Source organism: Odocoileus virginianus, chromosome 21 (genome assembly GCF_023699985.2).
Source record: "Odocoileus virginianus isolate 20LAN1187 ecotype Illinois chromosome 21, Ovbor_1.2, whole genome shotgun sequence".
NCBI lineage: Eukaryota > Metazoa > Chordata > Mammalia > Artiodactyla > Cervidae > Odocoileus > Odocoileus virginianus.
Window position 1 is genome coordinate 19,496,655 of NC_069694.1, and position 144,179 is coordinate 19,640,833.

General features: G+C 43.3%; 1 protein-coding gene, 1 long non-coding RNA gene and 1 pseudogene across 5 annotated transcripts in view; 2 read left to right on the forward strand and 1 right to left on the reverse strand.

The window, feature by feature from the left end:
* The window catches only part of LOC139030212 (uncharacterized), a 5,952-nt gene extending 4,048 nt beyond the window's left edge, over positions 1-1,904 (forward strand). Inside the window, exon 3 of the long non-coding RNA XR_011482496.1 lies at positions 1,500-1,904. This is a non-coding gene — a long non-coding RNA (uncharacterized lncRNA). The remainder of the gene's footprint in view (positions 1-1,499) is intronic.
* Positions 1,905-8,195: 6,291 nt separating this feature from the next.
* SEL1L3 (SEL1L family member 3) lies at positions 8,196-116,582 on the forward strand. 4 transcript variants are annotated; one of them, XM_020897616.2, is made up of 24 exons: positions 8,196-8,515; positions 24,906-25,476; positions 39,817-39,943; positions 41,837-41,958; positions 42,314-42,429; positions 44,817-44,875; positions 52,566-52,698; positions 54,572-54,704; positions 56,420-56,560; positions 68,350-68,561; positions 70,142-70,321; positions 79,009-79,128; positions 80,976-81,116; positions 85,018-85,080; positions 88,104-88,280; positions 90,974-91,101; positions 92,226-92,309; positions 100,436-100,526; positions 100,656-100,740; positions 101,830-101,939; positions 106,159-106,286; positions 107,122-107,224; positions 107,308-107,380; positions 115,433-116,582. In XM_020897616.2, exons 1-24 carry the CDS (start codon positions 8,438-8,440, stop codon positions 115,570-115,572), a joined length of 3,315 nt encoding a protein of 1,104 aa, XP_020753275.2. In that variant the 5' UTR covers positions 8,196-8,437; the 3' UTR covers positions 115,573-116,582. The 4 variants fall into 4 exon arrangements, with proteins under 4 accessions (XP_020753275.2, XP_070308172.1, XP_070308173.1 ...); XM_070452071.1 differs by lacking the exon at positions 56,420-56,560 and having other exon boundaries at positions 8,348-8,515; XM_070452072.1 differs by lacking the exons at positions 106,159-106,286; positions 107,122-107,224; positions 107,308-107,380; positions 115,433-116,582 and adding an exon at positions 105,289-106,143 and having other exon boundaries at positions 8,348-8,515.
* A 16,665-nt stretch (positions 116,583-133,247) lies between these two features.
* Positions 133,248-134,057, reverse strand: LOC110139615 (stathmin-like; annotated as a pseudogene).
* Positions 134,058-144,179: the final 10,122 nt, after the last annotated feature.

Here is a 144,179-nt window from a genome sequence, read left to right on the forward strand (position 1 = left end):
AAGGTCATACCGGAGAGATTGGAAACCACTGACTCACACTCATCTGAGGTGGTTTATAGCCATAAACTTGGAAGGTCACTCAATGAAGAAAAGCTTTAATAAGCACCAGTAAGGCATTAAACATTGTACCATTCAGAAGATGGAAATGGCTTCTGACCTTCCAGAGCATGGTTTTAAAGGACATAAGACATGAGCGCTGGTATATATTTTACGTGCTTTTTGTGTCCGTTTTGGGGGGTTAGCACCAGGGAAGCACTGCATTCTAGGTGATTAGGAGCCACAAGTCTAAACTTCAATTCTGGGCTCAGTAGTAATTTTTCCTGAAGGTTTGAATAAATCATCCAATCTTCTTCTGTTTCAACTGTTTCTGGCATTTCTATCATTAATTTTGGCTGCTCAGGACCCCGGAGTCACCAAGCCTGTTTGTGACTCAATGTGGGATTGGAATGAGGGAGGAGGCAGAAGATGCACTGGGAACCAAACAGGAGGAAACGGTCTTGAGTTCCATTCTGAAAGATTTGGGCCAAATGCAAGGGACATCTTCTCCTTAACGACACCTGCAATCCTTTGGTTCACTCTAGCAAGGCAGATTATAGAATCTGAGCAATTGTAATTTTGGTAAGAATAGGAGAGATTGCCATGTAAGTGGGGTAGTTTAATTTTCATTCTGATTTGTCTGCAAGGAGATGGGTCAGATCAACTATCCACTCAAGTGAATCATAGTACCTCAAGACAAGAAGAAGTGCATATAATCCACCCTGCTCCCCTTTCTGCTTTGAATGCCAGGAAGCTCAAAGCCAACTACACAGTTCAGTTAAAATATTAAAAATTAGCCTAGGGCACTGTTTTAGTTATCTATTGCTGTGAAGAGACAACCCCCAAACTCAGGGTCTCAAACGGTTTATTTGTATCTGTCCTGGTTCAGTGGGTTGACAGGATTCTCCTGGGCAGCGCTTGTTTGGGGACGCTAATGCAGTTCAGCATGATGGTGGCTGGGGCTGAGGTCATCTAAAGGCTGAACTAGGATAAACATCCAAGATGCTTTGCTCACTCACACATGTGTCTCCTGGGCTGAGGTGGCCTGAATGGCTGGAGGCTGGCTACCTGTCTCCCTCCAGATGGCTAGCTTGGACTTTCTCACTTCATGCCAGTGGTCACAGTTCACATATGGCCACTGACTTCCCCCAGGGGTCATATTCCTCCCCTGCAAGCTTATAATGGGAGATGTGGTCCATGGGTGGGATCATCTTTGGAGACATGCTACCACAGCTATTTATTAACCTTTTATTATTTTTCGTGGTCTTATAGGGGATGTCTTTTTTTGTGAGCTTTTTTTTCAAGTAGACAAGCATGAATAATATCCAAAGGATGCATTACTCTTTTCTAGGGCTTGATAATGGACAATGCACCTTGTGTGATAATGGACAGTGCTACCTTACCTGGCCTTTGCAACACCACGAAGATGGGCAGATCCACTGATTTCATCCTTCTTTTTACAGACATGGAGACAGTTTAGAAGAAGATGAGTCATTTGCCCAGGGTCACACAGCTGGAGGTGGTGGGACAGCACAGCTGGACCGTGGTGTCTGCGATGGCAGTCTGTGTCCTCAAGCACCGGGCGGAGCCCTGATACCTGAGTGTAAAACCCGGGAGTGACTCCCTGACACGCTGCACACCACCTGCTGCCTCTCCAACACCCACCCCCAGCAGGAGCTCAGTGAAGTGGTGTGAGCCTGAGTCCTTGGGCAAAACTGAATCCAGCCTGGCTCTGCTGCTTCCCAGCTGTGGACCTGGGATCTTTGAAACGACTCAGTTTCTTTGTCTGTAAAATGAGGTTGCTGATGACGATGCTGCTTATCCCCTCTCAGGGCTCTCATGAGGATTAAATGAATTAATGCATCAAAGTCGTGCTTGATAAGAACTTTAAAAAGAAATTTCTCAGTGAAAAGCTATAGAGATAAGTAGCTATTAAGAGGACTCTTGTCTAGCTTTCCTTCCTTTATGCTTTTATTGATTTTATATGGACCTTACTAAGCGTCCAGGATGGTATTGACATTTTACACTTTACTGGATACTGCATATTACCGGAAAAATGAAAAGTCCTAAGTCAATGTTAATGACTGCCTGAGTATCACAAATGCAGTTGCAGGATGTAGTTATAAAATACCGTCAAGACTTGTCGACATAAGCCACTTCCCCACGCTCTCACATGCACTCATGCGCCCTCTTTAATTATTTACACTGACATTCTCTCCCTCCGTGCCCAGGGGTTCCCTCCTCTCACTCTCCACCCCAAGCGGATCTGCACATTCACACCCAACTTCTCTCCACTCTGCTCCTTTTCCTCACATACATTCTTCTCAACACGCACAACCAAAGACACCCTTCCACCTGTGGACATGTGCTCTTGACCTTCCGCATCTCAGAGCATCTTCCTCCCTCAGACCCACCGTGTACAAACATTTCTTGCTCACTGAGCCTGAAACATCTCCCTCCATCTCAGATTCCCCCAAGGACCTGGAGAAGTTTTTCAGCTGTGCCCTGTAGGGGCAAGATGCAGATCTATGCATGAGTAAGGAGGTTCTGGCTGCACCTTCCCGGGGATGCTCAGCTCACAGAGCTCTTTATCAGTGGCCAGAGAGTGGATTTCCCTGCTGCTCACCTGGACACTGCACAGACATCCTGGGAGCAGACCAGGGATGATAGCTGGTGCTTAAGGGGACAAGTGTTCCCAACATGGGAGGGAGGACGCTTGGCTAAGGGAAGCTGCCTGCTTTTTCCCAGCTCAGAGTTGGGGGGAGCATTGAGCTGAATATGCACCTATTCAGAAGGGCAAAGAGCCAAAAATAACTAGGAGCAACAGCATTTCATCTGACAGTCCCAGAAATAGAGCTCGTTTCAGAGCTACAGACAGAATGATTCCGAGACCTTCAGCATCCCCACAGAAATACACTGGGAAAGTCTGAGGTGACACCAAGAGCTTCCCTTGCCTCTTCACTACAACTTCTCAGAGCGAGGGCTCTGGGGCCCAAAGGGAGAGTCTGCAGAGTCAGAAACTTGAGGCTTGAAGGACAAGGTCTGGCAACCAAGACATGAGGATGGTACCTGGTGTGATGTTCTAAGGAAGGCAGAAATAGGAAGTAATCAGTCCATGTACAGATAGAACAGAGATAGGACTGGGATGGAGAGAAGGTAAAGACCAGGTGTCAAAAGAAAAAAATGAAGTACTGAACATTTAAAAACGCCGTGCAGAATTTAGCTGGATCCTGAATGCCGTCCTTGGCAGAAAGAAATCCCATAGTCTCCCAGATGGAATGGGAGTGTATCTTCTTACAGCCTTCTCTTCTATTTTTGTTTTCTGCTCTCCTATTTTGATGTAAAAGGCAAATGTCATAGTTCATTCGTCTTGATTCCAAATATCTGAAATTGCAGAAAGGAAGTCAAGGGTGGAAGAAAGGAGAAGGCGGGAAGATTCCAGAGACCTCTGACTGCTGTGGGGGGACGGGGGTTGGGGGGGACTGTGTTCTAACAGAAGAAAATCAGGGAGAGAGGAGCAAATAAAAAAGGAAAAGAAGGAAGGAAGACATGAGAGGGAAGAGAGAAGAAAAATGAAAAAGGAAGATAGTGGATTCGATTTTATTCAAGGATTTGTCTAGGAACTTTCCATACAAAGCATGAGAGGGTTGCTCAGAGCTGATTAACACCCAACCCCCTGCTTTCAAGGAGCTCACAGTCCATCTGAGGAGGAGAATTGGACAACAAACTAACTACAGTATAAAACAGGGTTAAAGGGCTGCAGGCAAGGCTCAGTGGGAACAGAGAGAAACGACCAGTTGATTTTTTCATAGGTATATAATTTTACTTAGCAGCATTGAAAAATTGAAATATAGTTGATTTACAGTAGTGTGTTAGTTTCAGGTACACAGCAAAGTGATTCAGTTTTATATATATATATATATATATATATTTTCAGATTATTTTCCATTATGGTTTATTGTATGTGTGTGTGTGTGTGTGTGTGTGTGTGTGAAAGTCATGCGGTCATGTCTGACTCTTTGCAATCCCATGGACTGTAGCCCTTTAATCTACAGGTTCCTCTGTCCATGGAATTCTCCAAGCAAGAATACTGGAGTGGGTAGCTATTCCCTTCTCCAGGGAATCTTCCCAGCCCAGGGCCTGAACCCAGGTCTCCTGCACTGCAGGCAGATTCTTTACTCTCTGAACTACAAGATTAAAGTTTTGACCTGAGGTCATGAGGGAGCTCCCTGGAGCTGGTGGCATTTGCCTGGGCCTTAGGAGCAGGTAGAAGGAATATTCCTGCTTCCTATGTAGCACTCTCCCCAGCCTACATCTGTAACCCCAGGTCTCTGAAAGAACAGAACTCTTGACCCTACACATCTTTAGTATTTAGAAATGTGACTTCCAAGTGCCCAGCAATGGTTATCACTGATCTGAAGGTAAGTTTCTACTTGTCCACAGCAAAATGAGGCTGAGACGAACTAGGATTTTTTCATAAGTAAATTATATTTAATTTAAAGGACTGCCTTTTATTATGAGGCTAGTTCCTTTCTAATTTTTGCTGGCAAAAATGCCCTGTCTTGTTAATGAAATAATCCTGACAGAAGATTGTGAATGGGGGGGGTGAGGGTTGTATTCTGTTTGGTGGTTTGGCTTAAATATTTTTACTTGGTAAGTTAAGAGTTGGCCAAATGGCATTGCTCTCTGAGATTTTTCTGATCTCCAGCCATTCTGGCCTGGAGTAGGAAATGGCAACCCACTACAGCATTCTTGCCTGGAAAATTCCATGGACAGAGGAGCCTGGCGGGCTACAGTCCTTGGGGTCGCAAAGAGTGGGACATGACTGAGTGCGCACGCGCGCACACACACACACACACACACACACCCATTCCAGAGTCAGAAATACTAGCCTCGGATGTTACACTGCATCCACACAGGCAAGCAGATCCTCCCCAGTCCTTTTCCCTCCAAGACTCTGGGTGCTCCTTCATAGGTAAGGGAGGCTGCCATCTTCTTTCCAGACTCTGTTGCCTTTCTCCTCTCCCATGTTCAGGTATGGAATCATTCACCTTCCACCGTCTCCTTAGAGAGGACGTGATGAACTGACTTATGCTTTAGCAGTAATGAGAGATATCACATTAATACACTTTCTCCAGGGGCCTTCACATTTTAGTGGAGTATTAAAACTTAATTCAAACCAATGAATTGTAATGGTGGAATTTTAAGCCCTTCCACAGGGGCAATGGAAAAGAGGCTATTTTTAAATAAAGAGACTTCTTCTGAAACCAGACCACACCCTTCAAATTAATGACACAAACGTTTAGAGAGAAGGCAAGGGCAATAGCAGATTTTGTCTTCTGGATCAAAATGTCATAGTCGACTGTGAATAGAAATCCTGACCTTCTCTTTCTCTGCCCCTCTGCAGTACAGAATTAATCAGTCGATCCCATCACCCCCTGCCCTGGACCACAGAGCAACTTGAAAGTCACTTCCAGAGGATCAAATTGTGTTTGGGTCAGTTCTGCCTGCCTGCTTCTCCTCAGGGTTGCCAGTACCTGGGGTGGAGCCAGACACACAGCAGGAAGGCAGTAGAAGATAACTAAGTGAGACATGGCCTACATCAGGTTAACAAGAGCCCAGTTCCCTAGGGGGTGCCTCCACATTGGCTAGAGATAGATATATTCAAACCCTTAAAATTCACAAGACTTGAAAGCTCTCATTCCATGTATCCTGATTATGAACAACCCAAGAATTCAATTCCCCAAAGACCAGTCTAAACCATGCATAATGAAGGAGGAGTAAAAATCCAGAGGAAGGTCCTAGAAGACAGATGGGATCCCCCAGAAACACTATGAGGTCCAGTTCTCTGAAACTGGAACAGACTGTCTTCCACAAGCATTAAAAACTACCGATGAACCTATTTTCAGGGCAGCGATGGTGACGCAGACACAGAGAAGACTAGTGGGCACAGTGGGGGAAGGAGAGGGTGAGATGAATTGAAAAAAAAACAGCATGGAAACATATATATTACTATATGTAAAACAGACAGCCAGTGGGAATTTGCTGAGTGACACAGGTTTAAGCTCAACCTAGTGCTCCATGACAATCTAGAAGGGTGGAATGGGGTGGAAGATGGGAGGGAGGTTCAAGAGGGAGGCTGTATATGTACACCTGTGGCTGACCCATGTTGATACATGGCAGAAAACAACAATACTGTAAAGCAATTACCCTCCAATTAAAAAAATAAAAAAAAACTATAGTCTACTATAATGATAAAAAAAAATACGTATATAATCTAGGACAAAGCCACCAAATCTTTTATCCCTTTGGACACTTGATAGAATAAATGGTTTTCTACATCACACGGGAGAATTTTAAGAGCTTTGGGTCTGTGGAAGTGGGACAAGGTATAAAATAAAGAAATCCTCAAACGCTTTAATGTGGCTGCTTCTGGATGAAGGGGGAGCAGAGTGACCCTTTCCTATCAGCCAGTGGTTCCAGAAATGGGGTCTCTGGACTGGCAGCAGCATCACCTCCCAGCTTGTGAGCAAGTCCCACCCAGGACCAGCTGAACCCCAAATTCTAGCTGACTTGTCCAGCAATGTGGGTTGCTGCGAGGCAACCTGGTGACTGCGAGGCAGACTGAAGTTTGAGAACAGGTGACATAAGACTTTACTTGGCAGTGAGTGACTTGGAGCCAAGAGCCTGACCCAGGGCCACAGCCTTAGGTGACCTAAAAAAGGTAAGGAATGACTCAGCTGAGCTGCTGAGTGTGGCCAGGGCTGCACAAGAGATGGCTGAGGGCATATCCAGGCACAGGGGATTTCAAAGTTGGTCCTACCCTACCCTGGGCATCCTCTCTTCAGCACCAACCCTCTCCTGATGCCCGTCAGAACTTGACCTGCTATGGTGTCCTCTCAGGCTCCCAATCTATTATTAGTTCCAATCCGCTCAAATCCACCAGTGCCAAAGGGAAGCTTTAGAGAACTTTCGAAGGCTGGTTAACTGTTTCACAGCAGCCGCGGGCCCAAGCAATTGTGTGAGCCGTTAGACACAGCCACACGCTTCCCAGAGCGTCAGGGCTGGCGTGAGCTGGGCACCCCTGTCTAGCCTGGCCCCTTGGCCGGACGGCAGAACTCAGGTCGGCGAGCAGCCATCCCAACCTAAGTCCCCCAAGGCCGAGGTGGCGATGGATTTTTTTTTTTTTTTTAAAGCTGTTTGTGCACTTCAAGAGCCTCGCCCCTTTCACTTGGGGGCTTGAGCACAATTGCACTGGCCTAATTAACTCCTCTTCTTTCCGGTCCAAAGTGGAAGCCGCGGCACACGGATGCAAATCAAATCCAAACCCGCTTTGGGCGCCGGTACTCTGGACAATTAAAACAAAGAGCTCGGCGGAGGCGGCGGCGGTGCCGGCCGGGCACAAAACCCTCGGGAAGCATCCAGAACGTGCCGCGAACCAGCTGGCAGGGTGCGGCCCAACCCGGGCTAAAACTGTGCGGGCAGGGAGGCGGCCCCGCCCCTGCAGGTGGGCAGGTGGAGGTTGGCAGGGGTCAAAATCCATCCTTAAAGAAGGAAGCTGGGCCGCTGCGAGGCGCGACTCCAGGGGGCACACTCGCCCTGCGCCGGGCGGGAATGGCGCCCTCGTCAAAAAAGCCACCAAACAAAAACCCACTGCACGGGCGGGAACTGGGCTGCGCGACCCGCCGGAGGAGTGGGTGGGAGAGACGAGATGCGCAGGAAAGAGAGAGAATGAGAAGAAGAGGAAGGGGAGAGAGGAAGCGGATTGGGAGAGAAGGGAGAAAGTGGGGGGAAAGGGGGGTTAGGAAGAGAGAGAAGAGAGTGAGAGAATTGGGGAGAGGGGAAAATGGGAAACGGAGGGAGGGGAGAGGGATCGCGGAAAGAGTGCGGAAGGCGGGCGGGCGGGGGGGTGGTTGGGGAGGATAGGAAAGAAAGGCAAAGCGGAGCCGGCCGGGAACTGGGGGCGGCGGCCAGGGGGCGGGGCTGGGGTCGGTCCCCACCTGCGGGGACGCGGGCTGCCCCCTGGGGTGGATGCCCCTGGGCCGCAGGGAGCGGCCGGGAGGCGGGCTGGGCTGGGAGCGCAGGGGAGGGAGGGAGGAACGTGGACTGAGAGGCGGGGAGGAGCCGGCGCTCGGCTGGGGCTGCGGGGGCGGCGACGGCGGGAGCGGCAGTGGAGGCGGCGGCGGGTCCGGCGGCAGGTGGCCCCGCGCGCGGCGGCCGCCCGGCCGGGGGCGGGCGGGAAGGTGGCGCCTCGGGCGGGGGCCGGTCCCTGCACCAGGTGACCTGTTCCGGCCCGGATCCGGGCGGCCTGGCCGTGCAGCGGCGCGGCGCGGGGCGCGGGTGGCTACGGCGGCGGCAGCAGCAACCCCCGCCGCCCGCGGTCGGCCCCCGGGCCGCAGCTATGGCACCCCCGAGCGGCGGCGTCCCCCCGGGCCTCGGCGGGCGCCCTGCGTGCGCGCTGCTCCTGCTCTGCTACCTGGTGAGCGCCGGACCCTGCCCGGGTCCTCCCCTCCGCGCGGGGCCCCGGGGACGCGGGTGGGGGCGACCGGGGACCTCCGCCTCGCCGGCGGGTACGGCGCGGCTAGTTTTGTCTCTACCTCGCCGCCGCACCCCGGGCGCTCCCGGCACCTGGGATGGGTACCCGGGGCGTGGAGAGGGGTGCGTGGACCGGACTTGCGGCGCTGCACTCTCGCCGGGATCCGTTTCTCTGCTTCTGAGACCCGCTCTAGACCTGAGTCAGGTTCCTCTGGAGACCCGCTCCTGTTCCCCACTTCACCTGGGAGCCTCGCTCCCCGCGTTTCCTCCCTCCCTGCAGCGCGCGGCTCTCCCGCCCCGTCCCCGCCGGTCCTGGGCTTCCCTGACAGTCTTCTCGCGGCTCCTTTCCTTCCCGGACCCAACTTCGCCTCTTGCTCTCCGCCAAAGCCACCTGCCTCGACCCTCCCTTTAGTTTCCACCCGGTCCTCGTGGCCCGGACCGTTTTGTGCGGACGCCCCGGGCGAGGAGCCTGGTATTTCCAGCGCTCAACTCTTCCATGGTCACTCCGGCCAAGTTGCGGATGCCAGAGAGAAATCTAGTTCTTTGTAACACGCTTAGCGCCAGAGTGGAGACTTCAGCTGCGTCTTGAGCATAATTTCAGAGAACACGCTTGGCTCATGCATGTTCCGTTCACAATTTGCACACTTCTTGGCTTCGGCTTTAGTCAGCAACTAAATGGCGGTAACCTATTATTCAAAACCAACTCATTTAAAATATCAGAGTAATTTAGACCGTAGAACAAGGTGGGGAAATATTCCTCAATTCCTTCGGTAGCTTGCTTTCTTCTGCTCTGAATTCTCCTAAACAATAGTAAATTTGCAGGAGGGGACACCCTTTCTGTCCAGCCAGCCTACCTTATGTTCCGGGATCCTGCAGAAATCTTGGGTTATCTCGCCATATATTACTGTAAATAAATGAAATGGAAAATGCTGAATCATGAAACTGATGTAATAGGAAATTCACAGAATACTAAAAAGAAAAAAAAAATGAGCAGTGTCATTGTCCAGAATTATTTTCATTTATGTGGCATTGTCATTATTCGGAGACTTTTCTTTTTGGAGGATAAGACTGCTTAAGAACTGGCAGGAATTAGAATTTGATTCCAGAGAAACTTGCCACCCAGCCCAAGTTTCTTTTGATACTCTTTTACTTCTTGGATGTTTCACTCCCTGAAGCAAGAGGATGTAAGGATGCAAGTTGTAATTCTGCTTTAGTATCTACCTGTTGAGCAGCCCATGTTTTCCCTCATATTATAAAATAAGCCAGTACCAGGTTTTGTGGTTGGCTTTAGTTCATGTTTTTATAAGAAGTTGTCAGTTGACATGAATGATTTTTTTTTCACCCAGGAGATATTATTATTTAATATTTATGCCACAGGGTTATAGCACACAGGCTCATAAATAAAACTGCCATAACAAATGACAGGGTTTCAGTTTAAACGGATGATTCCTGTCCATAATGCCCTGCTTACCCACAGAGGCAGAAATGATGTAGTAGAGCAGTGTGTGGAACATTAGTGTCCGAGTGATCAGGAAAGTTCCACGTGGAAATCCCAAGACCTGGCAAGGAGAGACTGCTTCTTGACAGTTACAAGGAATCAAAAAAAGACAAGAGCAATAAAAGCCTAAATGGTCCTCAGGAACAGAGACAGATGATGAAGCAAGTGTAAAAGTTCTCTGGACCAAGGGGGATTTGACAGAACCCATCACAGAGAGGAGAAAAATGATGTTATGAACAGACTATGATGAGTTAGTGAAGTGGTAAGGTAGGGCTCCAAAAAGAAAGATTATAGAAAATACTGTAAGGTGGAAAATAACTGGAGCATGGATGAATGTCTTGGCAGACAAAGAAGGAATGAATTTTGGAATTATCTTGGAAAGGGAAATGTCAGTGCTTCCTGACTGTCTGTGCTTCCTTCAGATGAGCTTCAGATATGTTGCTGTGAAAGAAAAATGACTTGAATAAACAAGAAAGCCATTTTGCAATTGAATGAGAAAGTTTTGCAAAACCCAGAGAAGCAAAAGTGTGACTTGGAAGGTGGGCTTAACCTTTTGTTTTAAAGGTCTAGCCTTTGGCTAGAGATTTTGCTCTAGAGGTTTGTACTACCAGAGAAACTGGTGAAAGGTAACCCCTCTTGACCTTGGAGAAATTCAATTGCAAATTGGGGAAAATGTAAAACAGCTGCATGAAAAACATGAAACAACTGAGAAAATGCATAATTGTGTGCATTTTGTATATCTAGGGATACTTCCTAGAGAAAGTGATTGGTCAGGACAGAGAGGTGGACAGGTGGAGGGTAGAGAGCAGAATAGCTAAGCAGAACCTCAGAAATATGTAGACACTGGAGGAAGAAAGCTATCCCGTAATTTGGAAACCTAAATAATAATAATAATATTACCACTACTAGTAGTTTGCATTGTGATAGGTTATTTATAGGCATTATCCAAAATTAATCTTAACAATAACCTTGTGGGGTAGGAGCTAGTATGATCCCTATTTAGATGAGTTAACTATGGCTCAGAGAGATCATGTTAGTTGTCCTGGGATACACAGGTGGTCCAAGGTGGAAACCCAAGTCTGTCTCCTTTCAGAGCCCCAGTTCTAGCCATTGGCTTCTAGCTTATTGTCTTCTGGATTTTGCTGCTTGTAACCCATTCCCCTCATTCATGGATGTATGGCCCATTAGCAAAGTCCTCAAAATTAGCAGCTACTGTGAAATGGGCCAGGATGTGAGGTCATGTCTAAAGTAGCTTAAAATATACAAAGCAGGAAGCCCAGCCACAGAGTAGAAGCAGAATGCTAAAGAGAGGGAGAAAAAAAAAGGTAAAGTCAGGAGATATTTGCCATCACAGTGGAGAGGTAAAGGATGGAGTCCTTGTACAGTCCAGAGGCAGCTGGCCCACTTCAGCCATTGAGACTGTATAGACATGTGTCCACGAGTATAGCCAAATGTGCCTTGGAGTGTATTCCAAAGACAAACTGTCGGTGATCTGGGGACCGATTCCTCTTTTGTGTCATCCTTACCTACGTGCTTGTTCACAAGGCCTGAAGGTTCAGAGTGGGTTTCTAAACAGATGCCTTTAAGCTCCTGCCCTCCTGGGGGACATGCTTCCTGGAGCCAGGGTCCTGAGGTGATGGGCACATTCGTCTTCCACTGGCTGGGGCAGAATTACCTTCAGGAGCAGCCCAAGAACAGTACTGTGACTGTAGCTAGGATACTGCCAAAGCATGAATAATTGTGACGAGGCCTGAAAGATAAGTCACGGAACGATGCCAAGCAGATTTCTGAAAAGATGATCCCTGGTTCCAGCAGCTGCCAAAAACATTCTGAGGTCGCCGAAGGTCAAGATGCAGAGAGCCTCCTCAGAGAGGATGGGGACCTTGAAAACAAAAGGTAATGGAAACCACTTCCACTGGGGTCATGGGTGCTGACTGGTGTGGTCCATGGAAGTCTTGCTCAGCCTCACAGACCCCCTTGCCAGTCTCGGTTGTCGTTAACTCTTACCTTCCTCCAGACGTGACTAGAATGACCTGAGGCTGCCCAGCCCCGCCTGTGACAGTGGCACTTGTAGAAGGCAGTTCTGTCTGTTCCAAACTCTGGTCTCGAATGTATAGTTGTTTTTCTTAGATGGGAAAACAAATCTCACACTGGCTGGTGTTGGTGTCAGCGGTAGAGCTGAAATATTCCGAGTGGACATTTGCACTTGTGAGACAACCGGAGGACAAAGAAACAAAAGGCCGTTAGCGTCACAGACATATGTGGGGCTCATTAGCAGACGGTGACTGTGACAGAGTCGGTACAGAATTCTCCGTAAGCGGCCACAGACCATCAGTTATCCCTTTAGAAGTATTCATTAATTCCTTGCTTTGTGTAACACAGGACCTAGGAAGTTCAAAACAAGGTATAGAGGCCCTCGATTATCCAGTTTGTGCAAGTTATTACGGATGTCTGAAACGCACAGACTGTCCTCAAACTTCACATCAGCCAATAGCTTCCGCGTGCATCCCAGCCACAGCCCCTAAAAGCTCCCAAATGGTGGTGTTTGCCTCCTGCTTTCTCTTCCTGCTGGTTGCCTGTTGGCAACAGTGTAGGAGCCGCTAGTTGGCTGAAAGAAGCAGCTGGAGGGAAGGTAGAAGAGAAGGTATAAAAAACCCAGGCAGTTTATGGAGAAGATGGATAGGCTGGAGTAGACCATAGCCTGAAGCAAATTCAGTTACCCTGTTTTTTGCTCACCCCATTCGCTGGGGAAAGGGACGGAGGGGCACCAGGGCATGCAAGATGTGAGGAACTGCTGAGGAGTTTCTACTTTGGCAGCTTAGTATTGGTTTCCTAGCTTCACCTGAAGAAGGGCTGATCCAGCCTGGGCAGTCGGCTCAGTGCAGCGTGTGTGTTTGTGAGTAAGATGATGTCTCCCCTCCCCAGACGTAATGCATGCATGGTGATCTGATGGTAGTTTAGCCTCTCACCCCCCACTTTTAAGATGAGAGGGAGCCAAGTCCCAAGACTTCTGTCGCTCCAGAAGGTGGTGACAGGCATAGAAGTAAGTGAGCATATTAAGGGCATCATTTTGAGTGTTTCTGTGCGGCAGGAGGCACAGGCTTCGGAGTCAGCAGTTATGGATTTGAATTTTGGTTCTGCTTTTCAGTAGCTGGTGGCTCTTGGGCGAGTGATTTACCCTGTCTGGACCCATTCTATTTCCTCTGCTGTTGACTGGAATGCTGTGTCCCTCATGGAGCTGCTGTGAGGTTAGAGGGGAGGTGTTCTGTCCAGCTCAGTGTGAGAGGATGAGGTTAGAAGTGAATGAGAAGACTTAACTGCATTTGTCCCAGTGTCCAGCACATAGCAGGTACTCAATGGAATGAAACTGAACCAACTTTGGTTAACCTCCTGTAATGTGTGTTAAAAAGAAATAGCATATCAAACAATTTTAGATGGGAGAGAGGAGTATTGGATCAGCAAGGGCTATTGATCATTATTGTGATGGCGTTTCTCTAGCCAGTTCTCAGTTTGGGGAAGGCACATGGGTCGGCCGGGAAATGTTTCCCTAGGCTCGCCTTAACCTTGAAGTCCACGTTGACGTCATTGTTCACTCTGCTTCATGGCATGCTTTGTTGACATAAACAGAATTTTTGCTTATTTCTTGTTGGCAGAAGTCAACAACGGCCTTCTAAGTCAATGCAGTTGCCTTTTTGACCTATGGAAAGTTTGATCCAGCCAGTTTGGAGAGAGGGTGCTCAAGAGCCAAGGTTTTCTTACGTGCCTATGGGGTAGAATGAACAGGGATGAGAAAAACGGTCAAGTGTTGTTTACAATCAGATATATTCAAGTGCACGTGTAAGTGTAAATGAATTTTCCATAGCGAGGTGTAAAGTGACGAGAGTTAAGATTTTCTAATCTCTCTGCCCCTTCCTTAACTAATAAGTGGATCATATAGAGAGAAGAGCCAAGTTTTCTCAGATATTTGGAACAAGCGAAGGTTATTTGAATAGAGTTTCCTCTTACTGATTTTTAAAGGAATGAAATGCACTCATCCTAAAAAAAGTTTAGGTGGCTTTGATAGATTTTTTTTTTTTGTTCATCCAAAAGATACATAAGTTCATCTGTTTCTTGATTCTCAGGCTGAATGGAATGCAGTTAGATTTCCAATATGGGGTCTTTTATTAGGAACACACGTGAACGACCCATTTCTTTCTTTCTTTTTTAAAAATTACAAAACACACATAATTAGACAAAGACAAAGGAATCTATGTTTTGTGACTCTGTGGACTGTTGTCAAGTTTGACTTTGATTAGGGCTTCCTTCTGGTATAAACAGATGTTTCAGGGCTTGAGCCGAGTTCCATTGTGTGCGGGTGGAACATGGATGTGGCTGCTTAAATGATCATTTGAGGAGCACAGCTATGTCCTTTACACCCCAGCTATGTTGCTCATGAGCTGCAGGGCATTTGGCCTCGTTTTTAAGGCATGATCTCCCCCAAGCTGGCATAGAAATGCAGGTATATGACGTTACTGCAGTGTTTTTTTCATTATCCCATTAACATGGATGAACTTGCCAGATGAGCAGGAGTCCAACAGAGGGTAGAGGGACAGGAAATGTAAAATTTTTTAATTTATATTTTTGGTGTGTAGAAATGGAAAAGTTTTACATTGTAGGGCAGTTGTCTGAAAGACCTGGGAGAAGTCCACGCCAAAGGAACATGATGGGTGCTGGAGTGCCACCTCCTCTGACCTCACTCACAGTGCTGGTCAGCTCTCACCCTGGGGCCCGGTGAGATGCCAGGGGTTAAGGGCTCTTTGGAAGGAGATTAATGGGGCTGGATGGAAAATACGGAAGGAAGTGCCAATGCACCTTCATGACCAAAGAACTTGTGGATGTCAGGAAAGGGTGGTGGGAACTCAAGATCAGATCTAGTTCTTTGACTTATATGCAGGTGCCTCCGGGACTGTTGGACAGTTGATCCAAGTTGGACCATTGAAGCTTCTGGCAAAAATGCCCATGTCTGGTACTTTATTTCAGCAAGAAACACTTAGCCAAACTCTATATTTGCCAAGCTCTGTCTTAGAAGCCGGAGACATAACAATGAATAAGACATGGACTCTGACTTTATAATATCTAAACAAAGGAACGTTTTGGGTAATTTTTAGCTTATGTTAATGCAACCTGGCATGTGAAAATACCTATGAAGGTTGGACACGTGTCATGCCCGTAGCTGAAACTCTTCAAGTTAATTGCCTTATTCTCCTGGCAGAAAATAGCTCATAACCACACACATGACTTGAACCAGGAAATCAGCTTCAGCTTAATCAATATTTAGAGTGTGATGTGTCACTAATCGGTGTTGGTTTTGTACATAACAGAGGTAGCCACGACTCATGGCGTAGCAGCTGCCCACTGGGTCTTTTCCAACTCACAAGATGCCAGGTGCCTACGTCACATAGGTGCCCACAAGACCGAAGATTGTAACACTTTCTTGGGGGATTTAAACCATGGTCTTCAAACCACTTACAGTGACTCTGAGGTCCTCTTTGGGGCCAGCACACCCCCATCATATTAAGAACATCTCCCCATCCCTGTCGTTGCTCTTCTCTTGTTCCCCAGATGACACTCATACCTCTCAAATCATCTGTGTCAGTCCATGAAATTCTATCTTTTCCCAGCCTAGCTCCAACTTCTTATCTTAGATTTTTAGCAAAAGAAACATTAGCAAGATGTCAACATGCCCATAAGAGACCCTTGGCAAAATAACAAATCAAGCCTCATCAATCACACGTATAGGAAATGATGCCTGATTGGGTTATTCATCTCATCTCTCCTATGTGATTATTCCTTTAAAAAGTGTGTCTCTGTGTTCTTTAAAACTCTTAACACTTTAAGTGGTCTTTGTTGATTATTATATGATCTTGTCATCTTTCCAAATGGCTGTAATTCAAAATAATGACATGAGAACACATTTTCATAAAAATGACAAAATAATATCTAATGATACAAAAACTCTATCTAGAGTAAAGGCTTGACAATCTACAACAATGATCTGCAAGCTATGGCCCCTGGGCCAATCCTGCCTGCTGCCTTTTTCTGTAAACAAGATTGCAGTGGACGACAGCCGTGCTTACGGGCTTCTGTGTTGTCAGTGGCTGCTTTCTTGATACCGCACCAGGTGAACATTGAATGGCAGAGAAACCCTAAATAATTACCATATGGTCCTTTTTTCCAGGAAATGTCTCTGACCTCAAATCTAGAGTAGCACTATTGGGTAGAAATATCACATGAGTCACAAATCTGAGCCCACATATATAACCACATTTTAGTAATGCATCTTATTTGACTCACTTATTACAACATGAAATCAGTATAAAAATTATTAGTGAGATGTTTTTCATCCTTTTTTGTCTTCAGTCTTTGAAATCCATTGTATCTTTTACACTTACAGCACATCTCAGTTTGAGTGCTTAGTATGATTTTGGCTACTATATCAGATAGCATACATTCAGAACCTGTCAACCTGGAATATACTTTTACTTCACTTGAGACTCTGAAGCCAGTGAAAATAAAATGATCTTCAAAAGAGTATATGGAGGTTTCCTTAAAAACAGAATTTCAAAGGAAGGTCATTGAGAGAATACCCCACACCTTTTTCATTCTCCTCTGTCACCACCCATCTCCACAATGAGGAGCCTGGGGTATGGAAAGTTGAGGGTTACCAAGGAAAAGTGAAACTATATTTAACCCAATACTGCACTTACTAACACAGAAAAGTGGGCTGGGGGCAGTTTTAGCAATAAGATGTAAACTAATGAACATTATTATTAACTGCACTTCCCAAATGAAATGTAAGGAAATCAGATAGCTCTGTTTAAAAGAGGTTTTTACTGGAGTTCCTAGCATCAGCAATAAAAATGCTATTTAAAGAATCTACCATTTGACCCAGCAATCCCACTACTGGGCATGTACCCTGAGAATACCGTAATTGAAAGAGGTACATGTGCCCCAGTGTTACAGTACTTTTTACAATAACTAGGACATGGAAGTAGCCTAAATGTCCATCAACAAATGAATGGATGTGGAAATTGTGGTATGTATATACAATGGAATGTTATTCAGCTTTAAAAAAGAATGCATTTGAGTCAGTCCTAATGAGGTGCATGAACCTAGAGCCTATTGTACAGAGTGATGTAAGTCAGGAAGAGAAAGACAAATATTGTATATTAATGCATGTGTATGGCATCTAGAAAGATGGTACTGATGAACCTATTTGCCAGGCAGCAATGGAGATGCAGGCATAGAGAGCAGACTTGTGGACATAGTGTAGGAGGGAGAGGATGGGATGAATTGAGAGAGTAGCGTGGAAACATGTACATTACCATATGTAGAATAGATAGCCAGTGGGAGCTTGCCCTGTGACACAGGGAGGTCAACCCAGGGCTCTGTGACAACCTAGAGGAGTGGGATTGGGTGGGAGGCGGGAGGGAGGTTCCAGAGGGAGGGGCTGTGTACACCTGGGGCTGCCTCGTATTGATGTATGGTAGAAAGCAGTACAATATTGTAAAACAATACCTTCTAATAAAAATTTTTTTAAGAAGTGATTTAAAAAAAATTTGAAGTGGAGAACGGGGCCTGGGTTAGGTGTTAAAGTATATGTAAAAAAGAATGAGGAAGAGGTTTGAAGTCATTCTCTGAGAAGGGACATAATTATATTTAACAAGCCACAGCATATCCTGGACTCTGCTCCCTATTGTATCATTAAATAAGGAAATGTCTCCTTCCAGGGAGCTGAGGAAGGGAAACCCCAGGGATTGGGGGAGTGAGCGTTTGGACTGGGGAGTGTTATTCACCCATGCTTACCCCTCTGGTCCAGCTTCCATCAGCACCGGCCGCCTCTGGCTTCAGCTAAACTCTGCTGTGGGCTTAACAGCTCGATTCAGATCTTAACAAGGGGGCCACATCTTGGCACATCTGGCCAAGTGAATAAACCCTCACTTGTTTAAATGCTGGCTGTATCTCCCTTCGTACAAAAGCAGAATTCAGCCTGGAGTTCTCAGGGAGCAGTGAAATGGTGAGTCTCTGGTCTCGTGGTGCGTGCCGTGCCGTGGAGACCCTCGGGTGGGTGTGAAGAGAAGGAGCCGCTGAGTGTCTGGGCTCATTCGGCTGAGCCTCCAGTTGTGGGATGTTGGAGAACGTCCCCTCCGGCTTGCCGTTTCCTTGTCTGAGCTGATTTATCACCAAGGATTCATCTGCTCTAATATTCTCTACTTATAAGATGATTTTAATTTTTATTCCCCCTCTTGTAATTTGGAGGTCTACATGGTAACATAAAATGGTTAAACTTACCCTGCGGGGTGGGGGGCAGTTTACACTGTACCCACCTCTTGAGGTATTTCTTCCCCCAGGTTCCCCATGACTAATCAAAAGGCGTGGCCGGTTCTTCTAACCTTCCTCTGCCTTTTTGAAGAAGCTGCATTTTCCATTTTCATCTTTTAGAATGGTTGTTTTTCTCCCCACCCCTAAACCCTGACTTTTAGGGGAGAAATAGTCATGTGACACAAAATTAGAAAGATAAGACCAACAGCGCAGGTCTCACTCTTGCCCTCTCTCCTGGTCACCTGGTCCTTCTCCACCTGAGCTACCAGTGCTATGTGTGCTGAAACAAACATGTATATATTTTTCCCTTTCTTTAAAAGCCAAGTTGCACTTCTGAATTTGCTTAAAAACAAACAAACAACTGGACATCATCCCATTATCTGTGGGAAATCTTCCTGATTTGAATAGCTGTTTAGTACCCCAGGAGCAGATGTACTATCATTTATGAAACCAACTTCCTCTTGGTGGACATTTAAGTTTTCCATCTTTTGCCGTTACAAATAGTGCTACGGTGAAAAGTCATACATACATCAATTTGCACAAATTTGAGTACATATATTTGTAGAAGCAAATCCTAGAAGAATTTGGGGGTCAGAGCATAGGGACATTTACTCTTTTGATAGTGCCTGATTTCCATCTGTGGAGTTCATGCCCACAGCCATACATAAGGGCAGGTGTCCCCACTTTGACCAGTACAATGTACTATTGGGCTTTTTGATCTCTGTGAACCTAGGTTCAAAATGGCATTTCAGTGTAGTCTTTTTTTAATTTTTAAGAAACATTTTTTAAAAAATTATTTATTTTTTAATTGAGGGATAATTGCTTTACAGAATTTTGTTGATTTCTGTCAAATAGCAATATGAATTAAGCATAGGTATATGTATGTTCCCTCACTCCTGAAGCTCCCTCCCATCTCCCTCCCCATCCCACCCCTCTAGGTTGTTACAGAGCCCCTGTTGGGCTCCCTGAGCCATACAGCAAGTTCCCATTGGCTATCTATTTTATATATGGTAATGTAAGTTTCCATGTTACTCTCTCCATATATCTCACCCTCTCCTCACGCCCCTGTGTCCATAAGTCTGTTCTCTATGTCTGTTTCTCCATTGTCAGTGTAGTTTTAATTTCCCTTTTTCTTGCTATACGTGAGAATTTCCTTATCAATCAACAATGTCATTTGCTCATTTTTCTTGATCGCTAGCCTTGTTTCTACTTGACTGTCAGTGCTCTAAAATAGAAACACTGCCCCCCTTTTTCATTTGCACACATTTGAGTATGAACATTCACAGATTCACAGAGATCAAAAAGCCCAATGGTACATTGTACTGGTCGAAGTGGGGACGCCTGCCCTTATGTATTGCTGTGGGCATGATCTCCATGGATGGAAATCAGGCACTATCAAAAGCGTAAATGCCCTTACCCTCTGACCCCCAAATTCTTCTCGGATTTGCCTTTACAAATATATTTTTATACTCCAACCTTTATCGATTCTTTACTGTCAGTAGAATACAAGTCCACCTTCCTTGGGCTAAAATTCGATATCCTCCAGAGCTGGGGTTCTGCTTTTCTTTTCACCCTCACATTCCCATGCCCTTTTGTGTTTTTACCCTGTTTTGTTCTCGGACTAAATCCAGCTGCTTGCCGGACCCCCGGACGGCCACGTTTCCTGCCTTCATGCCTCTCCTTAAGCTGTCCACAACACTTGCAGTGTTCTGACTTTGCCTCTTTACCGAAAGAACTCTTCAAAGCCCTGTTGAAATGCCATTTCCTCCACAAAACTTGTCCCAGAGCCCCCAGTCAAGATGACTCGTTTGGTGCCGTGTCCCCTTAGGGCTTTGCTTTCAGTGTGACTGGCGCGCTGCCCACGTCCTGTCCCGTGTCCCCGCTATTTGCAAATCTGATTCCCTGATCCCAGACTCTGTGTGCTGTCCACCTTTGCCCCTCCTGCAGAACTGAAGAAAGGGCTCCCTGCTTCTTCCTCCTCTGGAGAAGACTACAGTGACCTTTTTCTTCAAAATTGTGGTGAGAATATTCATAGCAAAACATTTACTATTTTAGCCATTTAAAAATTTACAGTTCAGTGCCAGTAAGTACATTCACACTGTTGTGTGGCCATCACCACCATCCGTCTCCAGCAGTCTTCTCAGCTTGCAGAACTGAAACTCTGTGCTCACTGAAGCACAATTCCCCATTTCCCTTCCCCGTCGACCCTCGTAAACAACAGTCTACTTTCTATCTGTGTGACTCTCACTTCTCTTGGTAACTCATGTAAGTGGAATCAAGCAGTATTCATTCTTTGGTGACTGGCTTATTTCATTTAGCATAATGTCCTCAAAGTTTAGCTATATTGTAGCATGTGTCGGAATTCCCTTCCTTTTTAAGGCTGAATAATGTTCCATAGTATGTCTCTACCACATTTTGTTTATCTGTCCATCCATCAATGAACATTTGGGTTGTTTCTACCTTTTGAAAATGTTAGTTGTTCAATCGAGTTCAACTCTTTGTGATCCCATGGACTATAGCCGGCCAGGCTTCTCTGTCCATGGGATTTCCCAGGCAAGAATACTGGAGTGAGTTGCCATTTCCTTCTCTAGGGGATCTTCCTGACCCAGGGACCAAACCCGGGTCTCCTGCATTGCAGGCAGATTCTTTACCATCTGAGCCACCAGGGAAGCTCAGAAAACCTACCTTTTTGGTGTTATGAATGATGCTGCTGTGAAGCTGGTTGTAAGTCTACGAACATATTTTTTCCAGTCCCTGCTTTCAACTCAGGTATAGACCCAGAAGTGGCATTGTTCAATTATATGGTAATTCTGTGCTTTCTTCTTTCAGAGACTGCAGTACTGGTGAAGCAGTGGGTGCACCATTTTACAGTCCCACCAGTAATGCACAAGTGTTCTGATTTCTCTGCATGCTCTCCAACATTTGGTCCTTTCTATTTTTTATTTTTTAATAATAGCCATTCCAATGGGAGTAAAGGGGTCCAGAGTAACCTTTTTGCTATTGCGTTTTGGACTGGGAGCTGACTGTGGCTCAGATCATGAACTCCTTATTGCAAAATTCAGACTTAAATTGAAGAAAGTAGGAAAAACCACTAGACCATTCAGGTATGACCTAAATCAAATCCCGAACGATTATATAGTGGAAGTGACAAATAGATTCAAGGGATTAGATATGATAGAGTGCTTGAAGAACTATGGATGGAGGTTTGTGACATTATACAGGAGGCAGTGATCAAGACCATTCCCAAGAAAAAGAAATGCAAAAAGGCAAAATGGTTGTCTGAGGAGGCCTTACAAATAGCTGAGAAAAGAAGGGAAGCTAAAGGCAAAGGAGAAAAGGAAAAATATACCCATTTGAATTCAGAGTTCCAAAGAATACTAAGGAGAGATAAGAAAGCCTTCCTCAGTGATCAATGCAAAGAAATAGAGGAAAACAAAAGAATGGAAAGACTAGAGATCTCTTAAAGAAAATTAGAGATACCAAGGGAACATACATGCAAAGATGGGCACAATAAAGGATAGAAATGGTATAGACCTAACAGAAGCAGAAGATATTAAGAGGTGGCAAGAATACACAGAAGAACAATACCAAAAATATATCTTTATGACCCAGATAACCATGACGGTGTGATCACTCACCTAGAGCCAGGCATCCTGGAATGTGAAGCCAAGTGGGCCTTAGGAAGCATCACTACAAAGCTAGTGGATGTGATGGAATTCCAGTTGAACTATTTCAAATCCTAAAAGATGATGCTGTGAAAGTGCTACACTTAGTATGCCATCACATTTGGAAAACTCAGCAGTGACCACAGGATTGGAAAAGGTCAGTTTTCATTCCAATCCCAAAGAAAGGCAATGCCAAAGAATGTTCAAACTACTACATAATTGTACTCATCTCACATGTTGGCAAAGTAATGATCAAAATTCTCCAAGCCAGGCTTCAACAGTACATGAACCATGAACTTTCAGATGTTCAGGCTGGATTTAGAAAAGCCAGAAGAACCAGAGATCAAAATGCCAACATCCGTCAGATCATTGAAAAAGCAAGAGGGTTTCAGAAAAACATCTACTTCTCTTTATTGATTACAGTAGTCTTTGACTGTATGAGTCACAACAAACTGTGAAAAAACTCTTCAAGAGATGGGAATACCAGACCACCTGACCTGCCTCCTGAGAAATCTGTATGCAGGTCAGGAAGCAACAGTTACAACCAGACATGGAACAACAGACTGGTTCCAAATGGAAAGGAGTACGTCAAGGCTGTATATTGTCACCCTGCTTACTTAACTTATATGCAGAGTACATCATGTGAAATGCTGGGCTGGATGAAGCACCAGCTGAAATCTAGGTTGCCAGGAGAAATATCAATAACCTCAGATATGTAGATGACACCACCCTTATGGCAGAAATCAAAGAAAAACTAAAGAGCTTCTTGATGAAAGTGAAAGAGGAGAGTGGAAAAGCTGGCTTAAAACTCAGCATTCAGAAAACTAAGATCATGGTATGTGGTCCCACCACTTCCTGGCAAATAGATGGGAAAACAATGGAAACAGTGAGAGATTTTATTTTCTTGGGCTCGCTCCAAAATCACTGTATATGGTGACTGCATCCATGGGATTAAAAGACGCTTGCTTCTTGGAAGAAAAGTTATGACCAACCTAGACAGCATTTTAAGAAGCAGAGATACTACTTTGCCAATAAAGGTCTGTCTAGGCAAAGCTATGGTTTATCCAGTAGTCATGTATGAATGTGAGAGTTGGACTATAAAGAAAGCTGAGAGCTAAAGAATTAATGCTTTTGAACTGGCATTGGAGAAGATTCTTGAGAGTCCCTTGGACAGCAAGGAGATCAAACTAGTCCGTCCTAAAGGAAATCAGTCCTGAATATTCCCTGGAAGGACTGATGCTAAAGATGAAGCTCCAATACTTTGGCCACCTGATGCAAAGAACTGACTCATTGGAAAAGACCCTGATGCTGGGAAAGACTGAAGACAGGAGGAGAAGGAGAATGCAGAGGATGAGATTTTGGATGGCATCACTGGCTTGATGGACGTGAGTTTGAGCAAGCTGCAGGAGTTGGTGATGGACAGGGAAGCCTGGTTCGCTGCAGTCCATGGAATCGCAAAGAGTTGGACATGACTGAGCGACTGAACTAAACTGAACTGACTGTGTTTTGGATGTCTAAATCAGAAAGTCTCATTTAGAGAAGAACTCTTAGCATCCATCCATCTGTGCCTCCTAGTCAAAAAGCATTGCCTTGATTTCATGATCAAACTTTCCAGATTTTTTTCTGGAAGGAATGTCCACACTGAGAGGGCCTCATCATTGAAACAAGTAGATAAACCCACAGCTAAAATCTTTCTTGGCACATGTTGCGCCATCCATGGTGAAAAAAAAATCAGACTACACAGTCTGTGGTCCAAGTCTGCCTATGTGTGATTTGGAACAATAGAAACTTCCTGCTGGCTCATTCGTAATGTAGGCTTGTCCTGGCTCAGAACTTATGGAGAAAAAGGGGCCAGGTTGGCATCCCTGATATGTGTTCTCTCGAGCGCCACTTTGAACTCTTCTCCCATCCTCTCATTTGGCTGCTTTTGACTACCATTTGAAGTCAGGACAATAGTTTGAAAATGTCTGCAGCTGGATTGCCTCTTTTTCACTCTAAGGCTTGTTCACGGCTACTGTTCAGGATTTGCCCTGAACCAGCTCCTCCATTTGGAAACCAACTCTGGAATGATTGCCATGTCGCTTTGAAAGTCCCATTTTGATCAGCAGATGCTCCTCAGTCTGGGGAGAGAGTTTAATGTGGCCTAATCTTCATTTGTGTGTATGTTGGTTTTTCTCTAATTGTTTGGTAGTGCTTTCGACATCCTTTATCTTCCACTTTCATTGCTTGATGTAAATGGATATTTTTTTTCTTCCAGGAATATAATGATTCATGTAGCTGTTAATATGGGCGGTGGGATGAATTGGGAGATTCGGACTGACATATGTACACTGCTGATACTATGCACAAAGTAGATAACTAATCAGAACAATGTCTAGAACAGGGAACTCTACTCAGCCCTCTATGCTGACTTAAATGGGAAATAAATGCAAAAAGAGGGATATATGTATATGTATAGCCAATTCACTTTGCTGTAGAGTAGAAATGAACACAGAATTGTAAAACAAATGTGTGTGAATGCCAAGTTGATTCAGTCAAGTCCAACTCTTTGCGATCCTATAGACTATAGCCCACCAGTCTCCTCTATCCATGGGATTTTCCAGGCAAGAATATTGGAGTGAGTTGCCATGCCCTCCTCCAGGGGATCTTCCCGACCCAGGGACGGAACCTGTGTCTCTTATGTCTCTTTCATTGACATGCAGGTTCTTTACCATTAGCGCCACCCGAGAAGCCCTGTAAAGCAATTAAAATGAAAATTAACAAGAATATGATTGTTTTTAAACTTACTTCTCTTTTTTTTTTCTTCTCAGAATGTTGTACCGTCTTTGGGCAGGCAGACTTCCCTGACAACGTCGGTGATACCCAGAGCGGAGCAAAGTGTGGCTTACAAAGACTTTATTTATTTCACCATCTTCGAAGGGAATGTTCGCAATGTGTCTGAAGTCTCGGTGGAGTATTTATGCTCTCAGCCTTGTGTTGTCAATTTGGAAGCAGTTGTTTCATCTGAGTTCAGAAGTAGCATTCCCGTGTACAAAAAAAGGTGGAAGAATGAGAAACATCTTCACACCAGCAGAACACAAATCGTACATGTGAAATTCCCGAGCATCATGGTTTACAGAGATGATTATTTCATCAGACACTCCATTTCAGTATCTGTGGTGATACTACGCGCCTGGATTACTCACCAATACAGCAGTGGGGACTTGAATGTTAAATGGGAGGAAAATTTGCTACATGCTGTAGCAAAGAATTACACGCTGTTGAAGACTGTCCCGCCTTTTGAACGCCCTTTCAAAGATCATCAAGTGTGCCTTGAGTGGAACATGGATTATATTTGGAACCTTCGAGCAAACAAGATCCCGCAGTGTCCTCTCGAGAATGGTAGGTCATTTGCCTTTTTAGGAACCTAATGCTTATTTCTTCAGACAGCCTGGATGGGAGGAGGAGGAGTGTATGAGAAAATTCTTATCTTAGAAATGGGGGACACGAGGCAAACTGAGTCTGTAATTTTGGACTTTGGGGAGAAAAGGGAGGAAATGAAAAGGTGTGAGTAGAGAAAGAGTAGGAGAGAACAGGATTGAAGATGGAGGTGAGAGAAGGACAGAGGGTCATGGAAGGGTGCTTTGAGAGGCTTGGATCTACTTTACGTTGAAGAGGAACATTAGTGCCACTGAAATAAGGATCTGGAAAATCTTCCTCCTCATCTCCTTCAAAAAGCCCTCAAGTGTTGGTTTTGGTGTAGCATTAGCTTTGCAGCCAAGTACCTGAGTTCAACTCCTGGCTTTGCCACTTTCTGCCAGTGTAACTTTGGGACTTTCAGAACCTCAGTTTTCTTATCTGTAAAATGGGATAATAAATAACAATTCCCTCAGGGCAGTGTGGTGAGAATTAAACAAGATGTGCTTAACACATAATCAACACTCAGTAAAAAGTAGTAGGCATAATGATAGAATGCAAACTGTATATTTTAACCCAAATGTCACAGGGTCACAGCCACTGAAGGATCAATGAAGGAGGCTCCTATGCCTTTTTTCAGCCTTCTTTAAGCACTGGGGTTGGAGGTCACTGGCTACGTGCATTTGGAAGAAGAGGGCTATAGTTCTCTCCATTGTTGCAGGGGGCACCTTGCTATGTGGATGTGGAGTGCCTGCCGCCTCTCTCCCCATCCTGCAATGGGGAGCCTATACAGGCATGCTCCCAGGCACTCACCCCGAGCCTGCTTGTGTTTGTTAAAGTGGGACCCTATGATCATCTGTAACAGAATCACCCAGGGCTTTTGTTGCAAATGCAGATTCCCAGTCCTCAACTATTTCCTGCTTAGACAGGATCTGTAGGGTGTCCAACCCTGGAATTCACATTTTAAATACATTTCCATGACTCTGATGCACCTTAAAGCTTAAGAATCCTGGGAGCAAGGATAGAGCTGGTGGGACTTTGAGTTGAAGTGGCTGGACCCCCAGGCAGATGTGGAGGGTGGAGGAAATCCAATGGCAGTGAATATTTCCTGGGGTCACTCCCAAACAACCCTGCATATAATGAAAATAGAATGGACCAGAATAATCATGTGGTATATAGTTGGTCAGAGGCCACTTGCTGTAGAACCAACACATTTGGCATTTAAAAATACTCTTTATTTTGAAATAAATAGAGATTTGCAGGAAGTTGCAAAAATGGGAGCGAGTCCTTGTTTATTTCCCCCAGCTCCCCCTAACTGACATCTTCCATAACTAGAGTACAATATCAAAACCAGGAAACTGATGCTGATCTAATACCCCTAACTAGACTGCAGACCTTCTTCAGAGTACACCTGTTTTTACAAGCACTTTTGTGTGTGCATAGTTCTAGACAATTTCATCCTACATTTTATTTTATAGTCCTCTTCTGTGCTTGGTTTATGTCTGAGCAGTGCTTTAAGTGTAGAAAAATCTAGAAGAATCCCTTTTCTGTCTTTCTCTGTGTGTGTGTGAGTGTGCACATTGAGGGTAGGGTGGGATGGGCAGTTAAGCCTCTGAAATAGTCAAGCTGCATGCATTTTGATGATGCATGCGCATCCCTCTTCCAGGCAGGGCCCCATGCTAGCATCTGTCTGAAATGCCTTCTGCCGGGATACCTAATTTGTTAAGGAGAAGGCAACACGGGGCACAAGCAGACACAGTTTTGCTTTGCCTCCAATTGATTTTGTCAGGGCTTAATGATTCCATTTCATGTTTGGCAAATCACATATTTCTCATTGAAGAATGACTGAATCTCAAGCTGGAAGTTTTCAAATGAAGTCATTTATGAACCGGCTAAGTTCTTAGGGTGCCCGAACATACCCTTAAAATGCGAAACGTCTTTTCTTTCTTTTGTTGTTCCTTCTCAGGAGTCACTGGGTTCAGGAACAGCACAGTGGGTTTTTTTTCTCCCCACCTCCTTTAGACCATTACTTTCGGGGCGAGAACCAGTCTAATAAAGGCATAATGCGGAAGGAAACGTTTTCTAAGAGTCAAAGTCACTGACAATGGTTGGGGGGGTGCTCCATCCACCCGCAAAACCAGCTATTTGCCAGGCTAAGGTTTGTTCACCAGGAAAGGGGAGCACTTCCCCTCCCTGTCTTAAAAAGGAAATCAAAAGAGAGTCTGCCGCAAGGCCCGTGGAAAGTGTCCACGACCTTTGTTCTTGATATCAGCGGCGCAATGGAAGGGGGCCAGGCCTCTGGCTGGTTCCCAGCGGGGTCTTCTTTATTCTGCTCTTGAAGAACAAGAGTCAAGTCCGAACAACAAGGTGGCATTAGTGCGCCGCGGGGGCGCTTTCATGCCTGGCCCCATCGCAGTCTGCCGCCAGCCCTGGTGTGGAGTGGGGGGGGAGTGTTCTGTATCAAGTGCCTGCTGTCCTACAAGAGCTCTGCTTCTGAACTAAGTGCCCCCTGACTCGCTTGCATTTTCTTTTCTCTTTATGAAGAGAGAGCCCAGTCTCGGCGCACACACGTTCCGTCTGTGTGGTTGGAGCGCCCTTCCACCTAAAGCCTTCAGTTAGGCTTCCGGGGCCAGAGCTGTGCGCCCTGATGCTCTTTGCAGCTCATCTCCCGTGCTGGGATCGTGCCAGGCTGGCCGGTGGGCTGGTTTTGGGTGGAGGTGCAGCCGGCTTCCGTCCAGCCCTGCTGGGTCAACCTACCCCGGATCAGAAGCTGGCAGCTTTTCAGGACACGTTTGTGCCAAGGCTCGGCCACGTGCCCTGCCAGTGCACCTGTTCCTGCCGTCAGCCAATAGATCCACCCTGCCTGGGCCCACTGATTGTCTGTTCCCTTGTGGGGAGGACACCGGGCATTATCGGCTGCCCTGTCACACGTGTGCCTGACTCATGCATGAGCTCACCCAGAGAAAGAAATCAACCGCTCGGGCTGGTGGCTCCAGGGGCGCACCTGGACTGCGCGTTCTGTTGTGAGAGGTCAGCAGGCCCTGGGGCCTCCATCTTCAGCCCCGACCACGTATTCAATCGCTGTTCGCCACGTGTCTGCTGTCGTCCTGGTCTAAGCCACCATTGTCCCTGTCTGGATTCTGGCCGCAGTCTGCAGATGGCCTCCCCACTGGCCCTCGTCCCCCTACGCAGTGGCTCCTGATGGAGGAGGGAAGGATCACCCACGTCCCTGAGCATGGCCTGTGGAATCTGTCCCTGTCCCCTTAACCGGCCTCATCTCCTGCCACACTCCTCCTTGCCCACCTGTTCCAGCCTTGCAGGCCTGCTTGCTTCTCCCTTGGTGTACCAAGTTCATTCCCGCTTTGAGACATTTGCATCACTGTCCCCTCCCCCTAACATGCTCCTCCCCCAGATCGCTGTGTGACTTGCTCTCTTACCTCCTGGCAACCTCTGCACGAATGTCATCTTCCTGGGGACAGCTCCCGGGACCACCTTATCTAAGACGGCAGCCCTACCCGGGTGCTCCCGCCACACCAGTATCCACCGTTTATTTCCCTCATGACCTTAGCACCCCCAGGCCTTGTAATTCAATGTACTGAATGGTTTATTTGCCTGTGGAGTGTCTCTGTACTAGCGCACAGGCTCCACAAGGCCTGGTTTATTTGGTTCTGGTGCCTGATGTGACACCCTGTACATAGCAGGCACTGCTTGCTGATTGAGGGATGAGGGCTCTTAGCCAAGAGGCAAGGAGCCTTTCTCTCTTAGCTTATGTGTGGCCATCACACTGTGACAGCCTTCTCACATGGCCATGCTAGGGAGCGTGTGGGGCGGGGTCAGCCGTGTGCCTTCCCTCGGGCCTGTACATACTGGGGCTTCCTGGGTGGAGACCATTTCCGCTGTGCTGGTTAAGGCTGCAGTGATTCTCCTTTGCAACTGCGCATGAGCCCACCTTCACCCTGCACCTGCCCTCTAGTTCGAGTCTGTGATCACTCATCTGTAATGCCTTGGCTAATGCATCTCTTTTTATTGGAAGCTGCCATCCCGCCGCCCCCGCCCCCAACACTCTCCCAGCCCCACGCCACCTTTCATGTTTTCCTAGCAAAATCATAGTCATATTTCAGTAGTCCGCCCAAATTTTCCACTACTTCCCCGCGAGGGTTTCTCTTTTCTTTCCTTTCCTTTTTTGATCCTCAAGTCGGAAACTAACTTTCTGCCCTCCAGCTTCCTCTGGTTCTCTCTCGGTACTCACCACCCCTTCTGATGTGTATCATGTTCAATTCCATAAAGACTGATTGAACACCTATCCTGCGCCAATTTCTTTCCTAAGCCTGGAGATTCAAAGATGCAGACGTGGTCCTCTCTTTAAGGTGGTTATCCAGAAGCAAACCCAGCTCCCAATAGTGACAGTCCCCTCCCCTTACTGAGCACTCGGTGTGTGCCAGGAACTGTGCTAAGAGCTTGTGCAAGCATCTAATCTAATACCAGTGCACTGCTGCCATCGTTTATAGAGGAGGAAACGGACTCAGAGAACTAATTTGTCTAGAGTCACACAGCTAATGATGGAGCTAGGACTTGAACTCAGGTAGTTTCGTTTCCAAACACCATACTTAACTACTAAGCTATATTGCCAGGGGATGTCGTGAAGCTATTTATTTAAGTCACTTATTCATAAAAAAAAGTTACTGAGCAATTTGCATCTTAGGTACTTTGCAAGGGTTCTTCACAGAGGAAGTGACATTTGTAAACAGAATTTTTAAGAAGGAGTAGAGTTTCCATAGTCAGAAAAAGAATATAGGAAAAGAACCCACCTGCTGGTGCAGGAGACATAAGAGGCACAGGTTGGATCCCTGAGTTGAGAAGATCCCCTGGAGGAGGGCATGGCAACCCACTCCAGCATTCTTGCCTGGAGAATCCCATGGACAGAGGACCCTGGCGGGCTACAGCCCATGGGGTCACAAAGAGTCAGACACGAATGAAACGACTTAGCATGCACACACCCACATCCAGGCAGAAGGGAAAAAAAGAGAAGGGAATGCAGTCTGATGCGGGAGTGGGGACGAGCCTGCAACCCTTGGAATGAGGGATGGCAGATGGGTTTCGTCTTGCTTGCCAGCTCAGAGCAATGGGGGTGGCTACCTAGAGCACAGCGCTGAGAAGGACTCAGAGGCTGAGTCTGTGCTTAGTGAGAGACGCCGTGGGGATTGAGTAGAGTGTCTGCCACAGGGGGAAGTGTGGAGTAGCCGCACTTGAGCTTTTGTTCAGGTAGAGTCTCAAGTATGAGGTGGGCAGTTCAGGAAAGACTGGAAAGGCAAGTTGGGGCAACACTTTGGAGTTCCTTAAATGCCATGCTCAGATGTAGCAAGCATTTTGTTCTACTTCCACCTGCTGCGTGCTCAGTCCAACTCTGTGACTCCGTGGACTGTAACCGACCAGACTCCTCTGTCCATGGCATCTCCAGGCAAGAATACTGGAGTGGACCGTCCTGCCTGCCTCCAGGAATCTCTTATGTCTCCTGCACTGGTACTTCCACCTAGATGAAGATTTTTCTGACTTTCTCTCTTAGGTCAGAAACTGGCCGTCTCCTTCTTCTCCACTCTCTTTTCCTGTCACTAAAAATTCATTCTCATTTTCAGACCCAATGGATTATAAGTAAGATTTCCTTATAACAAAATTTGTTTACAACAAAATCATGGAAGACTAAGTCAAATCTTGGAGACAGACTCTATGTGTCTCTGTGAAATTATCAGTTTATTCAGTGGAACAATTCAAGTTAATAATATGATGATGCTTTTTGTAATTATAAGAACTACAAATGTGACACTCTTAGAAACAAAAGAGACTTCTTTCTTTCCCCCAGGTAATCACTGTAGACTTGGGTTTTTCAGTAATACCATTAATGAATGCCTAGCGTCTGCATTGCCCGTTATGATTTTCAAGTCACTTTTTCCATGCACAGTGTCTCATTTAACTCTCATAAGAACCCTGGGGGAGGACAGTATTCTCATTCTCTTTTTACAGAGGAGACAATTGAGGCTCTGGGAACTTGTTTAATGGAGTCCAAGTTCTTGGTTCTTTCAACTTTGCTAAGCTGCTTCGCTGACATATGCTAACACAATTCCAACTCAAGTTCTAAATTAGAAGGAATACACTTTTTTCTAAGTTGAATTTTTACTGACATGAATCACCCTGTTTTCCTCACCCACTGAACTTTGCCTCTTTGAAGTGGATTGAACCGCCGGGGCACCCAGGGCAAGGCAGGCCTTTGCATGTGGCAGGCTCCTTCTCCCTGCCTGCATGGAAATGCCCAGAGATGTTGTTCTTTTCTCTTGTAGCCAACAAAGTAATATATGCACCTGGTTAAAAAATTCAGAGAGTGTTAAAGGGTTTGGAAAAGTGAAAAGTGAAGTCGCTCAGTCGTGTCCGACTCTTAACGACCCCATGGACTGCAGCCTCCCAGGCTCCTCCGTCCATGGGATTTTCCAGGCAAGAGTGCTGGAGTGGGCTGCCATTTCCTTCTCTAGGGGATCTTCCCGACTCAGGGATTGAGCCTGGGTCTCCCGCGTTGCAGGCGGACGCTTTACCCTCTAAGCCACCAGGGAAGCAAAATTCCTACCTGCCCCACTCTTTTGGTCCTATTTCTTAGAGGCAAGCTCAATAATACTAGATTCTGTGTTTCCTTCCAGGGATGTTCTCTGCCCATATAATCGTTAGGCTGATAGACCCTTCTCTTCATACTCACGTGGGAAGATACTAAAGATTCTGCTTTGCATCCATTAACAATATGGCAGAAATTTTTCCTATGTCAGTACAGGAAACACGACCACATTCTTTGCAATAGCTCCCTAGCATTGCATTGCCTGACAGTCCATAATTTATTTGCCCTGTCCTCTGCTGATGGTCATGCAGGTCATCTCTAGTGTTTTACTGTTAGCAACAAGGTTTCTGTAAGCACCTTTGTACCTGTATCTTTGTGCACACAAATAAACATGTTTGGAGGATAAATTTCTGGGAGTGGAATTTATTTATACTTAAGACTCCTAGTGTTTAATATCTTTTTTTTTCATTCATTTTTATTAGTTGGAGGCTAATCACTTCACAATATTGTAGTGTTTTTTTGCCATGCATTGACATGAACCAGCCATGGATTTACATGTGTTCCCCATCCCGATCCCCCCTCCTGTCTCCCTCTCCATCACATCCCTCTGGGTCATCCCAGTGCACCAGCCCCGAGCACTTGTCTCATGCATCCAACCTGGTGATCTGTTTCAATGCTATTCTCTCAGAACATCCCACCCTCGCCTTCTCCCACAGAGTCCAAAAGTCTGTTCTGTACATCTGTGTCTCTTTTTCTGTTTTGCATATAGGGTTATTGTTACCATCTTTTTAAATTCCATATATATATGCATTGGTATACTGTATTGCTCTTTATCTTTCTGGCTTACTTCACTCTGTATAATGGGCTCCAGTTCCATCCATCTCATTAGAACTGATTCAAATGAATTCTTTTTAATGGCTGAGTAATATTCCATTGTGTATGTACCATAGCTTCCTTAGCCATTCGTCTGCTGATGGGCATCTAGGTTGCTTCCATATCTCCTAGTGTTGAATATCTTATAGGCTTCCTTTGTCACTCACTTCATGGCCTAATACCCTTTGCAGGGAGAAATTCCAACCTAAATCATACTTGCTAGAAAGTAGAATTTTTTGTTCCCAGGCTTTGGCTTCAAGGACCATAAAACTCCCAATCACCACTGCCTGTTTAGTGTCCTGTATTTGGAAAGTAGATTGAATTATCAGCATTCTAACTTTACTTCTCTGGGTTGGAAAATCTTAGCTTATTTTCCTCCAAGTTCCCCTTACAGACTTTTAGCCTCAGGAACATCTCTGGAGAAAGAAATGGCAACCCACTCCAGTATTCTTGCCTGGAAAATCACAGGGATAGAGGGATCTGGTGGGCTATAGTCCATGGGGTTGCAAAGAGTCAGACACGTCTGAGCGACTAAACAACAACAAAACAATGAATTCTTTGCCTCAAGACTATCTCTAAAGAAAAGTGAAAGTGAAAGTTACTCAGTGGTGTCCGACTCTTTGCCACCCCATGGACTGTAGCCTTCCAGGCTCCTCTGTCCATGGAATTCTCCAGGCCAGAATGGTGAAGTGGGTAGCCATTCTCTTCTCCAGGGGATCTTCCCAACCCAGGGATCAAACCCAGGTCTCTCTCTCCCATTGCAGGCAATTTGTTATTGTCTGTGCCAGAACTTTTCCACAAAAGGACTGAGGATATCAGCTGCATCACTGTGGTGTATTTGAAGCTCATCCTGAATAGGGCTTTGTTATGTAGAAACAGGAACTTCCCCAAAGCAGGTGTCCCTGTCAGGGCTCTGAGCATTCTGTTGAACTAGATAATGGGCTGTGTAACCCCCTAGCCATCCCACTTAGAGTGATCAGTTCAGTTCAGTCACTCAGCTGTGTCCGACTCTTTGCATCCCCATGGACTGCAACACACCAGGCTTCCCTGTCCATCACCAACTCCTGCAGCTTGCTCAAACTCATGTCCATCAAGTCGGTGATGCCATCCAACATCTCATCCTCTGCATTCCCCTTCTCCTCCTGCCTTCAGTCTTTCCCAGCATCAGGATCTTTTCCAATGAGTCAGTTCTTTGCATCAGGTGGCCAAAATATTGGAGCTGCATCTTCAGCATCAGTCCTTCCAATGAATATTCAGGACTGATTTCCTTTAGGACGGACTAGTTTGATCTCCTTGCTGTCTAAGGGACTCTCAAGAATCTTCTCCAATGCCAGTTCAAAAGCATCAATTCTTTAGCACTCAGCTTTCTTTATAGTCCAACTCTCACATCCATACATGACTACTGGATAAATCATAGCTTTGACTATATGGACCTTTGTCAGCAAAGTATATGGATCTTTGTTAGCAAAGTAATGTCTCTGCTTTTTAATATGCTGTCTAGGTTGGTCATAGCTAGGTTGGTCATTTTTTCTATTTCTTCATTTCTTCTAATTTCAGCATATTTCTAATATGCTGTCTAGGTTGGTCATTTCTTCCAAGGAGCAAGCGTCTTTTAATTTCATGGCTGCAATCACCATCTGCAGTGATTTTGGAGCCCAAGAAAATAAAGTCTCTCACTGTTTCCATTGTTTCCCCATATATTTGACATGAAGTGATGGGACCACATGCCATCATCTTAGTTTTCTGAATGTTGAGTTTTAACTCAACTTTTTCACTCTCCTCTTTCACTTTCATCAAGAGGCTCTTTAGTTCTTCTTTGCTTTCTGCCATAAGGATGGTGTCATCTGCATATCTCAGGTTATTGATATTTCTCTCAGCAATTTTGATTCCAGCTGGTGCTTCATCCAGTCTGGCATTTCGCATGATGTACTCTGCATATAAGTTAAATAAGCAGGGTGATAACATACAGCCTTCACGTACTCCTTTCCCAATTTGGAACCAATCCGTTGTTCCATGTCTGGTTTAACTGTTGCTTCTTGACCTGCATACAGATTTCTCAGGAGGCAGGTCAGGTTGTCTGGTATTCCCATCTCTTGAAAAGTTTTCCACAGTTTGTTGTGATCCACACAGTCAAAGGCTTTGGCGTAATCAGTAAAGCAGTATATGTTTTTCTGGAATTCTCTTGCTTTTTCAATGATCCAATGGATGTTGGCAATTTGATCTCTGGTTCCTCTGGCTTTTCTAAATCCAGCCTGAACATCTGGAAGTTCATGGTTCACGTACTGTTGAAGTCTGGCCTGGAGAATTTTGAGCATTACTTTGCCAGCGTGTGAGATGAGTGCAATTGTACAGTAGTTTGAACATTCTTTGGCATTGCCTTTCTTTGGGATTAGAATGAAAGCTGAACTTATCCAGTCCTGTGGCCACTGCTGAGTGTTCCAAATGTGATGGCATATTGACTGCAGCACTTTCACAGCAGCATCTTTTAGGATTTGAAACAGCTCCACTGGGATTCCATCACCTCCACTAGCTTTGTTTGTAGCTTCCTAAGGCCCACTTGACTCCGCATTCCAGAATGTCTGGCTCTAGGTGAGTAACCACACCATCATGATTATCTGGGTCATGAATATATCTTTTTTGTATAGTTCTTATGTGTATTCTTGCCACCTCTTCTTAATATCTTCTGCTTCTGTTAGGTCCATACCATTTCTGTCCTTTATTATGCTCATCTTTTTTTAATGTCACTCAGGGTGATATATATATTTTTTAAAATATCACTCAGGGTGATATTCAAAACATTTAAGAAATAGTACAGGGTGGTGGGCCCAGGAAGGCTCCTGCAAGCACTGGCCCTGGTGCTGAAACAGGATGTGCTGAATATCCTTACTGAGCCAGATTCTACTCTGAAGGAGAAGCCAGAGTGGATATTGTGTGTGTATTGGGGCACATCATCTCAACAATATGGACATATTTCAGTATTTTAACAACCAGTATAGCCACACATGGGCATGCCAGCTGAACATCAGCCTAGTTCTCTCTGGAAGGACTTGTGAGATGTGATGTGGTTTAATAATGAGCACATTGGTTTGCAGTGGGAGACCAGGTTTGAGTCATATCTGGGTCTCTTGTTAGTTATATGACCTTTAACAAGACATGAACACTTCTCTTGTCTCCAAATGAAGGAGTTTCACCATGTTGAATCTAATGCTTCTTCTTGCTCTAAAATTTGAGGAAACAAAGCAATAAAAGTGGCCAAAGGAGTGGGTTCCAAACCTGAACTGTTTCTATTGCATTTTGTGTTTATGTCACAATGATGCCTCTTCCCCATGTAACTTTCTCGTTCAAGATTAGCCAAAGAAATGGATTTGGGGGAAGGATCTGAAAAAACAGACATTTAATTTTTGACTTGAGGAGCATGGGGAACATTGTAGAATTATGAAACATGTTGGGTGAAAGAAACATAGATCCAGATCCTGATTTGGCCACAGCTGTGTTCATTTCTTCATCCATCCATCCACTCCCTAAATGTTTTTTGAGCCTCTATCATGTTTTGGCCACTGTTCTGGCTCTGAGGATGGATTAAAGAATGAAGTAAACTCCTTGCTGTCTTGGAGCTTACATTCTATGTAAGCAATTAATTTAACCTCTTTGAGCCCATGTTTTGAACTCGAGTTTTCCTACCTGTAAATCCTTCAATAGGCAATGGCATTGTTACTGCTATTTCCCGTTTAATGCCTATGACAATCATCACAAATCAATTAAAGCACTCCAAGCAGCCAGTCAGTTACTGGAGGATGTTATTTATCCTGGGCTAATATTTTATGTTGATGCATTTTATGTAGATGAATTCTCAAGTCTTTCCCTACTCCAAAATTTTTCATTCTTTCTTAGTTGTGTCTGACTCTTTGTGACCCCGTGGGCTATAGCCCACCAGGCTCCTCTGTCCATGGAATTTTACAGGCAAGAATACTGGGGTGGGTAGCCATGCTTTTCTCCAGGGGAATCTTCCCAACCCAGGGATCAAACCTGGGTCTCCTGCATTGCAGGCATGTTCTTTACTGACTGAGCCACCAAGGAAGCCCAATTTTTCATTCTTATTCATTATTTCTAATGAAATGGGAAGACAATATTGTACTGAGGGAAACTAATAGAACTCCAAATCATAGAACTATTATTAAAGCTACAGATTTTACAAGAAAACCATCATCACTTTGGTTTTGTTGGACAGAAAAGATATGTGTTATTGTAAAATTATTTTAGGTCTTTGGGTCTTAGATTTTCCCTCCGCAGTCTTTTGCTGCAAGTTCTCCTATTGAACTAGCTTTACTTTGATCCCTGGATAAAGGAAAGGCTCATCAACATTCACTTTTGACTCCTTTCGCTTTGGAAACCTCCTTTATGAAACCTCCTCTTACTGTAGTCAGGTGGGGCAGAATCAAATCCTGCTCATTCTGATAAATTGTTCTAACATATACTAGATAACTCGGCGGCGATCACCAGCAGAAGGCTTCCCAGGGGGCTAACGTGGCCAACTGGTCTCATGTTTTGCTCACCACAGTGGAAGCCAGCCAAGTTTAGGCTGATATCAACCTCTTGGTCAGTTTTTTCCCCTGGATTCTGAAGACACCCTAGTAGTATTTCCATTTCTAATCCTCTTTCCCGGCTCCCATAACTGACCAGCATGTCCAACGTGCCCACATCGAGCTCAAATTGCAAAGAAAAAAGTTTGAAGTATTTCTGTTGGAATTAATAACTCCACCCTTTGGGGTTTCTAAATGTATCTCTGAGACTATGAAAACATTGCTGTTATGATTTCCAAGTTATAATGAACTAGAGGTACCTCTTTATATAGTGAAGCATTTTTCCCCAATGAGGAATGAGAGCTGGGGTGTCCTCTATCCCAGGCTGAGGCTCCTATAATTTTTGCCAATACTGTCATTTGGTAACTTGCCCAGAGTCAACTCTTCCCTCTCTAAGAAGACCAGGAAAACAGATTATTGCCTCCATTTAAATAGACCTTTAAATCAAGGAGCATTTTAAGAAAGAGAAATGATGATCTTTATTTCTAGGTTGAACTCAGTGAATTAATTTTTCTTTGAAGTGGAGTGGAGTATGGGAAGTAAAAAATCCATACTAACCTTGTAGACCTTAAATACAGATGAAATAACTCAGTTTTCCCTGTAAGATTTGTTACAGATACTCCTCTTTTCTAGAGCCACAGAACTCTCCCACATGTGCAAAGTAAAGTGGAAGACTCTCTAGTTTTTTTGTTTTTTGATTCTTTTTTAAAAATTAGTTATTTTTAATTGAAGGTTAATTGCTTTACAGTACTGTGTTGTTTTCTACCAAACATCAGTATGAAACATCCATAGGTTTACTCATGTCCCCTCCCACTTGAACATCCTTCCCACCTCTCTCTCCATCCCACCCCTCTAGGTCATTTCCAAAGACTCTAGTTTTAAAGGATATGGTGTTTTGCCATAACAAAAGAAACCATTCGTTATACACAATTCCACTCGTTACACAACAATTTCAATATTTAATAGAAGATTATTTAACTTAATTTCAATATGCAGTCATTAAAAGAAAAGAAATAGAAGCAGTAGAGAGAAGTAGTAGCATATATATCACCAAATTGGGCCGAAACCTACATCCAGACTTGAACCGTGCTGGGAAGTCCTGAATGACAGCAGTCTGCAGCCCTAGTTGGGCAAAGGGTCCTGGGCCGTGTGTTCACTCTGCAGGTACGAGTTCAAATTGCAGTTTTTGCAGTTCTCACTTACAACCTTGGGCTGCAAACTGATATCATCATCGGTTTGCATGCAAAAATGCAGCTCTGGTTTTTCTTTAACTTTTACAATGCCCTTTGTTTCACCTTGTGAGTCAGAAGGCTTCTTAGACCCCAAGTGAAAAAGTGAAAGTTGCTCAGTCTTGTTGGACTCTTTGCAACCCAATAGACTATACAGTCCATGGAATTCTCCAGGCCAGAATACTGGAGTGGGCAGCCATTCCCTTCTCCAAGGGATCTTCCCAACCCACGGATCAAACCCAGGTCTCCCACATTGCGGGCAAATTCTTTACCAGTTGAGCCACAGGAGAAGCCCTAGGGGGCTCAAGAAATTCCAGGACCCACTCCCTTTCTTATCTAAAGTGCACTTTATATATATATATTTATTTAACAGCAGCATTGACCATAGTAAATGCTACTTAAGTGTTAACTGTTAGTATTATTGGAAAAGAGGCTGATGCTGGGAGGGATTGGGGGCAGGGGGAGAAGGGGACGACAGAGGATAAGATGGCTGGATGGCATCACCGACTAGATGGGCATGAGTTTGAGTAAACTCTGGGAGTGGTGATGGACAGGGAGGCCTGGCGTGCTGTGATTCATGGGGTCGCAAAGAGTCAGACATGACTGAGCGACTGAACTGAACTGAACTGAACTGTTAGTATTATTACACAAATTCAAAATGCTTTTTGTAGCATAGACAGGCAGGATGTAAGGTGGTTAAGCACATAGAATCTAAGTTGGAAACTTGAAATTTCATTCTACTACTTATTAGCTCTGTTACCTTAGGCAAGTTATTTTCTCTCTCTATACTGCAGGCTTCTCCTTTGTAGAGTGGGACTAATGAAGGCTCCCCTTTGTAGGGTTGTATGGACATGAATTGAGATAGTTCTGCAGAGTGCTTCTTGGGTGCCTGGCATATATTTAGTGTGCCGTAAATGTTTGCTGATATTTTCAGACGATTCACTTAAATGTTTGATGGGAGCTAGGTGTTAGGTTCCAGAAAGAATGTGATGTCGAAAGCCGTGTTTTTCTGGAAATAATTAAAAGGCAGCTGTCTTGCTGTTTACAGATGTGGTTACCCTCCTGGGATTTCTCTATGCCTCCAGTGGAGAAAACACAGGCATTGTGAAGAAGTTCCTGAGATTTCAGAATCGAGAGCTGGAGGCCACTCGACGCCAGCGGATAGATTACCCAGTGTAAGAAGGGGCTGGTGATGGGGGGGGCCAGTGCGGCCATAGTGTTCTTTTTATCTGAGGACCAGGGCAGGCTGATCTGACTCACACACTTAGTCACTCAATCATGTCTGACTCTTTGTGACCCCAAGGACGGTAACCCACCAGGATCCTCTGTCCATGGGATTTTTCAGGCAAGAAATACTGGAGTGGGTTGCCATTTCCTTCTCTAGGGGATCTACCCGACCCAGGTATTGAACCTGCATCTCCTGTGTCTTCTGCATTGCAGGCAGATTTTTTTACCCACTGAACCATCTGGGAAGTCTAGAGCAGGCTAGTGGACCCACTCAGGAGGACCTACCTCTGTATTTACGCTTTGAGGAAATGATGAGATCTACATAGCTTAGGCAGAATTGTGGACCCAGAAACTTCAATGCATTTGGAAATCATTCCCTCACTTAGCAATCCTCAGTTTGCCTTGGAATGACTGGTATGCCAGTCCTGGGAATGACCTAAATAAGGGAGTCAGGTGTTGGAGCCTGAGGCTTTGCAAGGTGTCAGGTCCAGCCAGCCACAGCCCTGCCAGATTGCAACCTTTGCTTTGCTTTTTCTGCCTTGAAAGATTGGATGAGCTGCTTGAAATCTCACAACTTCTGATCTCCTCCATTGATTTCAGCAAAACCCAGATATATATATTTTTTTCTTCTGCTGAATTGAAGATGCTGAAAATGGTTCGTGGTTCACCTCAGACCGGATGGATTCAGCAGAGTGATTTAATTCTTCCCATGCTGCTGGCTGTAGAAAGATCTTGAGTCACTTTACTAAGCGTATGTTCTTGCTAAGCTTCCTTGTAATAACTTATCTTCATGAGCTTGCTCAGCTGGGTGGGTCAGGAGGGAGCTGTGTGGCACCATCTGTTTGTATATCTTATCACTGATTTGGAGGCCAGATTATAAAGCCCAGAATATTCTAATATTCTAAGGTATTGTTGGGATGAATCCCCAAAGAACCTGAGGTCACTGCCACTGTAACCCAAACTGTGAATTGGTTTTTGGGAAAACGGAAAGCATTCTCTGTACTGGTTTTGACCTTGATTCATGTTTAACTCACAAAACACAATTGCTCTCAGCTCATCTTTAAACTGCTGGTCACTAACATAATGTGTGACATCAAGCAAGTGTTCAAACAGCAAATATTTGTTGAATGATTGGTGGATCACAAAGCTTGGCTAAAATATTTCCTCTTGAAGTTGACTACTGTTATTTTATCCTCACTTGGCAAATCACAGATGGACAGTGTATTTTTTTTCAACTAAAATAGCCTTTGTCCAGAAATGGAACAATTAGAGTAGTTGCTCCATATCGGTCAGCCAGAACTGTGATACCAAACAACCTCATGTGTGCATTAAAATAGTATCTCTGGGTCCTATTAGCATATGGCAATGCCATTTGCAGATTATGGCTTTAGGGCTTTTATCTTTGAAAGAAACGAAATTGCTCAAAAAGCCCTAATTATGTTTTTTTTTTTTTACTCATTGAAATTAGAATAGCTTCTTATCAAATCACCTCTTATTAAAACCCAGATTTTTAGTCTGTGTCTGGCTTTATAAGCCTTAATCAGGTATTCAAATGGCAGGTCCGTGTGATTCTCAAAAAGGCATAGGAAGAGTTTTTGGTGCAAGGTACAGTGTCTGCTAGTTTTGTACAGTGACGCTTAACTCCTGTCTTTTGCAGTTACTATAACTACCTCCTTTGTTTCTAAAATCAAGCTTTGCAAGCGGATCTCCCAAGATGAGCACGAAGGCAAATTCATCCCTTCAATGGAAAAAAAGCAATTTACTTGGTCATTGTTAACTATAATTACCTGTTCTTGGATGATATCAATCTGCAGAATTTTTTTTTCTCCTCACTCTTGCAGGTTTACTGTTTCATTGTGGCTTTATTTACTCCATTATTGCAAGGCTAATCTCTGTGGGATTCTGTACTTTGTTGATTCTAATGAGATGTACGGCACACCTTCTATATTTCTTACTGAAGAGGGTAAGTATGAAATAGAATCTTTAGAAAGATAGTGTGGTTTTCTTATGCTCTGTCTTTTGGCCGATATGTCTTTCTAGAATAAGGAATGTTGTCATTGTGGCAATGCAGTAAGAATGATGGTTTCCAAATATGGACTTCAAGTTCAACTTTTTCTGGAAGCTTAAAACAAACATTTTCAATACAGACGAATGCACTTAGGTGTTTTTTGTTGTTTTGTTTCGTTTTGCTTTTATTTAAAGGAAGAAGGAATATGATCTAGTCATAGCTTTTTTGGAAAATCACTGAAAAGATATAGCCACTTTCTTCACTTCTAAGTATTCTTTGTCATTTTCACAAACTTTTGTTTTCTCTTTAGGCTACTTGCATATTCAAATGCATCTTGTCAAAGGAGAAGATCTTGCCGTAAAAACGAAATTCACCATACCTTTGAAGGAGTGGTTTCGCCTGGATATCTCTTTTAATGGCGGCCAGGTACCAAGAGCATGTTCCATCATGAATCATATCAGCACCGTCACTTAACTTAAGCATCGCTGTAAAGTCAGGGAGCTAGGAAATCTGCAAAAACAAATTTGTGGTAACTGATAAACTTTTACAGCCATAACACTTTTTTTAAATAAAAATTTTATAGTTGGAAGCTTAAATCATAAGCATTCTATCCCATTTAACTAACTTTTAAAGTGCTTTTTTTTGACTATATTGTGAATGAGTAAATAATACATCTAGCTATAAAACCACAATTGTGTAAGCAATTCAAGCCTTTTTTCCTAGCAAGATAGGCTTTGAGGAGATAAATGGTAAAACAGCCTTGGCCATATTTATATAGTGTTATCAAATCTACAACTTTTTTATAGGAAATATATTGGTTAGCTCAGCCAAGAAATGGTTTGACTGTTTTTGGCAGTGAAAACAATTGCTTGTGTTTGACATTAAACAAATAATAACCAACAAACCTGAGTGATAATTCTTGTGAGGCAGATGTTCTTTATCTACTTTGTACTACAAAACACTGCACATAACAGTTTCAAGCACTTATAACAGATTTTATGGATTATGGCAAACCTCTTGTTATTATTGAAGATAATTCCATTCCTTTATATTGTTATATATGATATTGGTGTACTGCCTTTTTTCTGGTTACTTTCTTATCAGCTTTTCTTACTGATTTGTGATTTTCTGATAACGAAACTGGAAAAGACGTTTTGTTTGTCTTCTGTGTTAGAGCATACACAGACCTCCCTTGGTGGTTAGGTTTATCACATTTCCTTTTTCTGAAGAGAAGAGAAATTGGGTCAGTCCTTGTAGCTTAACTGAGGAGAGTCTGGGAGATCCTAGCTGGCATTTTTTGTATGTTTGCTTCCTTAATGTTGTTAGGTGACATTGCTGCGGCCCGAGTTTTAGCGTCTCATTTGCACGGAGATTATGATGGCGTTATAGCTTGGTTGCCACTTTCTCTTAAGGTCAGCTCAGTACCTTATAGCACTTAGGTATCAAATCATCAGAGCAAATCACAGACCTTATTTTATACCTGCTGTATGCCAGGCACTATGATCAAGGAGCTTAGAGACTATGCAAGTCACATAGAGCAGGTAAAGGGGTGTCATAAGGTGAGCCTAATTGCCAAATGATTCATAGTCATTTGAGGAAGAGAGATATCCAACTTCATGCTGGGATGCTCAGGGAAGGTTTCCTAAAGAAGGTTCCTACGGATGGGGGACAGTTTAAATGGAGAAACAAAGAGAGGGTATTTTAGCCCGTCATTGAATGCTCACTTCCAATTTCTTCTTGCCATGCAGCATGGCGTCATTGAAGTTTTTTAAACAGAGGAGTAAATCAAAGTAATCCTTTAACTAATGGCAGAGTATACGATTGGGTAAAGCAGGAGAGAGGAGTTAGGAAAACCAGATGGAGTAGAAAGAAAAAAAAAAAGCTAGATTTTTTTTTTTAGTAGACATTCACCATTTGCCCTTTTTTCTTTGCATCCCATCTGCTCTCCCTGATACCCATAGGTTCCAAAATGATACTTAATTGTTTTTCTACAGAAAATCCAGCTCTATGGTAAGACCATTATATTCATTGCTTTGACTAAATGGACACTTTGGCCTAAAGTAAATGGTTGGTTTAGAAAAACAATTGGTCTGAGTCATTTTTTTTCCTCTGAAACAACATGGTGTCTATGGCTGAATTGGACTGCTTTGTCTGGCTTAGCTTTTCTTTCGGAGACATGGTGTTGGAGCTACATGTTTGAGAATCTAGCTAAGCCAGAATGTGTTTTCCGAACTCTTGCTCTCTGGTAGCACTGGGGAGTCAAAGAGACCCCTAATCTTAAGGGCTTATGTTGTAGTCCAGACACGAGAAGAATGCATGAAAGCTGACAACATTCATGATGAAAACATTGTCATCACTGACGTGATGGTGACGATTCTTAGTGCTGAGGGAGAGCAAGTGGGAAGCTGTAGTGTATGAAGAATGTTCATTCCCAGACTTGTTTTCCCCGCTAAGGCTCTCCTGGAATCACAAGTCCAGGTCAAGGACTCCTCGTAGTCTCTTACACCTTTTTTTGTCTTTCTATGCAACAAGCTTTCAAGCACGAATTCACCAAAAGAGTCTTTTGACCCAAAGTTTGGAAGTGTCTGCAACCCCCTGGGGGAAACTGCGTTAGAGATATTTTTATCATCTCAAGTCATTTTTTAAGTCTCAAAATATACATAGGGTTAGTAAACTGCTATTTTGTTTTTTTGCAGAAACTGATCAAACAAAAGACCATGAAGCATATTTTATGAGTAACTCATCCCCAGGACTGTATGTATGGTGTGGGGTCTGGAGGCATTACTAATCCTTATGTATTTCTCCCAACATAGATAGTAGTAACCACCAGCAGTGGGCAGGATTTGAAAGACTACCATAATCAGACAATTAGGTAAGTGTTGCTTTTTATTTGTGTCAAAATTTTCTGGATGAGGGTGAAGGAACCTTCCTGTGTTAGCCCAGCACCCTAATGTTATTCCTACCCCATCTGATTCAGCTTTTCCAAGCATGGATTGTAACTAGTCTGCCTTGAAGTTAATCTTTGTACTTTTTTTTTTTTTCTTTTTTACATGCCCACAAACTCTCCTTGTTTTCCCCACAACCTTCTTTCTTTCTTTTTCCCTACCAAGAGAAACTAGTTCTGTCTCCAGATCTCACTGTAAATTCTTCCTTTCATAGCTCTGCATAATTCGTGTTCTTTGAAAATTATCGTTCACAAAGGATTCTAGAAAGCAAATCAAAGTATTAATGTTGCTCATTGGGAGGGGTTGATAACTTTGACTTAGTGTAAAACATAAAAGCAGACAGCCTTCGTATTTATGTTTATAATCTAAATTTGAAATGTATGTAACTATTGGTATTGGGCTAACTTTTCATCTTTACATAATCATTCTCTACAAGAGTTACAGAAACTGAGAATTGGGTCTTTTCCCTTGTATGTCATAATTTTAACTTGCTTCTGCATCCCGGATTCAGAGTGGGTTTTATAGTGGTAGAGCCATGGGGCATGTGTTCTTTGGGACTCAGGATACCTCATCATGGCGCCGTGAAAGGAAGAATTTACAATGAAATCTGGAGACAGAAATAGTTTGTTCAGTTGCTCAGTCATGTCCAACTCTTTTGCGACCCCATGGACTGTAGCCCACCAGGCTCCTTTGTCCATGGGATTTTTCAGGCAAGAATACTGGAATGGGTTGCCATGCCCTCCTTCATGGGGTCTTCCCGATCCAGAGATTGAACCTACGTCTCCTGCATTGGCAGGCGGATTCTTTACCACTGAGCCTCCTGGGAAGCCCCTGTATATGTGTGTGTGTGTGTGTGTGTGTGTGTGTAAAACAGAAACAAAAATTAGCAGCTTTGTATTTTGTATGTATAATTTTAAAAGCTTACCAGAGGAATTCCCTGGCACTCCAGTGGTTAGGACTCTGGACTTCCTCTGCACCAGGCACAGAATCAGTCCCTCATCTGGGAATTAAAATCCCGCATGCTGTGTTGTATGCCCAAAAGAAAAAAAAAGAAAATCAGGACTGTTGCGCACTTTGGCTGAGGGGTGGCCAAGTGGTTCATTCCTTCATCCTTTAGTCATTTCACAACACCAAGCATAAAACTGTCTCTCCAAACAAGCTCTGTTCACTCAGAGTCCCTGAGCAGTCCAAATTTTCTTGGAAACCAATTATTAAAGAAAGAAAAGCAGAGAGGGCTGATGACAGCAGAATAGGGATCATACACTCTACTTTCCTCCCCCACCATTTCTCTTTACATTTAAATCAAACAATTATTTCAGGCCCTGGGCACATAGAACAATTCTTATGTCCATGACCAGATGAATGGATTAGAGTTACCCACAGAGGCTAAAGCAGTGGTATTCCTTAACTTACAAAGAGAAAGTCAGGGGTGACTGGATGGCAATATTGAAGCACAGAGGCCAAGATCTTAGGACAGAGCAGAAGTCCCAAGGGCACCAGGTGGATTTAGACCAGTCAGGAAGATTTCAATAGATAGGAGTTTTGTTACATAATGGGCGACCACGGGCTCTTCTATGAAGACTTTGAGAATAGGAAAGTCAGGAAGTTTACTCTGGAGAAACAGATGATGTGTGGCCCCTTTGGAAATCTCTTCAAGCGCCCTGTTCTGCCCCAGAAATGTTTTTTAAAACTTATTTACTTATTTATGTTTTTCGGCTGTGCCGGGTCCCCGTTGCTGCGTGGACTTTCTCTAGTTACGGCGAGTGGGGGCTATTCTCTAATTGCAGCGCTTGGGCGTCTCATCTCCGTGGCCACTCTTGTTGGGGACACAGGCTCTAGGATGCACGGGCTAAAAAACTGTGGTGCACAGTTGCCTGTGGCATGTGGAATCTTCCTGGACCTGGGAGCAAACCTGTGTCCTTTGCGTTGGCAGTTGGATTCTTAACCACTGGACCACCAGGGAAGTCCTGACCCAGAAATTAAGAGTTTGCATTTCAGGATGTAGAGTCTAAAATAATACCTGCCCTTTCTCCCCTGACACCCATTTCCAACCTCAGACACTTTTGACAACCAATTGAATTTCATAGCTTTTTTTTTTTCATTTTCTATGTCAAGGCTTCCTTTCTTCTGAAATCCCCAAAATGTAGCTGCTGACATGAGTGGATGAATCACAGTAAGATCCAGAGCTAGGACCGGGGTAAGGCGAGGAGGGCACGTTCCACATAAAATTTAAGGAGGCCCCCCCAAAACTTAGTGATTATGTTATTTTGCCAAGGCTGCCAGAACACAGTACCACAAACTGAATGACTTGTGCTAAGTCACTTCAGTCATGTCTGACTTTGCAACCCCTGGACTGTAGCCTGCCAGGGTCCTCTGTCCATGGGATGCTCCAGGCAAGAATACTGGAGTGGGTTGGCATGCCCTCCTCCAGGGGATCTTCCCACTCCAGGGATGGAACCTGTATCTCTTATGTCTCCTGCAATGGCAGGAGGGCTCTTTACCTCTAGCATCACCTCTTTAAGCAAGAGAAATTTATTGCCTTTCAGTTCTAGAGGTTGGAGGGCCAAGATCTAGGTGTTGGCAGAGCCACACTCTCTCTGCAGGCTCTAGGGAAAGAGCTATTCTAAGCTTCTCTCCAGCTTCTAATAGTTCCTTGGCTTGTGGCAGCATAACTCCAATCCTCACATGACATTTTCCCTGTGTGTCTGTCTTTGTCCAAATTTCCACTTTTTCTAAGGTTTACCAATCGTACCGGATTAAAGTCCACCCTATTCTAGCACGATCTCATCTTAGCTAAATATATCTGCAATGATCATATATCCAAATAAGGTCCTATCCATACTGGGGGTTCAGATTCAACATATGCATTTTACAGGGGGCACAATTCAACTCATAACAATCTTCATAATAAAATTTAACACAGAGTTTTAAAAATCAGGATTAATGTAAAGAATCCTTGATGCACAAAGTAACACATTTTTCTTTAGTATTTATTTGGCTGTGCTGGGTCTTAGTTGTGGCACGTGGGATCTTTTTAGTTGCTACATGTGAGATCTAGTTCCCTGACCAGGGATTGAACCCAGGCCCTCCACGGTGGGAATACAGAGTCTTAGCCACTGGACCACCAGGAACATTCACAAAATAACAAAATTTTAAGTAAAGACAGAACCAGTATGATCACATAGGATTCCAGAGTTCAAGACTGATGTTCAGGTACATACCAACTCAACATCCCAGTGAAAGCTTTGAAATGGTTCCTTACTTGGGCATACTGGCAGGATCCAGGCCCAAGACTGCCCCTCACCACCATCTCAGCTGATCATCCTATACTCCTGGGGTACCCCCACTACCACCACCATCAATAGAACAACTAAAGAGTTAATCTTGGGTCCACCTGGGATTCTTGTGGTTAGATATTTTTGAAATATCATTTACCAGAGAGATTTCAGAATGGGCCAAGTCAGTACACTTTACACATCAAATATTTCAGGTGTTTATAGGTGTTCCAATGAAAGTCTCTTAGTCCTCCTTTTATTTGTTCTCATAATGTAAACACAATGATAGCTGTTATCCTACAAAAGTGGTGTAGGAAGACCGGTAATTAAGTGCTGAGAAGTGCAGTCCTGCCCTGCATGAAAAGCTGCAGTGACAATTGCAGAACTGTCTGCTGTTGAATTCATTCATCCATCCATTTTTCCATCCAGTATATATTCATTCATCCAACATATTCACCACATGCCTGACACAGTGCTGGATTCTGGGAATAAAACAATGAGCAAGAATACAATCCGTCCCTGCCTTTGTGGAGCTAAAAATTCTAGCGCAGGGAAGACAGATTTTAAACAATTATATTCGAAGTGACACTTAAGATGAGAATTACTTTAAGGGGTAAGAGGCTCATTTGAGGCTCTAAGTTCCCCTGCTATGGAACCCTCAAGCCAAAGCTGTTCCCTAATTTTGAGCGAAGCCTATTTAATGATGGAGGCAATCCTTTCCCACTGCCGGTTCCTTCACAGTAATAAACCAGGGCACTCTCCTATGTCCAGATAAGAGTAAAGATAGCTTGCCAGCGTGTCTGATGCTTGCGTGCAGAAAGGACAGGCTTGGGCTTTCGAACCATCTAGCTCAGCTTTTATGTCAGCAAAATTGATGACCATCAAACAATGCACAGTGCAAGGAATTTCTTACAATCTTGATGCAGCCACTGAGAATGTTACAGAAGAAAAATGTGGAGGGAGATGGAACTGAAAGGATCTATTAGTTGTATTATAATAATGACAAAATATTACAAGCTGGTACCATAGGGATAAAGCAATTTATTGATTAATTGAGAATTCAGTTAAAGCAAAGATCCATAAAAATATTCCATAAGCATTTTATTTTAATTGAAGCAATGGATATGTACATTCATTTGCCAGTCTTTCTAGTTACAGCTTTGCCTTTGAGTATGGATCTACTGATTGGAGTTTCTTGTGATCTTTCTGGCATAAATGGTACCCAATTTCTGTTTCTTCCAAATGAAAAGAAAACAAAGACACTTGTGAAACCATCGAAGCCCAAGATTCATCAAGATTTCTTTAGTTTCTTTTCTCAGCCTTTTCCAGCTGTCCTAATTCCATAAGAGCTTTTTTAGTAACCATTCTTTACTGAGTCTACCCAAAATATTCAACTTAATTTTTAAAGAGTGAACATCTCTTTCTTCTCCATGCTTTTGGGATTACATAAGATTTAATTACATTGTAGGGTTACAATGACCAAACAGGTTTGGGAACAAACACATCTAATTCTTGGTAAGCACGAAAAAAAGTGAAAGTTAGTGAGAGGTTTCCCTGTTGGCTTGGACAGTGAAGAGTCTACTTGCTGTGCAGGAGACAAGGGTTTGGTCCCTGGGTCAGGAACAAGGAGACAAGGGTTTGATCTGCTTGCAGTGCAGGAGACAAGGATTTGATCCCTGGAGGAGGAAATGGCAACCCACTCCGGTTTTCTTGGCTGGGAAACCCCATGGACAGAGGGGCCTGGTGGGCTACAGTTCATGGGGTCCCAGAGTCTGACATGACTGTCCCTTTTTCACATCTTACTCTTGGTAAGCATACACCTCAACAAATGGCAGCAAAAGTACGAGAGTGGACTAAGTTAATAATAATAACTGTAGTTAACGGTTATGGTGCCTACTATGTGCCAGGCATCATTATAAATGCTTTGTTTAAATGCTAGTTTCTCCCAGTGACCTTGTGCGTGCATGCATGCCAAATCACTTCAGTTGTGTCTGACTCTGTGCAACCCTATGGGCCGTAGCCCACCAGGCTCCTGTGTCCATGGGGATTCTCCAGGTAAGAATACTGGTGTGGGTTGCCATGCCTTCCTCCAGGGAATCTTCCTGACCCAACATTGAACCCACATCTCTTATGTCTCCTGCATTGGCACATTCTTTACCACTAGTGCCACCTGTAGATAGGTACTAATATTGTCTTCATTTAAAAATGAGAATATGAGGGTTCCAGAGAGTAACCTCAGCTGGCTAGTATCCATTATGTTGCAGGGATGGGCCATGAGGTGAGCCATGAGTTGGTTAAGCAGAGTTCTGTCATGAAAGCTTCTACTTCAGAAGTGTTGCTTCATGTCCATCAAGTGCTGGTATTACCTCCTCATGAGGGTAGTTGGGATGTTCAAATCTTTAAAGGGTCTTAAGAAGCAGAATCAGTTCACCACTCTCATAATAACTTTGTGGTCCTGCCTTTAAAAAAGAAGAAGAAGAAGAGACCATCATCTTCTCAGGGCCCTTCAATCCTAAGATTCTGGAAAAAGAAATAGCAGGCAATAGAGCATTTCTTTTCCACATTAGTTGCCTTTGCAGAAAGCTGGTTTCTAAGTGTTCCCTCTGGCCGCCATAGGGTGATGCTGTCAGCGCCAATTTCTTCACCTTTGTGTCTTCCTTCCAGCCAGGAGTACCTGCTCAGGGTCGGGTTTCTGGCTGACAGTCGCCCGTCCTCTCTCCTGGGATGACCCCGGGTGGCCTTGCTTCTGTCCCAACCACTGGTGGCCGCTCTGTCCCGTCTGCTTCACCCTGGCCCCTTGCTCCTGGCAGCCTGCCTGACGCGCTGTGTCCTTCCCTTCTGCTGCCATCTGCCCTCCCTGGCAGATGTCGTCTCTGCCGGGCTTCTCACCTGATGCCTGCCTTGACCCCCCCTTGCTGTTCACATATGCTCCTATAGCACCTTGTCCACCCACACCTATTTTACTTTCTCAGTTGGTAGTAAATGCGCATGGTGGAAAAACCAAAGCTGTAAGAAAAGGTCTACAGTTAGATGTTTTGCTTCTGTCTCTGCCCCCATCCACTCCATCCCCTAACCCTCATGCCAGGGGGAAATACTTTTTATTAGTTTCTTATATCTCTCTCTCCAGAGTTTTTGCAAATGCAGATACAAAACAATCCATTCTTCTCTTTCTTGGATAAAATGTATATGTATTGCTCTGCTCTTAACATTTTAATCTTTTTCACTTAACAGCGTATTTTAGATATTTCTCCAGAGCTTTTTGTTCTTTTTTAAACTATGTCATAGAAGAGCTCATGCCTAAGACCCATTGAATGGTGTGGGTACTAGTCCTTACTGACAGACACCTGGACTTTTCCAGTCTTTGGTGGATGTAAACAACGCTGCCAGGAACAGTTTTATGCATTTTATTCATGTCAACCCATTTTCCTCCTCCATTTTCCTTCCCGATCCTTTGAGTCTTTCAAGACAAAGTAGACTTCCAACATGTCATCTGTGCTGACCTCTTATCTTTGGCCAAGTCCTTTGACCTTGCTATGGCTTCCTTCTCCTAACTCTGAATTTGACTTTGGTTCTTATCTAATAGGGTATGTTTTTATTTTTCCCACATTCACCTTCTGTCTACTCAACAAATTTTCTTTTTTTCTTTTAGAGTAAAATATTTCTATTTAAGATTAGCAATTGCACATAAATCCAGTGATTCTAAACAGTTTCACCAATATCAATAGTTGGCATGTATTGGATATTTATGGTGGGCAAGGCACTTTGCTACTAATAGATGCTGTATGTTTTCAGTAAAGAATTTGCCTGCAATTCAGGAGACCTGGATTTGATCCCTGGGTCAGGAAGATTCTCTGAAGAAGGGAATGACTACCTACTCCAGTATTCTTGCCTGGAGAATTCCCTGGACAGAGGAGTCTGGTGGGCTACAGTCCATGGGGTTGCAAAGAGTCAGAAATGACTAAGTGACTAACACTTTTTCTTTCACTTTCATTGAATATTTATGGTGGGCAAGGCACTTAGCTATTAATAGATGCTGTATGTTTTGTCTTTGCATCTACTTAATCCTTTTACCAACCCAGTAAGAGAAGAATTATCATCTTTACTAACAAGAAGCCTAAATCTCAGAGAGGTTAAGCAACTGATCCAAGGTCACACAGCTGGTAAATAGCAGAGGTGGGATCTTAGCTCAAGCCTGCCTGACCCCACCATCATCTCATCTTCTTGAATTCAGAGTAAAGGGTTTGTGGAAATTTGGGGTTTTAAGTCAAGGAGGGTCAATCAAAGAGTCTTTAAAAAAATCTGTTCAAACCCAGAGCTCTCTTAATCCTTTGTACTTTTCTAGTTTCCGTGAGGATTTCCATTATAATGACACCTCTGGGTACTTCATTATTGGAGGGAGCAGGTACGTGGCTGGCATTGAAGGGTTTTTTGGACCGCTGAAGTACTATCGCCTCCACGCTCTGCACCCTGCACAGGTGAGCCTTGGGGACCAAGGCGTATTCGGGTGCTTGTGGGTGATGGGCGGGTGGCTCAGGATCATGGAACTCAGTCCAGTGCAAACAAAAGATTTATCCATGCCGGGCCTCGCGTCGGCTCTGTCACCAAACATAATTAATATTGAGGCTTTTCCCCCCTGCAAACGCAATAATAGATTTTTGTTAACGTTTGGTTCATTTAGTACTCATAAAATGGAAACCATTTACTTCCTCTGTTTTAATAACTAGTAGCTTAATTATAGAGTCGATTTTTATCAGGCTGTTGCCTATCCAGTGATTAAGCTAATGAAAGGAGAGAAGCTTAGTTATTTGGTAAAACTTCTTTTATATGCTAATATTTAAAGTATCAGAAGAGGAGACACTCTAGCAAATTAGACTTTTGGTTCTGCATACTGCTTTCTCCAGAAACAGGCCTTTAGCTGATACTGGGTAGGGTGAACTGCGGTGGCAGAGATCATAGAGGGCCCTGTAGTCAGAACTGAATTCTCAAGTCCAAAACCCACCCACAAATAGAATGGGATTGTCCAAGTCTCCAGGCCAGCCCCAGCAGGGCTAGCAGCTAGAGGAGGGCCATTCCACATGGGAACCTTCGCCCTGGTTGCTTTTTGTGCTTTGGTAAGGAGATCGCTGGATAATACCTGAAAAAGGAATTTTTTTTTTTCATTCTCATGACCTTGTGGAGTTTGTTCTGGGAAAATCAGGAGTTACTAGGTAAAATCAGTTAGGAAAAATGGGGCACCTTATCGCCCGTGGGTCATCTTAGAGCCCCTGCTGAGAAATCTCTAGAAGAGGAAAAAAAGTGAAATTCATTTGTTCATTTGTGCAACCAGTACTTATTAATCACCTACTATATGCCAGGCTCTATGCAAGATGCTGAGGCATCCAAGATGAATTAAGTTGGTGAATTTCAAACTTTTTTTTGAAGGTGATCTATAATTTAAAAAAATCTGTTTTAAAAGCATAAGCAGTACATATTCATACATATACAGTACCTATATATATTATATATATATATACATATATATATGCATGTACGTACATACACATAAATGTATAAACACAAAACTGAAAGAAGAATTTTACTAAGAACACAGGCCCTTGTTATGTTCAGTGTATTCTGATATTTTGTGTTCTGCTTCATAAAAAACAAAATCACTGCTGGTTACAAACCACTGAAATAATGTCATGACCCTCCGATAATGGGTCACAACCTGCATTTTGCATTTTGAAAACCACTGAGTTGAGATAAGACCTCTGGTCTTGAGGAGCTCCCTGCCTGGGTCTTAAACAGTTAAGTCATGAAAGAATGGGGTCTATGCTTTCATTTAGACATGAACACACTGGGAGTGCTGAGACAGGCTCATCTGCTTGGGTACTCGTGTGAAGTGGGTGGGCTGCTAGGGAGGCAGCCCTGAAGTGATGACCTTGGATCTAACTCTTAGAAGTTGAGCAGGAGCCTTACAAGCTGAAGAAGAGGAGAGGAGGGCTGCCAGGGAATAGGTGCATCACGGTTAGACTTGGTGACCTTTGGGAACTCTGGGGAGATGAATGTGATCTCTGGGGACAGAATGCAGCAGTGGGGAAGAAGAGAGCCTGGAGATCTGGTCTCTGGGAAATCCTAACATTTAAGAAGCTCTGCAGACGAGAAGATGCTACAAAAAAGAAGCTAGAGGGAAGCGATCAGAGCTGGCATGCCCTTCAATTCCTGGTAGCACCCTTTAGAGAATCCAGAGAGGACGATCTGTGTACAAACAAGCCAACTTGGGGCTATCACTGGGAGAAGGAAATCCAGCATAGGTATCCATGGGCGTTTGATGACAGTTGTTCCTTACGTTTTCTTGCCCTCTTGTAGATTTTCAATCCCCTCCTTGAGAAGCAACTTTCTGAACAAATCAAGTTATATTACGAAAGGTGTGCAGAAGTTCAAGAAATAGTGTCTGTGTACACATCCACGGTGCAGCAGGGCGACAGGAGGCAAGAAGCATGTAAGTGTTGAACTTAAGGAGAGCAAGTTTTAGCTCTGGGCATTTGTATCAACATGTTTGGGTTCTTTCTGTGAGTGTGTTAGTCACTCAGTCATGTCTGACTTTTTTCGACCCTATGGATTGGGGCCTGCCAGGGATTCTCCAGGCAAGAATATTGGAGTGGGTTGCCATTCCCTTCTCCAGGGTATCTTCCTGATCCAGGGATCGAACCCAGGTCTTCCTCATTACAGGTGGATTCTTCACCATCTGAGCTTGAGAAGGCTTCTTCCTCAGCAGGCTGAAATAGAACACATGTGACTTGATCAGTGGGGACAAGTATGACCTCACATAGATTGATGCAAATGAAAGTGTACTTTCTACCTAGATCCCAACAGGACCAACACTCAGCAGGAACCCAAGGCTGCCTCATAGCTTCAAGCAGCTGTAATTTAGTTTAAGAATATAAATGAGAGTGTTTTGAGCCTCAAATTGTATTATTCCCATCCATAATGCGATCTTAGGCCAGTCTAAGAAAATAAAAATGAATTGAAAAATAAATTAATCATTAGAAATGTTTCCCCATCGGTGCACTTTTGTCTTGGGCCATTAATATCTGAATATTAGCTTTCAGAAATGTTGAACAATGGCTTTGTTGTTAGGGGCTGGGTTTAATTTTTTTAAATCCTTGAAATTGACTCATTCTGGAAGACATTGGTAATTTTTCAACAGAAGGAATGAATTTCAAATAGAGTGATTTCATGCCTGCCCATATTTGCATGGACATCCTTTCATTCATATGGAGGGTGTACCTGTTATAAAACTCATCTCGTCTTCCAACGTTCCAGCTTGGACCTAGCACTTACAAATTTCTCTGGCTATAGATCTTCTTGCATAGTATGGTGGCACTAGAGTTAGTCACATATGTTCCTTCTGAAAGAGAAATTCCTGTGGGACCTTTGCCATCAGCAAAAGCAAATTGAGTATTTCAGTCCCGCCAAGATATCGCACCATCCCCACAGCTGAACTTCCCATTTCAGGCCATGGAGGGATAGATGCCTCTTGCACAATACCCCATTCTGATAGGGTTCACATAAAATGGTCCTGGGAAGTGATTAGGGATGATGATAGGTAAGTGTGGAAAGGCAGCACTTCTGCAATTTAATTTAAGAATAGGCTATACTAGTCCCCCAGCTGCCGCTTTCACCGCTGAATCATCCAGAAAATATGATGCTGTCAGAAGAGGGGGAAGATATATAGAATAGTAATATCCCAAACAGGAAAGAAACTGATTTTGATAGCTGATGTAATTTCAGGAGAGATACCCGGAGTCAGAAGGCCGGGTCTCGCATGCTGATCTGTGTGGCGGCATTGGGAGGACTTTTCTAACGTCTTCTGCTGCCTCGATTCCCTGGGGTCCCTGGGCTTTGCTCCTAGGCTCACACTGCCAACAAAATAGCCTAGATATTGGCCTCTTGGGGACCTGTCTGAGGCCAGCTGCTGATTCTGTAGAATTATTCAACAGCTATCAGCAACTTTGGCACATTTCCCTTGGACGAGGCTTTGAATTTGTGACCTCGAGGCAGAGGCATCGTAGCCAATTTAAAATCCCTGATGTATCCAAACCAACGTCCAGGAAGCTTAAGTCTGACGCCTTATTTCTGGTTCATCTTAGAGGAAGGGATTTAGGGAGGCAAGCCCTTCCCTCTAACAGTACCTGGGGCTTCCCTTTTCTGTAGGCAACCTCCGAAATTCCTACCTGGACCTAAAACGCAGATATGGGCGGCCCTCGACGTGCAGAGCCTTCCCCTGGGAGAAAGAGCTGAGAGCCAAGCATCGAAGCTTGTTCCATGCTTTGTTGGAGCTGAGTTTGGTGACAGGTAATTGAGTCCATGCCTTGTGTTTGGACATGGGTTAGAAAGGTCTCTGTTTTTCTGCTTTCCCTCACCTTCTTTAGCGATTTATGCCTTGAAGTTATTTTTAACACTAGTGTTCTAGCTTAATTTCAAATTTAAATTCTGCCCTTGTATGTCCACCACTCTCGATATACCTGTGCACGTTTGTGACACTAACTAGAAAAACTTAAATTTAGGAATCACTTGAGCAAGTCTTTATGCAAAGCCAAGGCCAAAAGCAAACAGCCAACAGCCAGACCTGACCCCCAAATGTGGTTGCTCTGGCATACACATTGTTGTCAGTTTTTAAAAAAATTAGTGAGCAGTGTCTAAAAACATATAAAAATACAAATTTCTAGCTTTGTCAAAATATCCAAAGATCTAGCGATGCTGGGCCTCAGTTCCTGAGTGGCAGTGAGCTCAGAGGTGAGTGGTTGGCACAGACGGGTTTTGTCCATCTGCAGCCCCTCCTGCTCTAGGTGAGCACTTCCTGTCTGCCTCCGTCATGGATCTCACCCCTGACTTGAAGTATTTGCAAGAGGCATTTCAGGAGTCTGTGTATATTTCCCACATGTGGCCAGCTTAGGTCCATTGCCATTATGGTTTGCATTGTAATTAAGCACACACTGTTAGACTCTGAGGGATCTGGAAACAGTGTCTGTCGGGAAGAGAAGAGAAGCCGGAGGTGTGCAGCCTGGGGAAGGAAATGATAAGGAGGGTGATGAGAACTATTTTAGTGACTCCTGAGAGCCTGTGGTGTTCCTGGGCATCCGATCAGACCCTTGAGTCAAGGCAATGCAGAAACTGATTTCTGCTTCGCTTAAGAACTTTCTAAAAATGGGAGCGTCCAGTGGAATAGATTCTCTTTGCAGATAGTGACTCACCCTCACCCCATCTTGAAAGAATTCAAACCATAAAAGATATTTCATCTTTGGCTCATTTGATATCTGCTGAGTGGCTGCTCAGTTACTCAGCTAGACTGCAGAGTTAAATAAAATAATTCAGGGTTTCTGCCTGTGAGGGACAGACTTGAAAGCAAAGAAAAATCGTCATATATTTAAAAAAATAAAAGCTATGGGAGTAATTGACAACTGCACAAAGGGAGTGGTCAGTTCTACTTAGAAGTCTAGGGTATTCAGGGTAGGCTTCCTGGAGGAAGTGACACTGGGATTGATTTTCTCCTGATTTTATTTATTAATGTTTATTTTCAGCTGTGCTGGGTCTTCACTGCTGCACAAGCTTTGCTCTAGTGGTGGTGATTGGGGGCTGCTCTCTAGATGCAGTGTGCAGGCTTCCCCTTAGCAGTGGCTTCTCCTTCTGCGGAGCATGGGCTCTGGAGCACACAGGCTTCACTAGGTGTGGTGCGTAGGCTAAGTTGCTCCAAGGCTTGTGGAATCTTCCCAGATCAGGGATCAAACCCATGTCTCCTGCATTGTCAGGTGGATTCCTTACTACTGAGCCACCAGGGAAGCCCCTGGTTCCAATTTTAACTTAGTACTTACTAGCTGTGTGATCTTAGGCAAGCCACTTTATTTCTCTGAGACTTAAGTTTCCTCATCTGCAAAATGGGGATGACAAACAGGAGTCTGTCTCCCCTAGTGTTGGTTTCAATGAATTTATACTTAGGGTATTGGCACTTAGTAAATGCTATGTAAACAGCATTTCTCAATCTTGGCCCTGCTGACGTTCAGGACTGGATAATTCTTTGTTGTGAAGGGTCTGTCCTGTGCTTTGTAGGATGATTAGCTGCATTTCTGATCTCCACCCACTAGATACCAGCGGCTCTCTGTCTCCTCCCATGCCCCCGCCCCCAGTGTAACAACCAAAAATGTCTCTAGACGTTGCCACGTGTCCCCCAGGAGGCCAAGCTGCCCCCAGTTGAGAATCACTGCTGTTGTGTGCATGTTAATCTGTTATTACCCGGTCTTCATGGGTCTTCTGGGAGATGGTGGCGTTGCCCCCGAAGTTGGGTGAACAGAAGAAGGAGAAACACGTTGGAAGGTGTAGGCTAAACAGGCAAAGACAACATCCACCTGAAAACTAGTCTCATGAGATTTCGGATATGTTTAAATATAGTTTTGCTGATTGGGAGCAGGAATGAATCATTTTTCACAAAACATTCTTTTTAAAGCAAATACTCTCAATAAAGAATGTTTTTGTGTTATTTTTACAGCTCAGAAGTTTCGTTTAAAGAATGTGGAATGATTTTATTCTCCGTGGAGGCCTAGAAAGGGAGCTCATTAAAAACTCAAATCATGAGCCCCCGAACCTTGAGACTTGATGGGCTGTGGTGCTGGGGGGCTGTCACATGGCAGCAGAGAAACACACGCAGCTGCCCCATCCCTGGGGGGAGAGGGGGCGCAGAGCTGGGTTTGCTGCTTCGAGGCTCACTGCTGGTGCCCAGCCAGCCAGGTGAGTCCCGCTGGTGCCAAGTCTCCATACATCAGCAGCAATGAACTTACCCTGAGGGGCCTCCGCCTCCCCAGGCACGGGGCCACCTGCATCCCGCCTCTCCCTGCCACTTCCTGAGGCCCAGGAGCAGGTGGGACAGGGATGGGGGCAGACAGCGTAGGCAAGTCTCCAGAACCAACCTCAGACCCCCGTTCTGTCAGCCCATGTGTGTCTAGTTTATGTTGTCCCATCTGTGGGAACTGGGAGCTTTCTGCAGAGGTAGGGCCTGCACTCCTCATTAAAATTCATCTCTGCCTGGCACATTGCCCTTACTTGGGGCAATCATAGTTAACCAGATATTCTGCCTGCCTAATCCTAGAGAGAGACTGGTGTCACACATTATGCCCAGTTTCTAACAATCCTGAGACAATGAAGGTAATTTGATTTTGTAAGTTGAGGGTAAAAAAAAGATAATTAAAGATTACTTACACATCTTTACTCTGGCCCTATAGAAAGAAGAGTAGTCAGACTGGTGTGACTATGTTTCTCTTCCCACTTCCTCACATGCCTTTTCTTCCAATTTTATCCTGCGCTGGGTGTCTAGCTGGCTTTGGAGTGCTTTGGATAACTCTAGTCAATAGGAACTGTGTTTGCATCGTGTTTTCTGCTGTCAACCTGAGCTGTTTCATCCTGTTGACTAATAGACTTTTCTAGAATATCCTCATCAGATTACATTTCTCGTATCTGAGATAAGCTACAGAAACAGACTCAAGGATCAGATGTTGGCTGCTCAAAATTCTTGATGTAGGAACGGAGTAGGTGCAGTAGCACAGATAAAGGAATGCAACTGTGGAAATAACTTAAGTCACTTGTATCACAACCTTCCATTCATTCATTCCCTGGACAAGTACTGACCAAGTGGCCCCCATGAGCCAGGGTAGAACAAAGATGGGGCCATGTTTTGAGTGAGAGTGACTTATGTTAAATGCAAAGAAAAACATCAGCTCCCATAGTTCCCACGAATAGAATTAATTGGTGGAATTATTTTTTTCCTGGCATTAAAAAATACATATGACAGCAACAGACAATGGCTTGCAATTTCTCGTTCTTTGTGACAGACTCACCACTTTCTTGGCAGCATCGCCTCACACACACCGCCAGCTGCACTGCCAGGCTGTTGTACGTGCACACTTCAGATGTGAGTGTATCCCCCCGCACTGGCATCATGTGGTTTTAGATGGATCATCGCTTCAAAGGAGCCGTGGGAACAGTGCATGGGGTACAGAGCTGATTGTGCTTCCTCACAATCAGTTGGAGTGTCCTCTGCTTTCTGCCCGGGGAGCTCAGGCCTGGTCACCACCTCCTAGTTGTTCCCAAAAGATTGAGCTCTACTTTTCTACTACAGAAGAGAAAATCAAGTATTTACACTATCACTCTTTAAGGACTGTAATTTAAAAAATTTTTGTGGTAAAATGCACATAATTTAAAATTCCACATCGTCACCCTTTATAAGTGTAAGGGCTTCCCTCGTAGCTAAGTTGGTAGAGAATCTGCCTGCAATGCAGGAGATCCAGGTTCGATCCCTGGGTTGGGAAGATCCCCTGGAGAAGGAAATGGCAACCCACTCCAGTATTCTTGCCTGGAGAATCCCATGGACAGAGGAGCCTGGAGGGCTACAGTCCGGTAGGGTCACAAGAGTCGGACACGACTTAGTGACTAAACCGCCACCACCATCAGTAGTGTTAAGTATGTTCACATTGCTGCACAAAAGATTCTAGAACTTTCTCATCTTGCAAAACTGAAACTCTGTACTCATTTAGAGGGATTTCCCTGGTAGCTCAGATGGTAAAGAATCTGCCTGCAATGCAGGACACTCGGGTTTGATCCCTGGGTTAGGAAGATTCCCCTGGAGAAGGGAATGGCAACCCACTCCAGTGCTGTTGTCTGGAGAATTCCATGGACAAAGGACTGTCGGGCTACAGTCCATGGGTTCGCAAAGAGGCAGACGTGACTGAGCCTGACTACCACCACTAGTATCCTCCTTTAGACCACAATTCCCCACGCCGCCCCCTGGTGGCCACATTCTACTTTCTTTGCCTATGCATTTGATCCTTCGAGAGACCACATATGAGTGGAATCATACAGTATTTGTTCTTGTGTGACTGGCTTATCTCACTTAACATAAAGTCCTCAAGGTTTGCCCATGCTGTAGCCTCTGTCAGAATATCCTTCCTGTTTAAGGCTGAATAATATTCTATTGCATGTCTAGATCACATTTTGTTTATTCATTCATCTGTGGATGGACACTTGAGTTGCCTCCCCCACCCCAAGTGCACTATTTTGAATAGTGCTGCTTTGAAAGTAGTGTACAAGTATCTCTTGAGGACTTGGCTTTCAATTCTTTAGGCTGTATACTGAGAGGTGGGCTTGCTGGATCATATGATGATTTTACATTTAATCTCTTGAGGAACCATTATTCTGTTTTCCATACAGGCTGCACCATCTTACATTCCTGTCAACAGTGTATGAGGGTTCCAATTTCTCCACATTCTCACCAACACTTGTGATTCTCTGGGGTTTTGATGGTAGCCATTTTCAGAGGTGTGAGGTATAATTTGTAATTTATTTGCTAGGGTAAGTCTAGTTTCATAGGAACGAAGAATGCAATACTCTCATAAAGTGACAGTGTCTATGAAAGAGATTCATGGACAGATAGGTAACTTACGGACCTAAGAGACTGAGTTGCCTGCGTAAAGCTCATCTCATCTGCCTTGAGACACACGTCCTTGGTCCTCTGTGTGTCTCCATCACTTGCTTGACTGCAAGCTTGTCCAGGGTGATGCAAGAGGTGTCAGTATCCCACTGACACTTCCAATTACTTCACAGTGTCTGCAATAATGCTGGACATAGGTTAGCTGCTGAGTTACCAGGCCTTCTTCCATATGACCTGATAGAGTGCATTTCTGCGCCACTCCCCACAAAAAAACACATCTCAGCCAACTGTGCTCCTCAGCTTGTCTGCCTTGCAAGAAGCCTTCGAGTTCCAAGTCCAACAGCCTCTTCACATCATCCTTCCTGTCCCCTGAGGCAGTCAGCTCTCCCCCACCCTCCTTTCCACTGTGTAGGTGTCCCCTTATCAGTACCCATCTTACCAAGTTACAATATTGACTTGCCTGTCTAGTTCCACAGCAGCGCTCAGATGTCTTCAAATCTAGGCTTTCTTTGAAGACCCTCAGTATTTGTTGAGTCACTAAACATACTCCAAATTAATAAGTGATCTCACTATAAGTACTAAAAACATCTTTTGGGTGTGTGAGAGAACAGGGAGTTTGACTTCCAGGAGATGCCAGTTCAAAGCCAAGCCATTATAGCAATCCAGGCTGATGGAGTCTATGGCCTATTTGCCTTTTCTCTACATTTTTCTGTTGTCTCTCACACATTTTTAGTCTGCTTCTCCCTCAGGAGGTGACATTCTGGCTCTGAAAACACTGTCCTGTTTCCCAGGTCAGGCAGAATGATGTCTCCCAACTCTTGCCTGTTAGCAAAAGTAGACCAGAATCCTTCTTAGAATATGCACCCGCATTACAAAAGAATACCTGAAATACAGCCCTCAGGGTTCTCGCCTCCGTATATCTGTAACCTCGTTGCTGAGGTATTACAGGTGCCTGGATATGAAACTGCCCGAAGGTTCAGGCAGACCCAACTTGGCACCCATGTCCTGAGAACCTCCAAACATGGCGCTGGGCCCTGGGGCGACCGTGATGAGAAATGTAGACCGACCCACACACTACTGTCTGCCAGGTGCCAGGGGGTGCGGAGGTGGGAGTCTTCTTACATGGTGACAGCTGATGTGCTAACCTGATGGAAAATGCAGCTGTCCGCACTGGTAGTTCCCGCTCTGAAGCAGCCCAGGACTCAGCATGCCTTTGAGTTAGAGATGGCAGTGCTCCTGGGGCACCCAGCTGCGATGCATACAGATGTAGCAGCCAACCTCCCCGCCTCCCGGCGTTCCTGGGCCCCTGCTCTGCATCCTCATTTCCTCGTGTGGTCCGGGAATGCTGCTGTGCCACTCTGTCTTGAAGTCTAGGCTCTGGGGGACATCCGACCGAGACCCCACGTTCAAGACTTCAGGGGGACCATTCTAATTGGCCAGCCTCTGTGCTGTTTCCTGGGGAAGCTCCAATTCTCTGGGAAAATGGCTCTTGTCAGAGCATAGAGTCGCCTATTAGCTGTTTCTGACGCTAGGCTGGTAGTATTTCAGTATGCACACCTTTTCATCCTTGAAGAGGTATGCTGGCTGCTTCTTTCACTCTCCTCTGACACCTTTCTTGACGAAATGGAACCCTTTGAATTCAGAAACCCTTTGAATGGGTTCTGGAATCAGGGAAGAGAGATGGTGGGGACTGGCTGGTAAGAGGCTGCTGGAATGGCAGAACCAGGCAGAACCAGGTGTGGGCTCTGAATCAGAGAACTGCTTGTGGTAGGAAGGATCGAGGAAGGACACAGAGGCCTAGGTGCAGGGGGACTCCCCGGCAGGGAGGGCCAGGTAAGCGAGACAGGTGAGTGGCCAGCACGCCCTCCAGACAGGTGCCCCGGGGCCAACACTGTTGACTCCCTCTCTTCTTTTCATGCCAGACTGGGCATCCTGAGCCCGTGAGAGCTGGTGACTGTGGCTACAGAGAGGCTGAGTTCTGCCTCAGGGGGTCCTCAGTGGTCCTCAGGGGGACGCCAGGTCTGCGGCTGGGCTCCCGTCCTAGGGCTGAGGCCATCTGCATTGTTCCTGCGGGACTCTGCCTGGCTCCTGCCCCAGGCTTCAGAGAGTGGAATGCAGGAGACGAGGTTCCTCTTTGCAATATGCAGAGGGGTGCTGGCTGCACTAGTTTCACTCTAGCTTGTTCCTGAAAGTCAAAGTGTTAGTCTCTCAGTTATGTCTGACTCTTTGCGACCCCTCGGACTGTAGCCCACCAGGCTCCTCTGTCCATGGGATTCTCCAGGCAAGAATACTGGAGTGGGTTGCCATTCCCTTCTGCAGGGGATCTTCTCAACCCAGGGATCAAACCCTCATCTCCCACCTTGTGGGCAGATTCCTTACTGTCTGAGCTACCAGGGAAGCCCCCCAACTCTTCATATTTTTGCAGTGTTTATTTGGAGACTAAAATGCAGAGCATGAAAAGGGTAGAAACACAATGGTGTTATTAAGCAATGCCAGGGTACTCTGGAATTTAAGAGCTATGTTTGCTGTTTTTCTTTAAAGGGCCCCTATCTTATTTTTTTAATTCAAGGAAGTATACATTATAGTTTTAAAAAAATACACACAGAGAAAGAGATAAAAAGGAGGGAGTGGGGAGAAGAGGAGGGAGGAAGAGAAACGACATGTATAAAGCCAGAAAATCTACACAGGACAGAAAAGTACAAATAGTTTATTTCAGAGAGAGAAATAAGCCACCACTTTTAGTCTCAGGACCCCTGTGGGGCTCATCAAATGCAAATGCAAATGAGAGATGCGCTATTAAAAAAAAAATTAGTAAAACTTAGTGAAGACCTTTCCTTTTCTGGTTAAATGATATTTTCTTCTTTCATGTTTTTTTCCCCCTTTTCAAACTTCTCTGGATACATTATACCTTTCGGAAGGTTGAAACCAACAATGACTTTCTTAATGTGTCTTTTTCCCCTCACAAGGAATAAACAAGCCTACCTTTTTCTCCCAAATTCTCCATCAGATGTGGCTTCAGCTCCTTCAGTAGGCGGCTACCTTCTTGTTTTCTGCTTTTTGCCTCTTTTAATGATGAGCGCACAAATGGTGACCTTGTGGTATTGCTGGAAAAAAGAGAAAAGAGCAAAATAAACAATACTGTGCTCCTGGGACGAGAGTGAGAGTTAATTAACGTGGTGGTGCCTTTTGTTTCCTTAGCCTCTCGTGTAGGAAGGAAGAAAAATGGGAAAATGTCTCCATTTCTATTTTGTTTGTTTGTTTTTCATTACCCCATTAATCTCCATAAACAAAGCATGTTTTTTAGTTACAGACCCACTAGAAAAAAAATGCATATGCTAAACCAGATGGGTGAAATTAACAGTCTCATTAAATGTATTTTTAGATAGCCAGTTTTACAATATCACCAGTGACATCAGAGCTTTGATTTTGTGCCACATTTGAAATGCAAACTTTAAAAAAACGTGCAAAATGAGCAGTTTTCCTTTAGCAGTATTATTATTTTATTATTATATCCACAAGGGCAGAGAACTGTCTAGATTCTTTTGTAGAGAAAGTACCGATTGGTAATGTTTGGGGGGGAGTTAAGAATTTTAATAGGTAAAAGAAATAATGAAGCCTTTTCTACCTGTCTTCGTTTCAGCCTGCAAATTTGTGTGTGTGTGTGTGCATTTGCTGAGGATTTGAACTTTGTGAAGTTTCTCTCTCCTGATTGTTATTCTCCAGCAATCTGTGCTTCTGGGACAATCCTGCTAATGATTTCTGGGGTTCTGTGCCAGATGTCAGCAGGGCAAGTGTTTCATTTGGAGCTTCATTTAGTTTGGAGTCTCTTCTCTCCTTTGAGTCCCCAAAGCCCATGTCCGTGGGTACTCAGGCAAAACTCATCATCTTAGTTATGTGTTTGGCAAAGCAGGTAAGGCCAGAATGAATCGTTAACAAAATGGTAATATTGCTTTGCTCTGAGTGTGCACAAAGGGGCATTGGAGATGAGTATGTATTTAAAAGTAAATATAAGAACAAGTAGGAGTAGGGTTTATTTTGCAACTCCATCTGAGTGCTGCAGTATACACTGAATCACTGCAATAGGTTCTCACCCTGTTTAATGGTTGGATGGGATGGAATTCTCTCATCTCTGCAGAGAGAAAATTCAAAAGAAGAGCCCCAGACTCCTGGTGGAAAAGGGTGTTATTATTCAGATCCATCCCAACAGATGAGCAGAGGAAAATGTTCAAGGATGTTCATTGGCATGTTGTTGGTTATAGCCAAACCACTGGAAGCAACCCAAGAGGCTAAAAATAGAGAACTGGTTGGACAAACAACACTGCTATAGAATGCAATACTATTAAAAGTTTAGGAAGAAGAATAAGCTTCTGACTGCTGTGGACAGATATCTGTGGTATGCTGTTAATTTAAAAAAGAAAGTTGACAGATAAGCATAGGGAACTAGACTCAATATCTTGTAATAATCTATCATGGAAAAGAATCTGAACAAGAATATGTATGAGTCATTTTGTTCTACAGCTGATACTAACACAATGTTAAACTAATTTCAATAAAAATATTCATAAGGGAAAAAAGTTGAGAGTTTGAATCTATAGGAACTTTTTGGAAAGAAAAAAGTATATGTATGTATATAGGCAGATAGATGTGTAATGAATTGTTATCTATGCTGAGGAAAAGTCTAGAAGTACATACAGCAAACTTTCAATAGTTTTCCTTTATAATTAATGAATGACTGAAAGAGGGGGCACTTTTTATTTTATATAAACCTACTTTGTTTGAGTCTTTTTTTTTTTTAACAACAAGCAGCTAATTCTTTAGGAATTAAAAAAAATACAGAAGGATGAGCAAAGTCCATTTGTTCAGTGAGGTGGTTCTTTCAGCACTCACCTCTTAAGAGGGAGAGGGTAAAAGCTGATCCAAGGTGCTGCCTCTGAACAAACTAAAGAGGGTGAGGGTGAGGACTTTCAGGAGCCAGGAGATAGGACTACCTTAGCGCTGAGTGGAGGTGGTGGGCGGGTACCATTCCCACAGCTTAGCAAGTGAAGGCACCTGCCTCGCTGACAGGGGCGGTCAGCTCCCTATGCGCTCAAAGGGATAGGCACCAGCTCATAATCAATGGCGTGGGCCTCACAGTTTCATCTGTCGGATTCCGCTGGCTTCTGTGATGCTAAGACAGAGGCATCAACCTCTGCCAATGAATCAGCCTCTGCCAATGAACTGCCCTTCAATCCGATCTCAAATCCTCCAGCGAGAGGTTTCCAGCAGTGGAAACTTATCTCTGTTCATGCCTTTTGTGAATTTTTTGTGAAAGTCGCTCAGCCATGTCTGACTCTTTGCAACCCCAAGGACTATACAGTCCATGGAATTCTCCAGGCCAGAACACTGGAGTGGGTGGCCTTTCCCTTCTCCAGGGGATCTTCCCAACCCAGGGATCGAACCCAGGTCTCCCGCATTGCTTTGATGGAGTGCTGATAGAATGAGTCTCCCATTGCCTCCTGGCAGGTGTTAGTAACATTTTAATGTGGGATAGATTGAAGAAGAGCAAAGAAAAATGTTGGACGTAATTCTTAGGGGAGAAAATTTTCATTTTAAATAAGTTGACTGCATCTCTTTAAATGGAAGTAGTACCTGTGCAATCCTATGTGACGTTTTGTAACATAGCATCTAGTAGATACACAGAGTAGAACTGTAAACATTCACTGGCTGATTAATAAGTGAGAGATGAATAATGTAGATAGACTTTAAAGGACTGTGACAGATTATAAGGCCTTATAACTTGCCCGTTTGGACTTAGTTTATCAATTTATGGGAGGATTAGGTGAAAGGAAGTGCCATAGTTTAAAGCAATTGTATAGAGAGGTCTCTATCCATGGCAGTAAGGTACTTATTAAGACACCTGGTTGCCTACTATCAGGAAGAAGCTGGTGTGCAGCAAATAGGAATCTTTTTCTGTGACCTACCAAGCTGGGTTCTAGGCTTGGCTCAGCCACTTGCCAGCTTTTTAACTTTAGACAAGTTAGTTGACTTCTCCAGACTTCAGCCTCCTCATCTGAAAAATTAAGACCCTAATAATAGTACCTACCTCCTAAAATTGTTTGGATTACATGACATAATTTGCATAAAGCACTCAACCCAGTATTGGGCATTTCATAAGCCTTCAATAAAAGCTGACGTCCTTTTTGTTGTATTTAGAAACCCACAAGGAAAACCGGAGGCAAAAGATGATAAGAAGGGATCTCAAAATAAGGTTCTTGTGCTCAACTTTTTACAGCAGCACCTAGGATCTATTTCTGAGATAAAACACACTTTCCTTCAGAGTCTTAGAGGGGAAAAAAAAATCTCTCTGGCGGTTTTGGAGGTCCTAACTTGGTGTGCGTTACACTGAGTAGATGATTCTCTTGAGGCATTCTCTCAGCTATAGAAAGCACATCTTTTCCCCCAGGATACTAGACTGTCATCTAGTGCTAAAGGAAAAGCTATTTACAGAATGACACCCTGGCATCCCCAACAGGTTTGATTTACTTCCCCGGAAGGTGGTATATTTCAAGGCACTGCAGGACCAGCAATATTAATAACTCAGGTGATTTAATTGGCTCTTCCCAGTTCTTTTTAAAGCCATGTCGATCCCATGGTAGTTAATTGTGTGTGCTGCGAATTGTGTTATTTACAGTGCCACGGAACCAAAATGAATCTGTATTAGACTTCGGTGGGCGGATATTCGAGAAGGCTCTAAAGAGACTCTCCAGTGTTGATGGCCTTCACCAAATTAGCTCCATCATCCCTTTTCTGATGGATGCCAGCTGCTGTGGATACCATAAAGCATCCTACTACCTCGCAGTCTTTTATGAAACTGGATTAACTGTACCTCGGGATCAGCTGCAGGTAGAGTATTTCATGTGTCCCAGGAATATCCGTCACCTAGATGGTATTTGCAGAGTGGGGCCTTTGTGCCCCAGGTAGAACTGGACATATTCATGCTCCCCGGAGTCCTTTAAAATCTTGACACTCAAGAAAAACAGCTTGGGGCTGTGTTAAATACAGAATCCCCTGCTGGCGGTGAGTGAAAAAGTGCACTTTATCCATTTCTGGACACAGCATGGGGATACGATTGGTATACTAAGGAATAGTTTGTGCAGGGCTTATCAAAATCCTAATCCTTCAAGAACAGGTGCTTCATACCCAATTCTTTGTTGTTGTTGTTATTGTTGTTACCCAGTTCTTGTAACTATTCTAGCTGTGGGCCCGTCATCCCATATGACTTTTTAGCTTAGCGGAATCATTTAGACCTCTAAGCAAAGGATTGTCACATTCAGGCTTCTACCATTAAAACAGGAGAAGGGAAAGGCATCCACTCCAGTATTCTTGCCTGGAGAATTCCATGGACAGAGGAGCCTGGAAGGCTACAGTCTATGGGGTGGCAAAGATTCAGACACGACTGAGCTAATTGCACACCGTTAAAACAAAAGTCATACTAGACTGTTTTGTTTATGGTGTTGAATCCAAATTTCTTATGCAACTTGCTTAACATCTGGAATTGCCTTTTTATAAGTGCTGCTAAATAATCCCTGATCACATAGTTTTTGTATTTGCACCCCGGATTGTTTAACCTGGATTTGAAGAGACTCAGACAGTTTAGACCCTCCGAGGTGGCTCCATATTCCTTTCACTTGATTTCTCTGTGTGTGTGTCTGGCTGTAGCTGCTGCTGCTGCTAAGTCGCTTCAGTCGTGTCCTGGCTGAACAGCTCATGACTGATGGCGTGCTTTCCTAAGTCCCCGGGGCAGTAACCTCCGAGGTGGAATAGAGTAGGAGACTTGAGCCCTGTTTCTGCCACAAAACGGCTGGTTGACCAAAGATATATGACTTCAACTCTCTGAGCCTCTATTTCCTCAATTCTCAAATGAGGTGGTTGGACCAGTCGATCTCTAAGGACCCTTCCCAGCACTGACATTCTGAGAATGTGAGGTTGGAACGTGGCCCATCATTCAGATCATCTGACCATAGATGATGTAGCTGAAGTGGGCCAGCATCCTTAGAACAGTTGGCGGATACCCGAAGAGATGCTGTGAGATAAGTCAGGGGAAGACCCCGTCTTCACTGAGAGAAGAACAAAGGAATTTTCAGCTATTAGACATTGAGGACAGATAATCACAAGAAAGCTCTTATGACTTTTTCATGTTTTTTTTTTGTTTTGTTTTTTGACCACACAGTGTGGCATGCAGGATCTTAGTTCCCCAACCAGAGACAGAGCCCATACATTGGGCTCCCTGCATTGGGAGTACAGAGTCTTAACCACTGGACCACCAGGGAAGTCCTGTCTAAAGTTTTTTTAAAAGGCGTATTAACTTGTTTCCAGCATGCCTAAGCTCATATTATAGGGGTGGGTCCAGATGACCTTCCTATGTTAGAATTTTACCGCCCTTTTCTGTAATCTTGTGAACATTGTCTGTTTCTTCCTAACAGGGCATGTTGTATAGTTTGGTTGGAGGTCAGGGCAGTGAGAGACTGTCTTCGATGAATCTTGGGTACAAACATTACCAGGGTATTGATAACTACCCCCTGGACTGGGAGTTGTCCTATGCCTACTACAGCAACATCGCCACCAAGACACCCCTTGACCAGCACACGCTACAAGGAGATCAGGTACGAGAGAGAAATGGGTGGGAGTGGTTATGGCCCTGCTTACTAGGGCTTTCTGAACAATTTTATAAAGTGTCTGCCTCTGTGGCTGGTTTATTCACTGGCCTTCAGAGTGCAAGCATAATCGCATGCAGAGAGAAGCCCTCGTATATTCTCTAATTCATATTTCCTCACTGTGCTCTCAGACTGAACGCAGGGACCATCCTACATCTGTGTATGAAGAGTTTTTCATGAGTGGGAAGACTGGTATGGGGAGGGGAGATACAGCCCTGGACAGACTTTGATTTTGAAAATGCTGTGTACCAGAGACAGAGACATTTTGTCTTTGTTCCAAAATCATGTGACTTGGCAGGATCTGGAGATGTCAGGGGAGACTGAGTCAAATTAAGCGGGAGCAGTAAGCCAAGGGCTGCTGTCAACACATCACAAGCAGCAGGGTTGCAGAGTCTACATATAAGAAAACTTCATCCCATCCTATGTTCCTGCTGCCCAGCACCTCGAGAAGCGTCTGCCCATCACATGAGCCACAGGGCTGCAGGTGACTGGCAGTCCATCCCGGATTAAGGACTGGATGAGGGGCACTGACTCCAGCCTCTCATTTTGCAGGCTCACATATCTTTTTTACTCATTAGGCAAAGAAATCAGTGGCTAATATCTGCCTTCTAAACATGATGTGTTACACTGGACCAACTGATGGTTTGTTTCAGGAACCATGAATAAAAGGCTAAAGATGATGCATGCATGCACTGTCTATTCAGTCATGTCTGACTCTTTGCGACCTTATGGACTATAGCCCGCCAGGCTCCTCTGTCCATGGGATTCTCCAGGCAAGAGTATTGCAGTGGGTTGCCATGCCCTCCTCCAGGGGATCTTCTCAATCCAGGGATCAAACCCATGTCTCTTGACATCTCCTGCATTGGCAGGCAGGTTCTTTACCACTAGTGCCACCGGGGAAGCCCAAGGAAAGGTGACAGTATAAGAATAAAAAGAAAGCTGCCTTTAAATGATGTAGATTTGCATCCAGCAGGAGTAAATTGTGATGTGGTTGACCTCTTGGCTTGTATTTTTCATAGCACTTGAGCTAGTTAAGTGAGAATTGCAAGTAGACTGTACCAGGAGTTGACAATGTTTTTCCGTATAAGGCCAGATAGTAAATATTTTAAGCTCTGATTTTATAGTCACTATTTCAGCTACTCAGCTTCTGCCAAAGATAGTATATAAACCACTGGGGTGCCTGAGTTTGTGCAACCAAGGACAGTAGGTTGCTGCATGGTCAGATTTGGCTCTGGTTGAAGCCATAAGCTCTTGATTTTCACCTTATGCTTGGTGAGCCTGGGGGATGGGTCAAGCTTGTGGAATCTTAGACAGAGCAGGCTAACTGGGAACAAGACCACTTACTGTTCCCCGTGCTGCTCCTGCATCACATTTAGAAACCCCTAGTGCAGAAAACGTGTGCTTTGATGATTGGGAATGAATGGTTTCCGGAAAAGAAACCTACAGTGGCCTCTGTACAGTTATGAAATAAATGACTCAAAGATACATGTTGTCAGTGAACATTAAACATGAATCAAGCTATAAAGTACCCAAAGGCTATCTGTATAGACATTCTAATTCCTTTAGAAGATAATGATTTCTCCTGAATAAACTTACACACTCATCATTATCATCTATATTCTCTCAGCATACATAGGCTATGGGCAAAATTTGACCTCAGTTTGACAGGAATTTTTAAAGTTATTCATTTATAAAGTTTTTAAAGAATTATTCTGGAAACACATGCATAAAAAAATTAGACCACCAAATAATATTGTTATTGTTCTGCTAAGCTTGAATGTGTTAATAATGTCCTGTACGTATATACTTTTAGGAATTCTAATGCAGCATAAATGAGCAAGGGGAGATGGTATGTTGCTAACAAGCTCCTTTTCTTTTGAAGATTTGGCCCATGAAGTGTTATGATTATGAAAGAAAATGTTTAATTGGTCAGAACCAGGGAAGATGAATAGAGAAGATCCATCTTGCAGCTGGAAAGTCGTATGATTAAGAATCACAGATACGAATTATACAGTTAGTTGTATCATAGCTCATTTTCTTAAGAGTGTGTAATTAATGGCTTCTTGAGAATTTTAGCAGGTGTCATACGTTGATTTAAATACCCTTTTGTTGAGAGATCTATTAATTCACCAGCAGCACATGACAAGGGGCTTCTCAGGTGCAGCATGGTAAAGGATCCTCCTGCTGATGCAAGAGACACAGGGGACAAGGGTTCGATCCCTGGGTTGGGAAGATTCCCTGGAGAAGGAAATGGCAGCCCACTCCAGGATCCTTGCCTGGAAAACTCCGTGGACAGAGGAGCCTGGCAGGCCACAGTCCATTGGGCCACAGAAAGTCAGACATGACCGAGCACACCCACACACATCACATAAAAAATGAAGAGATCTGGAAAGCCAGACCTCTAATTAACAAACCAAACATCCATCAGTAACTTCTTTCTTGATTCTTGTTTCATTTTTTATGTAACTTATGGTTCCCATCACTTCTATATTAGTAATCTCTTTTCATGTCACTTCTATATGATTTAGGGGGACTCTACTTCAGGTCAAAGAGAAAGAAGATGCTAGTTGTTTTTTGGTTTGTTTTTGTGGCTTAATCACAAATGAGTTCCTATCGTCCTTTTCGCCCCTCAGAATTTGCTCTTCTGAAAGGTTTGGTCCTCAGACTTTTGTGTCTACACCTTCTAGAGGGCCAGGGGTCTCACACAACCCTCCCTCCACATACTGATGACTCAGAAATCTGACTCTCAGGGTGAGCTCTTTCTTACAAACCCCCATTTTTGCCGATGCAGATATCACAAAGGCAACACACTCTTTCCTCCTCTCCATTCCCCACAAACTCCTCAACCCTTGACACTCCTGTCCTTGCCAGGAACTGGGGAGTCATCTTCAATCCCCCCATCATCCTAGCTGGGGTTATAATCCCCAGCAGCTTTACACACCAACTTCTCTCTGCTCCCACTCCCATCTAATATACAGCCACAGCCTACAACTCTCCTTTACATCTCTCCGCTGAGCGACTCTGATGGCCTCCTTTTATGGTCTGAGTATGGCATGAATTGACCCCTAAGTCCATAGTTTGAAGCCCTCACCCCCAGTACCTAAGAAAAGGGCTCTAAATTAAGGAGACAGAACCTTTGAGGAGAGGAGTGCGTTCAATCATGAGGTGACCCCCCTCCAGCATGACTGGTATCCTTACAGGAAGAGGAGGTTAGAATGAAGCAGAGGGATGACCGTGTGAGGACACAAGTTAAGGAAAAGGGCCTTCAGAAGGAACTAAACCAGGATGTCCATGGCAGACTCTGAGCTTCCAATGCAGAGGGCACGGGTCTGATGCCTGGCCTGGGAACTAAGATCCCGCGTGCCACGTGGCCAAAACAAACAGAAGAACTAAACCTGCCATCCTCTTGATCTTGGACTGCCAGCCTCCGGAAGCGTGAGGAAGTTAATTTCCGTGGCTTAAGCTGTGCCGTCTGTGGCTTTTTGTTATGGCAGCAGCTCTGGCAAATAAATTTACCCCCAAGTGGCCTTTCTCTCACCAGTTTTGTCCCTTTCCATGTTCTCCCCATGGAGGCCAGAGGAGGCTGACGACAGGGGAAGCTCTCAGCCTGGCTGCACCTCAGAGTCTCATGGGGGATCAGAGAACACCTCTGTGCTGGCTCCATCCCACGTCTCATCATATTGACAGGGCGGGGTCCAGGCGTCTAGTATGGGTATATATGTCTATGTGCATGTGTATATTTAAAACTTCTTCAGATGGTAGTAACATGCAATCAGTGCTGAGGAATACTGACCCAAAGCACCAGCTCATCACTTGGCACAGGAGTCGTTCCTTAATCAGGTTTCTCTCTGCTTCTCCAGTCTCAGCTCTCAGCAGTCCCTGCTTGGCCTGCCCACCCTGGAGATGCCAAGCTTTGGGTCACATCAGGCTGTCCATACCTCCTGATCCTGCTGGGTTTCCTCTGCCTGGCTTGCTTTCTCTATGCCCACCCCTCCTTTCCCCGTCTGCTGACCCCTCCTCCTCCTGGAACCCTGGGATCAGACATCACCTCCTCCTTGGATGTCCCCTTTGCCGCGCACCTGGGCACCCAGGCACATCCTTGCCCTTGCTCGATGCTGGGTGCTGTGTACAGGGTCTGAGGACTGGCTATACTAGTAGACTGGGAGCCCCCCAAGACAAACACTTTGTCTGTTAATGTTGGCGATCCCAATGCCCAGCCCTGTGCTGGAAATTTAGGTGGCACTCACTGTTGACTGACAGGATAGAAAGCAGAGCAGTCAGAAATGGACACAAAGTGATCGCAGTGTTTTGTTGACTCTCTGATACTTTCTCATGTGACCAGTGATCATTGTTGACAGCAAGCACCTAGGCACTTGGCTTTCAACTCTGCCTCCCTTGCAGTCAACACCTCTTCACCCTATTTGGGGAATCTTGGGTACTTGCTTCTGTGTCTGCATCTTTACACCTGATATTCCTCCATTCTTACTTTAAAAATCCCTGCTGCTGCTAAGTCACTTCAGTCGTGTCCGACTCTTTGCAACCCCATAGACAGTAGCCCACCAGGCTCCACCGTCCCTGGGATTCTCCAGGCAAGAACACTGGAGTGGGTTGCCATTTCCTTCTCCAGTGCATGAAAGTGAAAAGTGAAAGTGAAGTCGCTCAGTCGTGTCTGACTCTTCGCAACCCCATGGACTTTAAATTTCAACAAAGAAAACTTAGATCCCTGCATTGAGCGCCAAACATTGTAGCTGATTTTAAACACCCTAAGATCTGGGTTCCTCACAGTGGCTCCTCCAGACCCTGAAGGAAGTGGTGGTTTAGGTGTAGACTCAAATTGCCCTGCTGCTGAGTTCCCGGGAGTGCTGGCTAAACCATTCTATTTCACGACTTCAGAGAAATGGGGGGCCACTAACAGCCTTTGCTCTCCAGGTTCAAAGTCCACTAAGTCCTTCATCCTGCCTGTCCTGTGATTGATGGCAGACAGCTGGCATGATGTAGCCTGCAGGTGAGCAGAGAGAAAGGTGGCAAAGCATATGAAGATTCTAGGGACAGTGTGAAGACTTCTCTGATGCTGGATCCAGGGATGTCTGAGGATGCAGAGTCTCTGGACACCAGACCTCCTCTCACCTGGTCAGCAGGTCTTAACCCTGCAGTATAGGCTATGAACTGCTCATCCTAGAGACCTTGATTTTATAACACAGCAACAAAAAGAACCCTTCTCCCCCAGAAGTCGCAGAAGATCCCAGAACTGGTCAGTCTGGGACTCTGGACTCCTACCAGCATCTCCCCAGCTCTGCCCCTAACCCTCACCCCCACTGGTCTTTCTCCACACCATAGCTTCTTCCAGGATTGGTCACTTTCCCATCTGAAGCATTGTTCCGTGTTCTCAAAATGTCTGATGGATGAACAGTCCGACACTGCTCCCTTTTAGGGATTGTTCCTTCATCAGATGTCTTTGTGGATGGTTACTTTCCCAGAGGCCCTGGGTATGTGGCTCTGAATGGTGCTGGTTCCCATTGCGGGGACCCCAGAGCTGTAAAAATGCGACTACCAGCCTGGGTGCAGCAGGCAATTGTGGTGCAGCTTCAACGCCAGTTTGCCTGGATTCAGGTCCCAGGGCTGCTGTTCATAGGGTGTGAAATCTTCACTTCTCTGTCTCTGCACAGTTTGTCACTAGTAAAGACTGCCATGTCACTCTCCACCTCACAGAGTTGATAGAATGAATAAATTAATCCATATGATGTGTGCTGAGTGGAGCCCAACACACAACATGATGCTCTCAAATGTTTTTAGCCCTGACACTCCCTCCTCAGATCTGTCCCTTCCATCTTCAAAAGCATCAAACTCTCGGAAATTCATCCCCACAATGTAAGGCTCTGAGCTGTACAAAACTGCAAACACCAACAGGAGGGCTCATATTCTAAACTGCTGTCAGCCTTTTACGTGTTAGAATGAGTTCAGGACCTAAAACATGAGTTACCATTCTGGAGCGCTTCCCATATGCCAGATGCTTTGCCAAGATCTTCACAAACAATCTCATTTAATCCTCCTGCAACTTTGTGAGGTCAGTACAGGTATTGTTCCCATTTTACAAATGGGGCGGCTGAGACTCGGAGAAGCCAAAGAACTTGCCCAAAGTCAAACAACAAGCAAGTAGTAGAGCCTAGATTTTAACTCTTTTTGTACACTCTCTAAGTGTTTGTAACTCTTTTGCACTATTAAAAATAATGGCTAGTAGGTAGAGTGCTTTTGATATAGCAGATACCATGCTACACTTCATTTTTATCGATGCAGAAGCTAAGACTCAGATAAAGTCAGTGGCCCAAGGCCTACAGGTAGTTAGTGGCGAGTTAGAATTCATATCCCCTTGGGGTGATTTGAAAGATCTGATGTCACCATCATGACACTATTAGATGGAATTCGTTATGAATAAGGGGAGATGGTGAACCAGCCTCCCATCTGCTTCCTCCCAGATGCGTAAGCCCTTCGCAGGGTGGTGAGGCTGGGTGAGAACTTTCTCACAGCCAGCTGTCCTGGGTCTGATTCACTAGTTTGAAGAACTTAGGTAAGTTGCTTAACCTTTCTGGGCCTCATTTTCCACATGTGTGTAATGGGGATATTGATAGCGATTGTCTTATGAGTTTGCAAAGATTCAGTGGGTCAATCTGGACCAAACAATCGGTCCCCACACACAGTCCTTGTTGGTGATTATGGTGTGTTATCACTGCCAGAGAGTGGCAGAAACACCTAAGAGTATAAATTCTTGCAGCATAGAAACTCTGTCTTCCCAGGCTATGTCTTTCATTCCAGTACTATGACAAAGTTAAGAAGGAAAAAGCAAAATAAGAAAAAGAAGAAAACGAATCCCAAATCAAATACCCAACTCCCTAGTTGACCAAAAAAACCTTATAGCTGAGAATTCTCTTATTTGAGCAGCCTGAGCTTCTGCCCAATTCCAGGCTCATCGCAGATGACAGAGTATCCCCCTGGAGTTTGAGCTGAAGCGCCTACTTATTGGCCTTGCAGTTAGCAAAGGATGAGATAGAGACCAGTGCCCAGACAGGATTCCAGAGCCTTCCCGCTAGAGGGCGACATTGTCGGGGAGCCTGTCAGAACCTCTCTTTGGAGACAGGTCAACCTGGCTTCCAAGGCCCGATCTACAATGTGACCTTGGGTTCACGGTTTCACCCTGTGAGCCTCAGTTCTTTGCCTATAAATTGAGGACAGTGATATTTGGGTCTCAGTCCTGCCATGCAGATTCAGTGAAAACAATGTTTGTTAAACACCCTGTACATGGTTTCAATCAAAGGTGGTGGCATCATTATTCCAGGTGTTGCTATTTGCTGGGTGGTGTGTCAAGGTTAGACATCCAACAGGAACTGATACCTGTTGTGTTCTGAGTCCTAGCTCCATCCCCAGGTCTGCCCTCCACTGCCCCTGAGAGGGGCCTCTGGTTGCATGTGGCCACAGTGGAGGATGGGGCTGCAGGCTAGAGCTTGTGAATCTGAGTCCTTCTCTCTCTCTAATTTTGTATTGGAGTATAGTTGATTAACAATGTTGTGATAGTTTCAGGTGAAGAGCAAAGGGACTCAGCCATAAGTGTACACGTACCCGTTCCCCTCCAAACTCCTCTCCCATCCAGGCTGCCACGTAACATTGAGCAGAGTTCTCTGTGCCATACAGTAGGACCTTGTTGGTTATCCATTTTAAATACAGCCGTGTGTACATGTCTAAGTCCTTCCCTTCACTGACAGAGGATCAGAAGGGAAATCAGGCCGAGCTCCTTGTTCTCTAAAGCTTCTTTCTCCCAGCCTCATCCAGAACCAATTCTTTCACCATCTGCTTGTGGCCTTGAAGCCCTTCCCAGGCCCTCTGGCACTAGATAGAGTTCATCATATATTAAATATAAGGGGAGACTGTGAAACAACAAGACTGTTTTTTTGGATAAAGAGCCAAAATTTATACATAAAAATGAGCCTTCTTTTCTTCAAAGGAGGCAGATACCTGGGAGGCTGTTTGCAAATTGAAAGCATTTTGTGAACTTTCCCCTTGGGTTCCTCCTTCGAACCTCTGGTGCATCCTTGCGCATGTACTCAGAGTTAATATGCCCTTTTCTTTTCAGAGCAGATTTCATTTTTGGAAATAGCCAAAAGATATTGGAGGCTGAGCCTGCTAAATAAAAAGGGTTAGTCATGCAGGATGATAGTAAAACATAATAATAAGGTTATGCTTAGAATTTATTGATTTACCTTTTTTGATGCCTTGTGTAATCTGGCCCTAAAACTGATGGCACAGAGATGGACTTCTGAACTAGCTTGAGCAAAGGAAGAGAAAGCGGAGTAAATTTCATCTTCCCAAGGCAAATGCTTTGATAGGAACAAAAGTGCCCAGTTGGGTGCAATGCATGTGATCCGTTCATTTAAAAAGAAATGTGATCTTATGGCATTGTGGACACACCTCATATTTCCATTATTTGTGAGTTTTTACTGGAATAATTGCTGGATTAAGAATAATGGCCTGTCTTTTGCATGCCCAAATTATTTGGATATTTTCATTCTCCCTTCTCCCCTTCCTTTCTTCCTCCCTTCCTCCCTTCCTCCCTCCCTCCCTTCTTATATTCCTTCCTTCCCTTTTAGGCATATGTTGAAACAATTAGACTAAAAGATGATGAAATACTCAAGGTACAAACCAAAGAAGATGGAGATGTCTTTATGTGGCTGAAGCATGAAGCTACTCGAGGCAATGCGGCAGCTCAGGTAACAATGTGGTCCACTGTCTCGGAAACTTTCTCAGCCCTGATGGACCAGGTTACGCTGTGATAACAAGATATCCCAAGCCTAGTGACTTAACACAGCACCAGTGTATTGATGTTCACACTACTGGGGGTGCTGGCAGGGGCTGTGCTCGCATAGTTCTTTAGGAGCCCAAGCTAACAGAGGCGTCACCAAAATGTGTTTCCAAAGCCTTTGCCTCAGGGCCACCCTGTGACATATCGCAGCTGGCTCCTGACGCTTCTGCTCAGATGGGGCACTTCTCACATTCCATCGGCCAGAGCAAGTCAGTTGATCATTCTTTGTTTATTTGTTTCTGGTTTTGTTGGGTCTTTGTTGCTGCCTGGGCTTTTCTCTGGCTGCCGAGAGTGAGGGCTACTCTCCAGTTGCGGTGCGCGTGCTTCTTATTGCCGTGGCTTCTCTTGTTGCAGACCTTGGGCTCTAGGGCACGCGGGCTTCAATAGTTATGGTGCAGGGGCTTTGTTACTTCATGGCAGGTGGGATCTTACTGGCTCAGGGGTCGAACCTGTGTCTCCTGCATTGGCAGGCAGATTCTTTCCCACTGAGCCACCAGGGAAGCCCAGTTGGTCACTCTTGACATTGAGTGTAGTCAGACCTGCACCCTTTGGAGAGAGAGTCACAGGATTTATGATCAGTCCCCAAACTCCATCAGACATCCTAGTGCCTCAGATATATAGGTATAATGATATAAATCATTTATACAGGGCAGTTCTTCAGGGTCTCTGTTTACGTTTGGCCAATCATCTGGTTTCTTTTTTCATATTTGACCTACCCTAGGACCCTCCCCTGTGTGTGTGACTGTTTCCAAGATCTATTGAGGCCTATGGGGTGGCCTTAGGGGTGGTGCTTCTTCCTTTTTATCCCCAAGAAGCTCTCTGCACATGTGCAGTGTCCCTCTTGCCCCAAGAATGGGAAATATATGACCTCGTGATCCTTTACTCAAACAGGGTTTAGCCCCTCTCTTCCTGCCTTGTCTGTTATCTTAAGGTGTCCTCAGGAGACAAAGCCTGGCTATTTACCCTGTTTCTGTTGTTATTTCTGTTTCAATATGCAAACAGGAGGCTGGTTGTAAATATCTAACCAGCAGCCCACCTACCTCCTGTCTCAGGAAATGCAAACAGGAGGCCCGTAGTAAATGCCTAGCCTGGAGCCCATCTATCTCCTGCCTCATAGGGAGATGCCCTGACTGCCACAGATGTGCACAGGCATGCATGCCTTACACGGGGCCCAGAAGACAGGCAGTGAGTCCCAAAGAAGAGGGTGTTTCAAGAGAGGAGACAGTATGGTTGTTGATCCATCGGCTCTGATGTGGGTATAGTACATTCATTCACATACACACACCCACATCCCCCTGACACACATCATTGTGTTAATAACTTGTATTTAACCCATTACACCTTCAGGGCTCTGGTCCCCAGTAGAAAGATAGCATGTGTCTACCTAAGTCTTGGTTCTCAATATAAAAACATTTTAAACTAGGTTTGCCTTACCCTCTTTTAAAGTCTCGTATGTTAAGTATTAGGGCTTCCCAGGTGGCTCAATGGGTAAAGAATCCTCCTGTGATACAGGAAACACAGGTTCAATCCCTGGGTCGGGAAGATTCCCTGGAGGAGGGCATGGCAACCCACTCCAGTATTTTTGCCTGAGAATCCCATGGACAGAGGAGCTCGGTGGACTACAGTCCATCGGGTCGGGAAGAGTTGGACACAACTGAGCCACTAACCGCGGGCACGTGCACGTGCACGCACACACACACGTATGTTAAGCATTTCACAGGAAAGTCATTGTTTTAAATTGCCACTGTCTTAAAGCAACGGTTGGCCCAGATGCTGTTCTGGGGCCAGCAAGGCGTGGCCAAGAACCCGGAAGCGGCTATCGAGTGGTATGCCAAGGGTGCCCTGGAGACTGAGGACCCCGCGTTAATATACGACTACGCCATTGTGTTATTCAAGGTAAGAATCACTCAATTTGTGCTGAGGTTGCAAAATTCCTATCAGATTTCCTGAGCAGTTTCGTGTAGGCGTGCAGGTAACTAGGGAGCCTGTAACCCAAGAACCTCGGAATCTGCTTCTGTCAGGCTAGATGGAAAGGGGTATTTGCTGAAAAGGCGGAGTCAGAAGCAGTTCTCTGGTCTTGTTTTTAATCATTAGTCTTAGGTTTGGCACCTGGATTCTCTTGGCTTTTGCAAACATGTGGCATTCTGGAGGAGACACTCTTATTTTACGGATTGGTACATGGCTGGCAGCCCCCAAAGGTGCTGCAAGTTCTCTTATCAGGCAGAGCTATTGTTGAATTACAGCTGAGATGAAGTGCATGTTTGGCTGGATCCCAACAGTCTCTCTGATCAAAACAAAGATCTTGGTTTTAAGCCAACAGGAGAGCAGGGGAGTGGGTGAGAAGACCATTAGCCCAGGAGGCAGAAGATGGAGTTCAAATCCCTCCTCTGCAACCGGCAGCTGCATCCTTGGGCTTATCTGACCTCATGGGACACTGGTAATGACCACAGGTTGAGTGAAAGAACCTAAAGAAGGGACTCCAAGAACTGCAAAATGCTTTACTGAGTAACAGTAGTTTACTTCGACTGATGCAGTGCTTATTACCTGATGTACATTCAGTCTTCAAGACAACCTTGCAAAGGTAGCTACCATGGTATATGATGATCTCTGTTTATGTGTGTGCTAAGAGAAGCTAAGAAAGGATTTGTAGCTTACCCAAGGGTTTCCCAGATGGTGCTAGTGGTAAAGAACCGGCCTGCCAATGCAGGAGATTTAAGGGACACAGGTTCAATCCCTGGATTGGGAAGATCTCCTGGAGAAGGGCATGGGAACCCACTCCAGTATTCTTGCCTAAGGAGCTCCATAGACAGAGGAGCCTGGCAGGCTACAGTCCGTGGGGTTGCAAAGAGTTGGACACTACTGAAGCAACATAGCATGCACGTACATGTACGAGGTTGTACAACTGGTACATTTCAGACCTGGGATTGGGATCCAGACAGTCTGGCTTCAAAGTCTGTGCTCTTCACTGCTGAACACAGAGACATCAATTCACCCACCTTGGAGGAATAGAAAGCTGCTGGCTCTACTAAGGAAAACCTTGGTGGCTTTGTCCAGGCCCAAAGGAGGCAGCTGCCCACAGACAGCAAGTATCTTCAAACAAGGACGTGGATGCACATGGCCGGGCTCATCCCCAGAACCACAGCTGTGGTCACTCACAGATTAACAGCCATGGCTCTTGATACAGCTCTAGCCTTCCAAGCCTTAAAACATATTGGTTGTTACGGTTTCCAAGTTTAGAGCCCAGACTTTTTCTTTGTAGTTGTTAAATCAACATAGAAGTGGTTTGACTCTTAGCCATATGCCAATGTATTTGTGTATTTATGTAATACATGCCCATTCAGGGCTGACAAAATGCCAGGCTCTGCACTAGATGGAGGGACATATGGATGCGTGAGCCACGTTTCTGACCTCTGGGTCCTCTGGGGAAGACAGGACTGAGACAGGTACAGAGGAAAGACACCAGTCCACCGGAGATGGCGCTGGTCATTGCCTGGAGTGCGGAGAAGATAAAGGCATGACTCAGGCATTATTTCTGCCTCCCAGGAGCTTGAAATCTAGAGAGAGAGCCAAAGATATAAATATATGACATGGGAGGTGACAAAATGTTTCTTCAGGGTCTGGTTTCTGACAACTGGAAGTTTTTTTGGTTTTCCTACATTCTAAGTTGTCTCTGAGTGGGAGGAAGAAAACCCATTATCAACATCTTGAGAAAGATTTTTACTTCTGGCCAAAGGTGTCTTTAAGTATTTTCAGTGTAAAAAAAAAAGCCATGCAAAAAATGAACCTTCCAAACAGGAAGAGGGGCAGTGTGCACGTGGCTTATTGTTTTGTGTGGATATTTGGCTTACTGTATTCAAAAATGGTGCCACAATGGTGGTTGTAGTTTTTCCAAGACGATCGAGTCAATCCCATTTTATATCCACCTGAGGATGGAGCTTGGACTTTGACTGCAGCATCTGTCCTCCATGAGTTCATCCAGTGAATAGTCACCGAGCATCTGCTCTGCATCAGGACTTCGTATTTTTCTTTTAACAGCTTCCAGTGCTACTCACACTTGTGCAGAGTATATAGTCTTTGTGCAAGAAATCATCCCACTTCTGATTACGTAATGACACTGGGAAATCCCTGGTCTAGAAATGAGAGTATCTTGAGTTCTGTTTGCAGATCTAACTAAGAGGCTTTGGGTTAGTCAGCCCCTGTGGGCCCCAGTTTTATTCCTTCCAAACAAAAAAGCTGGAGAAGATAAACTTTGAGTGCATCCAGGTTCTAACATTCTGTCATCCTGATTGTTCTGATGCTTTCTGCAAAGTACAAAAAGGTTGTCTCATTGCCCCGTCTAGTTACTGCAAATAGCCTTCACGTCCTTTTCTCTTTCCTCTTCTTCTAATTAAACGAAGTAATGGTCCACTTCTGAAAAATAGTTTCATCTTGCATCCTGCTTCAGCTCATCGGTTTTTATTAAATAGGTAAGTTAAAGTCGAGTAGAAACTCAGTGTATGTAATTTAACCTTTATTTGGATCCACCATTTTACTTTGGGTCCTGGAACTCTAAGGACAGATTCCTCAGCGTGTTGTTTTTGTATTCTGTAAGGAGACTGTGAATCATTTTACTTTCTCAGCATGGAAATGACAATATACAGGAGAAAACACAGCATGGCAGTTATAAACCTGAGCTCTGGAGCCTGGGTTCAAATCCTGCCTCTGTTCCGCATTCACTGTGTGCTTCTGGGTTGGTTTCTCAGATGAGAATAATAGCAGCGCCATGGCTAGGGTCGGAAGGATTAGATATGGCAGGAGAGCTCCTGGCCTAGGGTAATTAACGCAGGGATGTTTGCTCCTGCTGTCTTCATTACTCGAGCTGAGTATTTAAATAGAGTTAATAGCTGTAGTCATTGCAAAGCCCTCTGACATTATGTCACATATGACCCTGTCAAGTGCTGAGTCTGGGACCAGGAGGACTCCATGGGGCGTGGGGGTCAAAGATAGGCTCTAAGTGAGCTTGGAAGCATCAGGGTTTTCATCCAGCTCCTCTCACCTGCCATCTTCATGGTCAGAGCCATGTCAAGAGAGCCCTCAGCGACTCCTCCTGTCCCGCCCTTGGGCCCACCGTTTTCCCACGCAGTCCCGCAGACACCCCAGAGTGGTCCCATGAAGCTCTGCTCTTATGACAAGAATCCCAAAGCTATTTCTCTCGTGATCCACAAACCGCGTCTGCTGGAAAAATTTGATTTTGCTGGAGGAAGCTTGTCGGTTGTCAGTGTCTGAAGGAACTGATTCTAAGGGATCCGGTCTCTTTCACCACTGACCTTCCAGCTGTTTCTAAAGCCACAGAGATCCATCATGGGAACTCCCACGTGGAACTGGGATAACTGGGTTGTCCTAGCCTGATAAGTCTTGACTGTCCGACACAGATCAAGTGCTTTATCTGACTCACATGTTAGGTAATCTCCAGAAAAACACAACCAGAATGACCAAACTCATTTAACTTTGTTCATGGCTTCTCCCAACCGCACCAGTGGATTGATAAGAGTGTGATTCACTTGATGATCAAGTGGGGAATTTTGTATGATGCTAAACAGGAAGGGGGAGGTTTGTTGTTACTGTTCTGCAAATATACACAAAATGATGATGATGATGTAATAGCTCTGCATATGGAAATCTTCAAGATTAGGTTTTTCTTTGGGAAGGCCTGGGCTTTAAGGATCTTCTGTTGAACACTGGCAAATCGGTGTGATGGCTTTGCATGCATTCTGTGTTTATTTTTATTTTTTTATCATTGCTGTTTTTTGTTGTTTAGGGTCAAGGAGTGAAAAAGAACAGACGGCTTGCCTTAGAGCTGATGAAGAAAGCAGCTTCCAAGGTAACACTTGTGCATATTGTCAGAGGGAAGCCTTTGCCTACACACACCCACCCATGCGTTCAAAAGTCTAGGAGAATGAATGGCTAGCCTTCTGAGGAAGGTAGAAATGCAGTGGGGAGGGAGGGGTCGCTAGCATTGCAGCGATTAGTCATTTTTGAGCTACAACACATACACAGAAACCTGCACAATGGGGATGGCAAACTTCAAAAGGCGAACTCACTTTCCAGTCAATAGAATTCAGACCGATGTTTGAAGGCTAAAATTATAATCAAGGGCTGCCCTAATAACAAGCAGCAGCAGGGGCTCCTTGAAACTGAATGGATATAAATGCCAATGAATTAGGGAAACCAAAAGCCTGATTCCTCTGAATCTTGAATCCTCTGGGTTAACCCTGTCATGCCAGTGCTCATTTCCTTCTCTGTGCTTTAATAAAAGGACTGTTTATCAAATTTACTGCTAGATTTAGAAATTATTTTCTTTTTGTCACTATTTACTCTTCAAAGTAGCCTTCAAGCCAACAAGTTTCAGTATTGCAGTACAGAATGGAGGTTGTAATATTGCTTGTGAGGGGATACACCCACACACATACACACAAGCAGGGATGCACAACATATCCCTATGTGCAAACACACCTCCGCAATGCATGCACACTCATGTGCACACTCACATATGCATGCATACATACTTGTAAATAAATGGATTGGTAGAAACCACTGTAACTCTACAACCTAGACAGAGTCCTTTATAGCCCTTCAGGCTCTTGAATGTACCTACATCCCAAGGCTGCTAATATTTGCCCTAACTACAAAGATTCCTAAAGTAACCATGCCAATTTTCCTTCTTCTCATGCTTTTTTTAGGAAGCTTAGATAGTCTGTTTTTCCTGTAGACTAGGAAGTTGGAGCAGGTAGTCAGAGTCAAGAGGCTTTTTCTCCACCTGTGTGGTCTCAAGAGGGCACGTCACCCAGGAGACAGAATGGGCTGAAACACATGCCAGCTCCCAACTATAGTGCAGAAATAGAAAAGCTGCTTAATGTTGGTCATTGAGGGCATAGTTCTAGAGCAGCCTAAAGTGGGGCTTCCTGGCAGGTGTGAAATTTGCATCTCTTTAGCATGCTAGTGGTGAATTGTCGTCTAAGGTGCTTTATTCCGAGCGTGCTTTTAGCAGAGCTGAGATGAATATTAGAGGAAATGCAGTTTTATAGCCTGGAGTACTCGCATTCTTAAGAGTGTTACATGATTCTCACTCATTCATTTGGCAGGGAGTTATTAAGCCCTTATTCTTTGTCAGGCACTATGGTGAAGCACAGAGTTTGATGTCTGGAATTAGCTAAAAGTCACTTGAAGGTAAATCTGCAGATACAGCTGGAAATGTCCAGAAAAAGGTGTGAGCATGAAGAAATAAAACAAGATTTCTTGTGGGGCTCCCGACCTGGGTCCCAATACAATTTCTAAAGAAAGTTCTGCTAATGTTTTGAGTGATGACAGGTACCTTTGAATAAGCCTATGCATATGGACGTGAGCAGTACAGAAACCATTTTGATGTAAATTCCATAGGCATATTCCAAAGTGGGTTCTTGCCACTTTATAATATGGCGTGGTCTGTCACTTCATGGAAATACATTCATCCTGCAACTTCTCAGGAGGCTGCCTTGCATCTGGTACCACCCAAGGCTCAGGAAGAATGTTTCTATGACTGATCCACAGCACTGATACTGTGCCAAGTGTCAGCTATCTTGAGGGCCTGTGGATCTGAGCACTACTCTCCATGTAGGATTTGGATTCTGTTTTGGGTGTCATTGGCATTCAAGGGATGGCTCTGATCCCTTGGTTCATTTCTCAAGTATTTATTGAGCACTTACTGTATGCAAGTACTAACACAGGTGCTTGGAATACAAAATAAAGATCCTTGCCTTCATAGAGCATCTATTCCAATGGGCTTTGGCAGTTTCTTTCTCCTGGTCTTCCTGGCACCTGGAGTCCAATGTAAAAACTAAAAGGGTTTCAGGAGCCCTCACAGATGAAAAGGCTGCAGGCTGGGATCTTGGCATCCGTAGTTGAGAGACACCTGTTCTTCACTTCTCAAAAGGGGAGGGGAAAGAGATTTTGTTCCACACTTGGACTCTTAACCTGTTTCACAGATGCAAGGGCACTCACCCTTTGCCTCTCTAATCCTTTTTTCACCTGCTTGTCCATGGTCTTGTTGATCTGGCAGGAGAGCAGGAATGAGAGACCCGAATGTCCAGGTTTGCACACTCACACCCCCGCAGGGTTCCTAAGCCTTCGACAGCCAGGCTGGAGGCTACTGTATAGAAGCAGGTGGGAGCACCTGGAGAGGGCGGAAGTGGGCCCCTGAGAGCATGAATCAGCAAGAACAAGGAGACTTGACCCTAGACTCATAAGAACCAGCCCTTCTGTTGTCCAATCCCAGGTATAGACACAGCTCTGAAGCCACCTCCCTTCTCCACCCCCTCCCCTCTGCCTCAGGCCCAGCCACACTCCACCCGTCTGCTAAGCAGACCCATAGCCCCTGAGCTTTACCCGTAGACCATTGCGGCTTCTTCGCTCAGATGATATGTTGGTATCCAGTGCAGAGTAATCAACAGACGGCTGGCAGGTCACCTAGAAATCAGCCCAGCCAGGGCAGGTTCCGGCCTCCTGTCTCAGTTGAGTGCATGTGAATTTCAAGGGCGTTGCTGATACTCAGGGCAACACAAGGCCTTCTGTAGACAAGGGCATTGCTAAACAGTCCACGGGGGCTGAGTGATGATTCGAGGCCAGCATTATGGCCAAGGTGGAAGGCAGAAATCCCGACAGCAGGCTGGTGAAGTCCTCCTGGGAAGACTTTGAGGTGGCCTCATGTTTTCTAGCACTTAGCATTTCTTTAATGCCATCTGGCCCCAAAAAGAGACAGGAAAGGTTTTTCTCAGACTTTGGCAGAATGCTTTCACAACAACTGATTCTCTTTAGAGAAATTTTCATTTAAAAAAAAAGTCATTTCTTTCTTGTTGTTCTGAAATCCAGGGGTTGCATCAGGCAGTCAACGGCCTGGGATGGTATTACCACAAATTCAAGAAAAATTATGCCAAAGCGGCTAAGTACTGGTTAAAAGCGGAAGAAATGGGGAACCCAGATGCCTCATACAATCTTGGAGTCCTGTACTTGGATGGCATTTTCCCAGGAGCTCCTGGAAGGAATCAGGTAAGCCTTGTGACCAGCTATGCAGCTGGTCAGACACCTGGTCAAGAAGCAGGTTTACTGTGGGCCCAGCCCAGTACAGACACCACCCGAGATACAGGTCATGAGCTCAAGGAACCCAAGGGCCCAGTTAAGAAGACAAGAGAGTGAAGAGCGAAAACCGGCACTAGCCAAAGGCCAAGTGTGTTCTAATCGCTGTGACCCAAGCAGTTCTGGAAAGGGGCAATGGGGAAAGCCAAAGCAGTCAGGAAGGCTTCATGGAGGAGGAGGCTTGCGCCGGGGAGAGGAATGGGAGATGAGGCGAGATGAGAATAAGAGAGATGGTACAGAGATTGATCGCTGATCTTACTGGAAGCAAAGAGGGCTGTGTCCAAAAAGGATTGCTAGGTATGAGATTGGATTTAATAATAGTAATGTAAATAGTAATGACAGTCTTCAGTGTTTGCTGAACACTTCCTCTGGGCCATATACTCTTAGATACTTTCTATGTGCCATCCCATGTCATCCTAACTATACTCTTGGAATGCAAATGTTACTACATCCATTTAACAGAATAAGCGACCAAGGCTCTGAAAGGTTTCATAACTTGCTCAGACGTCAGACACTTAAGTGGAGTCAGGACCTGGTTCCCGTGCGAAATGGAAGCCCCTTGTTATTGATAATAATGTTAATGGTGGTAATAACAATCTGAACACCATTACAGTCAACGAATTAACTGAACACCCACCTTCTGCCAGGAACTCTTCCGGGTAGTGGTGGATACAGCAGCAGACAGAACAGTCTCTGCTTTGGGGAAGCTTATATTCCAGTGGGACAGAAAGATGATGAGCAAAGATAGAGCATGAGGGAAAGTGAAGTGATATGGGGAGAAATAAAGCCAGATGAGGAGGACCCAGAAGGTGGAGACCAGGGGATGCTATTTTATAAGCAAGATCAGAGAAGGTCTTTCTGATAATGTGACCTTGTACAGACTCCTAAAGGAGTCTTGAGAATATCTGGGAGAACATTCCAGAAAGAGGGAAGAACATTCCAGAAAGAGGGATCAGCAGAAGTACAACAGGGAGATGAAACTGGCGGGAGCTGAGAGCAAAAGAGGTGGCAGAAGAGATAAGGTCAAGGAGGCAGGTGCCCAGGCAGCTGCTCTGAGCAAGATGGGACAGCTCTGAACAGGGCAGGGATGTGCTGTGTTGGAAAAGGCTCCTCCAGGGTCCGGATGGAGATGGGCTTGAGGAAGAGAAGAGCAAGAGCAGGGGCTTGATGCAACAAGGACCTACCGCAGAACACACGGAACTCTGTACTCCATGTTGTTACGTGGCCCGGATGGGAGGGGAGTTGGGAGGAGAATGGAAACATGCATGTGTGCGGCTGAATCCCTTTGCCGTCCACCTGAGACTATCACAACATAGGTAATCGGCTATCCTCCAATACAACATTAGAAGTTTAGGAAAGAAGAAACAGGGGATTAATGCATTGAATCCAAATGAGAATGGATGGGCAGTATCAGAAAGAGGACTGAGATGTGAGTAGATTCTGGATCTGTTTTGAAGGTCAAGAGGACAGAATTTGATGGTGATTGGATGTGAGGTGTGAAGCGGGGAGAGGAGTCAGGCTGACTCCAGAGGGTTTGGCATTTATTGAGATGGGAAGAAAGGTAGTATTCAGACAGATGGGCAAGCCGTAGCAGCAGATTTGGGGTTGGGAAATGAGAGAATTATTTTTGGTAAAACATCATACCAAGCCTCAAATATCCATTATCTTATTTAATCTTCATGACAAATTTTCATGATAGCTACTATCAGAAGCCACATGTTTCCTCTGTAGAAACTGACATGTAGAAACTTAGTTGGAAAGTTTAACTGACATGCTCATAGTCATGCAGTTAGTAAGGAGCAGAGCTGGGATTTGAACCCAGGCCTGTTTGACTCCAAGTTCAGTTCAGTTCAGTCGCTCAGTCGTGTCCGACTCTTTGCGACCCCATGGACTGCAACACACCGGGCTTCCCTGTCCATCACCAACTCCTGGAACTTACTCAAACTCATTCCATCGAGTTGGTGATGCCATCCAACCATCTCGTGGCATCATCGGCTCCAAAGCCTCCGCTTAAAAATGGCAGTTAACTGCCTGGGGAAAAATAATGATAATCAGTGACGCATCTACCCATTTAAGCATTTGTTTTCACTTTTCCCTCTACCTCTCTTTGACTACACAGGAGGCTGTGTATTTTTATGCATTGCAAATGTGTTAGCCCTCCCACACATCTGCTAGAATGGATTTTTTCATTGTCGTATTCTAATTTTCACTTTCCTACTAGAACTGCAGTTTTTGCATCTGAGTTTGAAAAAAGGTATTAAGTGAGGTTAGGAAAGCAAATGCCTGAAGTTTCACCAGGTGTGACCTCTGCTTCGGTCTTCTGTCTGGCTGGCAGGGGGTTTATGTGAGGATACCTGGTGATAATGGCATTCCTAATGTTATCTTATTTATTGGGTAAACTTAACAGAATAGCTGCAGTCAAGGTTATCCTGTCGAGAAGCTTCTGTGATTGTCTTCCTGGAACTTGACTTGGTTTCTTAAAGATATCAGATGTTATAAGCCTATGATGAAATCACGTGTTATGAACCCCACGACCTTAGCTCTGATGAAGCCTGCCCAGGAGGACGTCTCACTAATGACACCGACGTTTGCTCGTCTCTTTCCAGACATTAGCCGGTGAATATTTCCATAAGGCTGCACAAGGTGGACACATGGAAGGAACTTTGTGGTGTTCTCTGTACTATGTCACGGGCAACCTGGAGACGTTCCCTCGAGATCCCGAGAAGGCTGTTGTGTAAGAACTTATCAGATGCTGCTTGTCAAGGGAAAGCCGTATACTGTGTTCACCACGTCTGAGAAAATAGAGTTCTTTTTTCTTTTTTTTTTTCATTTTTAAAATGTAATTTTTATCAGTTACATATGCACAAAAAGAGTCAAATTATTTGAGGAGGCAGAAATTTAAAAAGAATAATAATTTGACAAGAAAAATAGGAAGTCTCTATCCCCCTCCCACATACCATTTCCTGCTGCCTAGAATAAGTCACTTTTCCTGTTTTATTAATAATTATTTCTCTTTTTATTTGCCTCTATGTCTAAATAACATGCTTAAACCACTATTTCTTATTATACTCCTACAGACTTTGTCGAATGATGTGTCACTGGGAAAAGATAAATTTATATATAGTTCTTTCACTCTGCCACTTCTAACTGCCCTGCCTGGTCACACTTCCTACCTTCTCCCATCTTCCCCATGAGTACATCATCATTTTGCTTGGATTGGTATCAAGGTTCATATTATTGGATTTGCCAAAAAAGTTCTTTTGGCCAACCCAATATTTTTACCATTTAATGCTATTCGTAGCTGACCATGTAGTGTGGTGTGATTCCTCTTTCTTGCATAACTTTTTGTTTTCTATGGAATACTACTAATGATGATTATTTATTTGCTTATCTCTGTGTACTTACCATCTCCTATGTACTTGATATTCACATTCTCCTTGTGCTGTCTAAATCTCCTCTCAGTATGTCTACACCTATCAGGTAACTCTGTTCATTTAATCTTCTTGGCAACATCTCTTCTCTTTGTTCAGGGAGAGCTGTCTTCCTACGATTGACTTGTTAGAATTCCTGATTAACATTATCTTTTTCCATACTGGTAGACTCTTTTCATTAAGCACTTTTCACATCTTTGTTTCAAAAGATGACAACTGTTAAGCATTCATTATAAAGGGCACTGAACTCAAGTGCTCACAATGTATATCTCTTTCCCTTCTTAACATTCAGTTCCAACTTGTGGCTCCATAACAATTCTAACAAGCGAAATATTTCCCAAGTGAGATTTATTGAAATCACATGAAGTAAAAAGAAATTATTTAATTTGCCACAGTTTGGATATTTTCTCCTCTGTTTCCCTTATAGATGGGCAAAGCACATAGCTGAGAAAAATGGCTACTTGGGTCATGTCATTCGCAAAGGCCTCAATGCCTACCTGGAGGGCTCATGGTAAGTTCGCCTGAACTTTCTCAGTCCTCACCTTTCAATCTGTCAGTGTATTCTTAGGAGATGGAGTCTTAAAATGCAACTGAAAAAGCAGTTTGCAGGGAAATCACAGCCTCCTGGTAATGATATTCAGAGTATCACCGACTGATTGGCTGTTGATTAGAAAACATAGCATTTCCATGTTTAATTATATGCAAAAATTAGTTCTCTAGGGGGAGCGTCCACATTCATCAAGTTGAGAGACACATGAATGCGTTGACTTTTCTTCCCTTCGGCTCATTCTACTTGGTTTCAGAGTCTGGAGACAGCATAGGCGATCCCTGCTGATCCTCTGCCTCTCACTGGCACGTCACAGGAAGTCCAGGATTTCTGTCTCGTTCGTGGGAAGGAGCGAAAGCAGTGTGTTTAGGGCTTAGGCTACGTTTTCCCTAGGATTGCTGGAAATCACTCAGCAGACCTCAAGTGTCACAGCCAAATAGACTCCGCCTCTCTCAGGGTCTTCTGATGGAGTTAGCAAATCTCACCCTGTATGAAGAAATGGGGTGAAACCGCACACATGAGGACCCCATTTCCAGTTACTTGATTTTACAAATATAAGGGCACTCCTCTCCAAGATCTACCTGAGTCCATCTCTCTGTTCTCTGTTTTTAGGCCTCATGGTCCATCTTACTTTTCTCTGGGCTCCATTTGTGTGCTTGTTTATTGCCTAAATGATCTGGATATTTCCTTAATAACTAAAAGGCAAATGCCAATCAGCACACATCCTATTGGTCCACCACCTCAAAGACATTAGAGCAGCCCTATCACTGATTGTGCTCTGATCTGAACTTTAATTAAAAATTAAAATATAAGTCCCAAAGAAGGCCATTTCCTTCTTTGGTTCATGGGTGCCCAGGTAATCCACAGATAGCATCTCAGTGAATGAGAATCTCAAATTAGAAAATGCAGGCAGGGACTTCCCTGGTGGCCCAGTGGCTAAGACTCTGTGCTCCCAAAGCAGGGGGCCCCCGGTTCAATCCCTGGTCAGGGAACTAGATCCCACATGCTGCAACTAAGATCTGGTGCAGCCAAATAAATAATTATATGTTTAAAAAAAAAAGAAAGAAAATGCAGGCAAAATGGGCCACGTGAAAAAAAGCACTGAATAAAACTGTGTATTAGTATCATCTTGTAAAAGTTTATCATCTGTGGCTTCACTTTGCATAATGAGAAAGAAATTTTTTTAATGAAATGATCTTTTCCCAATTGATACACCTTACTATTTGTGTGCTGTTTATCTTTTTTCCCAAGTAAACTTCAATTTCTAGAACTTTCCAGTTTGACCTTAGCTCATTTCTGCTTCTCACCCTCCACATTTCCCATCCTTTGCTCCTGACAACTTCATCGGGAAACTAAGCATTCAAACATCAAAATGTTTCTATGTGGGGTTTTCCCAAAGCAAGAGCACATATGTAAGCACCCCTAGGACACACACACACACACACACACACACACACACACCCCAAGATGTCTCACACTTTTTCCCATAAAGAGGGTATCTGCTTAGCTTTCTTGCCGACTTTTGAATTTAACATCACAAAGCACTTCAGGGAGCACATTTAAAAATTTTCTGTGAAGGTCAAGAGGGATTAAGCTGTAGTGGCCTGCTTTCCTTCTTAGACTATTCAGCCGCATTACATGATTGATTTGGGGGCAGTGGGGGGAGGGCGGTGGATTAAGTGTGCTCTCCACGGTTAGTGAGTTTGGGTTCAGTTCAGCAGATTTTCCTGAGTACATTTAAATGCAGGGTGCCATAGCTGCAGGGGATGTCACAGGTAAGACTGGGGGCAGTTAGTTCACTGCCTCATCTCTTCCTGGTGCTAAACTGCCTGCAGTTTCTCGGGTGGCCCATATTCTCTCTGACCCCTGGGCCTTTGCACTTGCTGTTCCCTCTGCCCAGAGGTCCTGCCTAACCCCTTAGTCCCTTTGTCCTCGCATGGGTCATCATGGCTCTTTACTTGTTGACTGCCCTGTGATGTGTATCCCAGTGCCTAGCGCCTAATGGCTTCTAGGAAGTACTCAATAACTACTGAGAGAATGATTTAAGACAAATAGACAGAACAACCATCACTCAAGAGCCATGAGCAGTATTTGAAGAGCATCAGGGATTCGGAGGAAGAAAAGATGCAGCCTGGTTGGGGACTTAGTTCAGCCTTTATAAAGGAAGTAACACCAAATGGCCTCGAGGGACGGGTGGAATTTCCACCTAGTCATAGTACTTCTATGGGCTTCCCCGGTGGCTCAGAGGGTAATGAATCTGCCCGCAATGCAGGAGACCTGGATTCGATTCCTGGGTGGGAAGATCCCCTGGGGAGGGGAATGGCAACCCACTCCAGTATTGCCTGGAGATTTCTGTGGACAGAGGAGCCTGGTGGATTACAGTCCTTGGGGTCGCAAAGAGTTGGACATGACTGAGCGACTAACACTTTCACAGTAATGAACAGGATCACAGAAAGCAAAGAAACAGGAGAATTCTGAATGTGGCTAGAAATTTTTAAGCCACCCAGTTTGCCTTGAGGGTAAAATTCGTAAAAGGAAGTGGTATATGACAAGACCAAAGAGGTGCTGTGTTATGGGATTTTGAATAGCAGTTATATAGTTTTTATTTGGTTTGTCCAGTAGTGGGGAGCCAACAAGGGTTTGGGGAGAGGGTAGTGATGTGACAGAGGTGGGTTCTGAGATGCTTAAACAAACAGCTGCAAATGTGGTGAAGAGAAGGGAGACTGAATGGGGGAGTTAGTTCAGAATCCAGGTTAAAGGAGCTGAGCTTTTGAGCTGGAGCTGCGGCCTGAGCCAGGTAAGTTGTTTCCACTTCTTTTATCACTCAATAATTGTTGCATACCAATAATATGTAATATGTATGTAAGTTCCAAAGTGAAAGTCACTCAGTCGTGTCCGACTCTTTGCTACCCCGTGGTCTATACGGTCCATGGAATTCCCTAGGCCAGAATACTAGGGTGGGTAGCCTTTTTCCTTCTCCAGGGGATCTTCCCAACACGGGGATCAAACCCAGGTCTCCCACATTGCAGGCAGATTCTTTACCGGATGAGCCACAGGGGAAGTCCAAGTTCTGAAGCATAACAATAAAATGAACACCTGTAACCCTACCATCCTGTTTAAGAAAATAGACCATCGAAACCCCCTGCATGTTCTTCCCAGATGAAACCCACCCCAGTCCCAGGATCTAGAACTAACCATTTCGTGAGTCTTTTGTCCCTTTGCCCCTTGCTTGCTTTATAGTTTTGCTATATATGGATATAATCCTGAGCAATAGATCTGACTTGTTTCTGAGCTTCATATCATTAGAGTCATATCATATGTAATTCTTCATAAATAAACATCATGCTTATTTAACCTGATATTTCTGGGATGCATATCTTTGGATACATGTAGGTCATTTATTTTCACTGCTGTCATACACTGCAATTTACTTACCAGTTCTCATATTAACACATATTTGGGTTCTTTCCCTTAAGAACAATGTAGCCATGCACATTTTTATGTATATCCTAGTACATGTAGGAAGAATTTATCTAAAAATACACGCTTCGGAATAAGGTCACAGGCTAGCCATGTGTTCAACTTTACAAGACAACGTCAACTGTTTTCCAAAATATTTTACCCATTTACACTCCTGTCAACCCCATATAAATTTCTGTTTCTTCATATCTTTGTCAGTTCTGATGCTGATGCTAAGTATTATTAAAAATATGACTTCATCTGGACTTGAGACCTTTTCCTACTAACAGGAAGAAAAACCTAATACCCATTACAGTGGGAGTATCTTTGTCAAAGTATATTTGAGACAAAGAGCTTTTCTCTTTTCCTTCTCTCTGAGCTTCCAAATGCCTCAGGGGTTAAACAGGAAATGTATGACCATTGGCCTCCTCACACCACAACATGGCATTTTTGGGGGTCCCATCTATTTTGCTGTAATAGAACTAAATCATCCATCAATGTCCCAAGTTCACCTCTTTTTTCATTTTTTTGTGAGTGCATTTATTCTGGGCATTATTTTCAAATCACATGTGTCAGTTTGATGAGCTTGTGCTTTTCTGTGTTGTTCTGAGATTTATATGGGATAGTTTAAAAGCGGAGCATGATTGAGAAAAGGGCATTTTGCTGCTTAGGCAAAATACGGAAGATAATGCTGTCATGCCCGAGGCTATCCTTGGACACCAGGAGAAGTCAGCTAAGGAGAGCTCACCTGTCGTGTTTCATTTCTTTCCCGCAGACCCTGCTGTGTGTTTTATCTGTGAGCTATGTGTTTTATTGTCCTTTGTCTTAACTATACCCCCCAAACACTTAACCCAGGAGGTTAGCCAGATTCTAGTAAGCTTGAGGCAAGACAAGAAGGCATGCAAGATTCCTGTTGAAAGAGATGCGTCTTTTTGCCTTGGAGCAGGGTCCTAAATTCTGCTGAGACCCCAGGATTTTTTTTTTTCATACATATATATATATATATATATATATACTTCCAGTTTGGACTGCTTCAGGCATTGGCAGAAAAGAATCCAGAGAAAATAATTGGATTGTTTGAGAAACTGCTCAGAGAAACTCAAATTCACAGTTCACAGCAAGCAGCCAAAGGATTGATTATTAAGATGTATCATTATAAAAGTTCTATAAATGGATGTGCTGTGTCTGAAGTGGGAGGGTAGCAAATGTGCCCCTACACTCGCTCTTTGATCTGCTTCTCTCTGCACCCCCACCCCAATCTCCATCAGAATGACTGCCTGGGTGACTCGTTCACTTTACCACATTGGAAATAAGGTTGGACACCCTGGACAGCTTCCTAAAGCTTGAGGAAGTTCATGGAAGGATAGTACAGATTTCCGGCTTGTCTCTGGGCCCCCTACACAGAGAAAATACTGAGTAAATGTTTATTCTGTGACTAGAAGGACAGAAATATCTGTATAATTAACACTTTCAGGCAATCTCAGTTGAGGCACAAGTAAGAGCAAAGTCCTGGGAGGCTGAATGTAGATAGGGTTTCTGCAGAGGTGTCCTGACTCTGAAGTCGTCACAAGTTGAGAAAATCTGGTCTTCAGTGTTCTGACACTTGCCTAGAGTTCACTCTTCAATATGTGAAAATGGATGGTGGTGGTTTTGGATTCCATGGCTTCGGTAAAATGGAAGACAGGTGGATTTCTGTCAGTACTTTTACTTTTTTTTTTTTTTCATGCCACTGGGCGTGTGGGACCTTGGTTCCCTGACCAGAGACTGAATCTGCGCCCCTACAGTGGAAACGCAGAGTCTTAACCACTGGATCTGCAGGAAGTCAAAGTTTTTAGCCTTATTTTTGATGGTTTCAGTGCTTCCTCAAAGTATACGCTTGAGAATTCTGTGAAATTTCCTCCTGGCATCTACTGACACGATAATTGGTCAGTGGAAAATTGTTGTTGTTGTTTAGTTGATAAAGTCACGTCTGACTCTTTGCAACCCCGTGGATTGTAGCTCACCAGGCTCCTCTGTCCATGGGATTTCTTAGGCAAGAATACTGGAGTGGGTTGCCATTTCCTTCTCCAGGGGATCTTCCAGACCCAGGGACCAAACCTGCATCTCCTGCATTGGCAGGCGGATTCTTTACCACTGGGTCACCTGGAAAGTCCCAGTCAATGGAAGCCTTCCTATAAAATGTGTTCCTCTCTTCCCTCTCCCACCACCCAAGTAACTTTAGAGACAAGGTATTGTCTTTATAAAATTTATCATAGTGACTTTGTTTTTACAGGAAATGTCAACCTGTGTACCCTGCTCCCAAATTCTAACAATCTGCCCAACCACTGTCTGAGAAAAACTCATTTTCTTACATTGTAGTAACATGAGCCCTCTTCCATGAAGGCAAGGAGCCCACATGACGTCTGACCTTGGGCTGGCAACCCTACTCCATCTATTTCCCTCATCCATCCCTGGGGGAAACTGAGGCACTGGTGCAAACCTGAGTGTTGGAGATGATAAGACCTTCGGGATGGGACCTTATCGTAGGATGGGACTTGCTGCTGAACCTTCCTCGAGGGTCCCCCATCTAGGGCCTGCTCTGAGGATTCTTGTCACCAAACATGATTCAAGGCTATGTAAGAAAACGCCTGGGGCTTTTTGTGTTGCTGCAGTCGCAGTTGTGGGCTTGTTACGTGGCTTGTCTACACTCCTTACGTGGCTGCTTAGCCAGCCTTATCTCTTGAGCATGAGTCATGCCTAATTGGTCAGCTGCCTTGGGTATCTCGGAGGCCAGAAATCAGCACACTCAGCAGCCATGACCTGGGATGTCTGATTGAAAGTCTGCCTGTCCTAATTTGAACCCCCAATCATCTCTGTCTGTCCCCATGGGAAGGCCTGCCAGGAGCTGCTTTAGCCACGTAGAAAAGATGACCTCCTGGGACTTTCTCGGGGGTCCAGTGATTAACACTTCCACTTCCACTGCAGGAGGCACAGGTTGGATCCCAGGTTGGGGAACTAAGATCCTGCATGCCAGGAGGTGTAGCCAACGAAATAAAAAAATGACTCTGCCTCCAGCCCCTCTCCCCGCCCTTTCTTAAACAGTTCTGAGATGGAGCTAAAGTTAACGAAGAGTTCTTAATGTCAGCCACTGAAAATGAAAAATAAGCTTTAGAAACAACCAGGTATAGTTAAAATTTTAACTTATGAAAAGGGCAACACAAAAGAAAATGGAGGAAATCAGATAAGTTAAAAAAAAAGTCACTTGCAGTCTCAGCACCTAGAGATAAGTACTGTTAGCGTTTTGGTAGGTCATTTTAAGTAGTTGTTTTTTCTCTGCATATGTATGTCCATGTGTGTACTCAGTTTTATATTTGTTTTGCAAAAATGAGATTGCACTGTTTTTTATCCTGCTTTTCTCACGCAATGGAAAATTTGGCATAGATACCTTTCTACTATTTCAAATGCTCTTCTTCAACATCACTTTAATGATCTCTTCTGAAAGTGGCTGCACCATGGGTTAACTGAACTAGTCACTGATTTTCAGATATTTGTGGGGTTTTTGATGTTGTCATCATTCATATACACAGATCTGACATGAGCTCTATTGTCAGAGTCTTTGCATATGTTTCTGATTTTTTTAATTTATTATTTTTCTTTTTTAAAATTAATTTATTTTTTATTGAAGCACAATTGCTTTACAGAATTTTGCTGTTTTCTGTGAAACTTCAACATGAATCAGCCATAGGTATACATACATCTCCTCCCTTTTGAAGCTCCCTCCCAGCTCCCTCCCCATCCCATGCCTCTAGGTTGATACAGAGCCCCTGTTTGAGTTTCCTGAGCCACACAGCAAATTACCGTTGGCTGTCTATTTTGCACATAGTTCTTGGAATAAACCTTCATGAGGCAGAACTGTTGGGCCAGGTGGTATGTACATTTGTAAGGCTCTCACATTTAACAATTGCATTAATTGGCTTCCCACTAGCAGTAGTTAGAGAAATATGTCCATTTTCCCCAAGCTCTTGCTGTTATCCGGATTATGAATCGGGTGCCAATCTTTCAACAGATGACAAGTGGTCTCATTGTTTTGCAATTATTCAATTACCAGTGGTCTTGAATACTTTTTTTTTTTAATATGTTTTTGACCATTGGTATCAAGCCCCTTGTAAACTGCCTCTCCTTGGCCAAACTTCTGATGTACCACAAAAGCTCAGCTTTAATTAAGCTTGTTCAGAGTCCTAAGCCTCATAAAGCCCTTCACAAAACAGGACTCGAAAGCACAGGGCTTTTTCTTAATACCACTTATCTCCTCTAAGCGAGGATGGAGGATGGAGGATGGAAGGATTTCAAGGACCCAAAGCTGATATAGGCAGCTCCCCAGGCAACACGCAACGAGTTGTTCGGCCAGTAGATGTCGCTGTTGTATCAACCCGCTCCCCAACCTTATCTGTGAGTTCAGCCTTTTAAGATAGAAAATAAATCAGCGCATGCAGTATTTTTAACAACAGTATTTATTAAAAAAAAAAAAAACTCATGATTTTGTGCTTTTAAAAACTGCTTATTTTTTGCCCTCTTATGTGTGAATATAAAGCTCTCTGTGAATATTAGTAAGAGCCACTATATGAAATTTATTATTAATCATCTATTTTTAGGCACGAAGCTTTGCTGTATTATGTTTTAGCAGCAGAAACTGGAATTGAAGTGTCACAGACAAATTTAGCACACATCTGTGAGGAGAGGCCAGTAAGTAAATGTATTCTCAGACTAGAAGCTCTGAGGTTAAGGATAATGAATTGGGTTTTATGGAGGCAAAATCAGTCACTTGGCCAAAATATTAATGAGTTAACTTTTTCTCCCCCTTCGTTCCCTTAGGACCTGGCCAAGAGATACTTGGGTGTTAATTGTGTGTGGAGATACTATAATTTCTCTGTTTTTCAAATCGATGCTCCTTCATTTGGTATGTATAGAGAAACAGGTACTAAATTGAAGCTTTGGAGGCTTTTAATCTTTAGTAACAGGGAACATCTAACAGCTTTGTGTGAAGTGTGATATTTCTAAACAATTAAGAAAGAGAGTGAAAAATCTCAGCTATTAAGATCTTGCCTAAACTCGGCTCTCAATCTCAAGCAGTGCATTTCTCTTCATTCATTGTCTACTGAATGCTTAGATCCACCATTTTCTAAGGAGTCAGTGAGAACTCATAAGAGAAAGCTATTCTGGAGAGTCCCTGGGCCACTTACCCCTTTGCCCTCAGATGGATTCCCTGTCCACCTGGTTATGCTCTGTGTGATAGGAGGCTGACTCTCAGGAACTGCAGTTCCCAGACCCCTTTGCATCTGATTAGTTTCAGCCAATGGGAGGGGCAGGCAGGAGATTTCAGGGCGGGAGGAGGGGAGAAGCCCAACTTCTCCACTTCTGTGTCTGCTTTGGGCTGTATCTCTGTCAAAGGCTGCATTTCCATGGTCCCAGCTCCTGCCTGGCAGTCCATCCCCTGTGGCCTCAGCTGGCCCCCGGCTCTGGGGAGGTTGTAGCTTCCTGCATTGCTAATCTCTGGGTTGCCTACTCTTTCCCATTTGCCCTTTCAGCTCTTCCAACACCCGTAGCCAGTTGCAAAATCCCAGTTTTGAATGGTCCAATGTGGATTGTTTTTCTGATTGGACATTGAGAGAGACATACACTCTTAAAATTTTTCCTTAGAGAAAAAATAAAACATATGGCTTAAACAGAGTAAACACATGCTCATCAATCATCAAACCCAGGCAGCGAAACCTTGATACCCCAAACATCCTTGGCTGATTGGACTGATTTTCACTGGGTAGTCTCCATGTAGGATAGCTACCCAGCCAAGCAAGAAAATGTGTCCAGAAATGGAGGTGCTCAGTGAAAAAACCACTTTCCGCCTCCTAACAGCAAGGAAACCTAAAGATGTATCTGTATTCAGATTCTAGTGGAAAAAAATTGAAGTAATGCAAATGAGTCATTCTTCTAAAATATCGCTCTGATATCAAACTATTTGACAAATGGACCTGTAATTCTTGTCCTGCAGCATATTTGAAAATGGGAGATCTTTACTACTATGGCCACCAAAACCAGTCACAAGACCTTGAGCTGTCTCTGCAGATGTACGCCCAAGCAGCGCTGGATGGAGACTCACAGGTAAATAGCGACAGAAATGAGCTCCTGGTGGTGCTGGTTCCTGAGGTTGAAAATCCACTTCTCATTCATTTTCACAAGCCCCTCACAACCTCTCTGAGGCCACTAACCAGCATGGTGAACTTTTATTGAGCACTTACAATGTTTCCCATGCCATTCTCATAGCAATCTTGTGGGAATGGGGGTCAGTGGACCTATTTTATATTAAAGAATGCCAAGATTGTGACAAGGTGATAGGATGCTCAAGGCTAAACAACCAGGTAATAGATGAAGCAGTCAGAGTCTAAACCCAGGTCTCCTGACTCCAAACCCAGGAATCTTCCTACCAGATTCCATCAAACTAACTCACTAGGTAGAAACTCAAGCAACTGCAAGTGGTCAAAATGGGAAGGAGTTTACTTATATAGCTGAGTCAGTGCTTTAGTGATAGGACTTTATTCTCAGTGACCTTTTTTTTTGGGGGGGGGAGGGGGACTTCTTATTTTGGAATATTTGTAGAGTTATAGAAAGGTCACATAACCATAATACCATTATCAAACTAAGAAATTAGTGTTGACTCAGTACCAGTAACTACACGGCAGAAATTATTTGGACCTCACTACTTTTTCCACTAATGTTACTTTTGTGTTCCAGGATCCCACACTGCATTTAGTTGTCCTATTTCTTTAGAGTTCTTCCATCTGGGCCCATTCCTATCTTTGCTTGTCTTTCATCACCTTGGTACATTTGAAGGTTGCTGGTCAGATATTTTGTAGAATGTCCCTTGATTTGTGTCTGTCTCCTGTTGTCTCCTGAACATATAGAGTTTATCCACTGGGGCAAGGATAGCCCAGATGTGATATGTCCTTCTCAGTGTATCCCATGAGGCATGTGTGATGTCTTATTACTGGGGAAGTTGATCTCATTCACTCAGTGAAGGCGGTTTCTGCTGGGTTTCTTCCCTGTAATGTTAATATTTTTTTCTCTTTCTAATTTATAGATATTTTGGGAAGGTAATTTGAGACCATGCAAATATTCTATTTCTCCTCAAACTTCTGCCCACTGATTTTAGTATCCTTCAGTAAATCTTGCTGTAACAACCAACTGTGGTGTGCTGATGATAATTTTCTGTTTCTCTCATCCCTTCTATATTTGCTAATCAAAATGCTCTTGTAAGGACCTCAGGGCCATTTCGTGATGGAAGTTAGAATAGCTGTTACTGTCTTATGCCACAGATTTCCAGTGTTGTGATTTGTGATCTGATCACAGAGCAAAAGTTGAGAACATTCCTATCTCAGTCTCTTTTTTTGGGCCATGCCACTCAGCTTTTGAGATCTTAGTTTCTAAGTTCCCTGATCAAGGATTAAATCTGGGCCCTTGGCAGTGACAGCACAGAGCCCCAGCTATTGGACTGCCAGAGAATTACCATCTCAGTTTTTTTTTTAAAAAAAGGAGGTACTATGTTCCTTTTACCCATATCTCTGTCACTTCACAGTTATTTGGACATAGAAAGTCACTGAAGTACTGAGTCTTGATTTTCTAATGTGTGAATTGAGGATAAAAAGAGCATCCAAATCATAGGTTGCAAAGATTAAATGAGATGCTAGATGTAAAGTGCCGAGCGCATCTCTGAGTATGCTCAGTGGACATGATCTAGCCTATGTTATTGTTATTTTTTCTGGAATAAAGTAGATTTTGGTGCTAAAAGGATTTTCTCTGGAGCCAAACTCCCCTAAATGACATCTGTTGTTACTCAAAATCAGGCCTGGACCTATTTTTTTTTTTTTTCAATTCTGAGTTTTTGTTTTTCAAAAGGTAATGATATAGAAACAGTAAAAAATAATTTTTAAAGAGAAAAATATTAAAGAATACCCCACAATTCCATGTCAGGGGGCTTTATTCCTTTGGTCTTTTTTTGTTTCCAGTTCCTTCAGTTTTCATGCCTTTCTGAGTCCTGGCTGCAGGCCAGTGGGTCTCTGGAATGGTGACTAGAGCACATTGGCCACTTGAAAAATCTGCTCCTTCTCACATATTGCAGGAATATGTGCATCCTATTGACTAATCTCTGTAATTATTACTCTTAACTACTGCCCCATATTCTGTTAAGCTGATAGAATGTAATTTATTAAGTTTTATCTTTTCATGGACATTTATTATATCTTGTTCACTAATATATTGATTGATTTGACACATGTTTATGTAGTCCTGCCGTGTCTTAGACACTGCTTAGTGGTGGGGGCACCGCATTAAAAAATAGACAATATTTTTTTCTACTAAGGAAGTCTATTAAGGAAGATGTGAAGGTCATTTCCTATTGCATTGCAATTATAGTAAGTACTACAATGAACGTGTTCTTATTTCTACCTTTTACCTCCATTTGATTAATTTCTTTATAATCTGAGAAATGCTATTACTAAGTCAAACAGTCTAAATTGTTTTATGGCTCATAATAATAGTATATTGCCGATTTGCTTTCTGAAGTTGTTTCCCAATTAATACATCACCAAGCAGTACTTAAGTATAAGAGGATAACGGAAATCACATCAGCACTGGATGTTTTCATGGCTTAATTTTGCTAATTGAATAATACAAGTTGATCCTTCCTTATTGTTTTAAATTGTCTGTACTTGACCACTGCTGGGGATGAACACTTTTACATATACTTGTCTATGATCATTTATTTACTCTTCATATTTTCTTATGTGAATTCTCTGTTCTTACTCTTTTTCTGCTTATCTATTGGAGTTTTGATATTTTTCAATTTAAATTATAATTAGTTCTTTATACATTTGGCCAATAGATAGTGAATTTTAAGCTATTACATTGCATGTAAATATTTCCCTAGTCTGTTTTCTCATTTATTTTAACCATGTTATTTTTCCATTGCTCAGAGACTTTAAGATTTTATAAAGTCATTTTATTCTTTTCTTTTAATACCTCATTTTAAGAGGAGCTATCTTTCAAAAAGTGAAGAAATTGTCTGTTTTCTGCTTGTGTGTGTGTGTAAAATCTAAAGATACCTAATACCTATAACTATTAAGAAGTTATTTGTCAGCATAGTGGAGCTTAATATTTGGGACTGTGAATTCTGTCTGCTTGCATTTGAATCCCCTTTCCAGCTATACGACATAGGGCAAATTCCTTAACCTTTCTGTGCCTCAGCTTCCTAGTAATAGTAGTATACAGGGTAATAGAGCCTTTCTTGATTTGTTGTTATGAGAATTGAGTTAATATATAAAACAGAACAAAGCCTCATATACAACAGCACTCAGAAAATGCTGGCTCTGTTATTTTTATGATGGTCATCACATAGCATGCTTATGAGACTCTTGCTGTTTACAAACCAAGGGTTGGTGATTTTTTTTTTTTTTAGAATCAACTAAATGAAAGAAAAGGGAGGATATAAGTCATTAAAGCATGACTTAATTCTTCGAAGGGCAACAACTCATTGGACTCTGTAAAGCCCTAATGATAAGTAATACATCATTGTTTATTTTTTGGTCTGGCCACGTGCTCAGTTCATGATGGATGGTGCATCTCCTCCAGGAACTATAATAGTTGTCATTCTTTATGAAGCATCTGAACCATCAGGCTCTTAACTGTGTGATTTTATTGCACCTGCACAGCCTAATATGGTTGTTCCTACCTCTGTGGGTCAAGAAGAAGATGTTTAATAAGGAAAAGGTAGGGAAGCATGCCAGAGTAGAGGGTTTGTGCCAAGAGGAATCAGAAGAGGAGATTTTCCTCACTAGCCTAGGAGAGATGAATCAAACACTCATACAAGATTATGTGCGTCGGAGACCCTCTCCACTTAGAACATCAGCCATGAGCGCCACCCACAGCCACAGTTTGTTCGATTTCTGACATGCTGATGGTGAGCCAGGGTAGTAATGTAATGACGGACATTGCCTTTGACTCAGTGTTCTGGTTTTGTTGATAACTCAAGGGCATGTTTTCCAGCAAGTTCTGTCTTGAGAGAGTGAGCAGGAAAGGACAGATTCCCCCGGTTGACTGGCTTCTGAGCAGATGGGACACTGCAGCCTCTGAAAGCCTCCTGGTTCTCCTGCAAATAAGTTTCTCAGATGCATATATTTAGGGAAACAATTCATCAATGAAGACGACAAAGCCATCTGGCTCTAAAGACAGGAAAAATCCAGAGGTTGTAAAAGTTTATATTCTGATGAGTGTATGTCTAAGTTTTATTATGAGGAAAGAATGAGTTTGGTTTGTGGCTTGTTTTCAGGGATATTTTAACCTGGCCCTGCTAATAGAGGAAGGTGCTATAATCCCACATCATATTCTGGATTTCTTGGAAATTGACCCAACAATCCATTCTAATAACATCTCCATCCTCCGGGAACTGTATGAAAGGTGAGTTCAGAGCCTCTTCAGTACTATGACTGCTGGAGGAACCCATGTGGGTAGTGTTTGCTTTTTGGCTAAAGTTATCCTTATTCTTATTTTCTAAAGTATTAGTGTTAGCTGCTCAGTCGTGTCCAACTCTTTGCGACCCCATGGACTGTAGCCCACCAGGCTCCTCTGTCCATGGAATTCTCCAGGCAAGAATGCTGGAGTGGGTCGCCATTTCCTTCTCCGGAGGATCTTCCTGACCCAGGGATCGAACCCTAGTCTCCTGCATTGCAGGCAGATTCTTTATTGCCTAAGCCACCAGGGACGTGCCCCTTATTTTCTAATGTCAGCAGTTATAGAGGGCCCAGGATTTGCTTCGATTAGAGGACACACAGCTGGACCCAAACTTAATTCCCCTTTCTAGTACCTGAGGACTGAGATACAGAATGTGCTTGATCTGAAGTTAAAATGCTGACCCAGGTTTTCCATGAGAGTGGAAAAAATAAAGTGTCCAATTAGATGATGCTCTTCTGCAGATAGAGAGGTATCCCTGTGTCTGGACTTTGGACAGACACTCAGACAAAAGTGTTGCTTGGCAGTCTCCATACTGCAAAGTCTTCCTTGAAATGTCTTTTTATAAGTGATAAGACTGACCTTTTCTGAGATTGTTGCCTGGGTGTCTAGTATTTCCATGTAGCTCAGACTCCTCAGAACTGCTTTATTTCTTTTTCCTCTCATCTTACATGTGCTCATTTGACCCAAAACAGAAGGACATGGGTTTGAGGATCTGCAGATATTGGCAATGCTACCAGCGAGTTCCAACATTGTCAGGATGCCCTGTGCTGTTTGTCTGCAGGTGCTGGAGCCGTAGCAATGAAGAATCCTTCAGCCCCTGCTCCCTGGCCTGGCTTTACCTTAACCTCCGGCTGATCTGGGGCACTGTCCTGCACTCTGCGCTGGTAAGAAACCATCTCCCCCGAGCCCTGCCCTCCTGGTCCCTGCCCTCTATCAGTCATCTGACATCTGCTTCGGATGTTTGCAGATCTACTTCCTGGGAACCTTCCTGCTGTCCGTATTGATCGCCTGGACTGTGCAATATTTCCAGTCTGTCTCAGGTAAAGATTTACAAAAAGCTGGGGCCATATATAAAAAAGTAGTGATTCTTTTCCCTACTAGAAAAATGACACTTTTCCTCCTTGGCCATGCTGTTGCCTTTTGTTAGGAGGATCATTCACGGAGTGATGGTTACCCCTAGGGCTATATGGTAATCTCTGGCTGATGGAAGGCTCCAAGTATTGTTATTTTTTCAAAGTAAGCAAGGATTTAAAAAACAAAAAAAAATAAGGTGCTTAAGAAATTGAACAAAAACGTCTACTCCCATTGAAAATATACCTGCTATCAAAAAAACTATGGACTTCCCAGATGGCACAGTGGTAAAGAATCCACCCACCAATGCAGGGAGATGTGGGTTCAGTCCCTGGGTCAGGAAGATCTCCTGGAGGAGGAAATGGCACCCCACTCCAGTATTCTTGCTTGGAAAATTCCAGGGACAGAGGAGCCTGGTGAGCTACAGTCCCTGGGGTCACAAAGAGTCAGACATGACTAAGCAATTGAGCACACATGCACGCACATCAAAACTACACTTCGTGTGTCTTCAAACTCAGTTCCAAGGCTCCCTCTGGCACAAAGTCTTCCTATTTATCCCAGTCAAGCATGTGAGATGATAAAGAAGTTCTTGTGATGAATAAAATACCCAGTCACTTAGATTCACAGGGAGGGGCAGAGAGAGATAATGAAGCCAGCATTTTGCCTAGTGTGGTTTCCACTTTTCTGAACTAGGTTGGGGCAGTCCTTCTAGCTGGGTTTAGAGTCCAGGCTTATCGCCTCATTAGCTGTGTGACTTATGGACAGTTATTTCACCTTCCTGATCCTCTAATTTCTCATCAATAAAATAAAGTTATAACAGTAGCTGCTTCTCAGGGCTGTTAGGAGGGCTCAGTGAAAAAAAATACTCATGGCACTAAAATGACAACTGTAGTTTGTGTTAGCTGTTATGTTTATTTGATATATAAAACCCTCTTGATAAAGTTAGCTGTTGTGTCTGTCTTTCCTATGAGACCATAAGCTGAGTCAGAGGAAGGCCTTGGTCTCATCATTTATGACCTCACACTTAGTAGGTGCTCAAATTTGCGAATGCCTCTCGGTGGAGACTTCCAATTCCCCACCACCCTGGGAAGCTACAGCAGGACAGAATTACGCACGAAGACCAACAGGGACATTTACAAATGGATACATTAGGACTGGACATGGCATTTGAGCATCGGCCAGCTGTTGTTTGTGTAGCAGATAATGAAAAGCAAAAGGAATGCATTTCAGCACATATTCGACGGAAGCCACTGTTCTGAGAGGCTAATACGGAGTCATTTTCCCTGATTTACCTGAGGAGGTTAATAAGGAACCATCAAAAACCCTTCCAGGTTTGATGCCCTGTAGCATGCCGGCTGGTAAATTTTCCTCATGCAAATTCTGTCCCGTCCTTAAATTTGTTGCCAGGTAGAGCACATTTATTTTGCATCTTGTCAGTGTTTTCCATTTCAAATTATCTTTGTCATTTTTACTCTGTAGAAATATTGTTATGATTATTACAAATGCAATTCCGTTAGAGGAGCTGAAAATTGTCTTTATGATTTTATGCCAGCTGGTAGCCATGAAAATTCATGGGCTGGTAGACTGGTTTTTATCAGAAGTCATCTTTTTTTCCTTTCTCCATAGCTTCATTATCAGTCCCTCCACATTTCCATCTCCCTGTCCCTCCTGCCTTTTGATATGTTTTCCCCTTCCTATGTATCCTTTTCTCTTTCATTCTCTTTTTTCCTTCTTTTTTTTCAAACTCTTTCACTTGCTTCTTTACATATATATACCTCTTCCCTTTGGTGAGCACTGGAGAAGTCTGAATATATATACGTATATATAAAATAATTTAATTCTATGCCCTTCATTTTACAGATGGTAAAATAGAGGCTACAGGAATGACATGGTTTGCCCAAAATCACAAAGTAAAATCCAAGAAAGGATGTAGGGCAGCCGACGTCTGAGCTTTTTCACACTCACAATACTTTACAGTAGGGGCTACCATCTGCCTCTGACCCATTGTCATCTTACATAAGATGTATTTTTTAACACATCTTCTGGTACCCTGAAATGAAGGACAAGTAACCTGCCTATATACTTATTTTTAAAAAACACTCTAAACAGCGATATAAAGAAAAAATAAAAAAGAAAGCAATTATAATAAAATAACACGTATTTCAATATGTATATCCTAGCCCTGTGCTTCTTAATTTCAATGTGCATAGAAATCAAGCAGGGTTCTGGTTAAATGTAGATTCTAGGTCACTCAGTCTGGAGGTGGCCTCTGAGATCCTACATTTCGCACAGGGTTTCAGGTTGCATCCACAGATCTATTCTATGGATCATACTTGGAGTCACAAGGGCCTTGAGGTAAAAAAAAAAAAAAAACAAAAGCACACAAAAATTCTAGGTATTTCCAAAACATGCCCCCATGGTGGTATCTACCAGCCCTGTTAGGACTAGGATTGAATTAAAATATGTAGTAAATTATTTTTGTATTTTTTAAGTCTTCAACATAAGTGCAGATTTGTCCCTAGTTTTGAAATAAGAGGGTACTCCATCAGTGATTGGGCAGTGGGGCAAGAAGGGGATTGGAACACAGAGGAGAGAGGCTCTGCAGAGGGGTCCTGAGAGGGCAAAGTTTCTGCCCCAGGCATCTCCTGGATGAGCCATGGTCCGAGGTCCATGAGCCGCCCCACCTAATGGGATGGATGGAGCAGATGCAGGTGGTACCCCTGACCATCGTGTAGCCGGTGCAGGAATGCGGCCGGATGCTGACTGCCAGAGTACAGGGAGACAGGATTTGTGGGCTCAGAGCCTCCCTTAAGGCTCTGGGTGGGAGGATTGTGCCATAAGTTAGGGATCTTTGTCATTTTGTGATTTGCATTTTTTACTGTCAGTTGTTTTTAAAAACTAATGATTTATGGCCAAAGCTTTAAATTGAACTGTCCATCCATTTTGTGTTCAGCTCCAGCTACCTTCATTTTCCTCCCGAGTTTATTCTCTTTGTGATATATAGTCAACATTTCACTGTTTGCCACATTAAATTGTCCTGCATTCAGAAGGCTAGCAGTGTGGGACAGTAGCTGAAAGCACAGGCTGCTGAGATTTCAGCCTGCCGCTACTTGTGTGACCTTTGGCAAGGGAGGGACCCTCTCTGTTCCTCGGTTTCCCATTCTCTAAAACAGCGGAAGACCATCTTATTTACAAAGCAGAAATAGAGACACAGACATAGAGAACACACATACTGATACCAAGGGGGGAGGGGGTTAGGGGAGGATGGGATGACCTGGGAGATTGGGATTGACATATACACTGCTGGTACTATGGATAAAAAAGATAACTAATGAGAACCTACTGTGTAGCTCAGGGAACTTGACTCAGTGCTCTGTGGGGACCTAAATGAGAAGGAAATCCAAAACAGAGGGGATGTCTGTGTTTATATAGCTGATTCGCTTTGCTATGCCGTAGCAACTAACACAACATTGTAAGGCAACTATACTCCAATTTTTTTTTTTAAGAAAAGAAAGAAAAATAAATAAAACAGCAAAAATAGTAGTGCACCTACCTCGTACTGTAGTTGAGAAAGCCAAATGAAAGAACACAGGGCTCTTTAGGACTCAAGAAATGCTAGCTGGTAGCTTCCTAAGGAGTAATGGTCTCTGGGGCATTGTCCTTTCAATTAAAGCAAAGAGCTTGTTTACCTCAGTCAGTAGCACAACACTACCAGAGTCTAGCATGCTTTTCTTTGCTGTTAGACTCTTTCTAAGACATAAAACTCTTCTTCAAAGACCAGCTGAACAAAGATACCGATTAGTCTAGCAAGCATACCAGAATAAGTCCACAAAAAATACTGTGTACGCACAAAAGATCTTTTCTTTCCTTTGAGGAAAATTGTTTTTGATTCCTAGTTTGCATTCCCCCAGTTGGCTCAATCTTTCTGGAAGCTGATGCCTCCCAGGGACGTGCTAAGGTCCATGGGTCTTGGGTGGCACTAACCATTCAGATGATCACCAGTCTGATAGCAGAATGAATACACACTGACCCGGGCCTACAGCTTCCTTCCGGGTCCTTCAGCTTTGCAGCTTCTGAGTCATCAATGAATCCCAAAGCTGATCTCCATTAGCCTTTCTTCCCCCAACTCTTCCTTTCTCAGATTGCTGCAGGGCAAGATGAGAACTCACTGAGCTACACCCCTAGCTAGGCTCAGCCTCTTTCTCACACTCCAAAAACCTCCTTTCCCCACCTCATTGCCTCTCTAAAGCACTTTTCCTCTTCCTTCCCTATCAAAGATGCCAAGCATAATTGCCTTAATAGACTCAGGCTTTGGGGGAAAAAAAATCCCAAAGTGTGTCTGGAAGCATCTCCATTTCTCTTGTCACACATCTCCCCTGAGACCAAAAAAGTGTGGAGCCTGGCTGCATAGCAGAAAGTAAAAGGGAAAATAGAGGGAGACAATGTAATGACCAGTTCAGAGAAAGTCCTGCCTTCCTCGGACTAGTGTAAACTTTATGTCTAAACATAATACACAGGAGAGAGCAAGATCTGCAGAACTACCAGCTCCAGCAAGGTCTCCTTTGGAACCAATGTCAGCCAATTCCAAACATTCATAATTTAAGCCAACTCATCCTTTTCCCCTAAGTAGTTAACTTAGTGGTCTTTTAAAAAGAATAAGATGATACGAACAAGATTAATTAAACCTTTTCCTACTCTTTCCCTGTCCTCTACATTTCCAGTTAATGAGGTTTCTTCTAAAATTACAGTAAAATGTCACAAAGTGGTGCTCATGAAAAAAGCAGTAGCTTTAAAGTCAGAGTGATTTAATGGTGAGATTTTGCTTTTCTCCTATCTCATTACCCTTGGTGCCCTACTGGTATCTTTACTCATGAGAAATGTTTAAACGACATGGATCTTCTACGTGGGCTGGGCCCTGCTGGAGCCAGAGGCCCAAATGAAGTAGATTTGATCTTCAGATTTTCAGAGTTTCCCTCCCTCACCTCCTTACCCCCACCTACCTCCCCTGTCTTTGTAAATATTCAATTATCTCCCAATTCACCCAATATATTCTCCACTATTCTTCTTTCCTTTGTGCTCACATCTGGTGAGCTGGCAAGCAGATATTTTTCCTACAGTGGTCCACGACAGAGGTTGGCGAACTTTTTCTGAAAAGGGCCAGATAATAAACAGTTGGGCCTTTGAGGGCCATCTCTATCACAGCTATTCAACTTTCATTATAGTTCGAAAGCATCCATTGGCAATACTGGAAAACAAATGACGTGGCCGGTCTTCAATAAAATGCTACTGTGGATGTGAAGATTTAAATCTCATATACTTCTCACATGTCACAAAATAGTACTCTTTTGATTTTTATTCAACCATTTTAAAATGCAAAAGCCATTCTTGGATTGCAAACTATACAAAAACAGGCAGCAAGTCACATTAGGTCCATGGACTGCAGTCTGTTAACCCAGGGCCAACTCTTGATTTTTCTCACTAATGTATAGGAAATGGTCCCCCAAGCAGCAAATAATCCAGAAATCACTTCTATTTGGCTTTGGAATGCACTCTGAAATTCTTTTAAGCAGCCTGCTGATTTTCCTGCTTTCCTTGATTCTAGTCCAGTAATCAAATTAGAATGGATTCCAGGTGAGTGGAGACAAAGAGGCCATTCTAAAATTATGACCCACTATGGGGGGCGGGGCTTGTCCAATGATTGCAAACCCCTGATGAAAATGGAAGGGTTCTCACATGGATAATAGCAAATTTACTGCTGAAACATTGAGCATTTTTATTACGTTCTAACAAGATTTCAGTGGTGGCAATGCTAATTATGCATTCTTTCTACATTTACACATTGGCACTTTTTTGTTTTAATCAGAAAACTGATTGCTGATTTATCTTGTTACCATGGTGATTGAAACATTACCCTAAGCTTAAATGGAAAAATAGGTGACTTCGTACTTCATTAACTTCCTCAGAGAATCTTCAGAAGGATAAATCTTTGGGCCTGAGAAGGTTTGGGACACCATGTGATCCAAGCCCGTCAATTTACAGATGAGGAGACCGAGGCATATGAGATTCAAGCATCATCTTAGGACTGAAATATCTGCCATTCAGTATCTACCCCAAAGTCACCTACTAGTGATTGATAAGTGCGATTTGCCTAGAACAGGTCTCCTGACTCCAGCAAATGGTCTTTCTACCGAATCACCGGGTCTCACAATCCCTGCCATGGTTAGGTCACCTGCCAGATTGATGCCTCTGACCTAGAAGTGTCACATTATTACGTAACACCTGGGCACCACCCCCAACCCCACACCACCACCAGCACTGTTTTGTTCTTTCAGAACAGTCTCTGGATTCACAAGTTCTTCTGTAGATATTGGAGGGGGTTCGTTGAAGAATTCCTTTACATATTTAAAAAGGTCAGAGGCTTTGGAGCCCATTCCTGCTTTATCTAGAATAGCCTCTCAGAGGTGGAAATCTTGAAGAGTTTGTCCAGAAGTCAGATGATCAACATCTGGTGGCATCTTCTGCAAGTTGGTACATTTCAGAATGGACCTTTGGGAACCTTTAAAAATGATCCCACCTACTGACTCAAGACTCAAGGACTGCAGAACTTAAGAGCACTGCTTAAAGGCAAACTAGCAATTGTTCCCACAAAGCATGGCCACTGTACTAGCCATATGTCATGCTACCCCCCATTTGACAGAGAAACTGCAGCTCAGAGAGGGAAAGTAACTTACCCAAGATCACGCAGCAACTGGGAACTGGCAGGACCATGTGACTCCTAGGTTTTCTGGCTTCAAAGTTTTAGCTATTTTCCTAAGCTCCTGGGGTCTAAAAGTGAGCCATAGGCATCCCAGAAACAAATGCTTTCATCAGTCCTCCCAGCCAGGCCCCAGAAATTGATAAATCAACATATTGCCACGGTAAGCCAGGTCACTAGTAGTAATGGCTAACATCTATTGACTGTTCTAAGAATGGTATATACATTAATTCATTTAATCCTTATGACAATAAGGTATAGATATTCTTATTTTGCCCATTTTTTTTTAGAGGCAGAAGGAGAGTAGGTAACTTGTCCAAGGTTACATCACTGATTAAAGGCAGGGCAGCCAGGTCCCAGAGCCCAGGCTTATGGATGGACCAGAATATATCTTAGCCTCAGTGCCTAAAGCAGGGGTGTCAGCCTCAGCACTTGTGATGTTTGGAGCTGAACCACTCCTTGTTGATGGGAGTGGGGGAGGCTGGCATAGGCATTTTATGATGCTTAGCAGCATCCCTGGCTTCTACCCACTAAAATGCCAGTAGCACCTCACCCTCCAGTTGTGACGAACAGGAATATCTACTGACGTTGCAAGCTGTCTCCTCGAATCAAAATCACCCCCACTTGAGAACTACTGACATAGAGTATAAAACCTTATAAGCCTCCCTAATCTTTATGGTGGCCCAAGCTTCTTCCTAAAGGCAGACTGATAAATAATTAAGCCTGGTAATTATGTTTTCCAAAGTTTATATACATATACCTAAATAATTCAATTTAAATAAAATTTGGAATATCACCCAAATGGAATCAGAGTATGAATGAAACCAGCACTCTTTTCTGATTGATTGCTATAATCCATAGCTTGCATTGCACCAACACCAAGTGAAAAAAAAAAAAGAGATATGACCATAGAAAACATAGACCAAGAGTTGTTTCTCCCTCCCTCCCTTCCTTCCTTCCCTTCCTCCATCTTCTTCCCTTTCTTTTCCTCTTTTTCTCTCTTTCTTAATATTTACCTGGAATTCACAGCATAATTTTAGGACTTAGACTCCCAGAGATCTTTGCATATCTATTCCAATTGCCATTTTATAGGAGGAAACACCAAAGTCCAAAGAACCTAGATAATGGGTCCAAAGCTGCTCATCTGTTTATAGTGTCAAGGACACTAAATGAGAAGCATCTCTTCCTGCTTGCTAGAGTCCAGGTGTGGTTGTGTGTCCTGTACTGTTTTGAGGATTCAGCACATGTTGTGCACGTGTCTCTGCAGCCAGCAATCCCCACCTGACACCAGCCGGGGCCTCCGAAGACCCTACGGCCCCCACTGCAAGTCCAGCTGTGACTCCAGTGGCAGACGCCTCCGCTCAGGACCAGCCCACCGTCATCAACAGTCCAGAACCACGTGGGTGAACTGTGCAATCCAGGTCTCTCCAGATGAGAGAGAATCCTTTCAGCTACTGGTATTGGAGAGCTGCGGCGGGGGCATTATACACCTTAAATGTCTTCTCAAGGGGATGCGAATTTTGCACTCGGTGTCTTTTTTTCTTTTAAATCAAAGAAATACCCAGAGCAGACAGTGGTTATACCAAAGGTTATCAGACAAATACCAGGTGCATCCTGATCACAGCGGGGTGCTGGGGAGGTTAACTGGGTTATTCCGGATGTCCACACCTAATGATTGTGTGAATAGGGAGTCAGAGTTTGCCTTGTGGTGTATCCAAATCCTTATACACTGCGGTGCATTTTAAGAATCTTAGCCCCTTGTTCATTCCATTTTATTAAAACAACAGAAAATTGTGACTTCTCTACCAGTTGGATAATGTTTGGTATGCGTGTTTGCCACTGCCCCGCTCCTCAAAGTCCCAAGGACAGATTTCCATTTGACATCTAAGACCCAGCATTTCTGAGGCACCTTGAAATGAATAGGTTAAGGCTGGAAACACAGGAAGGGCAATGGCTTTGTAAATGGGTTTACATTTTTCTCCTTGAATTTTTCTAGGGTCGTAATGCTTCCAAATCAGTTAATGACACTGTTGGATGTCGTTTACTTTTCAATTGCAATCCATAAAATAACATTTAGAAAATTCTTAGTATTTAAGTGTAGTCTTTTCCATGAACTACCCATTAGAATAGACTGGCAGCAGTGGAAAACGCAGGAGACAAACCTTTAGCTCATAGTCTCATTCCCCACCCCTTATGCCTGCCTGCATCTGAGTAGGGGTGTGGGGTGTGTGTGTGTGTGTGTGTGTGTGTGTGTGTCTGAGAGAGAGAGAGAGAGAGAGAGAAGAGAAAGAACCAACTGCCCACACTGTATGCTGCTAAGGTAGTAAATAAATCAGTAATGCAATATTGTGGGTCCAAACTACTCTTTGCACTACTTTATTTACAGTAGTAAATAAAAATTATTTTTATACCATTGACTCCTAGGAAGTGGCTGCTTTTTATTTTTCTTTTTTGTAGTTAACTGTTGTCATCGTACAAAGTCCTAAAGTCCATGCATTCACCTCAAGGAGGCAAAAAGAAAAAGTCCCCTTATGAGAGGGATTATTGCTGGTAACCATTAACGTTTGTGGATAGAGAGGTGGCAGGAGTCTCCTCTCCAGGGAGCCTGAGCTCAGAGGCTGTGATACTGTGATACTGTGATGTTCACACCGTATCAGCCATTGTCTCAGGGCTCTGGCTGTTGTGAGGCCGGGTTTCTATCAGTTCTCGGCTAAGTCTGTAGCCCATCCTCTATTCCTCTGTGTACTGTTCTTGCTTTAGCAAAGATTGTCTTTCCTCCTTGTGAAAACAATAGGCTTTGGAGTCAGGCAGCCCCGGATACAAATCCTGGTTCTGCTGCTTACTAGCTCTGTAATCTGGGGTGAGTGATTAACCTCTCCGAGTCCCCGATTACTGTTTTACCAAATACTGGCCATATAACCCACCTCTTGGGCTTTTCATGAGGCTTAAGTGGGATAACAGGGCTTCCCAGGTGGTGCTAGTGATAAAGAACCTGCCTGCTAGTGCAGAAGACTCACGTTTGACCCCTGGGTGGGGAAGATCCCCTGGAGAAGGAAATGCAACCCATTCCAGTATTCTTGCCTGGAGAATCCCATGGACAGAGGAGCCTGGTGGGCTACAGAATGTAGGGTTGCAAAGAGACAACAGACAACTGAAACGACTCAGCACACACAAAACAATCAAGTAGGATAACGTGTAAAACTCTCAGGACAGTGCCCTGAACATGGTTGTTATTTTTATTAGAAAGAGAAGTTGAGGGGTCAGATCAAGAGCTCTTTGGTACACCTAGATGCTCTTCATGGCAAACACACTATTCTTCAGCTGCTGGGAACACAGGCCACTGACAGTTCACAGCTGCAGTCTTCACTGGGAATTGCCATCAGTGATCGGGATCTGCCCAAGGTGAGATCTTTCCAAATGCAACTCAGGGCCAAAGACTTGTTAATGTTGGGAGGGAGGTTTTCACAATCTCAGCACTGCTGACCTGCAGGGTCAGGTGGTTCTTTTTGTGGGGCGGTGGAGGGGGGTTGCCTGTCTTGGGCATGAGGATGTACAATAGCAGCATCACTGGTCTCTACCCATTAGAAGCCAGTGGTGCATGCCCCCCCCACCCCCAGCACAGACACCCCCTCGTAGGCCAGTGGTGACAGCCAGAAAGGTTCTGACATTGCCAAACGTTCCTTGGATGGTCAAAAATCATCACCCCTCCTTCACCTTGACAGTGATTGATGAAGGAAAACAAAGGCTCCTTGCCTCAATTTGGAACAGTCCTTGAAGGGCCACCCCAGCTCCAGAACACCACCTTGGTGGCACCCTCATTCTAGCTCAAATTCTCCCTCTGCCCCATTCTGCCCTCCTTGTTTTCACATTGGATTTCCTGCCATCTCCTGTAAAGGCTCCTATAAACCTTCCTACACAACCCTGCGCTAAGAATCTGTTTCCAAGAAACTCAGTTAAGTTAGTCTTCTAGAGCTGCCATGTCAAAGTAGCACAGACTGGGTGACTTTAACAACGGAACTTATTTCCTTGCTGTACGGAGACTGGAAATCCAAGATCAAGATGTCAGCAGGGCTGGGTTCTTCTGAGGCCTCTCCATGGCATGTAGGTGGCATTGTCTTCTAACGGTATCTCTTTATAGTCTTCCTCATGTGAGTGTCGGTGCCCCAATCTCCTCCTCTTACAAGGACACCAGTCCTATTGGATCAGGGCCCATCCTAATGACCTCATTTTACCTTAAATATCTCTTTAAAAACCCTGTCTCCAAATGTGATCATATTCTGTGGTACTGGGGGTTAAGACTTTAATACATGAGTTTTAGGAGGGCACAATTCAGTCCATAATACCAACCAAAAACACCGTGGGAGGTTGAATCAGGTCCAGAATATGGACTCTTGGGAGCTGTCCTGATCTGAGACAGTTGCCCAAACCTGCTCTTCTCAGCTGATTCTGGAAAGAACAGGAGTGGTTCCAGAACCAAAACACTTCAATCACTTCAGTTGAAGCTGGTAGAGAGTAAAAATGTTAGTCACTCAGTTCTGCCAACTCTTTGAGACCCCGTGGACTGTAGCCTACCAGGCTCTTTTGTCCATGGAATTCTCCAGACAAGAACACTGGAATGGATCTTCCTGACCCAGGGATCGAACCTGGGTCTTTTGCATTGGAGGCTGGATTCTTTACCATCTGAGCTACCAGGAAAGCTAGTAGGTCTTCCATCAATTCCTGTTCCAGCTTAGACTCCTCTTCTCTTGGGAGTTCTCAGACAGTATGATATAGGTCCAGCTTTGATCTCCATCTTATCTCCTTATGTTCTACACTCAGTTCCCATAAGTCTGATGTCCATGCTGGCTGGAATAGAACCCGGCACAGTGAAGGCAACAGGGCCGGAGCTTGGGGGTGGCGGGTTGGGAGAAAAAAGGGAATGGGAGGATGGGGTTCAGAGGTGATACTCAGTTATTTCCCTATTGTCCCCTCTCCTTGGGACATTCTTAGACCAGAGGGTGAAGTTCAGTAGATTGTGAAACAGATCTAGCAAAAAGATGTCATTTATTTGGTCCACCAAATACTTTTACAAATTCAATTATGTTGTTATCTTAAAGATTTTAGGCTTTTCCTAGAACAATCTACAGATGTGAAAAAACTGGACTTTCATTGCAATGTGGTAAGAACTGGCTGAAGCCGAGAACGTCTGCTCCTTTTAGAGATCTTGTGCCCTCTGGTTTGCCCCCATCTCCACCATTCCCTGCTGTTTAAACTTAACCTACCTAGGTATTTCAATTTATGACCCATGCTTTGGACTTCCTCTTCATTCTTAATGAATTTATTTTGGCAAGTTTGAGACAGACCTCCAAATTTACCTACAGCTTAATCACTGCAAAGCCCCTGGGGAACTGGGGGAATGGTAGTCTTTCTGTGGTCTCATAGAGGGAGAGGCCAAGTTGTGAGTCATTTTGAAGTCCCAGTAAAGTGTCCAAAATGTTGCAGTATAAAATGTCAGTTAAAAATAAAGCAGTACTTTCGGGAATTCCCTGGCAGTCCAGTGATTAAGATTCCATTCTTTAACTGCTGAGGGTGCAGATTTAACCCCTGGTCTGGGAACTAGGATCCCACAGTCCTTGCAATGAGGCCAAAAAAATTTTCTAAAGATTAGTATTTTCCTACACCAACAAATAACTAAATGATAAGATATTAAATAATTATATTTATTAAAACAAATATTTAATAAAATAATAAATATTGTAAATTAAACAGTTCATTTACAATAGCAATACAGTTATAAAAAAGATAAACATGTCTAGTAATTAACAATGAATTTAATAGATCTTTACCAAGGAAAAAAAATTAATTTAAAAGTATATATTGCTTTATTTATATTTTCTCTAAATAAAGCAATATACCAAGTTCATAGGTGGGATAACAACTTTAAAATATGTCAATTTCCTCATAGTTGATATATAAATTCACTGAAATTTTAATCTAAGTCCTGATTTTGTGAGAAACGAGCAAACTGATTTTAAAATTTATATGAAAGAATAAAAATTCATGCATAACTAACTAAAAAAAGAAAAGTAAAGTGCATTGACCTACCAAATATTATTATACAACAAAATCGTAATAGCAGAAATAGTAGGTGATGATGGAGGAACAGACAAACGATCCAGGTGAAAAAATGGGGATCACAGGAACCGACCAGATTTATATGGAGATTTGATGTGTGATAAAACATTATCACAACTCAGTGGGACTAAAAGTGGAATATTTAATAAATAGAGTTAGGAAATTGGCCAATCATATGCAGAAAAATAAGACTGAAACTGTACCTCATGTCCTTTATTTTTAAAATTCAAAATAAATTAAAAATTTAACATGAAAAGTAGAACCACAAGGCTAGTAGGAGAAATTGTAGGAGAATATTTTACACATTGTAATGAGGAAAGATTTTTTAAAGCAATATATAGTTTTCCCATCTTCAAAAATGAAGGATTTTTATTCAGAAAAGTCTACCACAGCCAAAGTTGGTGGATTGGTGACAGGCTGGGAGAAAGCATTTGTAACATCCAACACTGCAAAGGATCAATATATAGGTTGCCATAGGAATGTATGTTAATTAACCACCACAACAAACAGAAAACCCAGTAGAAAAAATATTCAAAACCTACGATCAGGTAATTCATAAATGAAGAAAATTTAATGACTTACAAATAAAGAGCTACTCAATCTAGCTTGAAGTCAAAGAAATACAAATTAAAATTAAAAGGTATAACTTCATAGCCATCATATTCGCAAGACTGAGAAAGACATACATATGGGAAAATAGTAACTCTCATTCTTAGTCACTAGGAGGGCAAACTGGCAAGCAATATGGCAGTAATGGTGAGATTAAATATCTATAGACTCAGCAAACCCACCTGAGTATGGACTCCACAAACTGCACAGGTCCCATGGAGAATGTATATGAAGGAGGATGTTCTTCAAAGCAGTACTGAGAGAGCAAGGTGATAGAGCAGCCTGGATATCCATCAGTTGGAGAATGGATATGATGGATGGATGAAGTGTAAAACAACACACAGTATCTGATAATATAAAATACCTAGGGATAAATTTAACTAAATTTTACGAAGTCTGTATTCCGAAAACTAATAGCATTACTTAAAATTAAACAAAGAGAAAAATGAAACAAACCTAAATAAAATGGAGATATATACCATGTTTATAGATTAATAGACTTAATATTTTCAAGATATCAATCCTTTTTGAATTGGTTTATAGATTCAATGCAATAACAATCAAAATCTCAACAGGATACTTTGGTAGAAATTGCCAAACTGATTCTAAAATTTTTATGGAAATGGAAAGACCTGGAAAAAATAAAGCAATATAAAATAAAAAATGTAAGAACAAATATAAGAACAAAACTGGAGAACTGACACTACTTGATTTTAAGACTTACATTAAGCTACAGTTATTAAGACAGTAAGCATCATACTGACATAAAAACAGGCAAATAAATGGTAAAGAATAGAGATTCCAGAAATTCCCACACATACACAGTCAAATGATTTTCAATAAAGTTGCCAAAAAAAAAAAAATTATCTGCCTTGGAGAAAGAAAGATGTTTTTGTAAAAACAACTTAACAGCCATAAGCAAAAACAAAACAAAACAAAAAAATTTGATTCTTCCCTTACACCATATATAAAAATTAAAACTTGTCATAAAATGTATGCACTAAAATTATTAAACTTGTGGAAGAAAGTGCTAGTATCCTTGAATTTGGCAGATTTTCTTATGTAAGACACAAAAAAACATGAATCATAAATTTAGAAAATCAGTAAATTGGACTTAACCAAAATGAGGAACTCTTGCTCTTCAAAAGACACTTACCCAAATGAAAAGGCAAGTCACAAACTGAGAGAATATATCTGCAAAAAAATGTATATGACAGAGGACTTGAATATACCATACGTAAAGAATCCTTGCAACTCAATAATAAAAGACCAGAAATTCAATGCAAAAAAAGGAGAAACAAACTGAACAAAATAACCTCCTCATGAAGCTAACTATAGGGATGGCAAATAAGCACACTGGAAATATCCTTTAATGTCATTAGTCCTGAAGGAAAGGCAAATTAAAACCTCATTGAAATACCACTGCATATTCATTAGATTGGTAAAATTCAAAAGATTGATTATATTAAGTATTGGCAAGGACATGAAGCAAATGAAACTCTCACTGACTGCTCGCACGTGCATGTTCATGCATGACTCACGTAGAGTCATGTCTGACTCTAAGCCCCAGGACAGGACTCCCCTGTGTTTAAGTTTGATGGTCTGTCCTCCTGGGGACTTGTTTTAGTTGCTAAGTCATGTCTGACTCTTGCAACCCCATGGACTGTAGCCCCTTAGGCTTCTTTGTCCATGGGATTTTTCAGGCAAGAATACTGGAATAGGGATTATTTACCACTGAGCTTCTTGGGAAGCCCCTCGTTTACTGCTCATGGGAATGTTGCTGCTGTTCCGTCGTGTCCGACTCTTTGCCGACTCTTGCCACCACATGGACTGCAGCACTCCAGGCTTCCCTGTCCTTCCTTTCCTGGAGCTTGCTCAAACTCATGTCCACTGAGTCGGTGATGCCATCCAACCTTCTTGTCCTCTGTTGCCCCCTTCTCCTGCCTTCAATCTTTCCCAGCAGCAGGGTCTTTTCTAATGAATCAGCTCTTCGCATCAGGTGGCAAAAAGTACTGGAATGTAATATGGGAATGCAAAATGATACAATCACTTTGGGAACAAACCTTAAGGAATTCCTTAAAAAGTTAATAGTATACTTCCTAATTTAGTGTTGCTAGATAAAAGACACAAAGTTAAATTTGAATTTCACATAAACAGTGAAAAAATTTTAATTTTAGTATGTCCCAAATGGGACATATATATACTAACGAATTGCTTTTTTATCTAAGATTCAAGTTTAATTGGGGTTTATATATTTTTGTTTACTAAATCTGGCAACTCTACTTCCCATGCAACCTAGCCATTCCATTCCTAGGTATTTACCCAAGAAAACATGAAAATACATGTCCACTTGTACACCAGTGTTCATAGTGGCTTCCTTTGTAATAGCCCTAAACTAGAAACAACCTAAATATCTATGAGCAAAAGGATAGATAAACAATCTATGGTATAGTCATAAAATGGATTACTAACCAGTAATAAAAAGGAATGAATTATTGATTCACACACACAAAAAATGGATAAATATTAAAGTGATTGTGCTTAGTGAGAGAAGCCAGACCCTCCCCCCAAAAAGTGTACATATCAAATTATTCTTCACATAAATTTCTAGACAATGCCAACTAATCTATAGTGACAGAAAGATTATCATTGACTGCCTAGAGCATGTAAGGATTGGAGTGAAATTAGGGGAAAAGATGCTTTTTGAACTTCTCAGAGTGATAGATAATTCCTTATCTTGATTATGATGATGGTTTCACTTTGTTTGCTTATTTCAAAACTCATCAAGTTGTATTCTTTAAATGCATGCAGTATACTGTAGGTCAATTATACCTCAGAGAAGCTGTAAAATTTTATTTCTAATTTTCTTTTATTCTGGTAATATAGTATGTGAAACTCTAGTAGTTAAAACAAGCATTCTACTTACTTAAAAGACAAATACAAGAAGTTAAATAAAACCACAAGTGTTAAGGTGAAATTTGAGTTAATATTCACAAATATTAAACCAGTGTATTTTAACTTTCCCTATAATTCGTGTTCCTTTGCAGTCTTCTCTCATAGAGAGCCCTGAAGCTTATAACCAGAAGGTAGAAGAAAGCCAAAGTATTTGGTTTCAGATTAACAGAATAATGGACTAGCAAATTAAGCTTGGTAAGAGATGAGTTTCCTACATTCTTTAATGTATCAAGGGATAGGTTTGAAAGACTAGTTCATAGATTTTTCTATCAGTGGTGTAGAGACAGTGTCTCTTCCATTTGTGACAAATACATGCTATGGTTGAAAGAATATAATAAAGTAAGTAAGAGAAAAATCCACTCTTTCTAGCCCAAAGAGTGGTGGGGGAAAAAAAAACAAAAAATAGAGCCTAGAGGAGGAAGACAGATGCCACAGTTCTCCTTTTTTACATCCTCTCAAGTCTCCAGGGGGATTCCTATGTGGTTAAATTGTAAAGAATCTGCCTGCAATGCAGGAGATACAGTTTCAGTCCCTGGGTCAGGAAGATTCCCCGGAGAAAGAAATGGAAGCCCGCTCCAGTATTCTAGCCTGGGAAATCCCATGGACAGAGGAACATGGTGGGTTACAGTCCATGGGGTTACAGAAGAGTCAGACATGACTTAACAAGGTCCCAGGAGGACTGACCCTCAAACTTAAAACACAGGAGAGTCCTAGGGCATAGAAAGATCTGTTCTGCTTCCGTTGGAAAGCACCATGACCCCCTGCCCAAACCTGGGCCACAACCAGTGCCTCTGTTTGCTGTGGCCAGTGAGAAGGAGCCTGAGTTTGGCTTCTCTGAGTCTTGCCAGCTTTCTTTGTGGTTAGAAGGTGTCCAGAAACTTTTGCATGCCCCAAGGGGGACATGTGGAGAGTCACTGTGGGTGTTGGCTGTCAAGACTCTAGCAGGCACTGCAGCTATGGAAATCTTTAAACACCAATGAGAGCCAGAAGTGAAGCCCATTAAGAAGAAGATGTTGGAGGGATGTCTGGAAGCAATGCTTAAGACAAGGGAGGAGACTGCAAGTTTACTGAAGCAGGTGTTAACTTCAGAGCTTGGCCCAATGACTAGACGGTGTGAAGATATTTTACATGTTATTACAAGCATCTCACTGTGAAAGGAAAATCAAAATAGAGTTAGTATTGCTAAGAGAGCTCTCTAAAATGGTGCTGGGAGGTTATTAAGGAAGTGTGACTTAGACACATCAGCCTGGATGAAATCTAACATTTTGACCTGATGAAGTAACCCAGAAAAACTGTCAGAAACTCAAGATGCTTATCACATCCTCACCCTAAGATAACTCATGACAGTCACCATATGTTTCAGACCTCTACCCTAAAACAATTTGTGATTCCCTAAGGCAAATATTTTCAGACCCAGGTACAGAGTCAGTCGCAATTCATACTAGGCAACTTTTAAAAACTGTGGCTTTTCATTTTTCTAAGTCCCTCTTTCTCATCCTTGGAACACTCCTTCAGGCTCCCCAAATCTGGGTCTCCTAAATTTTAATTCTTAAGACCCTAAATAAGCTCTTCTTATTTGCAGTCTCCTGAATTATTTTTTTGACACCGTAAATTCCAACACTGATACCGTCTTACAGAGGAATAATGTGTATGTGGGTGGGGGAAGAGAGATTCTGAGAGAGTAGGCAATTTGCCTAAATAAACTAAACTACCCAATGGCACGATGTTAGTTTATTTCACTGGAATAAATAGTTTTCTGACCCTACTTCTCTAACCACCCCTACCAATATTTGAAGGACCTACACTCAAAAGGAAATCTAGGTTACAGATGAAATGAAAAATATATATCCAAAGCACATGAATGCAGTAAATTTGTAAACCATTACCAAGATAAGACAAGAGATGTTTCAAGGCATTCAGTGCTCAAAGGCAATAGTGGTAGCCCATAAATGAAAGATAGTCTCAGAGGTGGGGCTGACTCATGCAGGATGGGCAGAATTGGGGTCAAGCAGATAGGATAGGATGCATCAGATGAAAGGAATCTCAGGAACAAGGGCCTGGAGGTGAGGGTGGGCCGTGGAACGGACAGCTTCTGCCGGGCCGATGGTCTCCCTGTGGGGTAGCACCACCTGGGAACCCAGCAGTGAGTAAGCTCAGACAAGGCAGGCCCTGAACTTGCAAGTCCAGGCCTGGACTTGCCTTCTGGAGACTTTGCAAAGAGAAAACCAGAGGAGACTTCCCTTGTGGTCCAGTGATGAATGCATGGGGCACAGAGGTTCAATCTGGTCAGGAAGCTAAGATCCCACATGCTGAGTGGTGTGGCCAAAAAAAAGAAAAAAAAAAAACCAAAACGCAGAGAATGTTAGTTGGCTCCTCAATAGGCAAAGAAACTCAAAGTGGCTACCTGATGGCTCTTGGTGTTTGCAGAGCAGCAAAGGGCTTCAACACATCACTTAGACCAAAATGATTCTTAGAGGCACTAGAGACAAGGAAACCAAGGCGTAGCTGGCCCTGGCTAGCTGCCACACTGTAAGGAGAGCTCTTATTTTTTCGTTTCTATTCTCTCCACAAAGAAAATGTACTGGGTTGGTTTTTGGGAACTAGCCTGTCTCACACGTCATGCCATCTCCTGTGGCTGAGTCACTTAGCTTGACAGGACTCCTTGCTGAGAGGTCACAGAACAGAAAAGGGTATTGGTCCCACTCTCATCCATTGCTGGCAGGAATGCACAATGGTTCACCACTTAGGAAGACAGTGGGGCAGTTTCTTACAAAATTGAACATAGTCTTAACATGTAATCCAGCCATGGCACTCCTTCCTATTTAGCCAAATGAACTGAAAACTTCTGTCCACACAAAAACTTGCATACAAATATGTAATACAACTTTTTTCATAATTGCCCAAACTTGGAAACACCAAAGATGCCCTTCAGTGTGTAAATGGATAAACTACGGTCCATCCAGATAATGGAATATTACTCAGAGCTAAAAAGAAAGAAGTTAGAAAGCCATGAGCAGATATGGAGGAAACTTCAATGCATATTACTAAGTGAAAAAAAGCCTGTCTGGAAAGGCTACATACTGTATGATTCCAATTCATGGCATTCTGGAAAAGGCAAAACAAGGGAGACAGTAAAAAGATCAGAGAGGGGTAGGGAGAGATGACTAGGGGAAGCACAGAGGGTAGTGAAAACCCTCTGAATGATGTTAATACCATAATGATGGGTACATGTCACTATGCACTTGCCAGAATTCATCAGATGTTCAATACCAGGATTAAACCATAATGAAAACTATGGACTTTTGGTGACTATGATGTGCCAGTGTAGGCTGGTCACTTATAACGAATGTATGCCTCTGGTGGGAGATGCTGATAACAGGAAAGGCTATGAATGTGTGGGATTCTGGAAGTATATGGGCAATTTCTGTACCTTCCCTATAATTCTGCTGTGAACCTGAAACTGATCTAAAAAAATTAAGTCTTAATATTTTATTTTAAAGCTAAGAGAGATCAGTAACTGTTTTAAATGACTAAACATTTGAAGAAGAGACACAAATGTAAGAAAAACAGTACTCAGTAGGACTTCAAGGCCTTCCTAGGTGACAATAGTGGTAAAGAACCTGTCTGCCTACAGGAGACATCAAGAGACTTGGTTCAAACCCTGGGTCAGGAAGATCCCCTGGAGGAAGAAATGGCAATCCTCTCCAGTATTCTTGCCTGGAGAGGAGCCTGGCGGGCTACAGTCCTTAGGGTCACAAAGAGCTGGACACAACTGAAGTGACTTAGCACAAGCATGAATAAGACTTTAAAAATTACGGTAATTCCAAGAGTCCTTATAATTTCATCCCCAAAATGATGTCCCCTAGTGCTCACGGGTGTGCAAATGCCCAGAGCAAAGACATCTGGCCTGAACTACTTGCTATGTAGCCCTGAGCGACCAGCAGGCCATTTGGGCCCACTTTATTGGTCTAAGTGTCATCTCATCTCTGAGCTGTCTGCAGGGTCTGATGTAAAATGATTGGGCTCCCCACCCACCTACACATACCTGATGGTTAGTTGGTGTCACCGATTCGATGGACATGAGTTTGAGCAAGCTCTGGGAGTTGGTGATGGACAGGGAAGCCTAGCATGCTTCAGTCTATGGGGTCTCAAAGAGTCGGATACGACTGAGTGACCAAACTGAACTGAACTGAACTTAAATGAACTAAACATTGGGCCCGGAGACTTCTGACTTCTCTCTTTTTCATTCCAGCTGCTCCATAACCCAGCTCAGGTTTCTTCTCTTTCAGGAAGTAGAAAAGAATCAACACTTCTTGGCTACCTACCGCTCATCTGGTATTTTCCATGTATTATTTCTATAAGTAGGATCTCATGGTCAAAAGATACTCCCTCTCTCAAGAAGCCATTTGAGACTAGTGTTTGCATGGAACCTGGAATATCTTCTGGGAACAAATCTTGATATGCTGTTGATGCCTGTGACTTGGACATGCCTAACAGAACAGACTCAAGGACTGTGGGTAGGGAAGCCCTTATAGAAGCCAGCAGGGAAATTGACTCTAGTAACCCAGACTGGGCAACAGACCCTCAGGGCTGCTGGGGAAAACTAGACTAGTTAACAGGTAATCTCTGCTCAGTCTGACATTCTAGGACTATTTCACATTTCAAAGAGCTGTCTCACCAAATTCTGACTCTCTGGGGTCCTAGCAGGCCCTGGAGTTCACTAATGGAGTGTAAGTGAGGGAGAGAGTGTTTTTGATCCTTATTGTCCCTATCAGAGCCATGACCCTAAGTCATGAATCCAGCTTAAAGTGCTGCTGAAACACATCACTCTGTACTCTGTAGATGTTTGTTAAGTAAACGAACCAAGCCATCCTGCACCGTGAAGCTCAGATCCTCCGCTGTTTTTGGTGAGTCTCCAGGACAGTTTCACCAAATGACCAGCCTGAGCCAGTAAGAAATGAGGAACGTGAGTTTTGAGTGGTACCATTGTAGAATTGTGGGGGTCAGAAGCTGGTGAGTGAAGGGTCACACCCCAATACTAAGGAACACCAGGACTACTTACGGACCTGTTTTCAGGAAGTAAATGTCCTCATGAGCGGGGCAGATATCAGTATTAACATGACCTCAGTTGTATCCTTAGGATGAGACCTTATGTTCATATTTCACTTAATTCTCATGATACCACTGCAATTGGAGGAGGGCATGGCAACCTACTCCAGTATTCCTGCCTGGAGAATCCCATTGACAGAGGAACCTGGTGGGATATTATACACAGGGTCACATAGAGTTGGACACAACTAAAGCTACTTAGCATACACCACTGCAAATAACATACACATTTCCCCCATTTCACTGATTAATAAACTATTATTACAATCATATTGAGATTATAATATGATTGTATCACATATCTCATCTATCCATTAGGAGATTTTCTCAGTGGCACACGGCCATAAGCATTTATTTCTCACTCAGGCACCTGTGGGTTGGCTTCAGCTCATCTAGGCTGGGCTTCGTTCCAAACTGTAGGGGGTCCAAGCATGCCTTCTGTATCTTTTTGTCTTCTGAGGTCAGCAGGCAGCTGGGGCATGTTGAATGGGATTAGAATATTCAACCCCAAAATATGCTGCTTTGGCATAAGGGTTATTGAGAATCTGCAGATGCAGGAAAAGCCCTTCTGTTTTCTGCCCAAAAGCATGGCACAAATTTCCCTTTGTAATGATGTCCTCTCCTCTCCCATACCAGGAAGAAGAGAGCAACTCTATCACTAGAGATGGAGAGTCAGCACTGAGATGAGTCTGCATTAAAGAATCTTTCTAAAATAACTCTTATGTTCCATTAGTTTCCCCATATATTTCCTAGTTACTTCCCACAATACATCACCCCTCAAATCCCAAACCCCCTTTCCCTTGTTAAAATGGTATATAAGCTCCTGGGTCTAGCCATTTCTTTGTGTTTCTTTTTCTGTAAATTCTCACATGTGTAAAATATTAATTTAAAAAGTGTATGTCTTTTCCCTTGTTGTCATTTATTGCTTTCATCTGCAGGTCCCCATTGAAAGAACTAAGGCTCAAAAATATACAAGCAACTCCTCCAGCTCAACTCCAGAAAAATAAATGACCCAATCAAAAAATGGGCCAAAGAACTCAACAGACATTTCTTCAAGGAAGACATACAGATGGCTAACAAACACATGAAAAGATGCTCAACATCACTCATTATCAGAGAAATGCAAATCAAAACCACAATGAGGTACCATTATACGCCAGTCAGGATGGCTGCTATCCAAAAGTCTACAAGCAATAAATGCTGGAGAGGGTGTGGAGAAAAGGGAACCCTCTTACACTGTTGGTGGGAATGCAAACTAGTACAGCCACTATGGAAAACAGTGTGGAGATTTCTTAAAATGCTGGAAATAGAACTGCCATATGACCCAGCAATCCCACTTCTGGGCATACACACCAAGGAAACCAGATCTGAAAGAGACACGTGCACCCCAATGTTCATCGCAGCACTGTTTATAATAGCCAGGACATGGAAGCAACCCAGATGCCCATCAGCAGACGAATGGATGAGGAAGCTGTGGTACATATACACCATGGAATATTACTCAGCCATTAAAAAGAATTCATTTGAATCAGTTCTAATGAGATGGATGAAACTGGAGCCCATTATACAGAGCAAAGTAAGCCAGAAAGATAAAGACCATTACAGTATACTAACACATATATATGGACTTTAGAAATATGGTAATGATAACCCTATATGCAAAACAGAAAAAGAGACTCAGATGTATAGAACAGACTTGTGGACTCTGGGAGAAGGCGAGGGTGGGATGTTTCAAGAGAACAGCATTGAAACATGTATATTATCTAGGGTGAAACAGATAACCAGCCCAGGTTGGGTACATGAGACAAGTGCTAGGGCCTGGTGCACTGGGAAGACCCAGAGGGATCGGGTGGAGAGGGAGGTGGGAGAGGGGACTGGGATGGGGAATACATGTAAATCCATGGCTAATTCATTTCAATGTATAACAAAAACTACTGTAATGATGTAAAGTAATTAGCCTCCAACTAATAAAAATAAATGGAAAAAATAAATAAATAAATAAATAAAAATAAAGTAATAACATACTACAAACTAAAAAAAAAAAAATAAAAAGATAAAAAAATAAAAAATAAATTTCTAGGATTCCTCTCCCCATTGAGAACAAGGATGCATGGTTTGCCTCCCAGCTGGTAAAAAAAAAAAAAAAAGAACTAAGGAAGGTATAGGTGAAGTTTATCTTCACCAAAAATTTCATGACAAAATGTTCAAAACCCAATCAGGCAAGCATCTTAAAGCCTTCATTCATATCAGCTCCACTAAGGTCCTGTTGGCTAAAGCAAGTCATATGGGTAACCACATGAATCAGGAAGATTATGCCACCTATAGATGTGGGAGGGGGCTTGCTTTCAACTTCCATTTGTCTGATACCAAAGCTGGAGCTTCTTTCTTGCAGCCTTCATTGGCTGCTCCCTTCTATAAATTCCCCCAGGCTTGTTGTCTTTACCACTCAATGAAGCTTGTTGTTTTCATCACTCAATTACATACTTTTGTCACATTGTTCAGGCCTTTGTTCTTTGGTATTTGCTCTGTTTCCCCTGTGGGATCATTTAGTTACTAAAGCAGGGGCTTCAGGGTCACTCCTGGCACCTACACAATGATGGCACAGAGAAGGAGAATGGTAAAGAATTGTTGAAGGACTAGTCAGGTATATTTTTCCTATTTTCCTACCAAGAAGCCTGAAATAAGTGCCACTGTGGGTATCCTGCCAGATTATATGAGAACAAGCCCAAAAGAACTGAACATATAGACTGCGGCTGCACGGTGCTGAAAGATTTCGACAGCTCTTCATTATTTCGGAGGATCTTCCACCAGCAAGTACAGCTGATTTAATCAGCACAGTGTCCTCCTTGCAGACTTAATTAGCAGCTCTTGTCAAAACTTAGCTTCCTGTTAAAAACAGACTTTAAAAAAAAATTATTCCAAGCTTATTTCCTTATTTTCAGTTACATTTCATCCAGACATGACACCAAAATCTCACTTTCTTTTTTAAAGTTGAGCTATAATTGACATATAACATTGTGAAGTTTAAGGTGTACAGTATGTTGATTTGATACAATTATATATTGCTATATTATTACTAGCATAGGGTTAGCTAACACTTCCATCACACCACATAATTTTCATCTCTTTTTTTCTGGTGAGAACATCGAATCTCTACTTTCTTACTAACTTTCAAATACAATATTGTTAAAAATTAAAAATAGAACTACCATGTGATCCAGCAAACCCACTTCTGGCTATACAGCAAAAGGAAATGAAAATAGGGGCTTGAAAAGATGTCTGCAACTCTTATGTTTATTGTTGCATTATTCACAATAGTCAAGATATGAAAACAACCTAAGTGCCCATTGATGGATGAATAAAGAAGACATAGTATAAATATACAATGGAATATTATTCAGCCACGAGAAAGAAGGAAATCTGTGCCAATTTGGATGGAGCTTGAGGGCATTAGCTTGAGGGCATTATCTCACTTCTATGTGGAATCTAAAAGAACCAAACAAACAGGAAGAAGAGTGGTGGTTACCCAAGATGCAGGTGGGGGAACTGGGGAGATACAGGTCAAAGGGTGCAAACTGGCAGTTAGAAGACTAATAAACTCTGGAGATATAGTGCACAAAATCTCACTTTCTAGACTTAAGAAATGAAGATTCAGACTGATTCAAGAATGCCCTTCCCCTAGTCAATCAGAGATGATGGTAGTACTGGTTAACATTTACTAAGCAGGATTATGTACCAGGATTATGCATTCATAACCTTATTCGATATTTATCTTACCCCATCTCATAACTGTTAAAATTATTCCCATTTTGCACCTGGGGAAAATGAGATTTAAAGAGATTATGAGACTTTTCCAGGGTCATCGTGTTTAGGAATGGTAGAGATGGGACATCAACCCTAACCAAAGAAAAATCTGTGCTCTTTAGTGATCTAAATCTCTATTGTGTTCTTTTTTATATTTTATTTTAATGGACTATTTCAAACGTTGTGAAAAATAATGGTCAGGTACTCACCAACCAGTTTTATACAATGCTTGGTTAAGACTCTGTCCTCCTACTGCAGAGGGCCCAGTTTCCATCCCTGGTCGGGGAGCTAAGGCCCAGCCAAAGATCCTGCAAGCAGGGATAAAAATTTTTGTTTTTTATTTTTATTTTTTAAATTTTTTTTTATTAACAGCACTGTGCAGCTTTATTAACCATTCAAGTACAGTAGCGTCTGTAAGATCGGGACAGAATTGGGACTTAAAAGTGAACAGATAATCAGCATCTAACAATTTGAAAGAAGCCACTACATACTCTTTTCACAGACATGTTTTCACGGAGCCAATACAGTACTAGCCATTAACCCAGCACACCAGGTGTACTGAGGTAGAAAAGATGCAACAAGAAAAATAGCTACATTAGAAAGACTTCAACACTTTAGAAAAAGAGTAAAACACTTTTCGTTTCTCCCCTTTAGCCCCTAGAACAACATCATACCGTCTGGATCTACCTATACAGTCCTACATCAGCTTCTAGAATATTTGTCAGGAGGGCAAAAGTAAAATGACACCGGCCAGTACAGTCTTTGGATATTTAGGAGGGGGAGGGGGAGAAAGTCAGTTCTCAGATCAAATTAGTCGGCTTCAGTCTCGTCAACAGGGTCTTTGGGTACTTTGTCTTCCGCACTTCTTCAATGTGCTTGTCCTTCTCTCGCAAACGCTCCAGTTTGGCAGCCATTTGTGCCTCCCGGTTCTCTTTGTTGGCTTCCATCTTGTGGGTCAGCTTCTCTTCCGCCATTTTACTGAAGTTGTTGTTCTCCTCTATCGCTTTCTGAAGCACTTCTTTCTCGTGCTCCCGTTTCTCAGCAAGCTGCTTCAAGACCTCAGCTTCATGGGACTTGCGTCTTTCTTCTGCAGCTTCTAATTTCTTCTGAATTTCCTCCAGGGAAAGATCCTTCTTCTTAGGAGGGGAAAGGGGAAATTCTGGGACAGATTCTTTTGATCGAGGGCTGAGAATCAGCTCAAAAGCCTGGCCTGAGGCACGCTTCTCCAGTCCCTTCACCTGGATATCAGAAGAAGCCATGGTGAAGAGAAGACAAGAGACTGGCAGTGTACTCTACACGATTCACTGGCAAGGAAAACCCTGCTTAGTCTGAGCCGCCTGGCCACACTCTCAAAAATTTTTGAATAAATAAAACAACATGCAGACGCAGAAACCTTCCCACAGGTACCCCTCCTTCCCCCTGTACCCTCCCTGTATGCCTAGTGTTAAGGTGCTTCAGTCGTGTCCGACTCTTTGCTGCCCCATAGACTGTAGCCCACCAGGCTCCTCTGTCCATGGGATTCTCCAGGCAAAAATACTAGAGTGGGTTGCCATGCCCTCCTCCAGGGGATCTTCCTGACCCAGGGATGAAATCTGCATCTTCTATATTGGCAGGCGAATTCTTTACCACTAGTGCCTCCTGGGAAGCTCTCTATGCCCAGGGGGATCCACTATTTGAATTTAGAATTTCTCATTTCAGTGTACTTTTAAGACTTTTTCTGTGTATGTAAATAAGGACAAACATTATATAGAATCGTTTTGAATGTTTTAAAATTGTATTTAAATAGTATCCTACTAAAATTTGCTTTTCATTCCACCCTGTGTGTTTGCTATATATGTTGATATATATACAGGAACACTAAACAGGACTACTGGTTTGTAATATTTCATTTTGCTACTATTAGTTATCCATTTTCCTGGTTTTTTTTTTAAATACTAACAGTATGTCAATGGCTGTTTTCTGAACATATTTCTTCATGCATGTGTGCTAGAAGTTTTTGATAATATGTAGCAAAAAGTTCAATTACTGTGTCAAAAGATATGCATATTTTCTACTTTATAGCTATGTAGCTGGCTAATGTGTTAATATCCATTTACACTCCCACCAGCAGATCTGAGAGTTGTGCATATCTTGTATCCTTACCAACATTTGAAATGGTCAAAATTTTTAATATTTTCCAATCACGTGATAGTCAATGGTAGTTTATTTTAGATACTCTGAAACCTCCAAGGCCAGGAGGGAAGGAGCCACCTACAGAACACATGCTCTGTGACACAGATTGGGTCACGTATTTTCAATCTTACTTAGCAATCCTGCACAGCGGGGATTATTAGTTTTGTTTTCAAAATGCAGAATCCAAGACTCAGATAGAAGAGTAATTTGCCCGAGATGCAGGTGGATGCATCCTGTGGTGTCAGTGTGTGCCCGCCCATCTGTAGACCCCGAGTTGTGTGGTTGGTCTCCTCTTGTATTCCGGAGCCAGCAGTCACCCTCTTGCATGACTTTTCAGGAGTACCAGGCTTAGCAACCCCCAACCAACGCTAGTCCTAAACTGCCAGGTTTGAGTACAAATAGCTTAAATGAGAAAATGTCTCAACTTTATTTTTTCATTGCTGTTGTACTTGTCTTTCAATTTTTTTTCATGAGTTGGTATTAGTGTGTATTGAAAAATGATCACCATAATGAGCATAATTAACAATCATCTCCATACATAATTAGAAAAACGTTTTCCTTGTGACAAGGACTTTTAAGACTTACTCAGAAGTTTTCAAAAATACAATACGATATTACTATCATCACTGCTATACAGTACATTCCTTTGACTTATTTATCACTGTAATTTTGTACCTTTCGACCTCCTTAATGCATTTCACAGTACTCCCATGTCCTGATTCTGAAACCTTCAGTCTGTTCTCTTTATCTATGAATTTGGTTTTTGTTTGTTTCTTAAGTTCCACAGATTAAGTGAGATCACATGGTATTTTGTCTTTCTCTGTCTGGCTAATTTCACTTGTTTCAGCATAGTGCCCTCAGGTCAATCCATGTTGTTGTAAATAACCAGATTTCATTCTTTCTTATGGATGAATAACATTTCATATATATACCACAATTTCTTCTCTTCATCCATTAAAATCAAGGTGTGTGATGTCTCCAGCTTTGTCCTTTATTCTCAAGATGGCTTTGACTATTCAGGGTCTATTGTAGTTCCGTACACATTTTAGGACTATTCGCTCTAGCTCTGTGAAAAATGCCATGGGAATCTTGATAGTAATTGTATCGACTCTGCAGATTGCTTAGTGTGGACTCAATCTGCAGATTGAATAGTATGGACATTTTAACAATATTAATTCTTCCAATTGCTGAGCATGGAATATCTTTCCATTTACTTGTGTCTTCTTCAATTTCTTTCATCAATGAGTTATAGTTTTCAAGAGAAGAAACATTTACCTGAGAAGACAGATCCAAAAATCATTGCTAACACATGTCAAAGATCTCACTGCTTGTGTTTCCTACTAAGTGTTTTATGGTTTCAGGCCTTAATTTAAGTCTTTAGTCCATTTTAAGCTTGTTTTTTGTATTATAGATGGTATAAGAAATTGGTCTAGTTTCATTCTTTTACATATGGCTGTCTAGTTTTCCTAGCACCATTTATTGAAGAAACTGTTTATTTCTGTGTAAATGTCCTGGGTATTTTGATAGGGATTATACTTAATCTGTAGATTGCTTTGGGTAATATGAACATTTTAATATGAGTGTGAAATATCTTTCCATTGATTTGGGCTGTCTTCAATTCCTTTCACTGATGTCTTATAGTTTTTGAAGAGTACAGATCTTTCACCTCCTTGGTTAAATGTATTCTTTGGTATTTTATTCTTTTTTTAAACAATTGTAAAACATATTTCCTTAATTTTTCTTTCTAATAGTTTATTATTGGTGTATAGAAACAAAATGGATTTTTTTTCTACAATGTTACTGAACGTTTGTTAGTTCTAAGTATTTTTTGATGAAGTTATTAGAGTTTTCTATATATAATACCATGTCACCTGCAAATAATGACAGTTTTACTCCTTCCTTTCCAATGTGCATGCTTTTTTTTTTTTTTCCCCTTATTCTTGTCTGACTGTTGTGGCTAGGTCTTTCAATACTATGTTGAATAAAATTGGTGACAGTGGGCATCCTTGTCTTGTTTCTGACCTTAGAGGAAAAGGTTTCAACTTTTGACCATTCAGTATGAATGCTAGCTCTGAGCTTGTCATATATCACCTTTATTACATTGAGCTATGTTCCCACCATACCAACTTTGTCAATTTATTTTTTCATAAATGAATGTTGAATTTCATCAAGTGCTTATCCTGCATCTATTGCAATGCACTGTTTGAATAAATGAATGAGAAGTGCGGAGGTTATATTAGACCTCCCTCCTGACTCCTGGGAAGACCTCTGAAGGAGTCAGGAGCTCTGTCAATCAACTAACAGATATGTAATGAATTGGAATTGTGTGCAAGGCAGTAAGTCCTTCCCACCCTTCTTAGGAGGTCAGTGCCTGCTCTGCAGCTACTTAGGGATCTGCCAGTCACAGGGGCCTGATCACAGAGGAGCCAGGGGTCCGAGATAGAGAGGAAAGAGGATCCCCAAAAGATCACAACCACCACACACTCTGCTCGCAACTACTCAGGCTGGTCAGTGAGAGGGACTAAATATATGTTTAAAATTGCAAATCTCATTTTCTGGAAAGCAAATTCTTTTGAATCACTCAAGTTTTATGTTCTTCTCCAAACACAGCTGAGATTCCTGGTGCTATTTTAATTTTTGTCTAAATAATATATTTTTTTACCAATTACAAAAGTTACAAGTAAATTATAGAAAAATCTGGAGAATATGGAAAAGCCCCCACATCTCCGTAATTCCTATAGCCAAGGTCTCTTGTTGCTAGTAGGGTTTACATTTTCAGCTTTTGGACCTAGAGATAATACATGGACAGATAGTACTGCTTTGTCGTCTTTTTGACTTATAGTTTGTAATCTTGTAATCTTTTAGCTCTTGTTTTCACTTAACAGCTTTCTATGTCAAAAAATAAGTTGGCCTCTGGGGGTGAGAGTGCATTTGAGGGCTCAGCTGCTGGTTTGCCTAGCTGGCCTGCAGCTCTGCAACCCTTGGTAACTGGATACTCCTGCTCATGTTGCTCTTGCCCTGTGAATTCTAGAGATTCAGAACCTAGAACTAGCTAGAATCTAGAACCTGGCTAACCTTCAGGAAGAACTGATAGGTTGAGGTTAGCAACAGCTATGAAGATCTCTTGGGGAGCTGCATGCGGGAAAAAGGAAGATGAAACTGTCTCTTGAAGGTGTCAACTTTAGATAAAGGAATCAAATGATTCTCAAACAGGTGCTTCGTTTGATCAGTTTTGTTGTGCTCAGTCATGTCCAGCTCTTTCTGACCCCATGGACTGTAGGCCACCAGGCCCTTCGGTCCATGGACTTTTGCAGGGAAGAATACTGGAGGCTTCCTCGGTGGCTAAGATGGTAAAGATTCTGCCTGCAACGCAGGACACCGAGGTTCAGTCCCTGTGTCAACACAGGAAGATCCTGTGGAGAAGGGAATGGCTGCCCACTCCAGTATTCTTGCCTGGAGAATCCCACGGACAGAGGAGCCTGGCAGGCTACAGTCTTAAGGGTCACTAACAGTGGGACACAACTGAGTGACCAACACGTGCAGTACTGGAGTGGGTTGCCAGTATTGACTGACGGCGGGATTCTTTACCGCCGCACCACCGGAGAAGCCCTCGAGCAGTTTAAATGCACACAGATAAGAGAAACTAGGTTAGTTTAGATGAATTGGGAGTTTTGTGGGTTTTTCGGCTTTTTATTTTTTCAATTTTTAAAATTACGATTGACCTTTGTTTTCAATATTTCAGTCCTTAAAAGAGAGCGTGTGGACTTTGAGATCATGTGATCTGAGCTAAAATCCTGGCTTTAACACTTCTTACAGATCTGCCTGGGTCAAGAGACTTAACTTCTTTGTGCCTCAGTTTTCACATCTGTAAAATGAGATTCAGAATATCTGCTTCTCAGGCTATGGCAAGCATTAAATGAGAAATAAAGGTTGTGCACTTGTCTGTGTGTCTAGTATATGGTAAATACTTAGAAAACAGTAATCCTCTTTTCCTGTTCTCTTAGTTCAAAGCAAATCAGTTGTAGTTTCTATACTATAAATATGGAGTCCTTCCTAAGTGCTTTATTTACAATTTCAAGTTCATTGACTCTTTCAGATTAGTATAAGCTCTTATTTCAGTTAATAATTCACTGCAATAGAATGTTAATACTTCTTGAAAACTGTAAAATACTGTATTATAATTACCAGTTTGAATAATGTTGGGAATATTAGAGAAGCAAGTAGAGGAAATAAATGACTCAAGTGAAGGAAATCACGTAGCCTCCCTTGTACAAAGGTGAGCCTGGCCTGTTGATATGTCAGTTGCACTGAGTTCTAAATTGGGGATCTGGATATAACCATTTGTTTGCATCATTCATTCTTTCCATTGCACTGGAGAAATCAAATCAATTTGGAAAGGTAACTCTACTCATGCTTGATGAATTCATAAATGTCGAGCAGCCCCTCTACTGACACGCAGGGCTGCCACTCTGGAAGTATTTTACAGTTTACAGTATTTTACAGTTTTTCCCAGTCCTTTTTTTGACATGCTAAGCAACCTGTCCTGATAGCTCCCCTAGTCTCATTCCCACACCAGGGCTTGAGATGCCTGCTCTTCTTAACTGTCTTTATGCCTGTTCCACAGAGATTCAAATCACAGGGGAAGAAAATAATTCAGTGGGGAAAGAAGCCTCTCTTCAACAATTGGTACTGCGACAACTGAATTTCCACACACAAAAGAATTAATTTCAACACCTACCTCACATTATTTGTGTCACGCGAGTGTATGCTCCTCAGTTCTTTGTCTCGTCACAACAAAGATTTGGAGTGACGTATGGAAACAGTAACTCAAAATGGATAATGGTCTAAATGTAACAGTTAAAACTATAAAACTCTGAGTAGAAATCTGGAGTTAATCTTCACAAATATAGATTTGGCAATAGATTTTTAGATGTGATGACAAGCCAAGAACAATAACAATGAAAGTAGATAAATTGGACTTCATCAAAATTAAAAACTTTTGTGTGTCTAACATCATCAGGAAAGTGAAAAGACAGCTTATGAATGGGAGAAAATATTTGCAGCTCATACATCTAATAAGGGTTTGGTATTCATTTTATATAAGTAATAACTCAATAAAAAGACAAACAGCTCAATTTAAAAGATATGCAAAGTACTTGGACAGACTTTTTTTCTCCCAAAGAAGATATACAAAGAGCTTACAAAGCACATGAAAAGGCATCAACATTCTTCTTCATAAGGGAAATGCGAGTCAAAGCCAAAATGAGTTACCACTTTACTTACACTCACTGGAAGTTTTTAAAAATGGGAAGTAACAAAGAGAGACAGCAAGTATGTGGAAGAATTGGATCCCTCATGTACTTGTTGGTTGGAATGTAAGATAACACAGTGCTATAGAGAACAGTTTGATAGTTCCTCCAAATTTAAACGTAGAATCACCGCATGATTCCACAATGCTACCCCTTAGCATATAACTGAAAAATTGAAAGCAAGGATTCAAATGAATACATGTACAAGCATGTTCATAGCAACAGGACTTACAATAACCAAGAGGTGGAACCAGTCCAAATGTCCATCAAGGATTGAGTGAATAAGCAAATCATGGTACCCAAAATGAAGAATTATTAAGCCATAAAAAGGCATTGATACAGGCTACGATGTCCATGAACCTTGAAAACACGATGCTTTATGAAAAAAGCCAGAAACAACAAAGTCACATATCATAGGATCCATTTATATAAACATTCAGAATAGATAAATCCATAGAGAGAGAACACAGCTAGACAGTAGCCAGGGGCTAGGGGAGAATGAAAATATTTTGGAATGTATTAAATGCAACTGAATTGTTCATTTTAAAATGCTTAAGTTTGTGTTATAGGAATTTGTCCTCAACAAATTATTATTTTAAATCACGAGAGGTCCAAAGCCATTCTTTAACACACAATCCAGCAGGAGTAGATAGGTGAGCCTGCTCTCTAGGGGATGAGAGTATTTCTCTTCATTTGTAAAATAAGGATGACAGTAGTTCCTGCTTCACAGATCTGGTGGGGGAATAAATGAGCTAGTCCTTGTAAAGTACTGAGAACAGAGCTGGGCTCATGGAAAATACTCCATACATTTTTTTTTTACCACTATTATTAATAATTCTTGTCCAAGGAACCCACTAGAAAGCTTCCTCAAAAGCCTTAACCATTTCTTCCTTCATTTATGTTAAAATTGTAAAACTAAATAAACTTCTGCATTTGAAAAAAAGGTGGGGCAGAACTAACCTGAGTAACCTGGGTAACTAGCATCAGTGGAAACCATGGGCAGGTACTGGGCAAATACTACCACATTTGTTCTTCCATCTTCTGGGTAGATATACAGTTTCCACCCTGAGCTGGGGAAACTGGGACTCAAAGAGGTTGGGAAACTTGAACAATACCTCAACGATGGTCAGTTGGAGATCCAGAGTTCAAAGACAGCCTGGCATTGACCTAAATGTACAGTCTTCTTCTGGGTCAAGCCCATTGGAGGGGAGCAGGATGAGAGGAGAAGGAAGATGAGGAAGAATGAACCTTGGGGCAAAGGGCAAGCCTTCCTGGGGTCCGAGGTGCACACCCTGCTGACTGGTATTCCCAACACCGCTGACTTTCTAATTGGCCTCAGCAACATCCTCAATTTCTTTCATGATACATTAATCACAAGCGCCAGACTGGGACCAGCCTGATGTGGCCTCACCTCGCTACATTAACTTGCTGATCTGAAAGGAGTTCTCAAATATTGGGCAGGACAGATGCACAGAAAATTTGAGACCTGTCCTCCACTTCCACCTCACCCCTGCCCCATGCCCATCACCTCACCCAGGGTGTGAGGGGTCAAGACAGACGTGTCTGCCCAGTTCACCTCTTCATAGGATGATACCTGGTCCCTGACCTCAGCCACCCCCCAAAACCCCAAAGGATCCAGGGTTGCCCAGGTAATCAATCAGCAATATAAAGCTGGTCAGGGCATGGAAGAATGACCTCAGCTGATCAGCACACACTTCAGTTGCTTGGGCCCAGTGTCAACCGAAAGGGAGGCAGGGGCATTGCTCCCTTGATGAAAGACTGAACTGGGGGTGGGAGAAACTACAGATCCACATTTTGATATTGAAACATACTAGGCAGCCTGTGACGACTCAGGGTTGGTGGCGGCCGACCCTTACCATGGGCTGTCTGGATGCCTGGGACACTGACACTCATCTCATCCTTGGCACTCCCCTCCCCTGGGTCACGGTAACCCTAGACCTCCCCTGGGCTCCCCTCTTCCTTTTGCTCCCTTCCACTGCAGGGTACCTGGAAGGCTGCGCTGGAGCTTGCTTGCATTTTACTCACAGCTGGGGCGTTTGGTCCTCTGCGTAGAGGATTACTCAATTAGAGGAAAACAAAGTAGGTTGTAAACCCACGTTTGGAACTAGGACACAGGACTTGAGGGAGCACGTGCATGACCCTGAGAGGCAGCTCCTCCTTCAAGTTTGTGCCCCTGGTGCCCCTCTCACCTCATCCCAGTCTTGTGCCAGTTGATCCTTCATCCCAGGGATTGAACCCAGGTCTCCCACGTTGCAGGCAAATACTTTACCATCTGAGGTATTCCTTGGTACCTCAGTTGGTAAAAAATTTGCCTATAGTGCAGGAGACCTGTCTTCAATTCCTGGGTTGGGAAGATCCCCTGGAGAAGGGAATGGTGATCCACACCAGTATTCTTGCCTGGAGAATTCCACGGACAGAAGAGCTTGGTGGGCTACAGTCCATGGGGTTGCAAAGAGTCGGACATGACTGAGTGACTAACACTTTCATGTTTCACTTTACCGTCTGAGCCACCAGGGAAACCCTACAGAATGGAAGGGGGTGTAATACTAATGCCAAATCCTCACTGAACTTCTGCTATGTACCAAGCAATATAGGAAATCCTTGATACTCAGTAGCTCACATAATCCCCAAAGCAATCCTATATAAACACATCATCCCTATTTGATAGATGGAGAAACTGGGACCCTGAAGATGCAGGGATTTGCTTAGGATCTTATCACTCCCTCTGTGGAGGCATACAGATACAACCAACACTGAGATGGTTTGGAGACCATGACAAAGAGCAGAAGTGAGAGATAAAGAGGGTATAAACTGCAGGGGCAGTGGGAAGCAGACAGGGCACAGGATTTGATCAGTTATCAGAAAGTGGAAATTGACAAGTTGCTCAGCCTGATTGTGGCAGGCAAAGCGGAGGAAGGAAACAAAGATCGCTCTGACAATTCTAACAGTCACGGCTTTTCGGGGCAGTAGAAGCTGACATCACAAAAAAAGGCTCATTTCTGCTGAAATAAATAGTTCTATGTGATTTATGTGGAAGTCCCAGTTAGTGAATGAAGGGATGAGAAACGGGAAGTATGAGAGGTGCTTTTACAGATTTGTCAGGCAGCCTTGCACACCTCCCATCTTGAGCTACTCTAAATAATTCTGACATCTTCTTAGGCTGTTAATAGAAACACATGACTCCTCAGGGTTTCACTCTGACTATCAGGATCAAGTCCAAATTCCTCAAAGAGCATGCACTCCCTTCTTTATCTGGATCTGAGCCAGCTTATCGACCCTTCCAAGCTCATCTCTCACAGGCTTCCACTTACAGCCCAACCTGCAACCCTGCAGGCGATTCCTTGAAAATGTTCGAATGTCCTGTTCTGCTCCGAGCCTGTGTTCCCCTTTTCCTGGAAAGTGCCTCCCTTAGCCACGCCCCCCCCAGTCTTTTCTCACTTATCTGATGACCCACCATAGGTCAAAATTCAGTGTTGTGTTCATATATCACCCCCTCTGTGTAACCTCCCCCACCCCCAACCCCAGCCCTGAGGCATCAGGTCCTCTTACTTCCTCTGTGTTTATTTCTCAGAATTAATAAAATCGTGTGTATTTAAGTCTCATCTGAAACAATATAATTAAGAATAAAAAAATCCATATTTCCCTAAGTATGGTATTTATGCCTTGTGGGGGTACATGAAGTGTTTCTAGGGGAACTTGAATTTTTACAGCTATGCATTTGTTTTAATGTTCTTTAGAAGAAAAGATAGGACTCAGGCATCAAAACCAGGATTTCACAAATACTGCTGCTTAGGAAGCAAAGACCCCTGGGGAGACTCCCTGGAGAAGTAAATGGCAACCCACTCCAGTATTCTTGCCTAGAGAATTCCATAGACAGAGAAGCCTGGCAGGCTACCGACCATGGGGTTGCAAACTGAAGCA

Bases quoted from the DNA above. Each gene is read 5' to 3' on its own strand.
- SEL1L3 (XM_020897616.2), top strand. From the start codon at position 8,438: ATGGCACCCCCGAGCGGCGGCGTCCCCCCGGGCCTCGGCGGGCGCCCT. The intron at 25,477-39,816 runs GTAGGTCATTTG...TGCTGTTTACAG, and splicing joins GCAGTGTCCTCTCGAGAATG to ATGTGGTTACCCTCCTGGGA. The intron at 100,527-100,655 runs GTAAGTAAATGT...TCGTTCCCTTAG, and splicing joins ACATCTGTGAGGAGAGGCCA to GACCTGGCCAAGAGATACTT.